This window comes from Chanos chanos, chromosome 8 (assembly GCF_902362185.1).
Source record: "Chanos chanos chromosome 8, fChaCha1.1, whole genome shotgun sequence".
Classification (NCBI taxonomy): Eukaryota; Metazoa; Chordata; class Actinopteri; order Gonorynchiformes; family Chanidae; genus Chanos; species Chanos chanos.
The window spans coordinates 25,844,927-25,971,884 of NC_044502.1; the positions used below are offsets into that span (position 1 = coordinate 25,844,927).

At 42.4% G+C, this 126,958-nt stretch overlaps 6 protein-coding genes across 6 annotated transcripts; 5 read left to right on the forward strand and 1 right to left on the reverse strand.

The window, feature by feature from the left end:
- Nucleotides 1-1,280: 1,280 nt before the first annotated feature.
- Nucleotides 1,281-15,761, forward strand: nyap1 (neuronal tyrosine phosphorylated phosphoinositide-3-kinase adaptor 1). Its single transcript, XM_030783326.1, has 6 exons — nt 1,281-1,363; nt 6,451-6,857; nt 7,090-8,799; nt 9,063-9,293; nt 9,414-9,520; nt 15,381-15,761. The coding sequence occupies exons 1-6, from the start codon at nt 1,296-1,298 to the stop codon at nt 15,759-15,761; spliced, it is 2,904 nt and encodes a 967-aa protein (XP_030639186.1). The 5' UTR covers nt 1,281-1,295.
- Nucleotides 15,762-21,249: 5,488 nt separating this feature from the next.
- On the forward strand, nt 21,250-34,457 carry atp1b2b (ATPase Na+/K+ transporting subunit beta 2b). The gene is made up of 8 exons (XM_030781950.1): nt 21,250-21,340; nt 26,880-27,008; nt 27,317-27,421; nt 27,695-27,900; nt 31,412-31,471; nt 32,386-32,412; nt 33,250-33,345; nt 33,692-34,457. Exons 1-8 carry the CDS (start codon nt 21,250-21,252, stop codon nt 33,857-33,859), a joined length of 882 nt encoding a protein of 293 aa, XP_030637810.1. The 3' UTR covers nt 33,860-34,457.
- Nucleotides 34,458-42,112: 7,655 nt separating this feature from the next.
- Nucleotides 42,113-45,435, reverse strand: gltpd2b (glycolipid transfer protein domain containing 2b). The gene is made up of 4 exons (XM_030781356.1): nt 45,047-45,435; nt 44,257-44,318; nt 43,952-44,139; nt 42,113-43,725 (listed from the first exon to the last, which is right to left on the reverse strand). The coding sequence occupies exons 1-4, from the start codon at nt 45,171-45,173 to the stop codon at nt 43,110-43,112; spliced, it is 993 nt and encodes a 330-aa protein (XP_030637216.1). The 5' UTR covers nt 45,174-45,435; the 3' UTR covers nt 42,113-43,109.
- Nucleotides 45,436-48,308: 2,873 nt separating this feature from the next.
- Nucleotides 48,309-55,495, forward strand: chrne (cholinergic receptor, nicotinic, epsilon). The gene is made up of 12 exons (XM_030782275.1): nt 48,309-48,372; nt 48,885-49,018; nt 50,809-50,853; nt 51,490-51,599; nt 52,192-52,347; nt 52,608-52,711; nt 52,976-53,176; nt 53,371-53,485; nt 53,633-53,747; nt 54,170-54,374; nt 54,845-54,978; nt 55,328-55,495. The coding sequence occupies exons 1-12, from the start codon at nt 48,309-48,311 to the stop codon at nt 55,493-55,495; spliced, it is 1,551 nt and encodes a 516-aa protein (XP_030638135.1).
- Nucleotides 55,496-66,227: 10,732 nt separating this feature from the next.
- pld2 (phospholipase D2) lies at nt 66,228-83,114 on the forward strand. Its single transcript, XM_030783014.1, has 23 exons — nt 66,228-66,330; nt 66,750-66,877; nt 67,171-67,313; nt 67,866-67,959; nt 68,226-68,291; nt 68,449-68,507; nt 68,756-69,001; nt 69,110-69,253; nt 69,642-69,725; nt 71,913-71,991; nt 73,054-73,164; nt 75,319-75,510; nt 75,959-76,115; nt 76,349-76,467; nt 76,846-76,959; nt 77,287-77,391; nt 78,224-78,312; nt 78,530-78,643; nt 79,411-79,460; nt 79,703-79,837; nt 80,296-80,449; nt 82,189-82,306; nt 82,719-83,114. Exons 1-23 carry the CDS (start codon nt 66,228-66,230, stop codon nt 82,941-82,943), a joined length of 2,829 nt encoding a protein of 942 aa, XP_030638874.1. The 3' UTR covers nt 82,944-83,114.
- A 3,029-nt stretch (nt 83,115-86,143) lies between these two features.
- On the forward strand, nt 86,144-120,468 carry mink1 (misshapen-like kinase 1). The gene is made up of 31 exons (XM_030783308.1): nt 86,144-86,252; nt 95,404-95,469; nt 97,821-98,003; nt 98,351-98,461; nt 98,573-98,663; nt 99,461-99,591; nt 99,821-99,875; nt 101,624-101,702; nt 102,424-102,599; nt 102,747-102,816; nt 103,450-103,660; nt 105,871-105,978; nt 109,334-109,516; nt 109,927-110,097; nt 110,873-111,139; nt 111,391-111,470; nt 111,855-111,958; nt 113,086-113,180; nt 113,469-113,492; nt 115,541-115,689; nt 115,877-115,994; nt 116,090-116,206; nt 116,336-116,447; nt 116,646-116,801; nt 116,988-117,131; nt 117,834-117,968; nt 118,301-118,401; nt 118,605-118,754; nt 118,999-119,158; nt 119,730-119,869; nt 120,257-120,468. The coding sequence occupies exons 1-31, from the start codon at nt 86,196-86,198 to the stop codon at nt 120,338-120,340; spliced, it is 3,828 nt and encodes a 1,275-aa protein (XP_030639168.1). The 5' UTR covers nt 86,144-86,195; the 3' UTR covers nt 120,341-120,468.
- Nucleotides 120,469-126,958: the final 6,490 nt, after the last annotated feature.

Below are 126,958 nucleotides of genomic sequence, written 5' to 3' on the forward strand. Positions count from 1 at the left end.
CGCTCTCAAAAACTCTGAGTGGCTGTGGAATATCTGCCCCACAACAAGCTCCAGCTCCTGCTGAGGAGTCCGTTCAGAACGCCTGCATTGCCCCGCATGTGACTCAGTGCATCAGAGCTTTAGGGGCCTGTGTGCATCGACAGGCACTGTGAGGACAGCCTCGCAGGGCCTCAGGCCACAGCTTCTCATGCTTACTCAGATATTAACTCAGAGAGAGAGAGAGAACATGCTCGTTTTTCTCTGCTGAGGGGTAAGGGAACCCTGACATGAAGTGCGGCCTGGATGTACGGACACTTGTGTTGGGATTCATTTGTCTGCTTCTGCCTCGTATTGGAGAGCAGTGTCAGTGCCGAGGAGACTTGATTTGTTCGTCTTGTGTGTTTTTACTTTGCATGTGTGTGCCTCATTCATTTTTTTTCTTTTGGCCTCTCTTTGCTTTGTTGTTCTAACTGAAGGCACATTAACAGTGTATTAACAGGGATTTGAAGCCAAAACCCCCGTGTCACACACACTTGGCCCTCAGAGTGAAACATATGAGAGATTTGCAGAGTTTTGGTCACTTTGCTGGTTTTTGAATTAGCAGTTGACATAGAACCAGTAATGACATCAGAATATCTTGACCTACAGTGATACCCAAAAAAAGCATAGCTGATGTCACTAACCAAAGAAACATACAGTCTACAGTAACAACAGCCAAATGACAGCTTTGCAAAGCTGGACTAAACTCTATCACTTTCATTTCTCGAGTGGGTTTTTTTGTGATTCACACATCTCTTTTCTCTTCTTTCTCTCTATCCTTGGAGATACACAGAGAAAGACTGGAGGGATACATTGGTCTGATAATCTTCATTATATGCGTTTTGGTCATTTTGTTGCATTTAAACTGTTTCAGTCAGGTGTTATGTAAAGGGAACAGTGTGTTCAGTACAATCAAGGTCTCTCAAGAAAAACCTCAAGTGCTTTGTCCTGAAAATGAAACACTATTATATTCATAATGGCCGTTGCAAAAGAACAGGACACAGAGTCAGATGTCTCTCCCTCTCTTTAAAACCGGGAGAGAATGGTTTCCTAAACCTCAGGTTCTAAGAATTCCCTTCTTTTTCACACACAGGTGATTTGGACGGTGCTGAACGGTGAAACCCCTCCCCTCGTGCTTCTCATTGGTCTTCTATACCATGAGCTCTGGCTCCGCCCAGGATGTGGCGGTGGAGCATTTCTTGCGTGACATAGAGAGGCGTGGTCAGCGGCTGCACTGCGCTGTGATTGGCTGTGAGGAGGAGCATCCCAGGGGTGACATGAACCTGCTGTATCGCAAGAGCCGAATGGACTGGAGACATGGAGACCAGGAGGGCAGTAAAAAGAGGTGAAGCAGAAAGAAAGAAAAAAGAAAGAAAGAAAAAAAATAAAGAATTGTATTACTGTTATCAATAGTAGTGGTAAGAATGGTAATATGCTGTAGTTTAGGTGTTGCTGTATTGTAGTTGAGGGGTTGTATTGTAGCTGAGGTGTTGTATTGTAGTTGAGGTGGTGTTGAGTTGTTGTTGAGGTGTTGCTGTATTATAGTTTAGGTGTTGTTGTATTGTAGCTGAGGTGTTGTTGTAGGATTAGGATAGTTGATGAGACTCATTACATGAGAAGATATTTGCGTTTTTTATTTTCCATTGTACTCTCTGCCACGAAAGCTATTTGAATTGGAGAGACCAAGAGAGAAGGGAGAGACAGAGAGCGAGACATACAGAGAGAGACACAGACAGAGAGAGAGAAAGAGAAAGTTGTAGGGTTGACAGAAGGAGGGAACAATGGGAGAGTAAAAAAGAAGGAAGGGGAAGTAGCAGGAATAAGAAGAGATGGAGGGAGGGAGAGAAAAGAGGATAATGAGTTGGGTTTTTAAGCCAAGGAGAGTGGAGGTGGAGATTAATGAAGGCTTTGCTTTTTCAAGAGGTACTGAGAGAGAGGTTCTGAGAGAGAGGTTCTGAGAGAGAGGTACTGAGAGAGAGGTACTGAGAGGTTCTGAGAGAGAGGTACTGAGGGAGAGGTACTGAGAGAGAGGTTCTGAGAGAGAGGTTCTGAGAGATACTGAGAGAGAGGTACTGAGAGAGAGGTACTGAGAGAGAGGTACTGAAAGAGAGGTTCTGAGAGAGAGGTTCTGAGAGAGAGGTACTGAGAGAGAGGTACTGAAAGAGAGGTTCTGAGAGAGAGGTTCTGAGAGAGAGGTACTGAGAGAGAGGTACTGAAAGAGAGGTTCTGAGAGAGAGGTTCTGAGAGAGAGGTACTGAGAGAGAGGTACTGAGAGAGAAGTACTGAGAGAGAGGTTCTGAGAGAGAGGTTCTGAGAGAGAGGTACTGAGAGAGAGGTACTGAAAGAGAGGTTCTGAGAGAGAGGTACTGAAAGAGAGGTTCTGAGAGAGAGGTTCTGAGAGAGAGGTTCTGAGAGAGAGGTACTGAGAGAGAGGTACTGAGAGAGAGGTTCTGAGAGAGAGGTACTGAGAGGTACTGAGAGAGTTTCTGAGAGAGAGGTACTGAGAGAGAGGAGGAAGTGGAGATATGACAGGGGAAGCAGGAAATGAGATGATGTGACCAAGTTCACCCGAGTCATAATTCTAAACCCCAAAAAATGACATCTTCCATATTTTATATGCAACCTACAAATCTTAGCCCCCACACATCTGAGAGAGAGAGAGAGAGAGAGAGAGAGAGAAAGAGGGAGAGAGAGAGGGGGAGGGAGAGAGAGAGAGAGAAGGAAAGAGGGAGGGAGAGAGAGATTAAATCAGCGAAACAAATAGAGAGAGAAAAGATCTGTGACCTGTAGTACTGAGAAAGTGTGGCGCTCTGGTGTTTCTGTAGAACAACACACCACACACACACATGCACATACAAACACACACGCGTACACACACACACACACACTCATACACTGGTAATGCCATGAGACAGGAGACACTGGTGTGTGTGTGTGTGGTGTGGTGTGTTGTTCTACAGAAACACCAGAGCGCCACACTTTCTCAGTACTACAGGTCACAGATCTTTTCTCTCTCTATTTGTTTTGCTGATTTATGTGTGTATATGAGTGTGCGCGTGCATGTCCTTGTGCATGTGTTTGCATGTGCATGTGTATACAGGCTCATGTGCACTTGCGTGTGCATGTTCATGTGTGTGCGTGTGCGTGTGCATATGTGCGTGTATGTGTGTGTATGTACGTCCTCTCTCAGCGGGAATGTATCTGTCATTTGCATTCCATTTCTTTTCTCATTTAACCCTCTCTTGTCTTCCCCATTTCTGTCCATCCTTTGTTCTGCACTGTCCCCTTTGTCTTTTTATCTTTCCTCTACCGTCTTCATTGTTTCCCTTTAGCACATTTACTGCCTCCCTTTACTCCAGTTTAAACCTTTTCATTGACATATTGTGTATCTATACACATAACAGCACAAAGAGACGTCACATCGTGACCCTTACTACAGCACACTCACACGCACATGCACGCACACACATGCACGCAGATCCGACATGCACTATGGGATCACACACATGCAATAAATGAGCTCTTTGATGAGCCTTTGGCAGCACAACAATTTCTCTCTCTCTCGCTCTCTCTCTCTCTCTCTCTCTCTCTCTCTCTCTCTCACACACATACACACACACACACACACACACACATGCACACACGCATGCACAAACACACACACGTGTAAGCACACACAAACATATACAGGCGCTCACACTAAACAAACTCAGTACCCTTGGCTTGTTCTCTCTGTCTCTCTCTCTCTCTCTCACACACACACACACACACACATTTCTCCCACACAACTTCTCTAGGCAGGAAACAGTCCATTCCCTCTCTCTCTCTGCCTCCCACTCTTTCTTTCAATCCCTCCATCTTCCTCAGGCTTGCTGGTGTATTCAGAGCTCTCTCATTCATCCACTCATTCATCTCGTCATCTCTTCATCTCTTCCGCTGCTTCCAGCTGTTTTTCCATCTCACACAGTCTCCGACACACCACACTCTGTTCTGTCACTTATGAATTTAAATCACTGCAGTTTTATTGCACTAACACTGCTGGCTTTCAGTTAAAGCTCCCTCATGCAAAAACAATACAAAACATCCACAAAATATCTGTAGTTGACTGTAGTTACAGTGTCTATAATATCATATCAAAAACCATATTCCACTGTAGAGAAATATAACTTTTTTCTCATCAAAGAAGCAATTCTCTAATCAAAACAATAAATAACGGGCACACTTTTACTATATAATAATTTATAAAGAAGATAAATTTCATAGAGTGTAATCTCACGTCCCATGTTTTGATATGAATTTGTAGTAGTGACAGAAAAGGATATAAATGAAAACGCTTACACACGCCCTTCGTGTGTGTGTGTGTGTGTGTGTGTGTGTGTGTGTGTGTGTGCGCGCGAGCACGTGTGTATTCTGATAATATAAACAAATCAGAGCGTTATTTGAAAGCCTGTCTGGTCACTCATAGGGTAGACTGAGCCGTCACTCTTTTTAAAACCCACCCATTTAGTTCTTTCAGCTCCCATAGGACAGAATGGTAGGGAAGTGTGTTTAGGTTTAGATGTGGTTTTTGATCCTACAGCTGTTAGAGCTCAGCTGAGAGACTTGTTCAGCAATGTTCTATGGGGACAGACTGCTCCTGAGCCACCTTTTGCCCCCCTCACGACAGCCCAGTGTCTCTACAGAGGCTCCAGGCCAGACGCCTGTACTGTCTCCCTGCCTCCGCCCGTCGCCCTTCTCTGATGTGCCTACTCCATCTGGGCCTTGGTGCTCTGACCTTCACACAGGGCAGACAGGCAGAGTCTGGGATCTTAATGAGGGGATAAACAAAAGGAGAAGACTTCACACAAGCATGGGGTTATTGTTTTTTTTTTCACTGAAAGAAAGAGGGAGGGAAGGCAGGAGGAGATAGAGAGAGAGAGAGAGAGAGAGAGAGAGAGAGAGACGTTCATTAGAGGGATTCCATTTGCCTGTGAAAATTGCTGATGCTGTTGTCAGTAGGGTGATGAGATGAGTATCTCTTGTGAGGGGAAAATGCTTGGTGTGTATGGATGTTTTTGTCAGATGAATATGGGATGAGAACATTGGTATCTTCTGAAGACCAGTCACTGAGATCACAGTCACCGGCCAGCAGGGACTAATCCACGTCATAATTTTAATTATTCTCTAATTTATTGTTCTGGAATGCTAGCTAATTTATGTGTGTGGGAGGATCTCTGCGCGCGTGTGTGTTTATATGAGTGTTTGTGTGTGTGACTGTGTGTGTGTGCATGTGTACACATCTCTGTTTCCATGTGAGGACCACTGTATGTAATTAAAGAATCAAGATGTTACACATAAATGTTCCAGACACTGTGCATGTGTGTGTGTGTGTGTGCAACAGTAATGAAGAAGACTTCTGTACTCCCCTGACAACACACTGTAGTCTGTGGTGCCACACCTTAATGAGACAGGCAGTTTGTACGTGTGTGTGTGTGCGTGTATGTGTGTGCATGCTAATTCCTGCATGTGAGGATGTGTACCTGTGTATGTGTGTGTGTGTGAGTGTGAATATACGTTTGTTTTTGCGATATGTGTTTAGAGACAAATCAACAAACAACAAACGGCAGGCTAGTTGCCATGGAAACAGGAAACAGATGCGCTTGCAGGGGCACAAGTGCAGTAGAGTGAGAAAAATGGAGAGAATATGAAGGAGGAAAAGACAAGAAGCACAGATCTGAGTAAAGGAAGAGACACAGCCAGCATGTTTGTCTTTTATTTGTGCTAGGAGAAGGTTAGGTTTTATAAGTGTGTGTGTGTGTGTGCATGTGCGTGTGCGTGTGTGTGTGTGTGTATGTGAGAGAGAGAGAGAGAGAGAGCAGGAGAGATTTTTTAAAAATGCTGAGGAGAAAGGAGGGGTAACATGAAGAGGGCATATGAGGACAAAGACGAGGGTGGGTTTTTGTGAGAATGAAAAGAACAGAAAGAAAGAAAAGAAAGTGAGTGGTCAGTGGGGAGCGGGGGAGGTGAGGGCAGAGATGGTTGGCATGCACAGCTGCCTCCTCTCCTCTCTCATCCCTCTCTTCAACTGTGCCCACCATACACATGTGTGTGTGTGTGTGTGTGCGCACGCGTGCGTGTGCGAGTGTGTTTATACTTTTATTCAGGAAATGAACAATGGAGGGGTTTGGGGCTATGAAGAAGGAAAGAGTAAATGAACTGTGAGCTATTTAAAGATCCATATTTGAGACAAAATCCAACACAGAAGAGAGATGAAAAAAAAGATGAGTAATGCAGTCCCAGACAAATACATCAGGGAACCTGAATCTTTTTCTTTCATGAAAGAATATCTCCCTATTCATCTCTCATCTTCTCTCTGCTCCTCCTCTCTCTCTCTCCCATCTCTCTCTTTCTCTCTCTCCATCTCTCCCTACTCTCTGTCTCTCTCTCTGTCAGCTCCAGTCATAAGGACACATCCTCAGCCACGGTTGGGAAAGTTCGTGACTTGGCATCATTTCGGCGGCATTTCCGGATGGGTTTTATGACCATGCCCGTGTCGCAGGACCTCTCTCCGCACTCATGTGCTACGGCCATGGCTCCGCGTTCCCAGTCCTGCCACGCCGTGGGCACCGGGGAGGGTGGAAGTCTGGAGAACGGAGACTACCCAGACTCCGACCCCCAGAATCCTCCCCACGCTTCCAGTCGCTGCCCCCCTGCCAAACCCAAACGCCACCCCAGCACTAAGCTCAGCTCCAACGCCCAACAGGAACACCCACCCAGGAGCATCCACGCCCCCCCGGACACTCCGCCACCGCCTCCGCCAACTCAGCACCCACCCAGCAAACACGCCGAGAAGAAGAATGGTAAGGAGGCTGGAAACACTGTATATAAAATGTCCAGATATCCATTTCTCTCTATCTTATACCATTTATAATAACGATTGACTATAATGACTGTAATGATGTTACCATATGATCTATCAGCCTTTTGTCTCTCCCTTGTTTTCTCCCCTTTTTTCCTCATCCAATGCTGTATTTCTACCTTTTGTTCTTTCCTTCTCTCTCTCTCTCTCTCTCTCCCTCTGACTCTCTATAGCAATGAAAAAGTCTGATTCAGGTGATATGTCGGGGAGGAAGGTTCCTCCTCTAAAGCCCAAACGCAGTCCAAGCACGCAGCTGTCTTTTGACCCTCCCCCGCCCCGGGTCCCGCCCCCAGCCACGCCCTCACCCTTCCAGAGCTCTGAGCCTGCCCCTCAGGGGGAGGAGGGCGATGATGAGCCAGTGTACATCGAGATGGTGGGCCAGGTTTTTACTCGGGAGACGCCCAGTGCCCCCACACCCCACCCCGTCACTCCGTCAGCCACCACCCCTGACTCAGACTCTGACCAGGGTGAGGCCATTTACGAAGAGATGAAATACCCGTTACTTGAGGACCGCGACGCCCACCGACGACTGCCACTGAAACAGGACCGTCTCAAATCTGCCAAAGCCTTTCACTCCTCCTCCGTCACTTCCCCGTCTCCTTCCGCCTCCTCCCCTCTCCCACGCCCTTCCTCCTCTTCTCCGTCCTGCTCCTCCAAACCCAAAACTGCCATCTCTATCTCTCACTCCTCGCCTCTCCCCTCCTCCTCAGCCTCCTCTACCCCGATCCCTCAGCCGCTCTCCTCCAGTCCCCACCCACCTCGTGCTCCGACTCCATTCCTCCTCCCTGGAGCTAAATTGGAGTCTGAGTCCAGCAGTAAGATCCCAGCTCCCTTCCCCAATCTGCTCCAACACAAGCCCCCACTCCTGGCCTTCCCCCAGCCTGCTGCAGCCTCCAGCGGAGTGGGGGTCCAACACAAGACCTCAGCCAAACTGGGCACCATCAGCAATCAGACCTCCTCGACTTCTGCTACCAGTACCACCTCCACCACCTCCTCCTCCGCTTCCATGACTGGCTCTAAGGAGTCGTCTGCAGGTGGAGGGGGAGGCTCCCAAGAGAAGGAGAAGGAGAGAAGGGAGGGACAGCTGGGGCCAGCACCTGGATTAAGAGCCAGGAGTCACTCCACTCCTTTGCCTCCATCCTCTAAATCATCCTCCCCTTATTCGCACCATCATCATCACCACCACCCACATCACCGACCTTCACACTATCACCACTACCGCAAGCCCGAAAAAGAGGCCAACGCCAAAACCTCCACCCAAACTCAGACCCAGGGCAAAGAGGGCAAGAGCGTGAGCTTCCTGCTCAAGTCTGACAAAGCAGAGAGAGAGCGAGAGAGAGAGAGAGAAAGAGAACGAGAACGAGAGCGAGAGAGGGATGTAAGCACGCCGTCCTCCAGCCAGTCTGAAATGCCCATCTCCACCGGCACCAACACACACACTCACACACAGACCTCTCAGAGTGGCTCTAGCACCACTCCGACATCATCTTCCTCTTCCTCAACACCCACTTCCTCTTCCTCCACCTCCTTATCCCAGCGGCCACACTCTCGCCCTCACATGCATCGTTCACACACTCCTCACGGCCTCTCACTGGGCCTGCCTGCCTATAAGCCTCCTCCTGCAGACAGCCCCCTGCTCTGGACATACCCCTCCGTGGGATTTCGGAGACCCCCGGCTTACGACAGCCTGAGGGGTGGCTCCCAACTCCCCTCCTTGCACCCGGAACCCGGCGTTAAAAACTCAACTGTCGCCCAAGCTCTTCAGAGTAAGGGTGGATTTGTACCATGGGACAGCAGCAGTGGGCTGGGCCTCGCAGACGAAGCTCCCTATTGGCCGATGCACAGGAAGCTGTCATTTAGTCACAGCGGGCGGGACACTGAGAGTGAGTAATGGATAGCTGTCAACTTCTTTACTGTTTAGATTTGGTGGCAATTGCCATGCCAGTGAGACATGTTTAAATGAACTAGATTAAACTGAATTGACTTTTTGTGAAACTCACAGAAATTTGAGAGTAGTGAGCAATGTATTCATTAAAAAAAAGTGTTCATAAAGTTTTACATTTACATCTGTCCAACTGTTTTTTATCATCTTACAACTACTGTTTCACTCTCTCTCCCTCTCTCTCTCTCTCTCTCTCTCTCCCAGAGGAGGATGGGCGTGTGTGGAATGGCAGCACTGATACACTCTTAAAGAAAGAGAAGGATGAGGTTGGCACAGGGCTGCGTGGTGGGCACTCAGGCATCCCCGTGCGTCCAGGGGGCAGACTGGGGCACAGTGAGAGCCTGGCTGGGGCAGACGGCCCGCCGGGGTTCAGAGTGTTCCCCCGAGGGGCGCTACCGTTACCCTGCCAAACTTTCCCTGCCTGTCGCAATGGAGGTAAAGTGACACACACAGCCTATTCACAGTGACACACTGTCTTATTTAAGAGTCATATACTGTGACAATGACACAGGACTTTACATAAGTGTGTGTGTGTGTGTGTGTGTGTGTTTACAGAGTTGGGTCGACTGGGCAGGTCTTCATCCACCTCTGGGGTGCGACAGGCAGGTGGAGGAGAGGTGGCGAGACAGAGCAGCCTGCCTGTCCGAGAGGCCCTGAGTCAGGTGCACTAGCTCTATCTGCTGACACTACCTCCATCTCCTCACACGAACACCATCTCCTCACACGAACACCATCTCCTGACACTACCTCCATCTCCTGACACTACCTCCATCTCCTCACACGAACACCATCTCCTGACACTACCTCCATCTCCTCACACGAACACCATCTCCTGACACTACCTCCATCTCCTCACACGAACACCATCTCCTGACACTACCTCCATCTCCTCACACGAACACCATCTCCTGACACTACCTCCATCTCCTCACGCGAACACCATCTCCTCACACGAACACTATCTTCTGACACTACCTCCATCTCCTCATACTAACACCATCTCCTGACACTACCTCCATCTCCTCATACTAACACCATCTCCTGACACTACCTCCATCTCCTCATACTAACACCATCTCCTGAGACGAACACCATCTCCTTATACTAATACCATCTCCTGAGACGAACACCATCTCCTTATACTAATACCATCTCCTGACACCACTGCTGCCTTTCACCAGTATATACATACCACTAACCCTGACTGTTACTGTCTCAATACACTGCACTTCAGCCACACACACACAAACACACACACAACATTATCTCCATCTTGCCCCAAACACAGTGTCATTTAGTTACACATGCATAAATCATAACTACTGTTATTATAACTGGGTCAGTGAGGGGGTGGGGGGTGGTGGGGGGTTCATGTCCACACAGTCGTCTGTATGTGATTGTCACTGTGTGAGTACAGAGACAGTGTGTCAGGTGAACACACACATTTCCACAGCCTTATTGGGGCTGTAACACACAAAAGCAGCACTTTGGGACGGTAAATATCTACTATTATTCAATGATCCTGTGTTCAGACTGCCCGTATGAATTGTACTATTCCCCCTTACTTCCCATTACTGCTGTAAGCATAATTACTGATATTATCTGTATTATCTGCTCTGTGACTCCGCCTTGACTGAGCTCTGGATGATTATAATTATTTTGACCAGTCTGGTACAGGCTTACCCCCCTGCCTCATACACACCTCTCTCTGATACACTCACACACACACACACAACCACCTGTGTGGATGACACATCCTGTCTGTCACCAAGTGACACTAGCTGTGTGTTATGCATCACATAGATATAAGTGTGATGTATCATATAGAGGTGAGTGTGATGTATCATACAGAGGTGAGTGTGACGTATCATATAGAGGTGAGTGTGACATATCATATAGAGGTGAGTGTGATGTATCATATAGAGGTGAGTGTGATGTATCATATAGAGGTGAGTGTGATGTATCATATAGAGGTCAGTCTGATGTATCATATAGATATGTGTGATGTATCATATAGAGGTGAGTGTGATGTATCATATAGAGGTGTGTGTGACGTATCATATAGAGGTGAGTGTGATGTATCATATAGAGGTGAGTGTGATGTATCATATAGAGGTCAGTGTGATGTATCATATAGAGGTGTGTGTGACGTATCATATAGAGGTGAGTGTGATGTATCATATAGAGGTCAGTCTGATGTATCTTATAGAGGTCAGTGTGATGTATCATATAGAGGTGTGTGTGACGTATCATATAGAGGTGAGTGTGATGTATCATATAGAGGTGAGTGTGATGTATCATATAGAGGTGAGTGTGATGTATCATATAGATATGTGTGATGTATCATATAGAGGTGAGTGTGATGTATCATATAGAGGTCAGTCTGACGTATCATATAGATACGTGTGATGTATCAGATAGAGGAGAGTGTGATGTATCATATAGAGGTCAGTCTGACGTATCATATAGATATGTGTGATGTATCAGATAGAGGTGAGTGTGATGTATCATATAGAGGTGAGTGTGACGTATCATATAGAGGTGAGTGTGATGTATCATATAGATATGTGTGATGTATCATATAGAGGTGAGTGTGATGTATCATATAGAGGTGTGTGTGACGTATTATATAGAGGTGAGTGTGATGTATCATATAGAGGTGTGTGTCACGTATCATATAGAGGTCAGTGTGATGTATCATATAGAGATGAGTGTGATGTATCATGTAGAGGTCAGTCTGACTTATCATATAGATATGTGTGATGTATCATATAGAGGTGAGTGTGATGTATCATATAGAGGTCAGTCTGACGTATCATATAGATATGTGTGATGTATCATATAGAGGTGAGTGTGATGTATCATACAGAGGTCAGTCTGACGTATCATATAGAGGTGAGTGTGACGTATCATATAGAGGTCAGTCTGACGTATCATATAGATATGTGTGATGTATCATATAGAGGTGAGTCTGACGTATCATATAGAGGTGAGTGTGATGTATCATATAGAGGTCAGTCTGATGTATCATATAGATATGTGTGATGTATCATATAGAGGTGAGTGTGATGTATCATATAGAGGTGAGTGTGACGTATCATATAGAGGTGAGTGTGACGTATCATATAGATATGTGTGATGTATCATATAGAGGTGAGTGTGATGTATCATATAGAGGTGTGTGTGACGTATCATATAGAGGTGAGTGTGATGTATCATATAGATATGTGTGATGTATCATATAGAGGTGAGTGTGATGTATCATATAGAGGTGTGTGTCACGTATCATATAGAGGTCAGTGTGATGTATCATATAGAGATGAGTGTGATGTATCATGTAGAGGTCAGTCTGACTTATCATATAGATATGTGTGATGTATCATATAGAGGTGAGTGTGATGTATCATATAGAGGTCAGTCTGACGTATCATATAGATATGTGTGATGTATCATATAGAGGTGAGTGTGATGTATCATATAGAGGTCAGTCTGACGTATCATATAGAGGTGAGTGTGACGTATCATATAGAGGTCAGTCTGACGTATCATATAGATATGTGTGATGTATCATATAGAGGTGAGTGTGATGTATCATATAGAGGTCAGTCTGACGTATCATATAGAGGTGAGTGTGACGTATCATATAGAGGTCAGTCTGACGTATCATATAGATATGTGTGATGTATCATATAGAGGTGAGTCTGACGTATCATATAGAGGTGAGTGTGATGTATCATATAGAGGTCAGTCTGATGTATCATATAGATATGTGTGATGTATCATATAGAGGTGAGTGTGATGTATCATATAGAGGTGAGTGTGATGTATCATATAGAGGTGAGTGTGACGTATCATATAGATATGTGTGATGTATCATATAGAGGTGAGTGTGATGTATCATATAGAGGTGTGTGTGACGTATCATATAGAGGTGAGTGTGATGTATCATATAGAGGTCAGTCTGACTTATCATATAGATATGTGTGATGTATCATATAGAGGTGAGTGTGATGTATCATATAGAGGTGAGTGTGACGTATCATATAGAGGTCAGTCTGACGTATCATATAGATACGTGTGATGTATCAGATAGAGGTGAGTGTGATGTATCATATAGAGGTGAGTGTGATGTATCATATAGATATGTGTGATGTATCATATAGAGGTGAGTGTGATGTATCATATAGAGGTCAGTCTGACGTATCATATAGATATGTGTGATGTATCATATAGAGGTGAGTGTGATGTATCATATAGAGGTCAGTCTGACGTATCATATAGAGGTGAGTGTGACGTATCATATAGAGGTCAGTCTGACGTATCATATAGATATGTGTGATGTATCATATAGAGGTGAGTCTGACGTATCATATAGAGGTGAGTGTGATGTATCATATAGAGGTCAGTCTGATGTATCATATAGAGGTCAGTGTGATGTATCATATAGAGGTGTGTGTGACGTATCATATAGAGGTGAGTGTGATGTATCATATAGAGGTGAGTGTGATGTATCATATAGAGGTCAGTCTGATGTATCATATAGATATGTGTGATGTATCATATAGAGGTGAGTGTGATGTATCATATAGAGGTCAGTCTGACGTATCATATAGATACGTGTGATGTATCAGATAGAGGAGAGTGTGATGTATCATATAGAGGTCAGTCTGACGTATCATATAGATATGTGTGATGTATCAGATAGAGGTGAGTGTGATGTATCATATAGAGGTGAGTGTGACGTATCATATAGAGGTCAGTCTGACGTATCATATAGATACGTGTGATGTATCAGATAGAGGTGAGTGTGATGTATCATATAGAGGTGAGTGTGATGTATCATATAGATATGTGTGATGTATCATATAGAGGTGAGTGTGATGTATCATATAGAGGTCAGTCTGACGTATCATATAGATATGTGTGATGTATCATATAGAGGTGAGTGTGATGTATCATATAGAGGTCAGTCTGACGTATCATATAGAGGTGAGTGTGACGTATCATATAGAGGTCAGTCTGACGTATCATATAGATATGTGTGATGTATCATATAGAGGTGAGTCTGACGTATCATATAGAGGTGAGTGTGATGTATCATATAGAGGTCAGTCTGACGTATCATATAGAGGTGAGTGTTACATATCGTATAGAGGTATGTGTGATGTATCATATAGAGGTGTGTGTGACACATTGTATAGAGGCGTGTGTGATGTGTCGTACTGAGGTGTGTTTGTTATGCATTGTTTGGAGGTGTTTGTGTGTGAAATCATCATCCTCGTGTAACATAGAGCTGGGTGATTGACACAGCGACAAAGATAACAGAAATGAAAGTGCTGTGCGTGAGTAGAGAGAGATAACCTAACTTCCTGCTGAGTCTTTGAAGTGCTAGGGCTTTGTCTTAGAGTGGGTGTGTTCTGGAGGTCACTGAGTTCTCTGAGAGAGACAGCACAGAACAGAGCAGCAGCAAACAGCTTGGCAGATGTTGGCTACTGCGCAGTGAACTTGATTTGAATGTTTGTTCAGTTTATGTACACAGAGTCAGACAAAGCAGCCTATGATCCTATGAAATGAATGTGTTGTTTTTTGATTGGTCCGTTTTTATTTGTGTTTGCATTGCTGTGCGCACACAGGAATCTTTTATCGGATCTCTCAGATCTGCTGGCTGTGTTAAGAGATGTTGTTTTTTTCCTGGTATATGCTGTATTTTACGGCAGTAGTGGATTTGGATGTGTTGGGATTATTATCTATGTATCTGATGTATTTAACAGTTGGCTTTATAACGGTGGGAAGAGGCAGAGGAGACAATGGAGAGTCTGGAGTCTCTGAGGGGCAGAAAACGCTGCGTTCTGCTCTGTTCTCAGCACGACCACGTCTCTTGGCAAAGCCTCAGATCCTGACACAGGCAGAGTGTGTGAGCGTGTGTGTGTGTGCGTGCGTGCGTGCACGCGGCGGAGACAGTCTGGGTATGCCCGTTTGACCTTCCCTTACACAGCAGGAGAAAGTGGATTGTAGGGGGGGAGTAGTGTGTCTGTGGGTGTGGAGGTGCTGTAGTGTTGCCATCTGGTGGCCAAGCTTGGAATAGCACACAACCTCCTTGCCTCTGTCCCAGTATTCACACAAAATGAAACTGCTGCATCCCTGAAACTGACTCTAAGTCAGTCCCTTTAACTAGACAGGGATAGATTTGGGTTTCACACTGGTGTTTCTCATGTCTCATGGTCTCATGTGTTTTATTTTTTCATCTGTTCATCCATCCATAACATCCAAACCTTATTTGTTTCCGCCCTCCTTACCCCTTCTCCTTCTCCTTCTTCTTCTCCTTCTTCTCCTTCTTCTTCTTCTTCTTCTTCTTCTTCTTCTTCTTCTTCTTACCCTCCTCATTCTGGATTTTAACATCTTCATGCTCTCCCTTTCTTGCTTTGTTTAACTCTCTCCTCTCTTTTATTCTTTGGCCAGTTCTGTTTTAACTGTCTGTCACTTATTCTCTCTCTCTCTCTCTCTCTCTCTCTCTCTCTGCAGTTCCACGCCCACTCTCAGGCACAGACTCCCTGTAGTCCGTCTCTCTCCCGCCAGCAGCAGCAGCAGCAGCTACAGCAGCAGCTACAACAGCACCACCTGCACCTGCAGTTCCAGCACCTGGCACAGCTGGCGCAGGGACAGTCACCCATCACAGCGGGAACCTCCTCCACCACCTCCGCCACCCACACGCAACGCGACGGGAAGCTGCTGGAAGTCATAGAGAGGAAACGCTGTCTGTGTAAGGAGATCAAGGCCCATCGGAGACCAGACAAAAGTCTGTGCAAGCAGGACAGCATGCCCATTTTACCCAGCTGGAGACGAACACCAGAACCACGCAAAACCGGGACCCCACAGACTGTGGTCTGGGACACTGCCATCTGACAAAGAGAGAGGCGCACACACACACTCACAGAGACGCACAGAAAGCGAGAGAGAAATGAGGGTAAATGACCTTGTTGAAAAGAGATAAGTAGATTTAGTGCTCTTTAAAGATGATAGATGAGATGATAGAGGGGAAGAGTAAAAGAGTGAGAGAAAAAAGAGGAAAAAAGTTTGTAACATGACTGAGGAGCTGAGGTCATGTTGTAAATGCTAGAGTTCACTGAGAATACACTCACATACACACACATGCACACACACACATGCACATACGCACACACAATGAAGAGACAAACTGTACTACTGCATTACCACCTTGGATAAGGACAGAATGAGGCAGAGGGGTAGAGATGAGTTTACAACATGACAGAAACGCACTGAACCTTTTGTAAACTTCCCAAGGAGATCTATTCTCTACACATGCTGTCATGTGGAGACACTAAGCAGAGGAAAAGAGAAATGACTCTTTTTTTCTGCAGTAACTAGAGGAGAATGGAAAAAAAACTGAGGGGTTAAAGAAACCCCAGATGAAAAAAAAAAAACAGAGGATAGCAATTTTACTCATCTTTGAGACCTGTTTGACTTGGGGTGGTGTGTTTTTAGCCATCAGTCTGCTAAACTACTGTATGTATACAGACACTCCACAAACATATTACACTGAGACTTGACTCTTTTCTATTTCTTTTCTTTCTTTTTTTTTTTTTATTTATGTCTCCTCATGTCTCAGTGAACTCTGTTTGTGTGGTTAAGGGCTCAACACCATTCCATGGGCTCTTACTCAGAAACCAGAAATACGTGCATTTGTGAGTGTGTGTGTGTGTGAGTGAGTGAGTGTGTGTGTGTATGTCTGCTGGCACACACATGCTAATCAGAGGTTTCATCAGACAGATCCCTGTTTGACAAGCACACGTGTAATACAAGACACACACACATGCACGCGCGCACACAACACACATAAACAAACACAAACACACACACTGTAAAAATGAAGAGTAAAAACACAGAGGTTTGTAGGGTACCTTTGGAGTTTGTTAATAAATATTTGATGGGTTTTCTGCTGTTTTGTTTCCTATGGCCTGTGTGTGGGCTTGTTTGGCTCGGCGGTTTAGCCACGAAAGGATGCACTGCCTGGCAGAGCTGTGTATCCAACAAAGACTCAATGGACTTCTGTAGCAATATGCTCCTGTCAATGCACGAGTCCACTCTCTCAGCGAGGGTTAGACTCAAACACATCGATGACAACAACAACCAATAATATCCCTAACAGAGCCCTCATCGCCCTCATCGCCCTCATCTCTCATCAAACCCGATGAAATTAACAACACCGCTTGTCCAGTCAGAGGGCTTGCCCCAACGTGAAGGGGGCACTGCACTAATACACACCACACAGCCAGATCACACTGTAACCTGCTGGTTTGGTTGGACCTATATGCTTCGACGGCGTCGTGCCATGATTTTCGAATCTCTGTGCATTTTCCTGCTACACCGTCACACATCCTCAGCAGCAGAGAGACATGGTGTTGATCCAGCAGAGGTTGGTCTCTTAGAAACGCTTAAGGGTGAGACGGTTGCCGCGTGCACGCGCACTCTCTTTTCCACATGTCATCACACTCACAGACAGGGAAGGGAGATTATAACATTCTGCATTATGTTTTCAAAAATTTTTTAAAAATTCACTGCATATTATCAAGGCTGAGGTACTGACCCTCCCTGGGATTGCGACACTGCTACTGTTTACCAGGCAGCGAAACACCTCAAATGAATGCTGGAACAATCCATTCAAATAAATAATAATAAAAAAAAACAAATAATAACACAACATGCTCTTAAGATGTAAGAAAAACATACACACGCACACACACACATTGACAAGTGTCAATATAAAAACCTGTAAAAATGTACAACTGTATGGATTATGTAGCAATTATTTCCACTTTCATACTTGTAATCAATAAATATTCTGTAGCATATAATGTATAAAGATACAAGGTGTTGATTTGTTTTATAAAGAAATTTAGTAGTCCTATCTGTGGCAACAAGTCTACACTGTACCCAACGGCCTGACCAATGCTCAGCCCGTCCTCCCAACGAAACGACACACATACACACACAGTGTAGACTGGCCTCCTGCTAAATTAACGCACATCTCCCTTTAAGACGTCCCACTCTCCTCACATTGTATGTCCTCTTCTTTCTTTTTTTCTTTTTGGTTAGCATATCTCTCTATTTATGTGCTGGTCAGCTAATGACCAGAATTTGATCACAATTTGGATTATATTTTGGAATCACATTTTGCTGCTATGTTGAGGTACTACGGTTTTTATCTGTGGGTTTACACTTCTGCACCGACATCCACACTTATCCTCATTCTTCCTGTGGATGTTTTTCTGTTGGACTCTTCACTCCCAAGGCCTGATGGGATGGAGTTGTACTAAGTCTGGACAAAGTGGATCCTTCTGTACTTGTAATATGACACTTGAATGTTATTCAGTTGTTATTGTGGTTGTTATTATTATTGTTATCTTTTTTATTTTTTATTATTATTATATTATCATTTTGATGTTTTTCTTTTCTTCTTCTTTTTTTATTTCACAGAATAGTTAGCACCAAAATGTATAGTTCCTCCCTGTTGTCATTACTGAAAAGATTACGGTGGTGTTGTTGCCTTGAGGTTGTCATGACACTGGGGTATCATAGCAACTCTGCAAAAACCACTCGACGGCCCTCAGCGGCTATCTGAACATAGTCTCTGTTTAACAGGAAGTGGGACCTCATGGTAGAGGAGGAGGAGAAAGAGGGAGGGCAGGTGCAATGCATGTTGGGATTGCAGTCATCAAATGTTGAGAGAGGTTTTGAACAGATGTCCTTAACCTTGATAGGTTGTGCCCACTTTGTACTTCAGATATTCTAAATAATTATCTAGCTATGATTTATTACAATGAAGGGTTAACTTAAGTATTATTGAGAAAATAGTTTACAGAAGCTGTCGGCTTTGCGTGTCTACTTAAACAGTGGCCATATTATCAGTGCCATAATGTATTGATATGGTAAGATACGGTGTACCTTGGAAATCACTGTAGTGCTATATTTGCATTGATATCGTCATGGAATAAATTTTATAAGATGAACTGGACTTCTTGTGTTCTTGCTCTCAAGTATGTGTTCAACCACAGAAACACCTGTGTGTCACCAGAAAAGAATCATGGAGTGTGTGACTCATAAGTATGTCCTTTTCACTGTTAGGTCATAAACCAGCTCAGATACATTCTACAGACAACAGTGGAAAGGCTCTGACTGAGGAGGAGAATCCGTAATTCAGTGTTTCTGCATCCAGTGTTCAGGGGATTCTGTTCCCTTTATTTCAGAATCAGCCCAAGACACACCAGACTGCAATGATCAGCTAAATGTCAGTTGTGTATATTAGCACCACTTAATAGTGTCTTTAAGACTGGGTTGCTGTGTGGGTAGGTGCAACATTAGGAAATATTAACTCTGATCTTTCTTTAATATTTACAGCATCGGCTGTGTTAATCTGTAGCCCTTCTATTATTGGAAATCAAAATTTCTAATCAAATCAGAGATTCAGGAAATCATCAAAGCTGATCTCAGACCAACAGTTTTAGTTTTGGAATGTTCTCTGCCATTCTGCTGTGGGCCAGAAGAGGGAGCTGTTCAAATACTTCTGTGTTGTCTGCTGCACATACAAAACACACACACTAACATGTGTTTGCACCCTACTGTGTGGTAGGGACTACAGAACTATACATCACTCTCATTAGACACACACAGGACAACTCGACTGCTACTCAGCAACCAAATTCTTGCATCTCTGCTTCAGACTCAAGTCAAAATTTTACTCCCATTACAGTACAGTTCTGGCTCAGTCGGCTGCTCTGCACCACTCTGCTGCCACTCCACATCCTGGCATTCTCACGCTGGGTACCTTGTGTTCAGAATGTATTCCCCTGAGCTGCTATTTTAGATTTCTGCATGACCCCTTTAGAGCCTGGTGCTGCAGCTGCACGCCCCTGCAACTGAACTTTACAGCCTTTCTGTAAGGTTTCAAACCACTCTATGACTACTGTAGACCATTCCACCTTTACCTCTCCAGCTTCATCCCCTCCACTTTCAATCCTCCAGGTTAACCTTCCCACCTTCACCTCTATAGCTTTACTCCTTTAAATTTACCTCTATAACTTTACCGCTCTGCCTGCACACCTCCCCCATAACCACTCCACCTTTATCACTCCACCTTTGTCACTCCACCTTTATCACTCTATCTCCCCCCTTCACATTCACCTGCCAACCTATACCTCTCCTCTTTTACCCTAGTCTAACCTGATGATCTATCATTCTACTCTGATATAGTAACAGAGTTGATAAGAACTCAGCTGGTTCCCATCAATATCATTATTTGTGGATTTTGAGAAATTCACCCGTGAAGTTATGTTTCATTTCACTGAGGGAGAACTGTTCTTCCTCGGTGAAATGAAAGTAACATTTTTTTTTAATCTTGTAGTATTCTGTGTCCTCTCACAATATGTCTGATAACTGACTTCAAATGAGGTCTGTCAATGTCTGACATTTGGTTAAACGCAAACAAAACATAAACGAAGTACTGTTTCATTTTTTATACTTATATAGTACAGAGTTTACTCTGCAATCAGTCTCACTCTAGATGTCTTTACTCTAGACAGAAGCAGTTCTGCTGACATCAGTTGTCAGGGTCAACTAAGAGGGAGTGTTTCGTGACTTCGCATGACAGGGGTTTACACTTCAGGCCGATTGGGGGAGGGGGTTTTACCTTACGAGCGGACACAAGAGATATTCTACTTACGCATCTACCCTGACTGGATGCAAAGCATGTCGATCACAGTAGCAGAGAGGCAGCGTTACATACGGAAAGGTGGGGTCAGACTGCCGCATGGCGATATTATTGGTCAAGAGGAAAAGCGGCTTGTCGTTGGGGGGGGGCTCTAGTTTTTGCTGGGAGGAGGGGGTGATAGGAGTTGAACGAGAGAGAGAGAGAGAGAGAGAGAGAGAGAGAAAGTGTAAGCAAGCCAGGTCGCGTTTTACTGCAGTATCTGCACATTTCTGCATCGGTCATCTAAACTCTGCGGAATGCGGACTAGATCAGAGGGAGGGCGCAAAGCTGAGCTTGACTGAGAAAACGCTCCTGTTCAGTGACTGCGCTTTGGGATGAGATAGCACGGGGCAGGCCTCTGAGATATATTACCTCATTCAGTCCCTTTTCATTTCTGAGAGTCAGCCTTCGCTACTGCGTATTCGCCTGTCATTTCGCCCGAGGACTCAATTTAGCCGCTGCATTCGGTTTTCAATGCACTTCTAAAGAGAAACTTTGAGCAAGATTTTCCCCGTCAATTCTTTCGCATTTAAATAATTTATTCCACTTATTTACTCTCAAAGAGAGTGTTAGCCCTCAGGCCTTGACTCTGTGAGTGCATATTCCTCGCGTCAAAGATTCAGAAAAATGGCAAAAGATGACAAGAAGAATGAATGGAAGGAGTTCGTGTGGAACCCGAGGACGCGCGAGTTTATGGGCAGGACAGCCAGCAGCTGGGGTAAGACCGTCCGTCTATCCGTTATTCTGTCCGCTTTTTTTTTCTCTAACAAAGCAACAATTGAATGTCCCCAGAACTCTTTTTCAGCCCCTCCCTGTCCCATCCGCAAAATAAGAATCTGTTCAATTAGCACAAATGCCTATTTGTCCTCAAAAGAAAAAGCAATTTACAGGGATATTAAAGCATTTTTACTCATTTCACGGTATTTTTAAATGTCCATTTCATATAACAGAACGAGTTTTATAAGCTATGCAACATCACCTTACATGTTGCAGCATTGCGCATAGAGATTATGTTTTTCATAATGGAGATAGTTCCTATCGTTTACCATACAGGCCTCTGAGGTAAGATCACTTAGCGCAGAATTAGACTGCAGATCTCTCCAGAGAAGTACCGGCAGATCGTCAGTTGTACCAGCCAATGAAATCTATTGTACCACCACGCGATAGAAACTGCACTGCTGTAGTTTAGAATGCAGAGAGAATGCGGCACGTGGACGCGAACGCCGACAGATCTGCAGTTATATTGAATTAATGTTTGAGACCGAGTCGGCTCAGTTTTTCCACTACACAAATTATTTAAAGAAAAAAAGGAAATGGACCACATCTATGTGGCCAAACTGTGAACAGTTTACTTGTTTGCTGCGTGCAACCTGTGCAACTAACCAAAATAGCGACGTGCAGATGGAGTGCGGGGGGATTTTTGAAGTACACTATAAATTATTCAGCTCTGCGTGTTTTTCAATGACATTGAGGCGTTTTAATCTGGACAAAGCCGTGGACCGTGTTCTATTTGTGTCTGCTTTACTCCTGTGTGTGTGTGTGTGTGTGTTTGTGTGCGCGCGTGTCTTAGTGTGCGATGTAATCCTAATCTACGGTCAGAGGCTGCCCGGTCCAGTGGGTTGTTACTCGAAGACGTCAAACCAAACTCTACAGGATTAATGTCGGAAGCACCTTTTGATCGTTCCTACCTTTTCCCACTTCAGGCAGCCCTCTGTTTGCCACTCTCTGTCTCAATTGTCCCCAAAGTTTCCTCACATTTTTAGAAAGATCTTCGACATACTAAAATAGCAATAGTGTTTCCTTACTCTCCTATTGCCACAATACTGGAGCTCTTACAATACTCTTAACTGCAAAAAAACTACTGGGATACGGATCCTATGCATCATAATTATATTGCTAAATTATGCTAGCGATTCAAAAGGCTTTTAAAGGCATTTTAAGACATTCACAGATGGAATGGACTGTGGGAGATGAAAGTGGAGTAGATGAGAGATGATTGATTCTAATGCTTCCTGTGTGGGATCAGGGGAGCGATCTTGCTGTCAGAGGGGTACTGTAAGGACTGGCTGAGCGGCTAAGCCTAGCTCTCTAAGACTCCTTAATTAGTCTATTTCTATCAGCGCCTCCAAACCCAGAGTATATTTGGTCTCTTTAAAAAAGTACATCCTCATTACCCAAGCTTAATTGTGATCTTGGACTCCTCACTCAGCAGTCTCAGTCTTGGCCCCGGGACAAATGGGTCCCTGCAGAACGGGATTCAGGACCTTTGAAAAGGGCCAGAGAAACATGATACGGGACCACACAGAGTCAGGCCAGAAGTAACCTCACTCTCCAAACACAAGGCGGTTACACTGGTTAATATGAAAACTACATTACCCAGAGGCAACTGCTGCATTGACACTACAAAAGCACTAATTCAATCATTAAATATATACTATCAGATTTGCCATCCCTGGATGCCTGTTTATATCTGAAGTGCACGAACACTACGTATGACTTTATTGGCATTTAATTGTATTTAAGCATATCGAAAAAAGAAAGAAAGAAAATGAATATGAACTGAAGTCTAAAAAATTCATAAGTTGAAGTCTAAAAAATTATTCCTTTGTTGTTAACAGTTCCTGGAGCACTCAAAGCCGTGTTTGATATGGTGGTAATGTGACAGTTATGAATGATGAATGTTAAAGTAGAGAACTTGTTGGAGAGGAGCAGAGTGAGATGTAAGAGAGAGACCATCATTGGCCTCATCAGTCAAAGCACAGGATGGCCCTCTTTAACACAGAACATGCATGTTTCGGCAAGGAGCTTTGTTCTCTTTTTCATCTGTTCCTTTTAAAAGAGAGATGAAAGGAAAGCAAACCTTCATCTGGAGAGAGTGGTCAGAGAAAGAACAGAGGGAGAGAGCTCTGTTGATTAGACCCATTATTCTGGCTGGATTTGACACATGCAATTTGTCCCACACAAGAGTACATACGGGAGAGAGAAAAAGAAAGAGAGAGAGAGAGAGAGGTAACACTTTAAAATTGATGCACACAACTATACTCTTTTTTTTTTCCCTCTCTCTCTCTCTCTCTCTCTCTCTCTCTCTCTCTCTCACTCTCTTATGCACACACACACACACACACACACACACACTCTTTCCTACGGGAACTTTCTCTGTTACTCTCACTCAGTGAGTGTGTAACCATAGCCTGTGGAGAGGGAGAGGCCTCCTGTGGTCACTGTATTATTGATCAACATGTGGCCATCCCTGAGGACTCACACACACACACACACCTCGCTCTCTTCCTCTTCACACACACACACACACACACACACACACACACAGCCATGACACACTCTTGTGTTATTAAGGCATGGGTGAAAAGTTGTATTTGAGTATGACTATAACACACAAACAGCCAGAGTGGAAATATATAGCAAATATAACAGCTGCTAAAGTTGTGATAGTGCATTGTGCATGTGAAGACTCTTTCCAAAAGAGAAAAGAGATATATTTGCAGGGTTTTTTTTACTTACTTTGTTTCTCATTTAATGAAAATTACTGCAAACAAACACATAGATAGACAGATAGATAGATAGATAGATAGATAGATAGATAGATAGATAGATAGATAGATAGATAGATAGATAGATAGATAGAGTAACAGGTGTGAAATAAACAGTCCCAGAACAACTTTCATCATTACATTTAAGATTATCCTAGTTCTGTTTTGTCCTGTTAGTGCCCTGCGTTGCAGTGACATTCTGACAGATGCTGTAACAGGAGTGACATTCTGACAGATGCTGTAACAGGAGTGACATTCTGCTAAATTCTGTAACAGGAGTGACATTCTGCTAAATGCTGGAACAGGAGTGACATTCTGCTAAATGCTGGAACAGGAGTGACATTCTGCTAAATGCTGGAACAGGAGTGACATTCTGCTAGATGCTGTAACAGGAGTTACATTCTGACAGATGCTGTAACAGGACAGGAAGGAACAGGGCTGGGTCCACTGAATGGTGATAAAGAGGCTAGTCGAAGAAATTGGTTTCACCCTCCCACTGACAGGTTTCCAATTTAAATAAAAAAAATTCCAAACTGAAGATTTCTCTGGTGTAAACTCTTATACACCTGGTACTCAGTCTTTTTCAACTACTCAATTTTACAGAATTTTTTTAGCAGAGAAATTCTGGCACAGAGGAAGAAGAGTTGTGGTTCTAAAATATCTCTTCTCCTTCTGAAGCACCAGTAGGATTTTTGGATTGGTTTAGTGTGTCTCATTTTTGACTGTATGATAAAAAAAATCGGATTTATTAAAATCCATTATTATCAACCACAAACAGCAGCGCTTCTGAATTTTATTTTTTTTTTTTTCGGTTTGCATCTAAATTTTCATCTAAATCCTTTTATGTTCTATTGAAAGCTTGAAAGCTAGAAAATATCTTCAAGACTAGTTTAAGAAATTCTGTCATGATGCACATTTTTCAACCAGTGAGAGCAGAGTTTGAGTCTTCTGGTCTATGGCAGTGATGTCCTCTGTGGTCATATTGTATGCTTATGTCTTTGACGTGACTTGATGTCTTGTTGGTGGTTTTCTTGTTAACTGTTCACCTATTCTTTCGCCAATCTAGAACATCCATTAACTGCTGATCTTCTGAGGTGTATGAGGCTTACCCAGGCTCTGAGTGATGAGTCAGCAGTGAAATGAACCATGGGAATCAGGCCACACCATGTGTTTATTCACAGTAGAGACGATGTGTCTTTGCTCAGAGAGACGGGTTATTCCCTCACTGATGCCCGCACACTAATGGGGGCCCAACTATCAGTAAATACTCGCTTACGTTGTGATCTGTGGTATGATATCTGGTAAGGAACTCATTAAAATACAATGAGATAATATAATAAATTATGAATTAGGTGTAATTAAATTCTCCAGTTCAGATCCTCAGTAAAGCCTGTCTATATAATGTCATTCACAGTGATAATCTAAATATGACAATCCACTAAGCTTATTACTCATATGCTCATTACACAGCACAGAGGATTCAGCAATCCCATACTCACAATGCAGAGTGTGTGTGCATGTGACAGTGTGTGTGTGTGTGTATTCATGTGCGTGCGTGGGTGTGTGTGTGGGTGTGTGTGAGTGTGTGTGTATTCATGTACGCGTGTGTGTGTGTGTGTGTGTGTGTATGTGTGTGTGCTTGCATGTGTGTGTGTGTGAGAGAGAGAGCGAGGCTGGGGGTTGCACTGGGAGGTAGTGGGGTGGATTCTGTATCTCTAGTTAAGAAGATTATTGCCTTTACGTGTCTTTTAGTTAATTGCACACAGAAAGACCGAGGGTGAGGGAAACAGAGAGAGAGAGAGAGAGAGAGAGAGACATAGAGAGAGGGAGACAAATAGAGAGAGAAAGAGAGAGAGAGCAAAAGAGAGACAGAAAGAGAGAGAGACAGAGAAACAGAGAGAGAGACAGAGAGAGAGACAGGGCCAAAACTGTATCAAACTTAGACCTTAGACCCTAACTCTGCAAAATGGTTCATATCTGTACAGTTAAAATACTTTAGACATACAGAGCAGAAGAAACCACACCCCTTTAGCAGTGAGTCACTAATAATTAGTAGAACAAAAAAGGAAGAGCTACGAAACCTGACCGAAAACTGAAAACTGAAAAAAATTTTATTATTTTCTCTCAGTTACTGGTAAGCTCCCTCATAACAACCAATGATTTTTGAAAAGTAATCAATTTATAATAATGATTTTTATCATAATGTGTTTTCATAGTCAGATTTGGGACTTAAGCATGTGTTTTATGACTGTCAAATTCCCTTGTTCAGTGAGGTTTTCTTAACCAAAGTTTCACAGAATATGAACCTAAAGAAAAACCTCTCATTTCTGACAAACTCTTTCTTTCGAATTAAATCACTGACTGTGACAGCAGATTAGTTGAGCAAATTTAAGGGCACCCGAATTCCACTCTCCCTCTTTCCCCCCTTAAAATATGTGTTCAATCTGAATTTCTGTGATATGAAAAAGTTATTTGTGTGAGCTCTACCCAGATGTAAACTCTAAAGTCTCTACTCTGCTGTTTTTGTGTGATTTTGTGATGACACATAAGGTCACTGTGGTAAAAAGTGGTAAAAAATATGACACAGTGATATTACCTGTGGGGCTTTGGATCTGGTGTGCTGACGTGTGTGTGTGTGTGTGTGTGTGTGTGCGTGCCTGTGTGTGTGTGTGTGTGTGTGTGTGTGCGCGCGTGTTTTTGTTTATGTAGGACTGATCTTGCTCTTTTACCTGGCGTTCTACACCTTCCTGGCTGGGCTGTTCAGTCTCACCATGTATGTCATGCTCCAGACCCTAAACGAACACCGCCCAACATGGCAGGATAGACTGTCCACACCAGGTACAACACACACACGCACACACACATCCACACACACATCCGTACATACAAATACACACACACACACATACATGCACACATACACCGACACATGCTACACACACACACACACACATGCGCACAGGCACACAGGCACACAGACACCCACAAACACATACCTCATGCAAACATCTACATTTTGCCTCATACGGCAGTATGTTGACCTGGGCTCGTGTTCATATTCATGCTGTCTTAACCCCTTCTCATATCTGTGTGTGTGTGTGTGTGTGTGTGTGTGTGTGTGTGTGTGTGTCTGTGTGTGTGTGTAGGGATGATGATCAGGCCTCAGGGAGAGGCTTTGGAAATTGCCTACACCAAAGAGGACACAGAGAGCTGGGACATGCACGTCCAGGCCCTGAACCGCTTCCTGTCCTGTAAGCATACACTGCTATGTGTGTGTGTGTATGTGTGTGTGTGTATGTGTGTGTGTGTGTGTGTGTGTGTGTGGTGAGACTGTGGGAGAAGGGAAGATGGAGAGAAGGTTTTGGAGAGTGAAATAAGTCAGTGATAGGGCAGTGACCATGGAGAAGTCTTAGAGGACAGCTGTAACAATGCTTTATGTCTTTGAAATCAATAGAGTGGATTCGTAGTTTTCATTTCTGATTAAGTCTTTTTTTTTAAAAAAAAATCTCTTTCTCTTCCTACAGCCTACAATGATTCCGAGCAGATGAAGAAGAACGTTAACTGTACTCCTGACCAGTACTTCACCCAGGAGGATGGAGACAGTGTGTGGAATAACCCCAAACGCTCCTGTCAGTTTCTACGCTCCACACTGGACCAGTGCTCCGGGCTTGAGGACCGTTACTATGGTTACGACCAGGGAATGCCTTGCGTTATTATCAAATTCAATCGGGTAAGAGAGACAGGAGAGAGAGAGAGAGAGGGGGGATGTAATTGTCTCAGATACATTTGACTTTGATGTATAAGATTGATCCTTACTGACTGATTTTAATTAGCTTGTCAAGACAAACCAATTTTATAACGAAGTGGTTGAAAATCTACGTAGACACAGACATATATGTGTTGACAGCACTCTGATGGCTGTTGGGATGATCGTATGTAAATATCCTGTGAAGTGACAGAAGGACAAATGGCAATGTATGTGAGTGGCAGAGCAGTGAACCTGCTCGGTCTTTTTCGCTCCCGAGTCCAGTCTACTTGAATTATCCCGGGGGGTTTCAGGTCACAGTTCTCAGTTAGGATGGAGGCATGGTACACTGTAAAAAAATAACCTTAGAAAAACGGAAATTGTCCGGCAGCTGAGGTGCCGGTAAAATACTGCAAAATAACAGAAATTAAGCAACTCATAAAAATACAGCAATTTTCCATAATTAAAATATGGTTTGTCGCATTAATTTTACATGAAATTGCGCAAATTCTGTGTCTTTTAATGTTTAAATAAAGATATTTCCTCCTTTAAAAACAATTTAGCGAGCAATTTAGCACTGCAGTTCTATAGACATGTAGTGCGTGGTTGGGAGCAGGTGGTGCTCTTTTCGCTCGCCTGCTCTCTCAGGCCTGGACAACCATCCGCACTGGTGTCCTTCCAGAGCGAGTCCCAGCTATCTGAGACCAACCAAAGACTGTCACGGCATGGTATCGTTGCATTTAGGTGATATTCTGACTTAGAGGCATTCAGTCATTATCGCACAGATGGTAGCTTCGCACCATTGGCTTGTCGACCAAGCACTGCACCAAATGCAAAGTAATGACAACCGTAGTGATCGTCCTCTGTGCACAATTGTTTAAAAACTCGGTCTCACTTTACAATTAGACTACCCTTATGAAGGGTTTATGAATGGTTTATAATTAGTTTATTAATTAGGTTTTGAATACTTTATAAATCATTAATAAGCCATTAGAACGCATTAGATAAAAAGGACAACAGTGACCTGTTGCTTGCCAAATAGTAAGCCCACGTTATCTGTACTGTTAAGCCTCCGATCTCATTGGTTAATTAGCTTACTTTATCTTCTCTATCAGCCAGCATTTATACCTGTCAGCTTCATCAGATATTTGTTAATAAGTTACTAGCATTTAACCACCGTCGGCATATTTTACTAGTAAAAAAGATTCATTTGGCATATCAAAGTATGGCATATCAAATGACCAGATTCATACACTGAGGCTTTTGCGGTATTGTTTACCATGACATTTTCAGCATGCTCTCAGCAGCTGTCCTCATTATTATCACAATATGACATATGCTAACAGGTTGTTGTGCACACTAGATATTAAAGTGGTATAATGTGATGCATGTTGGAGGCCTGGGCTGAGCTTCCCACCAATGGACTGTTGTTTAGCCCAAGTTTGTTATTATTCGGTTTATGTTTCCCAGTCTGTCTAGTAGAAGTGTATGTGTATTGTTCATCATGTAGTCTTTGTGTTGTGTTGTTCATTCTTGTGATAGTTTAATTTTATCTGTGTACCGTAAATGTAATTATCTGCGTCAGTGATGTACTTCCCTCCTACCATCCCAGCAAATTAAACTCAGCAACTTATTAGTAAATGGTGATGTGTTTCACACTTTACAATAAGGCTCTCTTTCAATAGTCTTAATGTTTCCAACTCATGAGTAAATGGTCCTAAAAATTAAATGACAGGAAACATCAAGATGGATGGTGGGAGAATCAATTCAGTGAACAACAGATACCAAGGGTGGTTTAGGCAGGCCACAGATATCTGAAAGTGGGACCAAGAATGGGTGAGCATCTGGAATGCTGTCCTAAAGAAGATACCAACCGACATCAAGCATCACAGTATACCACTTTAATATCCAGTGTGCATAACAGCCTGATTGCATATGTCATATCAACACCTCTTACAATAATGAGGAAGACGGCAGGTAGCATGCTGAAAATGTCAAGGTAAACAATATTGCTAAGACCTTAGTATGGTAGTAGGTAATTACTTGGTAATTTCATGTGTTAATATGGCCAAATTAACCTTTCTAATGAGAAAGGACACTGCCACCCAACCATAATTCTATTGGTGGTTAAATGGTAGTAGCATGTTAATATCTGATGAATCTGACAGTTTAACATGCTGACTGATAAAGGGACAAGATAAAGTAAGCTAAGCAACTAGCAAGATCTGAGAAAACTGAATATATAAATAAAAAGTGCTGCAGTAACTTGATCTTGCCAAATAGTGAGCCTGCATTGATGTATGACAAATGTGTTATAACTTGTTTATAATTGGCGAATAATGATTTATAATCTATGTTTACAGCCTAATTATAAACCATGTATAAATCCTTTATAAGCGCAGTCTTATTGTAAAGTGGGACCAAAAGCTCTTTTCAATTGCTGTAGAAATTTCACTAGGTCGCATGTAAGTGGAGGCGCCCCATAATGCACTGCTGTGCTGATGTCAGCTGCAAACACAGGAGGAAAAACAGAACTTTTTTTAAGTTATAGTGATTTAATAATCTGGTGTTTACTTAATCCAAAAGTTATTAGGAATTTAATCAAAAGTTTTTAGTTTACATAATTCAAAATTGGATAACATTATAACAACTCAAAGTTTTTAAGTTTTCAGTAGGAGTTATAAGGACATTTTAAGTTTACACAACTTAATAAAATTAAGTTATTTGAGCGCTCAGGTTTACAGTGTACCACGACTAGTTCTCCTCAGTCCTGTCTGAAAGGACTGAATTTCACAGTCCTGTGAAATTGTATTTTAACAATATTTTGATGCACATTTTCCCTTAAAAATATGGATATGTTATGTTAATTCACAGTTACAAAATTATCATGTTATTTTACATTAGATACGCAAGTTCACAGTCTATTTATGTAATTTTATTGACATTTCCATGTATTTCTGAAATACAGAAAAAATCTGTAAAATAAAAAGGAGAAAGCTGTTATATTACAGATTTTGTTTTACAGTGTACTAATACTCCGGTGCTGTGTTTGAATGCACTTCTGATTCATCGCTCTAGACAAGAGTGTCTGATAAATGGATGAAGTTCTAATTGCGGTAAAGAAAGGGCAGGAAGACAACACCACAGGAGAAGAAAAAAAGCCTCACTCATTTATCGTCTGCTGTATTATTCAGAGGTGTCAGTTTTGTTTTCTAAAGACACTGACCTTGACCCTACATTCTCCTCCTTTACTCTCTCTCTCTTTCTCTCTCTCTCTCTACCTCTCTCTCTCTCTCCCTCTCTCTACCTCTCTCTACCCCTCTCTCTCTCTCCCTCTCTCTCTCTCTCTCTCTCTCTCTCTCTCTCCCTCTCTCTCTCCCTCTCTCTCTCTCTCTCTCTCTCTCTCCCCCTCTCTCTCTCTCTCTCTCTCTCTCTCTCCCTCTCTCACCCTTTCTCTCTCTGTCTTCATTCCCTCCCTTGCTTTTTCTGTTTGTAGGTAGTCGGTATGTATCCAAGCAAGGATAGTCAGGCACCATTTGTCACATGTTCAGGAAAGGTAAGACCTCCTCTCGCCCTCCACCTGTCTCCTTCTTTCATTCCCCCTCTACCTCCTCTCTTTCCACTCCCTGTCTCTTTCTCTGTCTCTCTGTCTTTCTCTCTCTCCCTCTCCCTCTCTCTGTTCTTAGTCTGTCTCTCTGATATGTATCCATTACAGATATACGTTACAACTCGTGTTCGTCTGGCCAGTCTGACTGAATTAGCTGATACTCATCACTTACATTAAAGCCTTGTTCAAATGTTTGCATTCAACCCTTTTTGTTCATTAAAAAAGTTCAACTTTTTCACTTAAAAAGATTGTGCATGACATTATGCAGTATATTTCTGTTTAATGTTTAGAAATTAATGTTAAATAATTATACAACAAACCTGATTTTTCGATGTCTAATCAGTTTGGTAGAGGGAGGATTATGAGTGTAAAACATAATTATTCCTGGACTAACAGGCCCAGTTTGTTATGTCTTGCACAACACTTAATGAAGACTCAATGCTGTAATTGAAAACCAGGAGGTGACAGACAGCATGATGAAACTCTGAGCATCGTTACGTATTGCAGAAGAGAATGGGGAATTAAATTTTTAATGCAGTGAGGTGGCAGCTCTCATTAAAAAGGGGCGTGTTTTTCTCCGTCAGACAGGCAGCGCACTGTTAAAAAGTGACATTTTACCTAAGTCTGACTGATGGGTCACGGCTTGATTTTTCCACTGCTTTTCAAAGACACATTTTGCATTAGTGGGTCACCGTCCTTTTTCTTTTTTTCCTACTTTATCTTCACACCCTGATTCCTCTGTTCATTATCTTTCACTCCATTCTCTCCATTGTTCCACTACTCCTGGTATAGTTCCACTCCTTTTTATTTTGTGTTCATTCATTCATTCTCTCTCTCTCGTCATTCTCTCCGTTCACTCTCAGAGGTACAGAGTTGGCAAGGATGAATGGGTAAGAGAGTGAGTAGTTATAGTCATATTTAATGTATTTTTATGTAGTACATTTTAACGTAGTAAACTAGCACATAGATAGAGTGAACAGTGGAATAAGAAATAATTTAGAGAGATCATCCAAAAAAGGAAGAAACAACAGAAAAAACAGCAGTTCACCAGTGAACTGTACCATTTATTACCTGGTCTTTCACACATGTACGCCTGATAAATTTCCCAGTAGGATTAAATCTGCACCACCCACAGTTGTTACTTGGAAAAACAGAACGCGGCTGTGAGATATTCCAAGATCTTAGAGCCACATGATGGAGCTAATTGATTTAGTGTGTTTGGAGTCCAAATCCAAAATGTTTTTATAGTAAGTCATTTTTAACAGGATGGTGGAAGCCTCTTAATGCCCTGTGATGTTCAGGTCCTCTCAGATCTGAGATGACTGTGAGATGACTGTGAGATCTGTGATATGACTGTAAGGTCTGTGAGGTCTGTGAGATGACTGTGAGGTCTGTCAGATGACTGTGAGGTCTGTGAGGTCTGTGAGATGACTGTGAGGTCTGTTAGACGACTGTGAGGCCTGTGAGATGACTGTGAGGCCTGTGAGATGACTGTGAGGTCTGTGAGATGACTGTGAGGTCTGTGAGATGACTGTGAGGTCTATGAGGTCTGTGAGATGACTGTGAGGTCTGTTAGACGACTGTGAGGCCTGTGAGATGACTGTGAGGTCTGTGAGATGACTGTGGGGTCTGTGAGATGACTGTGAGGTATGTGAAATCTGTGAGGTCTGTGAAATAACTGAATTAAGCCCCTGTCTCATTAACTCTTTGTGTTCTGATGGTTTTAGGCAGATGACAGTGAGAAGATGGGTCAGCTCATGTACTTCCCTCCTGACGGCAGCTTTAACCTCATGTATTACCCTTACTATGGAAAGAAAGCCCAGGTACATTCTCTAAAGAACCTGCCTCACTGGAGGTCCAGTCTGTGGACAAAATATTGATCTTAAAGCTGAAATGAAATGCCTGAAATGATCTCTTTCAATTTCTCAAATCAACACACTCTAAACAGAATGAAAGAGATATGGTCATGACAGCATTTTATCTTTAAAGTAGCACTTATTGAGCACTTAAATGCAAAGCACAAAAAATGCTAAATCTGTCGTGCACTTCTTGTGTTTTTGTGTTAACATCAGCACACATATGACTTCCAGTTAGACAAAATAACCCAGGCATAGTCAAAGGTGATTACAGTTTATGGAACAAAAAAAAAACTGTTCCTCTTTGTCGCAGGTCAACTACTCTCAGCCTCTGGTGGCCATTAAATTCCTCAACATCACCCGCAACACAGAGGTGAATGTGGAGTGTAAGATCACAGCTAACAACATTCCTGAGGGCAGCGAGAGGGACAAGTTCGCTGGCAGAGTCTCCTTCAAACTACGCATCAACTCCAAAAACTAGACAGGGGTTTACAGTCCTTTACATGCTCTTCCCTTACCTCTCTCTTTTCCTCTAGCACCCACAGAGGCACACAGCAGAGCTGCCCCAGCACACTCTACCCCACCACATGTTTTTCTACACTATAAATACATCATAACGCGTTACAAACACGTTTACAGCTCCCTTTCAGCTCTGCTGCTGAGTGTGTGTGTGTGTGTGTCTGTGTGTATACGATGGGACATTTCCTATTTTCTGTAAGATTGAATTGAAGTCTGTTAAACAGCATGACTATATCAACCAATGTGAGACTGATACCGGTGCAAAACACAAACCGGTATAAGACACAATCCAGTATAAAACACAAAGCAGTATAACACACCAGTTGTAACAGGTGAAAGGATTTAGCTTTGACTGCACCATCAGCTACCTTCTGAACCTTCCATTAACTATGTGTGTGATGAAAAGTCACTCTTAGACAGTACAGACAATACAGTGAAAATGCGTCACGTGTACATTGCACCCTAACGTCTTCTCCTCTAATCATATTGCACTGATGATACCCAGCCAACGCGTAGTGTCTCCGCGGCGGGGGGGGGTGCATGCGTATGCTTCATCTTCTGTGTGTGTGTGTGTGTGTGTGTGTGTGTGTGTGTGTGCCAGTGCAGTGGGAGGGGAGATACACTCCCCCTGTGCCACATGTGTAAGCTACTAAACAACTGTTGAAAATGAACTTAGTTTATACTGCTCAACTGCTAAGGTTACCCGCACTGCATCTTAAAGAGCATCAGTTACAACTCCCTTTACTAAACACCACCACCACACACACACACACGCACTCTCACATTCAAACACATGTACACACGTTCACTCATACAGACTCACACACACACATCAACGCATTAGAAACCATGACTAAGAACCAGTTTTCACTCCATTTAATATTTATGTTTGGTTTGCAGTTCATACATTCTTTTTGTTCTTTCACTGACGCTCTGTCTGATATCCCTCATTCCTTTATTAATATTCCTACTTACAATGTCAGTCACCTGTCACTCAAAGTATCAAAGCCTCACCTCTCATTTCTCCTGAGATGTGTGCATGTAACTTTTGTTCATATGTATAAATAGCTATATTCTTTTTCTTTTCTTTTCTTTTCAAGTATTGTGGCATCTCTTCTATGCGTATGTGAACATGCATATGTGAGATAGATGCTGTTGTTTATTTTGTATTGTTTTGCACTGGATTTGTGTTGTGAGGGATGATGTAGGTTATTATGAGGGCCTGTGGCAGGCCGATGAAGGAGAGGATAGAGAAATGTATGTGTTTGTTATTGTTTTCTGTTTGTTCTATGTACTATGTTTCTGTGCAGTTTGCTATCACTGGTCTTAGTGACAGTTTGAGTGTAGGAATAGAAACTTCTAGAGTCAGAAGCTGGTTTGTCACTTTAACAGCCGACTCATATCACACCCTGCATTAAATCAATAAAAACAAAGAAAGATTAACATCATATTTTCCTTTCTTTTTCCCCCTCCTTGTTAGAGCCTCAAAAGCCCCATAACTGTCATAAACCTTAAAAAAAGTTGCTCTGCCCTCCTTAAAACTAGCACTCTTATAATTGGCTAATGTCCTCAAAAACAATAATCGTCTAAACCCACCACTAATCCTAATCAGAAAATCTCAAACCCTCATCAATTTTAATGTGCTTGTCATTATTCAGAAATCTTCAGGGCTGTTTGATGATGGAAGGACTTTTTCATCAGGCCACTGAATTTGCATGCTAGGAAAGAGAATGAGTGGCAAGGAAAAGACCGTCTGAGAGACTTGTCTTTAATACTTTTGTCTCTATGAAAACCTATTGATGACCCTGTCGTATGTGATGCTGAGGCCAAAGGAGTGACCTGATTTTGCATCACTGTTTTTCAAAGAGGGAGGTCATCTGCTCCTTCACACACGCGCGATTCAACACATACTGAGGACCTGTTCCACTAAACCAGTGGTAACTGTTCCATTGACCAGTCAGTACTCTGAAAAAAAATACAGAAAAAAAACCAGAGAAGATGGTTAGAAAGTTGGCTATATATTTTTCTCCTCCCCCTTTGAAATATGGCTTGTTTGGGGTGAATCCAGGGTTAGTCGTACTGTCTTTTGAGAAATGTAATGTTTACCATGATGTTTTGATTGAGATACGGAATGTGTGCACAGTACAGAGAAGAAATACTTTCCTCTTTCGTGGCGTCTTTCTTTCCTGACAGAAGGAGACAATAGAACAGCCAGTATGTCCACTTCCTTTTCAACCCACTAATACTTTAATCTCATTGGATAATCTGGAATAGATCCTTTCTGTTTGCCCTCCTCTATCGTACCCCCCCCCACACACACACACACACACACACACACAGACCCAACCCACATCAGCTCTTTCATTACCACTTTTTTTCTTTTTGGATTTTCTTTCCCTTCCGCTATCTCATAAATATCTTTTTTTTTTAGCAGTTTCCTTTTCTCAAGTCCAATAAACAGTCACAGAAAGAAAACCAAGTGAAAGAGGCTCTTTCAAACATATATCCTGTGTACCTGTGTACTGTATGTAACCACACATTGTCATCTGTATAGTAGAAGTGAAGAGCTAGGTGGTAGTTACACAGCCTGGGGTCTATATGCATGTAATGTGACCCTGTGCTTCTTTTTCATTTAACCAAAGTCTTTGCATGCTGAAAATTTAATTAGGCCTTCACTCACAGGCCCTGCAGGAACAGAGAGAGCTAAGCTTTAGTGAGGTCAGACTAGCTCTGTCCAGCACAATAAAATATTCAACAGATAGATATCCTGATATCACTGCAGTTGTTTGTGTCTGTGGCTTTCAATCTGTCAAAACCCAACAACAAAAAAACAAAACGCTCCAAAGACACAAACCTTCAGGTGTTTGCTTCATGGTATCAGTTAAAGAGTGAGTGGAATTATGGGAAGGATAAGTTAATAACCAGTCAGTTAAGTCTGAGAGCTACTGATGGTACTCACAGTCCAAACAGTGCGCTCAGCTCTGGGAATGGAGCAGACAGACGAGTCATGACAGCCCTGAACGACTCTGTCACAAACACACATATCGGATGCCTGTCCTAATACGACACAGAAGCAAGACTTTCAATAGATTGTTTATTGGGACGTCAGTGTGTGGGTGAGCAATCTCGCCTCTCTGTCATTAAAATCATAGATTTAACAGAATATGTGTGTACTCCATGCATTCCTATCAGCTTCATATGACTACAGACTTGTGCGTTTGAAACGCAGTTTTCAGCGGTCGCTATTTGCATGTGCCCTGGTGTCTCTGGGTACAGTTTATTTTCAGAGTAATGTTAAATGAAGGAGACAGCTTGGAGAGATATTTATATATATATATTTGTGTAGTGAGACTGCTTGCCCACTGAGATAAAGACTGGTTTTGCCTCTGTTGTTTTCATTGTTTGTTACATGAGTTTCTTTAAAGAAAAGAATAGAAGGTTGTATGCTGATTTTTGCATTTTTGTTGTGAGGAGAGTGATGTGTAAGATAAAGAGGAAAAAGAAGTGTGTAGTTGTGTTGGAGTGCACAAAGACAGAGAATTCCCTTTTGTATTTTTGTTATAAAAACAGTGATGTATAAGATGAAGAAGAGGAAGAAATGTGTAGATGCTTTTGTATTTTTATTGTAAAGAGAGTAACATATAAGATGAAGAAGAAAAAGAAGTGTGTAGTTGTTTTGGAGTGCACAAAGACAGAGAATTCCTTGTAAACATACACGTCTCTTAAAACAGTAATACCAAGGACTATGTGAATGCTCGAAGTTTACAATCTTTTAATGGTGCAAATTTTCAGTTTCTTTTTTCATGGATTCTTTAAGTTACACTTTTAAAAGTAATTTTAGATATTTCAGGAGCTCTTCAATGAAGCAAACTACTTTACTTTTCTTAATTGTGATTGAGATGAATAACAGAATCGTAATGGAGTTCAATGCTTTATGGAGTGTGATGAAGTTTAAACACACACAAAGCTAAGCCATTGATCAGTCATCTGACTGTTTACTAAGCGTGTCGTCTAACACAGCAGTTTGTTTTTAACAGACCAATGGTCATGGCCAGGTGCCACACATGATCACCCCGAGAAACAAAACTTCACTCTGATTGGTTCCTGAGCCTGTCACTCATTCAAATGCCCAAAGAAACTGGAAAATGAGTGTAATAAACCTTCTGAGTGTTGGATTTCATAAGCAGAGTGATTTTGTGATAGTGATTTTAACACGTCTGGAAAAATATTGAACTGTGTTAAGCAACTGGTAACTGTTGCTACTCCCAAGCTACACTGACACACACAGACGTAGCCAGTAGGCAATTTGTTATTTTTTAACAAGGGGGATGGCCCAATGGTCACTGACACTACCCCATAGGACACTATTCTTAAGGTCATTGTGCTGACAAGGGGGGGTGGCATTCCCCCCTCATCACCTTACAAATTGCCTACTGCGCGTACCCAGACACACACACATACACACACACATGCGCGTGTGCGTACACACACACACACACACACACACACACACACACACACACACACAGTGCAATATCTATTTATTCAACGCAAATTAATCAAACATTGGGAGTCCTCCAGAGTTCATCCCTCATCATATCACAACCCAGTGGACTGGCATGGTTTATTCTGTTGTTTGGTTATACTCATTTCTTTGCTTATTGTCATGTATGAAAGTAAACAATAAACAAATAAAACTTATAACTGAAGCTCTACATCACACAAATTCTGTGTTGCATTCCTGAAACATTGTAATATGCTTGTGTATTACTTGGACAAGAAAGAAAGAAAGAAAGAAAGAAAGAAAGAAAGAGACTATTTTTTTTCATAACCTCTGTAACTGGAGAAAATATCAAAAATACCATAAACCAAAATGACTGTCTGATTCAGAGTTAACGTGTCATATCAGAGACTCTAGGGTCTAAATCATACGTTACATCATCAGGTTATAGCAAGGACTGGCCTAAATACACACTCACTGAGAACAGCAGTCACTGTGTGTGTGTGTGTGTGTGTGTGTGTGTGTGTGTAATCTCATTCTCTTTAATCCCTCCATTCTTCTCTTTTCACCTTCACCTCTATATGTCTCTTTCTAGCGTTCTGCCAGTTACAAGCACATTAAACCCACGTCTACAGACCAAACCCTGCTGCCTTCTGTCAGTAAGGGAGTTATTCAACAACAACAGAGACAAACATGTTGAAAGCACTGTCATTTTGCCATTTACAGTACACAATGATGCACTATTTGACAGAATGGACCCTGAATAGGCTGCTGATGGATTTGAATGAAGAGGTCTGTTGTGTGTTGAACACTTTTTTATGACATTACACATTGTGACCAGAGTGTGCTGAATTTGTTTGCTTGTCCTAATCGAATTCATTTGGCAGCTCTGTGAGATTAATCCACTGGTTAATTCAGTATGCTTTTCTCCTCTCTGTAGGCTTTTGCCTCTCTAACCTTCTCACAATCCCTTACTGTCTCTCTCCTCTAGTCCCCCTCTAGCCTTTCTTTCTCAGAATGAGAGAGAGAGAGAGGGAGAGAGAGAGAAAGAGAGAGAGAGGGAGAGATTATGCAGTATTAAGGGTATTTGTGTGTTTAAAATAGTCATGTCAAGTGCAGATAGTAAGTGATACATATGCACGAGCTAGCGACACACACATTCACACACACAGTCACACTTTCTCTGTCTGACACACACACACGCACACACAAGCACACATGCATTCATTCATTCATTAACCCACTAGGAAATTCCTAATTCAGATACATTTTTGTATCGCTCTATCTGTGTTGTGTTGCGTAAACTGACACCTGCAGTTTCCTCGGTTGGTTTTTTAAATAGAACGATGCGTTTTTAACATGTTCAAGAGATAGAAAAGGAAAAAAAATAGAAAAGATTGACTTACTCTTATATTTCGAGAAGTGTAGCTACATCAAGTAAGTTTTTAATACTTTTACTTATTTTTCCTTTTTATATATTAGCACGTAGTTCAATATAACCATAATATAACGACATTTCTTGCATTAAATAAACAAATGGCAGTTGAAGTCCGTGGGGATTACAGCTCAACAGAAAGACATTTTAGAATTCTGATTAAGACGATGTGGTGAGTTATTCGCGGAACAGTTGCAAGCGTATGACGTATGTTTTATTATGTCACAGACGACAATTTAAATCACCTTTGTCTGGGTTCATCCGGTGCGCGATCCTCCACAATTTTCATTAGAGTACTCTGCCCTCTGGTGGAGAAAAATTGGTACTTCAGTCTAAACGTTCGTCTTCATTTTGCCTTACTGCCTAAGCGCGAAATTCTTGAGTTCATTTGAACTTTTTTTTATTTAACCACAACGATAAAAAATGATAGAAGTTATTATAAAAATTTCCTCCTATTGGTGAGAGAGAACCGATCAGAGATAGTTCTCTTAATGTTCTCAGTTTGCCCAGAGTACTCATGTCTGGGCAAATCAACATTGTCCTAACCCGTGAACAGTGTAACGAGCTGCAAAGTAACGTGTTACTGTAATTATAATACTTTCCTCCATAACGAAGTAAAATAAAGCATTACAGTTCAAATTTCAGTAATCACATTACAGTTACTGGATTATTAAAATGTCCTTTCCTGCGTTAACGCCTTTTAACGTAACGTAATTACGTCTTTTCAAAAGAATGTTTTTCGTGCTGAATATTTAAATTTAACTTATAAAACGCATAGTTCCGGTCCTATGTGCCAATTGGTCAATACAGTGTTCCAGCGATGTTAAAATACATGATCATAGAGGCGACACACACCTGTTCACTTTAACTATTTGTCTATAATACGACTACCCACTATCACTAAGAATAGATTGGGTCCTTGACCGTTAAATGGGGCACGACCGACGACTGGTTAGTTAGCTTGCTAGCAAGGTGTATTACATTTGTGAAAACCCGAATATACAGCGTAGCCAACCAGGACAATAATATGGAGAGCTTTAATGTTACTTTTAATCACAAAATAGCCTACAGATAACGCAGCTGTCGGCTGATGGTGCTACCAAAACGTATAGCTACCTCAGGAACTACCAGTTAATCATTGACGCTAAATGACAACATCCCAATTAATGTAGCTAGCTAAATTATACAAAGTTAGTTACCGTTAGATGACTAAGCTCATGTGCTTCTATTTTTTGTCACTAGTCAAAAAAAAAAATGTGAAGCCAAAAATGAGGCCGCGCTTTACAGTTACTTTAGAACAGCTAAGAGTGTTCTTAGGCACAATGCAAAGTGCATGCTTGCATGTCTAAGCCAGTGCTGCGGTTGCTGTAAACAAAGATCGACTTGAGTCACAGATGTTTCTAGATCAGAAAGGAAATTTCAAACATGGCAGAAGAGACAGCTTCAATAAGTGTAGATACTCTCATAATTTTCAGCTTACTGCACGAAAAGACGATAATATTATTGTGAAATGTAAGCTATGCCCAGGTCAGAAACATCTTTCTACTTAGAGAGTAACTCAAAAGTAGAGTAGTGTAGCCTAATTACTTTTCAAAAGAAGTAACAAGTAAAGTACTCTCATTACAATTTAAAGTAGCAATTGGTAACATATAAGTTAATAACTAATTACTTTTCTGAGTAACTACCTGAACACTGCCCACTAACATATGATAAGATTCAGTGTCCCTTAAAGGGCGTTTCCAGCCCCGACTAACATCTGATGACCTGGAACCAGAACTGTCGGAGTGTTATATTACCCATTTCAACGCAGCATTACAGTGACAGATTCAATTTTGACATCTTATTTACTCTTTCAGACATATTAAAACCTGCCAAGTAAAGGATTTGCCTAATACAAAGGGATATATACACATATCAAATTTCCAGAGAGGAAAATAATTTTGTTTTGTGATATACATTGTTGTTGGAAATGAATGAACCTTCCTCCATAAAATCCTACATAAAGGATATTATGCAAACAAACAAACAACAGGCAGGTGGAAAGACAGACAGACAAATCTTGTTCCGTTGCCACGTTGGCTGTGATTGTGTCTGTCTGTGCCTGTGTTGTCATAATGAATGTGTTTTTAGCTTTTGTGAACTTGTAGTTAGGCTGTGTTCTAGAATCTATTATGACCATAACCACACACTAACTAAAGATCAATATCTGCCTAACCTTTGGTCAACCAATATAATCCCTATGTCTTGAATATGACAAACAAATTGTGAAACCCAGGAGATTTCAGATGAACCATAAACAGGCTCAACACAGAGAGCCTTCCAGTAAACTTGTTCTTTATTGTCTAGTTTTATGAATTTATTTTCACATAAGACTTATGTCTTTTCATAAGTTACAGTAGCATGTTAGAGAATGGCTTGACATCACAAAATCCATGTTTGTGCTAATCCAGACACCCTGGTCTGATTTGTAATTGTAATGTTTGTTTCACTGCACTGACATCACACTGCTTAAGCACTACTCAGTTAAACAGACTACCCACACTGCACTGAGACACAAGCATATGGTCAAATTGTCCTGGCCAGTACCTTTTTACACCTCTGCCATTTGCTTTGCTAAACACATGAGTAACACAAGAGAGAGAGTGAGAGAGTCCACTTAGAGTCTGTGCACAACAGTGATTGTGATTAAGTAAGTCTGAGAGGGTCTCAACCAACTCAGCCAGAATATCTCACTGATCCCAGAACAGTGATAAGAGTATAACACACACATAAACAGCAGTTCTAGGGACTGAGGAAGAGGCACTGTGGGGAAGGTGTAGCTGTGGATATAAAGATTTGCTACCCGTGGCCCCAGGTCAGTGGTCCAGGGTTTTTTTTTGTTTGTTTGTTTTTTTAATCAGTGATTATTTGACAGTGGGTACGTAGAGTACTCAAAACCCAAATGGAAAAAAACCCCTGAAGAGTAGCAAAGCATCAGAGAGCCAACATGTAGGCTGCTCTTCGTTAAAGCTGAGTTTTTCTCCAGGTTTGAAACTGAATGAAGAAGTCAACAGCACTCTCGCTCACAACTGGTGTTTGGTCTCACTCATTTCACAAAGCTGTTCAAATAATCAAGTCATTCCATAAAGTTCTCTGTATTAACACTGACAAGAAATCAGCCCTCTTCAACACACAATGTGTCTTTTTCACCTCTCTCCAGCCTATCTCCTTCCTCCCATCACTTCTTTTTCGTCCTCTTTTCTCCTCCTGCTCCTGCAGTTTCTCTGGGTTGTCATGCTAGGGTAGGTCTAGCATGCCATGTTCTTCTAGAGCGTTCTGTGTTCTTTGGTAGACCTCACTGATAGCTCGGACCACCCTTTGTAGGACCATCGCAGCCTCGTCCTGATGTTGCACACACACCAGTCGGTAAAAAAACCCTCGCTCGGGCATGGCGAGGAATGCCAGTTCAGCCGCACGGCGGACCCACCAGGTGTGGTATGGTGCCAGTGTGTGCTGGTAGGCCTCCCTGCAGAGCTCTGAGGGGCTGCGTAAGCGACTCTGTCCCACTGGGCTTTCGCTCAGTTTCTGCAAGAAAAGCTGCAGCCAGAGGAGGGCCCGGTGCAGTCTCAGGAGGGTCCGACAACCAGAGTCCGTCTGACGCTCAAAATTAACCACGCCCCGACTCAGCTCTGCACCAATCATAGAGCGCACTGAGAAATAAGCCCCGTCCTGCTCCTCTTCAGAGTCATGGGTGTCGGATGCTCCTATGATGGCCATGAGAGTGCCGTAGTCTCTCTCTCTGTACGCTCTCTCTCTTCTCTTTTCCTCCTGTGTCAAGTCGCGGATGATGGAGGTCTTCACTTCAATCTCCTGGGAGATTAAACCAACCATTGGACCCAAAGCCTCCATGAACCTTTACAAAGGAGAAAAGAAGAGAAGAAATGAAAAGAAAAGGAAAGAAAAGAAACGGAAAGAAAGCAGAACAGAACAGAAAAGAATGGAACAGAAAAACAAAATGCACAAAGAGGAAAATGACGAGAAGATGGATGAGTTAATGAAAATGCTTGGACAAGACTGCTTGTGATGCTTGATTTGTGTGATCTTGAGGTGTGTGTCAATGTGTTCTCTCTGTACTATACTTGATGAGTTCGTCCCAGCTGGACAGGTAGGGCTGTAAGAGGATGTCATCGGTGGAGATGGGGGCAGCCTGCAGGTGGGCCAAGAGCACTGACACCTGAAACCTCTGGCCAGGGCACTCCCTCAAGGCAACCGCTACCTGCTCCTCAGAGCCATTACCACTGGACACAAGGCTAGACACATAGACCGGCTGGAAAAGACAGAGACAGAGATAGAGTGAAATGGCATTGTGTAAAAATTGTTATTGGTATTTTATCCACTCTTTTAATTTGGAATGATGAATGTATAATGTTATATTTTGTCTCACTTGGTCTTTCTGAAGAATATATCCCTTCAGACAGTATTCCCAATGGCGGCCCAAACTGCCCTCTACAGAGAAAGAGAACATTTCAGTATTTCAGCACTGTACACAGACACACACGCACACACATGCGCACACTCACACACAGGGGTGGAAAAAGTCCAAGTAGAAGTACTGTTACTAAAAAATGTACTCTAAGTAGAGTTAAAGTATCCCTGCTGAAAAATACTTAAGTAAGAGTAAAATACTTACCCATTTACAATTTACCAAAACAGTTGTCAGTTTAACTCAGTACTTGTACTTTTTCCACCCCTGCACACACACTACAGTAAATTAACATTTCATTCAACACAAACACTGGAGCTCCTGGCTCGTGATCTGTGATCTGGTCACTGACATTATGGTCAGATACTAAAGACAAACTAACACACACACACGCGTGCGTACACACAATGACATTCTGGTCAGATGCTAAATACAAACTAACACGCAAACATACACACACACGCACACACACACTGACATTATTGTCATATACTAAAGACAAACTAACTGACACACACACACACACACACACATAGAGGGGCGGGGGGCAACACACACATACAGTTTTCTTATTTTTCTACACTTAGCACAATGAATTACCCGCAGTATAAAAAGTACATCTGATAGCCTTAACTTGGGAAACGCTGAAACACATTGAGTCTTCCCAAATGCACTCACATGCTGTCCCAGCGTTGCACTAATGTTTCATAGGCATTGTGGGAAGGTTATGGTTAATCTCAGAGTTACTTACGGAGCCACATGGATCCCAGGAGGAGCAGCACAAACAGAATAGCCAAAAGAGCCCGACCCTTTACACTCATGCCGCTCAGGAATCTGACTCTCTCCTCTCCTTTTTTTCTCTCTTTTCCTCTTTTCATTTCTCCACACTCCCTTCCTCTCTCTCCCTGTCTCCCATAGTCTTTTTCCTCTCTAGTCCATTTGAACTACTGAGATCTGCCTGCATGGGCACTTTCTTTCATTGTTAGGTTGTTTTGTCTTTTCCTTCTTTTCTTCGCCCTGTTGTTTTCTCTCTCTCTGTCTCTCTTTCTCTTTTTCGCTGTTGATCCGCTGTTTCCCCAGGTATATCCTTATTGCTCAATATGAGAGTCCATAGATTAGGTATGTCCAACCAATCACTAGCACAGAAGACATGCACTCAATGCCCTGTATTAACCCCATTAACACACACATACTCTCTCTCACCCACACATATACACACACATATGCACACATCCACACATGGATACACACATACTCACACACACACACACACACACACACACAGTGTGATCAAGTCTCAGAGGATTCGTTCAAAGGCAGAGTAAGTTCTGATACACAAAGTATTTTCATCATAAAATTAAATGATTATTTTTCTCCCAGAAATAATCATTTGACACAGAGATTTGTCACAGGAACACAAATCATGACAATTATACTCAGACAGTAGCACAAGTTAACTGTCATGTAAATCACAAAGCTGATCTCAGATGTGAATGTATCCTGGTCGTGCGCCACTGGAGTGAACGTTTGGCTCTGCTGTCTCACCCTCCCCCCACCACACTGTCTTTTTCAGACAGTGAGTTTCAGCATTTGTCCTGTTTATCTCACATTTACGGTAGTCACTCAGTAACCCTGCCAAGGGCATTGCTAAACACACACACACACACACACACACACACATATAACTACAGACACAAGCACAAGCACACACACACACAGACACATGTACAACCACAGACACACACACACACACACACACACATAAGTTTCTCCAATTTTCTGTCTGTCGCACACTCTTTTCTTGCTCTCCTTCAAGGATGTGTGGTTAACTCCCACTGCTAATAAATGACACGTTTATGTTAAGATAAGTTTATCTTCTAACAGAGATGTGATAGCAAAAATATGCACATTGCCCTCCCTCCCCTCAGAATGGCCCCCCTCCCCCTTCAACAGGATCATGTATTTGCAAAAATCTGTCTCAAACAATAATAAAATCATAGAGCTTTCCTCAGTTAATCACAACACTAATAAAGCATATGTTCATTCACCCACAGTAGTGTAATAAAAATTGAGGTAAGGTACTGTATACTGTGTATACAATACTGGACTAATTGACTCAACACTGATGAATCACACACAAAGGTCACACTGCACTCTGATCTGAACACTGAAACAGTTAGTGTGTGTGTGTGTGTGTGTGAGAGAGAGAGAGAGAGAGAGATGAAGAAGTCATGTTCTTGTCCATGAAGTATAAAGTACAGGAGGGTATTTGTGGTGTGTGTACATGTGTTCACATGTTGGTCAGCAAAAAATCTGAGTATTTGCAGCTTGAAGCGGGTTGCATGTTTCCCACAGAAATACACAGACGAGAGCGGTACTACTGACTCCCACTCAGAGTTCGTGCCCTCCTGCAGAAATAAAGGCAGTCAGACTGTGTTGGGAAGGAGGGCTTTGTAAAATGATATGGAGATTATAAGAATGACTTGAAGGGCACAGTGCTTCGTATGAGATAGAGGGTAATCATATTTATCAGAATTCTTAACATACTGTTACACTTTTTTTCTTTTTCTTTTCCTTTTGGCGTAGTTTGATACCAGTATCTGGAACTGGAATACCGGAATTCTACCAGTTAAAAACAACAACAAATGCAGGTCGCGGTTCATGAGCGTCTTCAGTGGGCAAGTGATATTTTCTCGGACGTAGAGTTTCCGGTTACTCCAAACAGGACACGAGCTCATTTCGATACGTATTAATAGCACATCAAGGGGGGTTGGAATTCGTGTACACGAGTAAGCTCAGATCATTTACTGTGGGCTTATGATCTGGGAACCGTGTCTGGGGAGAGAGGAGAATTGTCAACGTCTCATTGTGGTTTGCTATTCTATATTTGATGTTCTGGGGAATGTAGGCTCGTCCAGGTTCTTCAGCTGGAGAATTATGAACACTTTTAATAATTTGTTTTTCAGTCCATCAGGAAAATTTGTTAGGTAATTGCCTCTGTTTGGAAAAGCGCAACTTACACCTTTCTGTTTCTGTTATTTTCTCCTTCACTCTTGTCAACGGTCTGTGAACAATGCTCCTTCCCAAGGCGCTGGACAAAAGAAAGAAAAAAATGTCCGAGTATATCGCTCACGTGCCATTGATGTAACTGGTGGGTCGTCCGATCAGGGTATACTGCATTATTGGAAATGCTGTGTGCCGTTTTTCTACTTGTTAATGTTTGGGAGAGCTATTATGACAGTGATTTACAGAGCAGAGAAAATAGTCGAACAAGCACGCGTAATAACTCGTGCCAACGCGTCTCACACCGAAATCTTGACAAAGCCATTTACTCCCCTTCTCCTCCAACACTGACCCAATTCGAGACACCCTAGGTGAGATCGAAGGCAGAGCGCATTGTCAGGCAGACAGAACACAGTCTATTTATACCGTAGGACAGGGGGCAATTCGGCAACCCTCTAACTGGGCCCCTCATACACCTGTTCACCTTACTCAACAGCAACGCATGCCAACAAACAATACACTAAGAGTAATGTCACCAGAAATAATTGGTGTAATTTTAACGACATATTGTGTTAAACGCAAGACCTATGTTTCCACTGCGTTATTTTTTCATGTCAGTGTGGTATCCCACAACTAAGGAATGATTTTGCTGTCCTCAACAGCATCACGGCTCTGTCAGCATAATTTTTTGGTGCTACTTATAGTCTGAAATATAGTTCATACTTCATTTAGAAATATTGATATCCAGATCTGTGCGTAGTCATGAGCATATGTGTCATAATGATGCTGATGATTATTAAGTACGACCCTAGTGTTACTTTAAATCCGAGTTTAGCGCTGCCGGACAGTCGTGTAATCCGAGCCTGGGACAACGACAGCTGGGGGACCGAAGCGAGGGAGAGCGGGGAAGGGGTGCGTAGCGCCTCGGAAATAACTTCTCCCTCTCTCTTTTCTTCAAACTCTTCTTCAGACGGGTTAGAGACGGTGCGACCAGAGCACCAGCCGCGACCATGGCTGCCCGGTCCATTTGGATGTTTGTGGTTGCTGCGTACCTTGTGACTTTAGCTTTGCAGGGTAACCGTGTTGCGCATGGGTTGCTTGTTTTTGATGTTAGGCTGGTTTTAGACGTTTGATTCATTTGTTCTATGAATATCTACCTCTGCTTTTTTGTTCTTTTTCATTTTTATAATCCATTCTCTGCAAAGTTTGTTTGTGGAGTTAACATATAGAATAGATGGAGTTGATACGTTGTGTAGCCTTGATCCAGGTTTAGTAGATCAGTGCTGGAATATTCTGATCGGATCTGGCATACAAACTTTGAGTAGGAACTTTAGGATGGAGGTTCCATTTGTTGTCCTACTGATGATGGCACTGGAGAGTATCATATTTATACATGCTGTTTAACTGGTTGTTTTAAAATGGTTTGGTTTGTAAAGCTGCATCTTAAATTGTTTCCTCTTTATAATTCCAGTAAGGATCTTGATTTTTGGACAGTAGAACATTGGCTGTGTGTTCAGATCAGGAGGGAGATTTAAAGTTCATTTTTCTACTTTTGAATCCTGTCTTTGCAACCTGTCTTTCTGCAGTACATGGGAATGAAGAATCAAAGCTGATTGCAGATCAGTTTCGAAGTTACAATAAGAATATCCGACCAGTGAAGAGCCCTGAGGACAAGGTCCAGGTGATGATCAAACTCACCCTCACCAACCTCATCTCGCTGGTAAGATTCAAGAGAGCATCGTTTTCAGAGCCCCAACATTATACTGCATCAAACTTCACTGCTTTAATCAACCTCACTGCTTTATTAACCTCACTGTATCAAATCTCACTGCTTTACTAACCTCACTGCATCAAACCTCACTGCTTTATTAATCTCACTGCATTACTAACCGCAATGCATTACTAAGCTCACTGCTTTACTAAGCTCACTGCTTTACTAACCTCGCCGCTTTACTAACCTCGCCACACTTTACTAACCTCACTGCATTACTAACCTCACTGCATTACTTACCTTACTGCTTTACTAACCTCACTGCATTACTAACCTCACTGCATTACTTACCTTACTGCTTTACTAACCTCACTGGATTACTAACCTCGCTGCATTACCAACCTTGCTGCATTACTAACCTCACTGCATTACTAACCCTTCTACTATGCTAACCTCACTGCATCAGTAACTTCAGTTCATCACTGTCCTCCCTGTATTACTAACCTTACTACCATGCCAACCTCACTGCATCATTAACCTTACCTCCATGCTAATTTCATTGCTTTACTTACCTCACTGCTTCACTAATCTCACAGCATCTCTATCCTCACTGCATTACTAATCTCACTGCATTAATAACCCTACTTCTTTACTAATCTTACTGCTTTATTACCCTTACTGCACTACTAACTCCACTGCATTACTAACCTCACTGCTTTACTAACTTCATTGCATCAAACCTCACTGCTTTACTGACCTCACTGAATTACCAGCCTCGCTGCATTACTAACCTCACTGCATTAATAACCCTACTTCTTTACTAATCTTACTGCTTTATTACCCTTACTGCACTACTAACTCCACTGCATTACTAACCTCACTGCTTTACTAACTTCATTGCATCAAACCTCACTGCTTTACTGACCTCACTGAATTACCAGCCTCGCTGCATTACTAACCTCACTGCATTAATAACCCTACTTCTTTACTAATCTTACTGCTTTATTACCCTTACTGCACTACTAACCCCACTGCATTACTAACCTCACTGCTTTACTAACTTCATTGCATCAAACCTCACCGCTTTACTGACCTCACTGAATTACCAGCCTCGCTGCATTACTAACCTCACTGCTTTACTAACCTCACCACTTTACTAACCTCACTGCATTTCTGTCCTTACTACCATGCTAACATCTGTACATTACCAACCTTACTGCTTTACTAACCTCACTGTATGGCTTACTTACTGATTTACTATGATTTACTAACTTCACTGTATTACTAATTTTACTGCATTACCAGCCTTACTGCTTTATGAACCACATTTCATCAGCAACCTCACTGCTTCACTAACCTCACTGCCATTGCTAAACTCTGCATTATTAGACTTACTGCACTACTTTCCTAACTGCATCACAAACCTCACTGCATTTCCGTTCTCATTGCGTTACCAACCTCACTCCATTACTAAACTCACTGCATTACTTGCGTCGCTGTATCAAAAACTCACTGTACTACTTACCTCATTGCATCACAAACCTCACTGCATTTCTGCTCTCATTGCGTTATCAACCTCACTCCATTACTAAACTCACTGCATCACTAACGTCACTGTATCACAAACCTCATTGGATTACTAAACTCACTGCATCATGAGAGAGTTAACACATATCACATATCTCTCTAAAGTGGAAGGATATTTGTGCCACTGTGAGCTGCTGAGCATATTACTATAAAACATAAACTTGTTTTATATGTCTAAATGAGAGATCCTTTTCCTTATGATCATTTTACAGAATGAAAAAGAAGAAACTCTGACCACGAACGTTTGGATTGAGATAGTGAGTCAGCATAAGTCTACTCTACTTTCACTTTAACTGTTTTAGTGTTCTACAGAACACTTTTAAAAGCAGTTTAAATTTCTCTCTTAGCCAAGTAACACTCCTCATCCAACAACTCCTCATTATGCCTGTATACATTTGAAACAGTAGCTTTTGTCATATGGTAGGCTGAAACATGTTGGTCTCAGTGTCTTAATAACAGTTTTTACTGTCAAACATTGTAAGTTTTTTCCTTGTCCTTCAAGACTTTTTAGAAATTTACTAAAATGCAAAACTTTGAATGTTTGACAGAAAACTATTGTTTTGGGCCTAAGAAAACTGAGCCCAAGTACTGTTGATCTGTGGGACTGGTTTGATTAAAAGCATGGCATTAAAAACATTTTTTATTGGTCTTTCTTCCCATATGTTTTTCATTTTCCTTTCTTCTTTTTTCCTGATATCTCTCTTCTCCTTTCATCTCTCTGTTCTTTCTGCTATTACCCCTCTCTCCTCTTATTTTCTTTTTTTCTTTTGATATAATTCCTTTTAGTCTCAGCTCCTTCTCTGTTTTCTTCTCTATCTGCCCTTTCTCTTCTAGTTTCTTGATTTTGTGTATCTTCTGTGCTCCTTTTTTTTCCCGTTCTCCTTGGTCTTCAGCAATGGAACGATTACCGTCTGGCCTGGGACCCTGAGGATTATGACGGCGTCCAGGTGGTTCGCGTGCCTTATAACATGGTTTGGATTCCAGACATTGTGCTGGAGAACAAGTGAGACTCTGTCCTCTTTCACTCTTATCTTTTCACCCCTGCACCGTTCACTTCCCTCCTTTTCTGATTTAAGATTTGGTGCAAGTTACTTGTGAAGGGATTCCTGTCTGTTCTGCATGGGTGAGACATTAGGTGAGCATGGCTCACGGTTAAGCAGCCGTAACCGGGCTAGTTAATGGATAGATAAGTGCTGCGGGGTTGGTGAGACAAAAGCGTGAAATTGAGCCTGGTGAAATGATTCTGACATGGTACGGTTTTCTGTTTATCAAGAAAAACAGAGGAAAACAGAAGAAAACAAAAGCTGCCAGCGCAGCTACAACTGCTTGAACTAATAATAATAAAGCAAAGAGAATTTCTGAATAGAGAAACTGTGTGGCAGGAGCAGAGCTCTCAGATTAGAGATGGAAAAAAGTGCCATAAAAATGAGGCAGTTGTAGCTGTAATGACAGAGGGTCAGAATCAGGCTAGTGTAGTTATTACACCTATAGAGTCTGTTTTTCTTAGGGTGACTGTTGTTTAAAACAGAGGTTTCAAATCTCTTTGCTGAATGTTTGACTCGCTGTCATTCTCTCTTCCTCTATGTAATGTGTAGCATCGACGGGAAATTTGATGTGGCGTATTACGCCAATATTCTCATTTATTCGGATGGTTCCATGTACTGGCTTCCTCCTGCCATTTACCGCAGTACCTGCACCATTGAGATCTCCTACTTCCCATTCGACTGGCAAAACTGTACCCTCATCTTCAGGTGAGGAGACAGGGAGCAGGAGAACAGAGAGCATTTTACAACCGACATCGGTAAACTGATAAAGTCAGTGAGTTCAGCTATATATTTTATGAAAAGATTATGTGTAATATTTATTGCAAACACATGATTTCATTAGGTGTGCTTTTTTTAATCGCTTATTTATGTACTTGCTCGTGAATATATGTATTTGTGGATGTATGTGTGTGTGTGTGTGTGTGTGTGTGTGCGTGCGTGCGTGTGTGTGTTTGTGTATACCACAGGTCTCAGACATACAGTGCTAATGAAGTTGATCTTATCTTGGCTGTGGATGATGAGACAAAGAAACCAATTGAGTGGATAGACATCGACCCTGAGGCCTTCACTGGTAACACACACACACACACACACATACGTATACACACACATGCACTAACTTTATGATCAGATACTGAAAACAAACTAACTCATACACACACACATACACATACAAACACTTTGCTCATGCCAATCATCGACTCTGTCTTAGTCAAGCATTCCTTTCTGTCTGGCCAGTGACCTTTACCCTCTCTTTAGACTGGACGATAAGATAGGATCTGTGGTTTGCCTGCTGTGGCTTTGTCCGTGCTGACAAAACTGTGTGTTTCCACAGAGAATGGTGAATGGGCTATCAAACACAGACCAGCACGGAAAGTGACAAACCCACGCTACTCTCCTGATGATCTGGAGTATCAGGAGGTCTATTTCAACTTAATCATCCAGAGAAAACCCCTCTTCTACATCATCAATATCATTCTGCCCTGCTCCCTCATCTCCTCACTGGTCGTACTGGCCTACTTTCTGCCTGCTCAGGGTCAGAGTCTGTGTGTGTATGAGACTACAGCCAGTGAAAGAGATGGAGAAAATAAAATGAATATTTAATCCGAATTTAATAGAATTCAAGTTTCTTCATGTGCACATAGTTACTGAATATGGACGCAAGACAGCTTACAAATTCTCTTTCTTTCTCTCTCTCTCTCTCTCTCCCTCTCTCTCTCTCTCTTGTAGCTGGAGGGCAGAAGTTGACAGTGTCCATTTCCGTCCTTCTGGCTCAGACTGTATTCCTCTTCCTGATTGCTCAGAAGATTCCAGAAACATCTCTTTCTGTCCCTCTCATTGGCAAGTGAGTGCATATGTTTTCTCTGTGTGTGTATGTGTGTGTGTGCGTGGGGGGGGGGGGGCACTCCATTCTTCTCTGTAAATTTCCCTCCTCTCTTTGCTCCACAATGTTTTTTTTATCTCTCTTTTCCTCTTTTCTTCTCTGTATCAGGTACCTGATCTTTGTCATGTCAGTGACCACGCTCATCGTCACCAACTGCATCATTGTCCTCAATTACTCTCTCCGAAGCCCCAGCACACACACCATGTCACGCTCTATTAAACATGTATGTATGCATGTGTGCATGTGCTTGTGTTTGTATGCCTCTTATTATGGATTATCTTAATGACTGAATTTGAGATTTAGGAAATCCATGAGAACAGTCCCTAGCTGATACTAATTTATTAAGGGAACTTTTCATTTCTTTCTCCCTAGTCCCCTGTGCTTTCTTTTTGTGTGGATTGGATGAAGGTCCTTTTGGGATGAAGACGCTGTTTTTTCATTGCATTCATTATAATATTTATTGTTGAGTTGGAGCACAGTAATAACATTTGTAATTATTCAGTTTTCATACTGATTGTGGTGCAGAGTGCTTCTCTCTCATTACTGCAGGTGTGTTTTAAATAGTCAGCTCAGCATTGTCTTCCTCATAACCCTAACCCTCTTTCCCCTCCTCTAACTTCCCTTCTCTCCTACTCTATCCATCAGGTTTTTCTAGAAGCCATCCCTCGTTTCCTGGGCATGGCCCCGCTGGTGGATGAGGGGAACGAGGGAGAGATGGATGGAGTGAGAGGGCGGCGACGTAGCTCCTTTGGGTTAATGCAGCGGGCGGAGGAGTACGTCCTAAAACAGCCACGCAGTGAGATGCTGTTTGACAAGCAAAAGGAGCGCCACGGTCTCACTCACTCCTTGTGTAAGACAAGCAGACAGGACTATGCCCCACCCTCATTCACACTCTTCCCTCATTTCGTCCTTCCACAAGTCAGCAACTGTACTTTGCTCCAACAGCAAAAAGGCTGAGCAAGCAAATTAATTTTATCTAATAGGTGTTATCAATCAAACTGTTTAGTGCCAAAGGTCAAACTGCTCCTTGTAATTACATAACATTACTGACTACTTAAAATGAGGAGATGTGTAAATTGTTGTAGGCTATTTAATTACTTCATATTACATTTTGTACCTTTAACTTTATCTCATGTTTTATTTATTTATTTATTACTAATTATTTCCAGCCATTACCCATTTAATGTAATGCCACCATTATTATACAATAGCAGACATTTAATGACTTCGAAGCAATTAGAAAAGCATATTACTTAAAACGCATGACATGTTAAAATGTTTCTAAGAGTTATCTGTGCATTTGTCTCTTTCGCCCTCTAGTGGATGAAATTGACGTGAGCAGCACTGCCACCCTGTACAAGAGTCTGGCCCAGGCAGCTCCAGAGATTAAGCAATGTGTGGATGCCTGTAACTTCATTGCCGAGAGTACAAGGCAACAAAATGACATTGGATCTGTAAGCTTTACTTGTGTGTGTGTGTGTCTGTGTGTGTTTGTTTATGATATCCAAGATTTCAAATTCTTTTCTTTTCTTATCTTTGCTGCACCAATCTTACATTCCATCTCATGGTAACATTTGCACACACACACACACACATACACACAACTTTCACTCTCTCTCTTTTTTGTCTGCTTATTTCCTCTTTTTCTCTTTTCCCTTTTAATGTAATATGCATGGTATACTTGTTTTTTTGCTTTTCCTGAAAGAGTTTTTTTTCTGTTTTGTTACAAAAATGACTGTTACGCAGTAAAAGCATTGTTAAATCTCTCTCTCTCTCTCTCTCTCTGTCTTTTTGTCTATCCAGGAGGTGGAGAGTTGGGTGTTGATTGGGAAGATGATAGACAAAGTGTGTTTCTGGGTGGCCATTTTGCTCTTCTCTATAGGGACAGTGGCTATTTTCCTCATGGGGCATTTTAACAAGGTGCCAGAGTATCCTTTCCCTGGGGAGTACAAACGCTACAGCCCTGAGTAAAACTCAGCTCTCCTCAGGGTCCAGACCAGAGCAAGACACGTGTCCACATGGATCTAATCAACAGATTCTAAAAGAGCCACACCCATAATCCCCCTTCATCAGTTCATACAAACTCACACTGCTAGTATTGTCTGCCCACCGTCCAAAGCCTGCCAATACCTGTCATTGTGCGTGTGTTGTGCATTTCAGTTTCTCCACCAGTAGAGATCAGAGAGAGGAGTCAGATGGTAGGGTGTGTCTGATTCTTGATTCTCTGTGATTATCTGTGTCCTTGTGACCAGTGGTTAAGAGCACACACAGGACTGAGGGGAATTTCTGCCTGAGTCACTTCCTGCCTCCCAACTCCCAAGAGAGGAGAGAGCCTATTAGAGGTGGATTATGGGTAATGTAGTGAATCATCTCATTAAATGAGCTACAGTATAAATCTCTTCTTGCATCTCTTACTTACTCTCATCCTTATTTATGTTGTGTCTTTGTAGAATCTTCTCTTGACCATGTAGAAGCATTGTAACTGTTGTGATGTATCACTTTTTATTCTGATAGTATTTCTTACATTGTTTTGGTTGCTTATGATCAACTATATCAGTGTGTATCACTTCTATTAACTTTAGTCTTGTATTGGTCAATTCTGAGTTTTACAGGCATTTTGCCACAGTTTGGAATATATATACACACATATATACATACATACATACATACATATATATAATGTGTGTGTTTGTGTGTGTGTGTGTGTGTATGTATATACACACACACACACACACACACACACACACACACACACACACACACACATATATATATATATATATATATATATATATATATATATACGTGTATATATATATATACGTGTGTGTGTGTGTGTGTATATATATATATACACACGTACATACACACAAACACACACATTATATATATGTATGTATGTATCAACATTTAACAAAAAGTAGTTAATAAAAAGTAGTTAATAATTTAACAAAAAGCAAGTCTGGAGCCATTTAGCTCACCATAGTATGTAACTATATAGAGTTAGCCAGCACCTTAACCACAGTGTGTAGATTTAAGGCTGTGAACAGACATTGAAAAATAGTCTTACGCAAAAATTGCCTGACACCATACAGTCCAACCATCCAAAATGCAGATTTCTGGTAGCTGACAAAATAAAGGAAATGTCAACATAATATGTCTTAACAGGGCTTTCTGTCAGCACCAACCTCTGGAACAATCTCAGTATGCATTGTACAGATCTGGCTACAACACCACTGTTCAGAGTCCATTGTTTGGTGTTTTGCTGATGGTGGTTTAAGACACTGTCACTAACACAGTCCCACAGTCTCCTGTTAATGTGCTAAATTGGGCTCGGATCTGGTGACTGAGATGGCCATCGAATGGTCTATATCATTTCCATGCTCATCCAAAGCACTGAGTTACATCTCGTGCGGTGTGGTTGGTGGTTTTCTCATCTCCTCAGTACAGAATTGCTTTGCTGCAGGAAGGAGGGAATGACTCAGAGTGGCTTTGTTTCCTTAAGTGTGTTCCACACTGACTCCCTTCTGCTAGTTCAGATCAGGGTGAAAGATGACTCATCTAACCAGGTGACGCCACCCCCCCCCATGCACAGGAAGTCCATTTGAATGTTCCTTCTACTGCTTCATTTGAAAATGTGTATTTTTAGGTGCAAATGGCCAGTTTATGCCTTTGGGGCATTTTGATGGACTGTTCTTGATAAAACTGACCGCTCATACCCTAGACTGACATTTCCAGTCAGTTGAGTCAGAGTTGCTGGTCTGTTTTGCCATGCATCTTTAACCAACGCATAAACATTGCAGTCAGGAAGCACATGACCTCAGTTGACCCAGACTTTCAATATCTCTCTGTAAGATCTCCATGCCAGCAGTACCTTAGCCACTCTTCCTCATGAAATGTCAGCATGTTCAACAGTCATCACCACTGAAACTGCAACCAAACGTGCCCCATCTGTCACTCATGGTTCAAAGTCACTGACATGTGTTTCTTGACTGGGCCTGTCCACTGTTTTTATGTATGACCCTAAGTGTCACTGGATGTTGATTGCCTCATTAACACAAGATTAACTCATATTGCAGTGTACTTTACATCTGTCATTTACTCAAGTGTTTCCTTCATTTTGGCAGTTACCTGTGCTTATGGCCCCACTTCTGCTAGAAATGCAAAATGGTGACTCTACAGTGAAACCAGTTTCAGTCAAATCAGATTGACTTTTAATTTTTCTCATTCAGATAAGCATTACCTGAGGACAGGTTGTAAAAACATATGCAAACGGTGATTCATCTCCCAGACCTTTGAGGTTTAACTGTGATGCACAGAGAAATTATGTTTGTTTTATTGTGTTTTTTGTTTATGCGATGACAATTTTAAAAATAAAATTACAAAAAGAAAAAAAAAAGACTTTTGTCTTTTTAGAAGATTTTTGTATGCAAAAAAGCTTATCCGTGATTTTGAGTTTAACCTAGATCTTGCTTGTGCAGGTCTTCATCGCACACTGTGACTTTGATATGTTGTCCTCTTACGAGAGGACAGGCCAAATGAAAATAAAATAAGCACATTATAAATAATTGTCCTATGCTAAGTTTAAACCTGAATTTTTTTATCACTGTTCATATCTCTCTTACTTAATGACGGCAAATGCATTTATCGCTCAGTCGCCCGAATACTGCCAATGGTCTCCTCCGTTTCTAACAAAACAATTAGCCATGGCTATTCTCATAATCACAATACTGTTTGCAAATTGTCAAATGATGTCTAATCATCAATGGGTTTTAGCGGTTGGCTTAGCTGATAGAGAACTATTCTGAGGCTGGAGGTAACATGTTTATTAAAGCCTTGAAATAGTATTTAAAAAGACGGATAATTGCAAAGCTGCAACATTTAGACCAGCTCCGCTAAATCCAGCGGGTCTTTTAATGTGTAGAAGACTTTCTTTCCAGTCAGTAAATTTTTTAAGAACAAAATTTCTTAAGTACAATCTTCTGCGCTACGCTGAGTCCATACAATTAGCGAGGTAGCCTACTACGTATCGCGGACGAAGGTAAAATGCTAAGAAAAGAATCCTTCTGGAAAATAGTATCTCTTCACAACATGGAAACGATATTCAGTTGGGATTTTAAAACCAGACACAGATTCACAGGCGGTGTCATAACCATTACATTTAATAAGCTAAATAAGTTTTGGGACCTGCATTATACATTATTCAATCTCAAGCGGTATGGCCGACCATGTTAAATGCCTAAAACAATCAGACGTTATTGAAGATGTTTTAAGGTCGGCTGTACAAAAGTAGAGTAACGTCAATTGGAAGACCTGGGGCCGGTTGCATAAACTTTTAATAAGCCATTAATTTAAGACCGTGAATAAACTAAAGACGTCTAAATTGCATAAAACAAATGTCTTTGTTAAGACAGAGTAATTCTCATTGCATTGCTGGAAAACTAAGACACTGATCGAGTTTGAACAAATTGGCCGACAGTGGGCGCTCGGCACAGTTTGCTTTGGCAGAAAATATCTGTATTTTAATGAACAAAGTCAGCGATTACAATGCAAATAATAATAATAATAATAATAATAATAATAATGATAACCACAAGCTGTGGAGCACAATAACTAAAAAAGGTAACAGTTTTAATCCGTCGGTGGCCCAAACCGTTTAAGACATAGCATACAGACACGACTTAAAAACATATGGTACAAGAGGCAAAGAAGAAGATATATAAGCGTAAAAATCCAGCCACAAGAGGAAGTCCAAGTGTATAACTGAAGACGGCAACAGAATTGTTTATTGAAACATACGGTGATGAATCTCCAGTGTTGTCGGAAATCCCGAGAGAGCGGAATCACCTACAGGCCGTTGCCCCCTGGCAACGGTAAATACAATAGCCGTTTCTCAATACAAACTACGCCAAGTACGTACTCCCGTTCTCGGGAGTTCGGACTCGCAAGGTCAACTTGGGAGTCTGAACTCCCGATGACGCGTGAGGATGCAGTACGCTCAAACTGCATTTGAAACAGCAGCGTTTTCTTGCTTGCTAGAGGCTCTGGAGATAGCCAGCTCGGTCTGCTAGTAGTCACATCTCTGGACATTTAGGACTTGCAAGGAGGCGCTACCAACCCATTTTCAAATTCTGAGATATGAATTTCTCACCTGAAAAATCTTAAAAACTACATTTGGTGACAGAACAATAGTCATAATACGAAACTTACAGTTATGCGGTAGCTCGCCTGTCGCCATTGCCATTATTTTAGTGAAATTTGGGGGAAGTGCATTCTGGGAAACTTGACTCCCCAAGTCCAGAGCCGGCTCTGCCCAAGTCCACACAAGTCACCTCCTGATGCAGCCTTGATAAAACCCACGAATCGAGAACACATCCGGGTATTTGATCTGTTCTCGTGAAAGCAGAGCGTCTTTAAAGACCAATCAGTTGCAGATATTCTGCCGTTTGTTTTTGCGACAGAGATAATAATTACGAATATATGGCGCATGATTTTGTTGCAGCGTAACATCCAAATAGTGTCCGAAATGTATCAAAGGCAGTCAACCGTTATCCCCTAGTGAGTGTTCCATGTAGCAAACACATAGAGTGAGTGAACAAGTGAGCATTTCGAACACGGGGAGTACCTCGGCCGTGACTGATGACGTTTCACATGTCCACGAGAACGCAAGTAGTCAAGAACACATATTGAGAAATGGCTAATGCCTCAGACGGTAAAAGTTAGCCTGGGGGTAGGGAGTCTTACTTTTTGGTCATAATTTAGACCGGTCTAAGTTTTTATGCAACTGACTGAAAAAGCTAAGACCAGTCTTAAAGGAAAATTTTAGACGACTAACTTCTAAGACTAGATTGTTACATTGCTAAGCATGGCTCTCACGGTCTACTTGATGGGATGGAAGTAATATTGTCCTTTTCTTGTGTGACTAAAAACAAACAGAATGTAACTGAGAGAGAAAATAAGGACCCACAAGACTAAGACTGCACTATTGACCTTGTGATGCATTCAAAAATGAAAGATTACAATGTTAAACATTGAGCACAGTTTTGTATGTGTAGCAGCAGTAGGCTTTAACCAAAAATGATTCCTGATTCCTCACACATTTACGCCTTGAAGGACGGCCTAAAAATTGCCTTTTTTATGCTACCCATGTAAAAGGCAGCTCCCCCATCCGGACCCAAGCTTTAGGCAGTATAGGAGAAAGGGCAAAGGTCAGGTCAGAGATAAAACAGGCAACTTCTACTGGGCTGGAGACCTGGTCTGTTTTATGAAACCTGGCCTCTGATTGGCTGGTGATGAGAAAAGATGACATTGGCCCTTTTTAAATTCCTATATGTTCATTCCTGTGGTGCATTCATCTCCAAACAGATCATCCTCAACAAACTTTCCTGCCTGTCAGTGGTGTGTGTATCACTGCCCTGAGGTGACATACAGACTGTTTACCACTCTAAACACACTTCCTTTATCGCTCTTGCTTTTCAACTGTATTAACATAAGTATGGAAATATAGTGATGTTCTACATAATCCATGTTATTCACACAACATCTAAACCTGTACAACTAATCTTTAAAGAGAGATTGTTTGGCACTGTCTTAAATCTGGCACAGTTTTTATTTTTCCACTACTTTGGGAATGCCTCAAGAAAAGCCAGATGTAATACAAACAGCAGTTTGGAGAACACAGAGTCCAGAGTTGAGTCAAAGTGTAGGACCACAGATGTGTTAACATATGGAAAATGGATGCCTCTGAATGTTCCTTTGAGGGCATAGTTTAGTACATGGTGTTCCCCTCTCTCTGTCTCTTTCTGAACGGACAGCCCAAATCCCCAAGCATTTCCTGCTGCCAAAAACAAAAAAACAGAGGCAGCACACCCCCACACCCGCACTTTTCTTATCCAAGAGAAGACTTTGTACTACCCTTAACAACAAAAAACAGCAATGACAGAATCAAACAACCAAATGTGCAGGTAAATTTATAAATTGGATTAGTTTCCCAAAGCTACTGTATCAAAGGTGTGAATGTGAATGAGTATTTGGTGTATACACTACTATCATGAAAACCTCTTAGATCATTCTCCCAACTGACATAATAACAGAAAAGGTCTGAGCCATCTATAATACCGTGTCCCGCACTTGTAGTTCACTAGCCTCCAGACTTAGTCTGAGGACTGGTTGGAGGAGGTTGTAAGTGTCGTTGTCCGTAGGCTAATAGTGACAGGCATTGTTTAAATGACTGGCTTAGGGGGATATAGGGAATGACACACAACATCTCTCACTGTAGCCACCGTTGCTAGGCGGACTGCAGCACGAGTGACGAAAATCGTCAGGTTTTGGCGTGATTCACAAGCAATATGAAGTAAACACAGCTGTAGGCGTTGTCCACCCGAATCTTGACAGCCTGAAAATGATGTGTCAAAATGGTAAATTCTTTGGGTGGTAAATTCCCTGTTCACCTCAGAATTGTTTCCGAAAACAGGGATTGCGAATGAGGGATAGCAGAGGGGACTGAACTGTCGGAAAACTTTTCGGATATTTACGGTAAGCAAACCTCCTTGGTTCTTGCGTTGAACATTACAGTCACAGCGGTCTCCCCCTTAGGTATGGGTGGCTGTTAGCGACTAATCCTAAAGTTTGTTGGAAGTGTACATGTAAAATTGCTTTGGATTAAACTGATTGACGACTGTCGTCCGGGTATCACATTTTTTTTTCGTCCAGGTAAGTATGTATCCCAAGTTCTACAACAATACACCCAAACGCATCGCTGAACATTGAGATTACTATTTCGCTAAGCGTCTAAGTAGTTATACATTCTCTTTCTTCGTGTCTGTAAGCCACTTAGATCTGTTTTAGCAGGCCCTGTTGATGCAAAAGGCATTCTTTCTCTGGTGAATACCGTGGAGTTAAGTAGGGAGGTGTTGCTGGCTACCCATGGTTGACTGTCTGGAGTAAGGAGCTGAGTGTATGAGAGGAATGTTTATTAGTCTGGCAGCGTTCAAGTCTCTTTGATAGAAGTTTGATCAGCCGTCCTGTTTACTAAAATAAAATGCAGAAGATATTTTTTCGGAATGTTTTGCCGTTGCGGTAAACGGACTCGGTGAAGTGTGGTGGCACTCTGACAGTTTTGGGCTTAGTTTGAGTTGTAGCATCGGAAATCACGGTTTAAACTTAATCGCCAAGATCTAGCGAACTTGTCGGAGCCTGTACTACTGCCGCCTGGTACTCCATACACATAGATAACTGTTCAGTAATATCAAACTTCATATCCTATGTCTGTGCTGATGAAGGCACTGAAGGCTGTCAGCCTTCAATGGATCAAACCCGTTGAACACCACTCTGAGTCACTTAAAGTAAAGTGATCAGTTGTCCAGTAATTGGTAAATAGCCTGCTGAATATCAACATGTGCCTCTGTCTAATTGATAGAAGATGGACCAACCAATAAGAAAGACAAATGATCAATGGAAATTCCACTTTAACGAAAAAAGGAAGGAATTTGCATTCATTTTCATTGAATAGATAAACGCTTCCACGGTGTCTCTGAATCGGATCCATACTAAGCGCAGATGTAACGGTGATGCAGTCAGAATTTACTGAATATGTTTACCCTCCATCTGATAAAGTTCTTCAAAGAGACACAAATATACGATGCATTTCTCAAATCTAGAATTATCAGAGATGCATTCTGGGAAGAGTGGGCAGCTGTTTACACTCCTCCTCTGCTGTTCCTGCCCTACCCCTCTCCTCTTTTTCTCCTCCTCTCTCTCTCTCTCTCTCTCTCTCTCTTTCACCTCTGTTGGCACTCCTTTTTTCCCCCTCGGTTACAGGATAGTGTTTCACCTGGATCCTGGTTGCCTTGGTAACAGAACGCACAGAGCTAGCTGCCTACGCACATGCTTTCCCATTGCAAACGCCCTTTTGTTGTTACTACAGTTGTGCGTTTGTGCATGGCTTTGTTCTCAAACTTCTACTTTTATGTTACGCTTGATTTAACCACTGAACTAGTGGACAAAACCCTGTGATTTAGTTAGTGCTATAAAGTTGGCTTGAAAAAGTCTTGATTTTCATCATCATCATCATCATCATCATCATCGGCGTATTGTCACATGTGCTCCTACAGTATTCTAGCTGGCATACGTGCCACACAGGGCTCGAGGGCATCCTGCAGTTGGTTGACATTACTTTTACTAATCAGTAGTTGAAACTTTTTTGGTGTGGTGGATGATTTTATGAGGAGGAAGTCCCAAAGAATGTTGAAAAATTCAGATTTCATCAACATTCTGACACTCACACCTGATGATGTCACAATGCCTCCTACTACTCAGTGTAACTGCTGTACTACACTGACAACCAGCCACACTGTTTCACGCTTCAAGTTTCACGGTTCATGTTTCAAGTTTATTTAGAGCCCAATATCACTGTTTAAAGTCTCAAAGGGCTTTACATACTCACAACAAATAAAACAGTACGGCACACCTTGACTTAATCCTCATAGTGGCCAAGAAAAAAACTCCCCAAAAACTGTTTACTGGCTCTGTTGATTCACTTTAATTGTGCACATCTCTCTTTGTTTCCACCACATTGAGATATTATGCATCTGATGGACCACCTCTGCTCACAAATAAAGCTGTGATTGCAGTTAGTCATATATCTCCCATAATTACATAGGCACCTTCTGGTGTAAGGTTTGGGTGTAGTGCGGTGCTGTCCTGATGAGTTTGTTACCTGCAAGGTACTGGAATCACAATTTTATAAACACACAGTGCACTTTTGCATTTAAACGCAGCCATTTTTCATCCTTTTTAAATTGTACTTTTTTTTCATGGTGGGCGGGGCTGGGCATTTGCATTGTTTATGAACCAGATAAAACCAGGGGGGTGTTCCAGAAAGCGGGTTTAGTGAAAACTCTGAGTTAGTTAACTCAGAGTAAGTAGTAAACCTCCTAATAGAACAGCTTTATGGCTTCATTCTCCTAGCAAAACAAAACCATAGGGCTCTTCTGTTAGGAGGTTTACTACTTGCTCTGAGTTAACTGACTCAGAACTTTCACTAAACCCACTTTCTGGAACACCCCCCAGATGGTCAAAATTGTAATGTTTACAGACCTGTAAATATATATTTTTATGATTGTTTATTGAAGACAGCCAGAGTCCTTATCTTGGCGATTCTGTTCTCTCAGAAGCATGGTGCATGTTGGCCTCTGGGTTTGTCTTGTGGGCATTAAATGACCTGGTTTCACTGGGGAAGTTTTCAGGACGGGTTACAGCATCTCACACATTATGGTGTCCTCAGCAGTGGAGACTAGATACACACCTACGAACACACACCTTCTCCACAAACAATTTTTTTTTTATCAAATGTTTGGAATTTAGGTTTTTTAGACTGGATTGAACGGGTTGAATGGTCTCGAATTATAGTGTCACTCATGTGTTCTCAACAATGGGGACCAGTCTCACACACGCACCTCAAACACATACAAACGCGTTTTTAACATACGTTAGGAACTGACCCTTCTGGGTGGACGCAGACAAGAATAAATGAAGAAAATGAAACAGTCAGACACTGTTTGAGAGGAAGGTTTCGTGCTGCGTTTAAAAGGGCCAGTGACATCAGAGATGGGAACTGTGAAAGCGGCCGTCTTTGCGATAAGACACACGACAGAATTAAATCAATAGATCCAAAGGAACAACTCGTTGTCTTTCCAATGATTTGTGTGAGTATATATAAAAGAGGCGATGCAGAACTCAACATTCTGAATTTACCTGTGAACCTCCCATTGTGTGTTAATCTGCGTGTGACTGATAAACCCGGAATCATCCGTAACTCTGAGTCTCTGATGTTTAAGAGAAGCTGATAACCACTTCTTGATTCTGAGCTGCCCTTTGCGTAACTTAAAACGGAGAGAGGGGAGTTGCAAACAGCGCGCCTGATTCAGGGAGAAACCAGGGGCTTTTTAAGGGTTATTCTCTTACTCTGGTAAATTAACGGCCAGAGAATCAGTGCAGTATCCACCCAAAAGCAATCAGCTCAAAGGTTGTTCTTTCTCCAGAGTGAAATATGATGGGTTTACTTCTGTTTTTTTACTTACTCTATCTCCAGCTAAACATTACGATTTAAGATTATGGTGCATCAGATCTGCATAGTTGTTAGTGTGGTAGTATAGCTGTTTCATTGATAACTGTTCAGGGTATTATTAAATGTTTTTAATAATGTCTCATCCTACACACTGGTCCATAGCTTCTTCTCTTGCACCTTTTTCATTGGCTTACTCTTTGACCTCCTTCGGCTATTTTCGCACTCCTCGTATCTGGTCAGTCGCTGTATTTAGCCGCGGTATTTATACTAAAGCCAGGTCCTAAATAGATAGATGCAATGATCATATTTTCCTTCTCTTGCAAATGGCTTTGGATTAAAGAGTCTACTAAATGAATAAATGTAAATGTATTCACGTAGCCTGCTCTGGTTAGGAGTGTTATGTGGTGACTGAATCACAAAGTCACGTTCCTTATCTGTTGTGTTGTTACTTCCTTTCTCTTTCAACTCATCTTCAGGACAATATGAAAGAGGCACTGTGTGTGAAATCTTGTCATTTTGTTTGAAATCTTGTCATCTCCTAATAGTGTGTGTGTATGCGTGCATGTGCGCGTGCGCGTGTGCGTGCTTGCATGTTTGTGTGTGTGTGTGTGTGTGTGTGTGTGTGTATCAGACACAATGACGAGCCTGGAAGAGGAGGATTCTGGTAGGAAATGGCTGCAGTCTCATGATCATCTGTGTGGTCTGTCTAAGGAGCAGCTCACGATTCTCAGAAACAGTGGTGAGACTATTCTCTCTCTGTCTGTCTCTCTCTCTGTCTCTCTCTCTCTGTCTCTCTCTCTCTCTCTCACCTCACACACACACACACACATACACATACACATTTGCTACAAACATATCGATCTATGAGCTTTCTCCTAGAGCCACACACAAACACACACACATCACATAAACACCTATAACACACACACACACACTTGATTTCTTAAATATATTTTTTCTGACTTACACACCTATAGCTACATACGCATAAACACACACTCACCGGCCAGTGCATTGCAAGGAGAGAAATCTTGTTTGCACACAAACATGATCACACATACCAGTAATAAATGTCATACTTTACATTAATGCTTTTAAAAAGTCAACCGTCAGATGTATAATTGCATATTTGTGTGTGTGTGTGTGTGTGTGTTTCAGAGGAGAGACCTCTGATGGTGGTCCATCATTTGACAGCCCTGAAGGAACATGACATCTCTCCTTTCCTCCCCAACACATCCATCAGCTGCAGGGTGGAGAGCACAGAGAGACACACCACACGCTCCAAGGTCTGTGTGTGTGTGTGTGTGTGTGTGTGTGTGTGTGTGTGTGCGCATAGGCTCAAGAGAGAGTGAGTGTGTGTGTTTATCAGTAAACAGTGTGTGTTGAGAGTGTTTGTGTGTACGTTTTTTGGGTTGATTCCAGTCACAGCTGCACTTATTTACTCTACTGAGTTTTAGTTTGAAAGTGGGTTTTTTTTTTTGTTAAGTGTGTGTGTGTGTCATTCAGGTGTGACAGGTCTCTCTGTACACAGTGAACATTTGAAAAGTGATGTGTGTGTGTATGTGTATGTTGCATACAGGTGCGTGTGGTCACTCTATACACGGTGAAGTTGACACATGGCCCGTTCTCATGGACTGTGAAGAGAAAATATAAACGCTTTCAGGAGCTGCACCGAGACCTCTACAAATACAAAATGATGCTACAGTTTTTGCCTCTGGGAAGGTAAGAACACACATACTCATGCGTGCACACACACACACACACAATCTGTTCTGTGGCAGCTCACATTTGTGTTGTGCATGCAAACTAGGTTCAGACTAAACAATTATTTGTTTATGGGGAAGAGAGAGCTTGAGAGTTTAACCTGATTTCACTGACCCCTGACTTTTCTCCATGATGATGTGGTGTCTTTTGTGATCTGCTGACGATAGGAGAAAGTTTTCCCAGGTTTCTATGTGGTTGATAAAGTCTGTTCCAGTTCTTGTAAAATTGTTCCCTCTCTCCCATCTCTTTCTGTCTCTCTCTGGTTCACAGTTTTTAAATCATGCTTGCCAAAGAATTAAGAAGAACTGAGTAACACACACACAACTGAGCAGTGCTGCCTAAAGTAATCCTAAGGCTAAAGAAAGAAGAGTGGTAAAAGTGAGAGAGAGGTGTTTTTGAGTTTGGACAGGAACACAGCAGATTTTCCATTCCCTTGGTCAGCCTGCACAGGTCAGAGGTCACAGTAACAGTGGCTTGTTTTCTGAAGGGAGTTTTCTCTCTTTTGTGAAGGTTTGCCATTCAGAGGCAGCAGCTAGAGAATATGACTGAAGAAATGCCAACTTTACATGGCACAGAGCGAATGAGGAGGACCTCCAGTAAACCGGTACCGCACACATGCATATTCATACATATACATACACACACACACACACACACACATACAGTCATACACACACACACATATGCATACAGTCATACACACACACACACACACACACGCACATACATACAGTCATACACACACACACACACATACATACAGTCATACACACACACACACACACACACACACACACACACACACACACGCAGAGTGATTAAATTACAGGATGTTTGTCATGTGTGTGTGTATATGTTTCTGTGCTTTAGAAATATCTGGAAGAGTATCTGAGCAGTTTGCTGGACAATTCCTTCTGTAAGACTTACCACGGCATGGTAAGAACAACCTTTTCTTTTCTTTTATTTGCCTTTTATGTATCTCTCAGATTACCACATACACATTTACATCATAACAAACTACAAACACACACACACACACACACACACACACACACATATAAGTTTGAATTTGGGTCTCCTGTCCTGGTTTTAGCTGGAGTTCCTGGCAGTCAGTCCTCTCTCTTTCATCAGAGACCTGGGTCCCAAAGGCCTGTAAGTACACCACTCTTGTGTGTGTGTGTGTGTGTGTGTGTGTGAAACGGAGAAAGTCCAGGTGTATTTGTAAATGGAACCAGTACCACTTAAGAATGTCATTGCTGTTCTGAGTCTCTATTTAGTCAAGCCTTGAATCATGAATTCTTTTGCATATGTTTGTGTGTGAAATAGCCTCAGTCATGATGTATAGTTTTTTTTCTTGTCTGTGTTTTTTTTTTTTGTCTCGGTTCTCATGGTTACCACAGTGAGGGCTTCATTCTGAAGCGGTCAGGAGGTCACCGTATCCAGGGGCTGAACTGTATTGGTCATCACCAGGTGTGTTTCCGCTGGTCACGGCGTTGGCTAGTGGTGAAGGACTCCTTCCTCCTGTACCTGAGTCATGACCGCAGTCTCATCTCCTTCGTCCTGCTCTTCGACCCCGAGCTGACCGTACAGGTTGGGCGGTGCTACACAGACACCAAACACGGCGTCTGCATCGAGAACTTCAGCAGGTAGTACTGGGACGTCAAAAACAGCATTTCTCTCAGGCCCTGCCCTGTACCGCTTTTATATACAGGCATATAACCTGCAGCGTGTGTGTGTGTGTGTTCATTTTACAGGAAATTGATCATTAAGTGTAACAGTTACAGACAGGCTCAGTGGTGGAGCCATGAAATCCAGAGACTCTCTGAACCGTGTGACTTCCTCCAGAGTCACCGCTTTGAGAGCTTCGCCCCGGCACGCCCCAACACACTCACCAAATGGTACGTGTGTGTTTGTGTGTTTTATGGCCACATGGTTAATTTGTCCTAACATGGAATAAGTGTGCTTACGTCAGCTGTGTCACTTATATGAACAATGAAAGAGTGATTGGTTGATTGATTAATTGATTGATTGATTCATTGACAGGTATATGAACAGGAGATGCTAGATTGGTTGATGGATAGAGTGTATGAATGGGAGTGGCTAGATGACTGGTTGATTGAGCTATTGATTGGTTTGACTGTTTGGATGGATAGATTGATTGATTTGAATGATTGCTTGATTGGTTTACAGGTAGGTGAGTGGTAGTGGCTAGGTGGTATTTGATTGATTGATTGATTGATTGATTGATTGATTGATTGATTGATTGATTGATTGATTGACTGACAGGTATGTGAATGGGAAAGGCTTCATGTCAGATCTGGCTGATGCTCTGGAGCAGGCAAAGGAGGAGATCTTTATCACAGACTGGTGGTGAGTGAGATTACCTTTCCACTTACTGTAGTCTATACAAACACAGCGTGGCCCGCAGTGCCTCACACTGAAACTCTGTGTTCAGATTATGACTGGTCTGTACACACACACAGACTTCAGCATGTCATGTTTGTCCTGACATACAGTGCATCATTCATGTTTCAGACACTGTCCAGATTGTATTAGATGCCGGAGTTTCTAAGGTGAAAACAGTGTGTTAAATCTAATGGTTTCATCTATGCTGTGTTGTAGTGACGTGTGGGTCAGGGTTTTTCAATACCTGTACCCACCAAACCCGTTATGAGAGCTAATCCACACCGCCCAACCGCAAAAAATATGCGTTAATCAACCGCCCGAACCCGACCCGACCCGACCCGACCCGACCTGGCCCGACCCAACCCGCAAACCGCCAACTTTAGCCTGTATAGCGATGGCATCCATATCATAGAGTCAGAGATAATGTTTTCTTATTTAGCACACATTTCAGAAAGGACAGACACTCATGTAAACAAGGTTTTACACAAGCCACCGTAGGCTACAGCAAAGTGAGCAGTGTTGCATTATTTTGTTTTTGTGTTGGGGTTAGGGTTAGGGTTACACACACACACACACACACACATACACACACACACACACACACTAACGATGCATCCTTCACATCTTAAGGGTGAACTTTAACAAAATAGTAGCCTACATGTGTAGGTCTATACTGCCTTTTTAGCCTAGTGTTTGGCTGCACTGTGTCGATAAAGAATGGAGTCCACAGCTCTAGGATTTAACCTATTTTGACGCACCGTGACATGAATGCCGATCCAGGTTTGATGTACCTGTCTTATGGCCATCATATTTGTACAGTGTGACACAACTCAAGCAAATAACGGTGTCTGTAATGGTATCATCGGACAGTACAACCTGCCCGAATCTCCCCCATACCTTACTTTTTTGGCTCACTTTGAATGCAACCTTAGCATCGCCCAATTTGAACTTTTCTCTGATTAAGTCAGCCATATCGTCAGTGGTAGCCTCTTCTTTCTAACCCGAAAAAAGGAGTTTTTGGTGGTGTATATCTAACAAAAGCTATGGATACCACTTAGAAAAAACCTAAGCCTATTATCAGCATTCTAAAACACATGCATTGACCATAACCACAATCACAAATTGATGATAAAGCTGCTGATAAGCTGTTAGGCCAGGCTGTAATTATAAATTGTGGCCTGGCCTAATGCATTACAAATCAATGTCTTGGTTCAGAGAGATGTGTGATAGATGTAAGTTATGTTATAGTTCGGTAATGCAGATTATTGACAGCCAGGCCATAAGAGGACCTGCACCCTTCATTGTGTGTGCGTGTGTTTGAGAGAGAGAGAGGGGGTTACAGAGAGAGCGGAAGAGAAGGCAGAAAGCGGACTAGTAATCACAGCCTAGCCTATTGCATGCAATTCAGAGAGCCTATGATGCAAAGCCTATTGCACAGAATGTTTCTGTAAGTCATTGATAACTTAGTCAGAACACTGCTTTGTCACTCTTTGACCCAACCTACCCAAACCCATGATATTTTCTAGTAAGCTTACCCAAACCTGCCTGACCCGCAGGTCAATGGGTTAGATAACAGCTTCTGTGGTTAAAACCAGTATGTTAAATCTGATGGTTTTATCAATGCTGTGTTAGATAAGAGAGTTTCTGTGGTTAAACCCGGCCTGTTAAATCTGATGATTTGATCTATACTGTGTTAGATAAGAGTGTTTGTGTGGTTGAACCCGGCCTGTTAAATCTGATGGTTTGATCTATGCTGTGTTAGATAAGAGAGTTTGTGTGGTTGAACCCGACCTGTTAAATCTGATGGTTTTGTCTATGCTGTGTTAGATAAGAGAGTTTGTGTGGTTGAACCCGACCTGTTAAATCTGATGGTTTTGTCTATGCTGTGTTAGATAAGAGAGTTTGTGTGGTTGAACCCGGCCTGTTAAATCTGATGATTTGATCTATGCTGTGTTAGATAAGAGAGTTTGTGTGGTTGAACCCGGCCTGTTAAATCTGATGATTTGATCTATACTGTGTTAGATAAGAGTGTTTGTGTGGTTGAACCCGGCCTGTTAAATCTGATGGTTTTGTCTATACTGTGTTAGATAAGAGAGTTTGTGTGGTTGAACCCGGTCTGTTAAATCTGATGGTTTTGTCCCTCCGTGTTAGGCTCAGTCCTGAAGTCTTCCTCAAACGCCCTGCCACCACCAACTACTGGCGTCTGGATGAGATCCTAAGACGCAAAGCAGTAAGGACATTGTCGTCTTTCTCTCTCATTCCTTCTGCCAGCTTCAGTAATGCTTTTGCGCTCTCTCTCCATGTTATCATTTTTCTCAGTCGCTGCTTCACAGTCCAGGAAAGCTCCTCTGAGAAGGTGTGTTCTGCTGTAGCCAGTCTCACAGCACTGAATAAAGATTCAACATCCTGTTTAGTGACTTTGGGATGAAACTCATGCATAGCTTAGACTCATTCTCTCAGAGGGCTGGAGGACTAATGTTTCACCACAGGACTGCACTGGGACATGGCTCTAATGCATGTTTATGTTTTAGAACTGAAATGTGAAACCTGATGTCTGTGCTGTGACACAGCACCTCATGGTCGCTCTTCAGGTTAGAGCGAGAAGATATCCAATCTGAGAACAAGTAGCAGATAATGTTCTGTGACCAAATCTGTAAATAGAAAATAAGTACAGAGCGAGGAGGTTGTGTCCTCTGGTGTGACACAAAATGGTTCAAGGCTGGTCACTCCTCTTGGCTACAATTATTCACTGATTTGCCTGTAGTGCTTTACCCCCCTTGGGCTGTTTACCATACTGTGAATGTAATCTGGCATAAGGTAATTAATGTGTGATGTCAAAGTTGCATTAAATGTTTGCATAAACTTGTAGAAGTAATGTAATGGAACACTTTGATGTTTAGTAATGATTTTATTTATGAAACATCACAAGGAGAAAAATAGCGCTAGTCACAAAGTGCACCACAAGTGTATCTCTTGTAGAGCGACAGTCTTGCCTCCTTCCATGATTTAGGGGAATTGTACAGAATTGCAAGGTCCAGTGGTTTGAGCCCTGTTCATTTTTAGATGTTTCAGATGCACACAGTTTGGTGTAGTTATATGGAATTAAGACACGCCCACATGACACACCCTGGCCAATCAGAGTCATGGGTGGGATCATTATATTAAGAAAAGGCAGATGCTGTTTTTGCATGTAAACCAGTTGAAGGTCTCTAATCGCATTCTTTCCTACTCTGTGCCTCTCCCCCATTTTCTCTTCCTTTCCTCTGTTTCCTGACTGCCCCCACACCCTCAGGAGCAGGGTGTGATGGTGTGTGTATTGCTGTATAAAGAGGTGGAGTTGGCCTTGGGCATCAACAGTGGCTATAGCAAGAGAACTCTGATGGACCTCCACCCAAACATTAAGGTTTGTACCACACCACAATGTCTTTATATCTAATCCCCAAACCAGAATGTCTTTATATCTAAACCCCAAACCAGAATGTCTTTATATCTACACCCCAAACCAGTGTCTTTATATCTAATCCCCAAACCAGAATGTCTTTATATCTAAACCCTAAACCAGAATGTATTTATATCTACACCCCAAACCAGTGTCTTTATATCTAATCCCCAAACCAGAATGTCTTTTTATCTAAACCCTAAACCAGAATGTCTTTATATCTAATCCCCAAACCAGAATGTCTTTATATCTACACCCCAAGCCAGAATGTCTTTATATCTAAACCCCAAACCAGAATGTCTTTATATCTAAACCTCAAGCCAGAATGTCTTTATATCTAAACCCCAAACCAGAATGTCTTTATATCTACACCCCAAACCAGTGTCTTTATATCTAATCCCCAAACCAGAATGTCTTTATATCTAAACCCTAAACCAGAATGTATTTATATCTACACCCCAAACCAGTGTCTTTATATCTAAACCCTAAACCAGAATGTATTTATATCTACACCCCAAACCAGAATGTCTTTTTATCTAAACCCCAAACCAGAATGTCTTTTTATCTAAGCCCTAAACCAGAATGTCTTTATATCTATGCCCCAAACCAGAATGTCTTTTTATCTAAACCATAATCCAGAATGTCTTTATATCTAAACCCCAAACCAGTGTCTTTATATCTTAACCCCAAACCAGAATGTCTTTATATCTAAACCATAAACCAGAATGTCTTTATATCTTAACCCCAAACCAGAATGTCTTTATATCTAAACCATAAACCAGAATGTCTTTATATGTTACTGCTTCTGCTGGACTGACACCTGTCGTTCTCAGCCTTCCATTCACTCCGTGTGTCTTGACTCAGGAGAAAAGTCTTCTTCTTTTGGTTTTTGCTTCTCGTTGTTTTCTTTCCTTTTTTTTGTTAGAGGGTGTTTGATGTTAAAATAAACTTGCGCTTATTGGAGCGAGGGACCTTGTGAATTTGAATATTCTTTTCCATGCACATCCTGTTTTCACGGCATGAACTGACAGTGATCACAGTTTTTCCTGGATCAGTGTAGGACTCAGACAGCTGCTGAAATATGCAGTTCCTAGAACCACTTTATGTATGCTGTTTTTTGGCTTCTCTCCCTCTCTTTCCCCCTGTCTGTCTTTGTATCTCTCTTTGCTCTATGCTCTGTAAATAATGATTATCCTAAAATATGTAGTTCCCAGAAACAGTTTTTGGATGGTGTTTTTCATTTTCTCTCTCTCTCCCTGTCTTTGTGTCTGTCTGTCCATCTTTCTGTCTCTCTGTTCGTCTTTCTGTCTCTCTGTCTGTCTCTCTGTTCGTCTGTCTGTTATTTGTCCGTCTGTCTGTCTCTCTGCTCTATGTTCTGTAAACCATCATGATGCTGATATCCACCGTCCTCAGAAGCAGTTTTTATATGGTAGTATTATTTCTGTAATTTCTTAATTATGCCACATTGGTCTGTCCTGGATGACAACAATGCACCAACAAAGGTCTCTCTCTGCTAAAGCCCCCCCCTTACCTCTCTCTCTCTCTTTTGCATTCTTGGGCTGTCTCCCACTGTGCTGTGGTGTAGACATGTCGTACTCTGGCAGCTTGTGAAACAGAACTAGGGTCAGTTACCACTGATTGACAGAACCAGCGTTAGTCACCACTGATTGACAGAACCAGCGTTAGTCACCACTGATTGACAGAACCAGGGTCAGTCAGCACTGATGGACAGAGCCAGGGTTGATTAGAACTGATGTACATATCTAGGGTCAGTCACCACTGATGTACCTCCAGCAGAAATCATACAAATCCTGACAATTACAAACTGACTGTGTTCAAACCAGTACATTTCATCTGAACTTCACACCACACCCTGTGACACTGTCTTTCTGTTAATGTGGTAACATGTAATGCCCTAGACTCAAAACACACGAAATTACATGTTTGTGTGTGTGTATGTGTGTGTAGGTGCGTGTATGTGTGTGTGCGTATGCGCGTGTGTGTGCGTGTGCATGCACATGCGTGTGTGTTTATGTATGGTTGTGGGTGTGTTTCTAATTTGACATGTGGAGTGAGGTTGGTTACAGACTCAATTTGACTGGCGGCTCTGTTGCCTAGGTGATGCGTCATCCCGATCATGTGGCATCTGTGGTATTCCTTTGGGCCCACCACGAGAAAATGGTGGCCATCGACCAATCAGTTGCTTTTGTGGGCGGGATTGACCTTGCCTTTGGGAGGTGGGATGATGACCGCTATAGACTGACTGATCTGGACGCCCCAGAAACAGCCAATCACAACCGAGAAGTGGAGGTGAGGAAGTTACCAATGCTTTTGTGTCTGGAGATAAAATATCAGTTTGATTTTGTGGTGGTAAATGATGATTCTTTTTGGAGAAATTCCTCTGTTTTGATTTAGTACATCCTGAAGATTTGTTTACTGATATCTTTGTGTCTTTACTTAAAGGGTTCCAGGAAGCACCAAAGTATCATAATGATATGTAAACACATTATAACACATAGATATCATGGTGGCAAAACCAGTATGTAAAAAAAAATTATGAAACTTGACACAGAAAGGTGAAAACTGAGGTTCTTTTTGCTGCATTTTACACTAAGTAGCTTTTATTGTTGTGCTTGTTTCATGTAGCAGAGATAGAGAGAGAACACATTCTATTTCTGTGAGAGACCTGGGCTCCTGTGTCACTTTACTTTATCTTTTTCTCCATGTCTTTTTCTGTCAGACGGGTGTTGGGAGTCAGGAGGTGGACAGTGCAAAGGCTCAGTTACTGGAGGCCAGTGTAAGCCCAGTGGAGGCACAGACAGTCAATTTGACCGGGAACACTCGTCTGTGGCTGGGGAAAGACTACAGCAACTTCATTAAGAAAGACTGGACACAGCTCGAACTCCCCTTTGAGGGTGTGTGTAAAATTAAAAAAAAAAACGCTTATTCAGACTTTCTCTCTCTCTCTCTCTCTCTCACACACACACACACACACACACACACACACACACACAGAGAAACAAACACACTCTCACATACTTACACAAACACAAACACACACGTATACATGCACACACACATAAAAACGCAATACACACACACACATGCGTCCTTGGTCCAGTGAGTGAAGTGTGTCTCTATCTTGTAGACAACATTGACCGAACTAAAGTGCCTCGAATCCCCTGGCGTGATCTTGCCTCTGTGCATCATGGAAAGGCAGCACGGGATGTGGCGCGTCACTTTATCCAGCGCTGGAACTTCACAAAGGTCAGAGGTTAAATGTCTAAACTGAATTACACAAAGGTCAGGGTTAACCGTCTAAATTGCCTCACAGAGAACATGTGAAAATTCATTTCAAAAGTGACTTGTCAAACTTCTGCACAGAAGCAAACATAAGGAACAGTGTACTGGAGATGACATTGTGTGGTTATGACATCTGATTAGTTAATGACTGTGGGAAATTCATGACATCCATAGATTTCAATCTCGTAAAGGGAAGTGGAGCAAGTTCTTGTTTTATTTTTTATGTGTGATTGATCTTTCCTCCTACAGTAGCTCCGCCCACTCAGACAGTCGTGTCCATCCACTGTACTGCACTGTGCTGTTGTAAGAATTTGTGGAATTTGTTCTGTTTTTACTTTATAGATCTTTAAAAACAAGTATAAGGACAATTTCTACCCGTACCTCCTGCCCAAATCTCACAGCACAGCCATCACACTACCATTCACTGTACCTGGAGCCGCTAAAGCCTCAGTACAGGTACATATGTATGTGTGTGTGTGTCTCTCTCTCTTTCTCTCTCTTTCTCTCTCACACACACACACATAAACATACACACATTCTCTATTATTTGTATATGTCTTGCTTACACACTTTACACACACATTATCTCTTACTTACACACACACACACACACACACACACACTGAACACAGTCTGAAAAGCTTGGCTCTAATTACATCCACACAATAATGAGTCTTTTTCCATTCTATATCTGTGCCTCTTTTGTGTTTTGCTTTCTTTATCTGCCCCCCCCCCCCCCCCGCCTTGTCCTCTTTCTTTTTTCTCATTCTTTTTCTCCACTAGGTTCTCCGTTCTGTGGATCGCTGGTCAGCTGGAACATGTGAGCACTCCATTCTCAAGGCCTACATAGACACCATTGAGAACAGTGAACATTACATTTATATAGAGGTATTTCTCTCTCTCTCCCTCTCTCTCTCTCCCCCTCTCTCCCTTGTCCCTGCGTACAGACAGAAAAATAACTCTTTGTTGTCCACAGCTGGCTTTACTGCATACATTACGGGCGTTAGAATATTAAAAACTGTAGTGTAGCATCTTGTTTTGATCATTCACTTGTCTTTTCAGTTCTACTGTTCCAACCCCTCTGTTGTTTGTTAGTGCTGCACTCTTTCCTCCTTCGGGTCGCAGTGGGGCATGAGGGACAAGGCCTCCACATTGTCATGTGTGCAGTGTGCAGAGGTTCGGCATTCCTCTGACTGGTCATGTGACTGCATTCAGGCATGTCACACAGTGATCTGCCATCTCCTGCCCCATGGTCCCAGTGCTAGTCACTTATCCTCTCACTGACAGAGAAATCGGTTCTTGTTGTTTGTCCACAGAGGCAAGTTGTCTAGCCGATGGAAACTGTTAGTTTTGTCAAAGATGTTGTGATGGTGCATGATGAATGTGAAAACACACATTTGACAAAGGTAGATACAGACAGACAGATATATATATATATATATATATATATATATATACAGATAGATAGACAGATAGATAGACAGACAGACAGACAGACAGACAGAGACAGATAGATAAAAAGCGCACTGGAAGACCCTCAGTATATACAGCAGTGAAAAACAGTAAAGATAAGAGAGTAAACACAGCAGTGAAAATAGGTAGAGAAAAGACAGTAAACACAGCAGTAAAATATTTGGCTGTGTAAACAGTGCCTCTTCTGAGGTCAGACCACATCATGTGACTAAAGATCTCTAATCTGAGCTGTATTCTCCATCCATAGAATCAGTTCTTTATCAGCTGTGCAGACGGGAAGACTGTCCACAATGACATTGGTGACGCCATCGTCAAGAGGATCCTGAGAGCTCACAGGTATGTGTATGTGTGTGTGTGTGTTTATCACTTATTGAATATCACTTGGATGTGTGTCTCTTTCTCCCTCTCTCTTTCTTTCTTTTTCTATCTCGTGTGTTGATGTTTTGTCCTTTTTGTGTTTTGTATTTTCTGTGTTTGTGTCTGTGTAGTTGGAGATCTGTTTGGTTCTGTTTTTGATAAAGACACTGATGTGTCTTTCTGTCTGATGGTGTAGAGAGCAGAAGAAGTACAGGGTGTTTGTGGTCATTCCACTCCTGCCTGGGTTTGAGGGAGATCTCACTGAGGGAGGAGGCATAGCCATACAGACGATATTGCATTTTACCTACAGGTACACACACACACACACTCACTCACTCACTGATGAACATACATACTCACACTCACACACACATACATACATATGTACTGTCATATGGAGATACGGGAGCAGATGAAAAAGACTGATTTATTTGGCTCCTCAGGTCTCTTTTCATCTACCATAGACCAATGGCAGTGCAGCACTGTGTAATATTCACAAATAAAAAATGAAAAACCTATATATTATTACACAGGATTAGTACCATTATATTATTACACATGATTATAGCATTGCCTGTTTGAAAATAATGAATAACTTGGAAAAATAATGCATCCCCAAAACATTAACTCATTATTGGTGGCGTGTAACTACAACATTGGCCAAGTTATTACAATATTGGGAAATTATTACATTGTTGGGTTCTGCAAAAATAAGGTTAACCCAATAATGTAATAACCTCCTGTTAATGTAATAATTTATTACATTATTGGTACATAGATTATTACGTTATTAGTTAAGACATTTTGTTACATTATTGGGACGTTATTACATTATCAGTAAATTATTACATTATTGGGTTATACACACATGCACCCACATGAAAAGCTCCAGTTTTCTTAGCCCCTGATCTTTTCAATAGCTAGAAACACCCCTGCACACACACACACACACACACACACACACACATACACACAGAGACACACACACATGGACAGACACACACACAGACAAACAAACTCAGACATGCACACACAGATACACACTCACAGACTGTGTTGTATTTTTTTTTTCTTCAGGACAATGTGTCGTGGGGAGTTTTCCATCCTTGAAAGGCTAAAAGAAGAAAGTAAGATTTAGCTCATCGATATGTCCTAAACTCCTACCTTAATCTGGCTTTAATGCATTCAGGCATTTTTCTCTGTACTCTTTTCTCTTCCCTTATTCTTCCCTTTTCCCTGCCAGTCTGCTTCTGCATGACTATATTCTCCTAATACATTCATCACTTATTCATTAACCATCAAAGTCAGCCGGCCAGTCATTGTGGTTTTGAGGATGGTTGTCGTGACGACTGTCTCCTCCCCCTCCCAGTGCAGGAGCAGTGGATGGAGTACATCTCTCTGTGTGGCGTCCGCACACACGCCCAGCTCTCTGATTCACTGGTCACTGAACTCATCTACGTCCACAGCAAAGCTCTGATTGCTGATGACCGACGCTACATCATCGGTGAGTTGTCTGATTGGTCCTGAGAGACAGCGGTTAGCCATCTGACTGGTCCTTAGACTCAGCACTGATGTATAGGTTAGGTTGACAGTCTGGCGGTATCTGATGTGAATGATTACAGTAAAGTTTTGCGAGTCTTGGTGTGAGCACTCATATCAGAGGCTGTAGTTGGCTGTGTTTGGAAGTCCTGTCTCAGGAGCTGAATGGTTTATGCGTGTTTGTCATAAGTCTTCATGTTTCAGAGAGGCTTGGTGGTGTGTGTCTCTATAGTACCATCTGCTGGTTAATAACGGAGTTGCGGTGCACTGGTATCATAAAGCCTTTTTTTTTTTTATACTGAGTTTTGATCTGCATTATTGAGTTATTGCCTGGGTCTCATAAGGAATTGATGGCTTTCCCCTACATAAATGAAACCCTAAATGTCCCTCCTCTCTCTCCATACTCTGGCCCTGTGCCCTTAGGTTCGGCCAACATTAATGACCGGAGCATGCTGGGCAGTCGGGACAGTGAGCTGGCTGTACTGGTGGAGGATGAGGAGAGAGTTCCATCACGCATGAATGGGGAGGATTACCAGGCAGGGCCTCTTGCTCTAGCTTTACGGAAGGAGTGCTTCAGGTTGGTGTGTGTGCTACGTTGTGTGTGTGTGTGTGTGTGCACGCATGCGTATGTGGAGGTGTGTGTGTGGGTGCATGTGTTTTTGCATCTAGGTGGCTGTGCGCGTGCGTGCATGTGTGGGTGATTGTATGTTTGTGTGTTTGTGTTTATGCACGTGCGTGCGTGCGTGTCTGGGTGATTGCATGGGTGTGTGAGTGTGTGTGTGTGTGTGGGAGACAGTGTGTGTGCGCGGGGGATTGTGTGTGTGTGTGGTTCAGAGGAATGCAGAACTGGTGCTGTTTTGGAATGATAATTCATTTAAGGGATGAACGTAACAGACGGATGAAATGAACATTAGATGAATGAACAGGGAGCAGATCCTGGTGCTGAGTGTATAAATAATGATTTCTGTATCCACATTTTAGTCCACATTTTACACAAGGAATTATCATGCTGTCAACTCCAGTCAGGTAATTCATATACCAGGCAGATCAGAGAGATAATGAAGGATCTGCAATACACATGCACACACACATGAACACACACAGAGAAAGAGAGAGAAATTCTGAGAAAAGAGGAAATCTTGTGGATTGGTGTTGAGAAACTCTTGGATTTTAGGGATAAGACAGAACAAGTCTACTGTGAGTTTCGGTATGTTTTGCTGTAACTGGCTTAAACACTTTTGGAAAGCTTATCTTCAGCCCAGGAGATAAACAACTCCCTCCCCATAGCGTCTGCAGCGTGTGTAGGCTGAAGACGGGGTGTAGGATTAGAAAGCTCAAAGAGAGAAACAAAAAAAAAGAATTTCAGAGTACCTGCTCCCAGCACACAGGCTGCTAATGGCATTGTTCACTTTGACTTCGACTACTCCACCAGAGTCAGCTGACACCATGCGCTTGATTTTTTGATCATATTCAGTGCTCCTCAGAGCCGTTCCTAGAGCGGGCTCTGGGTGGTATTTACTTGTTCAGTGACAAAGGAAATCAGTTGAGAAAACTATTGGCTCGTTTTCCAAATATGTGATAGCCACTGATCCTGAGGTTAGCCTGAGCGAGTGACTGTGTTAATGTGACTACTGTGTTTGTTCTCAGTGTTTTAAACTTTATTATTGTGATGACTGTGTTTGTTCTCAGTGTTTTAAACTTTATTATTGTGATGACTGTGTTTGTTCTCAGTGTTTTAAACTTTATTATTGTGATGACTGTCAGATGTAAGCTGTCAGCTGTGTTTCATCAGTCACCTTTATCCATCCTATCCCTGTTTCATCATACATATATATTTCATATATATAGATATATATATATATCTCTCAAATGTTGAAAACTCAGGGATTTTTAAGGTTTAATGATGATTTTTGTGCTGTCTGGACATCCAAACAGAAGACTCTCACTGAAGATCCAAACTCAGTCTCTCTATATTTATCACATGTGTAAGCTTATGGTAGTCATAGAGAAGATGTTTATTTTTTTAACACCTCAGCTCTTCAGGGCTCATCATTCAGCTCCTGTGTTTGAGCAGAATACTTTCTGTTTTCACACCGTGTTATATGCTGATGGCTACACAGAAAATAGACCGGTTGCTAAGGGATCCACGAAAAGAAGCGAGTGTACCATTTTCTCCACGTATAGGCAGAGCTTGTAGAGGTGAAGTCATTTGCATGACAGGTTTACTCTTATTTCTGCTCCGTTTGCCTGTGAGATTCAAGCACCTGTTGCTGTGATGTCATTGCTCTTGGAATCTCTCTCTTCTGTCTCTGTCAGAGTTCTGCTAGGGGCGGAGTCAGAACCTGCCATTGATATTGAAGATCCAATTAGCGACGCCTTCTTTAATGACGTGTGGAAGAGGATTGCACATACAAATGCCTCCATTTATGAAAAGGTGAGAATTATGTCTCTCTGACAGTTTGTGGATAAAGATGGCCTGTTTATAATTCTCTTTATGCCCATCTGTCTTTGGCTGAATTGTGTATTACTAGTGAAGACTCCACAAAAAATTCTCCCAAATGGATCAATGTATCTGTCTGCCTGTTTGTCTACCTGTTTATCTCTCTAGTCTTCCACCAACCATCTATCTATCTATCTATCTATCTATCTATCTATCTATCTATCTGTCTATCTGTCTATCTGTCTGTCTGTCTGTCTGTCTCTGTTGTTTTTTTTTTTGTCTACCTGTCTGTCCACATACCTGATGATAAACTTTCTTTATTCTTCCCTCTATCTGTCTATCACCCCTCTGATTGGCTGTGTCTGTGTCTACCTGTGTGGTCATCCCCCTCCCCTCTCTGTGGCAGGTCTTCTGCTGTATTCCCACGGACAGTGTGAGGAGTATGCGGGAGCTGCTGGAGTTGTCCAGCGTTCCTCCTCTCAGTCAGATGGAGCCCGAGACGGCCGCCGAAGAGCTGAGGGCAATCAGAGGCATTCTGGTCTATTTCCCCTTACACTTCCTGTGTGACGAGTATCTGCTTCCACCTCTCAACAGCAAAGAGAGAATGGTTCCTATGGAAGTGTGGACGTAACAGAGGCCGATGGGGGCTGGTGTAAAGTGTTCATGACACTGGGATCTGACATTTCCACACGTAACTTGACAGCACTGTTTTGTGTGGTACCAGCTCTGGTCCCCTCCTCACAGTATGTGTGTCAGACAATTGTACTTTACATTACAAAGTGGCATTTCCTGTCATTTTCTAGAGAAATAAGTGAGATAGTGGTACATTGGTTGTATTTTATTGCAATATAGATGTTATGAGACTAGCTACTACTGAAATGTTAGGTGTTCTCATCTCTCTGGGGTACTTGGACAACCAGATAGTGTTCGTCATTGAACTCACACAGGGTGGGCTTCAGGTCTCAGTGTGTAAGATGGCGGTGGCTAAACTGTGCTGTTTATCTGTGGTGATAGCTGAAGCAGCTAGATAAGGGGAGAAAAAAACAGAGGAATGAGGAGAGGAGAGGAGAGGAGTGAGGTAGCAGAAGTGCAGTGTCTTGGATGATTGAGGAACGGAACGTACGTTTATTGTTGCAAGGGTGTGGGTGGATAACATCTTTTTCTCTCTGTCTCTCTCTCTCTCCCCCTCTCCCTCTCCCTCTCTGTCCCTCTCTCTCTCTCTAGCACTACACCTCTCATTGCAGTGCCAGCAAATCTGTCAGAACATTTGTGGTTGTTATGGTGACGGGTATAAAGAGCTGACTGGGTTGCTGCAGTTTAGAGAGAGAGAGAGAGAGAATGGAGGAGAGAAGCACAGATAAATAATAAGTTTTGAAAAGTGGAGAGATGGTATGGGGGGGGGGGGGTTGGTAAATGGGAAAAATGGGCGGAGACAGGAAAGGGCGAGGAGGGACTGGGGTGGAGGGCAAGGACAGTCTGTAATGGTGTTTTTGGAAAGATAGGAGAGAGAGTAAATATTTTTTGGAGGCTTGTAAAGGGCATAAAGACAGAAAAGAGTGGCTATAGAGAACACACAGTGATAGTCAAAGGGGTGGTGTGGCTTTGCATTAATCATTTTGTCTATTTTTTTGGGTCCCCATCACTATAGCAACCAAGTGAATTATTGTTATGTAATGGTGTTGTCAGTGGTCCAGAAGATTCCACTTTTAGTGTTGTGAGAGGGGGAATCACAGTGAAAGAGAGGGAGAGGAGGGAAGGACTACAGCAACACATTATTAACTATGCCTCTGCCTCGTTTAGTCACCACTACTCTACAGAACAACCTGTGAGCTGAGCACAAGATGAAAAGGCTTATATAACGCAAAGCAGTCGTTACAGAGGGTTAGGGGGTTACCTCCACTGCACAATAATACTCAACCACGCATGTCTGCACTCACCTGTGTGTGCCTGCACCGAGTGTTTCACGGCTAAGATCTTATCAAGTCCAACAGCATTCCAGCCACATTAATGAATCTAAATGCTATCGACTAAGTTAATTTTACCTTCAACTCGCTGTTTTTACAGTGCCAAGAGATAATCAGTGCACAGTTTTAGTTTCTTTTAGAATTTTAAAGAAGTCTAATTCAGATGCTGTAAGAGTCAGGAACAAAAAGTCTTAAAAGTGCGTCACGTTAGCGCTACCTTTTGGAATTCTAGCCAGTTGTTTTATACAGTGGTTTACTTCATGTTAAAGATGAATTCCTGTCTCGATGGCGTTGGTAAACGTAAGCTACATGATTACAACTTGCGTAGTTACGACACAATACGCATAGTTTATAATGACATTACATAGACAACATAAATGTTTTGTCTTTTCTCTTTTCTTTCCTTTCCTTTCCTTTCCTTTTCTTTCTTTTTTTTTTTACATTTATGTAATAACTGTCAATTTGTTCGTGTACTTATCTTTCAAATAAAACTGTGATTCTGCATTAGTTGTATGATTTGTTTGACGAAAGAAAAGTTGACGTGTGAAAGTGATCATCGTGCTCGTCACAGTCAAGGCGTGTACAGAGTCAAAACAGTAGCCTACTGTATTCGGACCGAGGGAGATACGATTACAGTGGCACCACCTGTCTCGATTAGCAGCTAGTCAGGTAGTTTGTCCCTGTTGTAGTACCGTAGCACTTTTACAGTCCAGGAAGACAGGAACAAGAAGTAAGGGGGGAGGAAAAGAAAAAAAGGAAAGATCTGGGAAGAGTGTTGTGTGTACTTGCTGAGCAGAAACGTCATAACGCGACCTCAGAGACAAGAAGGAGCATACCAAAACTAAGCGAGAAACAAGTTTGCTAGGAGCCGCGTCGTAACAAGTTATTTTTTGAGGTTGCATTAAAGCTGCATAGCATTCAAGCTGAAATTGGATTTTTGAATGAATTTATCGACACAGAAAGTATGGCATTATCACACCTTCCAACGCAAATTCAGTAACACGCCTTAAAACTGAAGACTCAAGTCCATAGGTATTTGTTATTTAGGATTTTCCCCCTCCTCGCCAGGGGAATCGGCAGGAGCTCTGCGCACAGCGAGCAACGCAGGTCGCTAAACGGAATGAAAGTTTGAGCTGGGCAAAATATTCGACGTAAACATTATTGTCCAAGCGTGGTGCATTACTGACATTGTTGAGATTTTTTAAAAGACTTCCAACAGCTGTTTCCGACTGCTGACCCGAGTAATGCTTGTGAAATGTAATCAAAAATCTTATTTTAAACGTTGTGCGTGGGTAGCTTGGTAACAACACTGTTATGGCAGCTCGGCGGGGCTGATGCGGATACCCACCGCGGGCGCTGTGGTTTATTAGCCTGGCTTTACAGCTAAACGGCTGCTTATCTTAACTTTGGGAGCGATTTAGGGAATAGGCGATACCTTGCCATTGTGCTCGGAGATCACCTTGTTTTCTAAGGTGGGGTTGGCTCACATTCGAGAAGTGCGGATACGCAGTGCTGCCAAAATGAACGCAGTAAAGAAGTGCAGTACAGCAGACAATATCGGTTTTGAGCGTGATTGGAGTGCCACTTTAAATTAATGTAACGTTACGATGCAATCTGGACGATTATACCAAAACAGCTAACGTTAGCTATTTACTAATAAGCGCACTCTATTCAAGATCGCTCAGCCATCACGTCAAAACAAGGAGGACTACTTCGCTTGGAAGAAACTCCACAATCTGGAAGGATTTTTTCAACAAACTGCTTTTCTCGTCCTTCGTGTTTAAATGTCCTCACAGGAGCAACAACACAATTAACTGAACTGCCTCTTATTTTTTGTAAACGACTATTGAAATCACTGTAGAGAAACATTTCTCTTCAGAACAGATTTTAGACGTTAGCTGTCCGTGTTTTTAATCACAATGTCAGAAAACGCACCTACACGGAGCTTGGATGACATCGATCTAGCAGCCCTTCGGGTAAGTATACTTTCATCGCAGTCTCCTTTATACTTATACATATATGGATTAAAGTTCAGACTGTCCTACACAATGTAAATAGCAGGATAGCGCTTAAAGGTCTGCATTTCGTGTCTGCCTGCAGTTAATATGTAGCCTGTATGTCGGAACGTTAACGTGTTTTTTAGAATTATGTAGTTTTTGTTTTCCTCCCGTGGGTCTGTTGACAGCTCTTGTGAGGAGAAAATGAAAGCTGCGTTAGGCTGCGCCTTGATCCATCTCACTGTTTAGATACTGCTTATTTTTGTTGAGATGTTGGGCCTGCTCACCTGTCAAATGAGCCGAGGACGTCAATAAAGGCCTTCGGTTAATTTGTGATCTTGTACTCAGACTTCATCTGCTAAAATCTTATATCTGTCTGTCTGTCTGTATATCAGCTAGATCTGTTTATCTATTTGTATCGCCTGTTCGTTACAGGAAATAAGGTGAGGGAAAAAATGCTCTCTTTCTCTAAGGCTGTCTTTCACATAGAACCTATGTAATGCTTGCTCAATACAACCTTTACTCGTTAAGTTATATTTAAGATGTACATACGTTATTAGAAGTCTAAAAGCGCTCACGCAACGTGAAATGAAGTGAAAATCGATACTTTCCGCATACAAAAATGGTGCATAATAATTATGGCCCATACATGTATGTCTCTAATCCAAACTTTTTCCTCCAGCATAAATCATGAACGTTGTGTTTCAGTCACCCAGTATCTCTAGGCGAGTCACTGAAATCCACCACTGACAGCTAAGCTAATTATCACCCCATCAGTACTCATTAGGCCTGCTTAGAATCAGTCCAGATTTCCTTTTCCCATTCAGGCCCATTGTAACGGGCCTTGGCGTGTGGGATAACCTGTTGGATTTGGTGAGATCCAGTTTAAGGGCCTCAGCCTTTGTCCTTAGAAGAATCTGGCTTCTTTTTTCCTTATTGTAATAAAGGTGAGCAAGGGAGTCATTGTTTTTTTCTCTCTCTGGGAATATGTAGTGGCTGTGCTCATCTATTTTTTCTCTCTTCCTTCTACTCTTTCTGTCCTTTCTGGTGAGTTGGTACAGTTAGTTACAGGCCACAGTTCTCCAGGCACTGCTGTTTAATTCTCTTCTCAGAGAGAGTGAGAGAGCAAGAGAGCGAGCTGTGAGAGGGATGATTCACTTCAGCTCATTGTTTGATAGCTGTCCTATATAACACCCACTCTCTGCTACACACAAACACACACACGTACACACGCACATAAACACCAGGTAATAATGTACAAACACAGGCTATATAACCTAGTGTTTGTAACCAAGTAGTCTGTAAGTATGGCACTGAGTCAAATAAACCTGCAAATGTCACAGATATCTCTCTGTTTATCTCAGATGTGAGCAAAACGGGAAATACAGCTATTAGTTTCTCACTTGCTCCTTTACAGGGTAATTGAGGGAACTGGATATTTTTCAAGAAGTAGCCTATTTTTTTTTTTTTCATATTTCTCACTGCAGATAAAAATCCAATATTTTGTTGTTGTGCCATCAGTAATGTATTAATGTGATGTGTAATAAGATATTTTGAGTAAATGTAGGAATCAGTGATGATTGAAGTGATTGGTTTGTGGTTTGGTTACCTTTGTATTGGGGACATCCTGTTGGTGTGGAACAGTGGAGTGCCAGGAGAGTGAGGTCATTCAGCAGAGTGGGGCTCTGTTTTCGCTCATCTCTTCTCACCAGCACACACTGTCCCCATCACAAACTGGGCATTATTTACAGGAATGTTTCTGGGGTCTCGGAAACTTTATGCTCATGTCAGTTTTTTATTGTTTTATTTATTTACTTTTCATGTTGCTTTTCTCCACGTACTTGGCCCTTCTGCATTTTGGTATTTGTGAGTGAGCTTTTTGTTTGAAAAGCCAGGTTGGGTTCCTTTAAAGATTAGGTTCCCAGTGTCTATGACTGGATCTCTCTTCTCTTCTCAGTGCTGGTGTGTGTATTTGTTTGTTTGTTTGTTTTCTTTTCTTTGGGTCGAGGTCACTAGTCTATAGACTATGTTTGCCTCTTTTATCCATGCTTCTCTTCATTTCTCCTTACCTCACTCTCACTGCTCTCCTCCCACTCACTGAGTAGGACGTGGGCTTCACCTCTCTCACCTGCTGCGTATTCTCTCGCTCTCTCTCTCTCTCTCTCTCTCACTCATGCACACACACACACACACATACACATACACACACTATAACGTCTGTATCCAGGGTCAGACACTGGTTTCCTATGCGTATAGACATGGGTGTTATAACTTTCAGGATCTTCCATTTGATGACTAATCAAGCTTCCATCTCTTGTTTTTCAAATCCTTTTTTATATAACTCTCTCTCCCTCTCTCTCTCTCTCTCTCTCTCTCTCTTTCTCAGCATTCACCTCATTTAACTGAGACACATCATAACTGTGCCATGTTCTGGCTGTCACTCAGGGCTTGCCTTAACACCAGCCTGTGTGTTGGCGAGACCAGCCAACGCTACATGAATACATCACCAGCGCTGTGTGTGTTTTTTGATGGGATTCTGTTTGTTTGTGTGATTGGTTAGGTGGTTGTTGGTGGTTCTTGCTGTTTGAGCATAGTTTAAGAAGGATGAGTCATTTATAAAAGAAGGACAGGTCTCTGTATGTTAGGGGAGTGCTGTGTTTGCTTTGATGTCTTCCTGTTTCTGCAGCCTCTCTGAGAGCAGCTGTAGTTTGCATCAGGCTCTCATTTCCATATGTGTCTTACCCGACCAGTCTCTCTCCCAGACTGGGTTTACTGTGTCTTACCCGACCAGTCTCTCTCTCTGACTGGGTTTACTGTAAGCACTAAGTTCCTGAGATCCCTCTGAGAGAGAGAGAGAGAGAGAGAGAGAGGGATGATTGGGGTAGATGAGAGAGAGAGAGAGAGAGAGAGAGGGATGAGTGGGGGTAGATGAGAGCGAGAGAGAGAGAGAGAGAGAGAGAGAGGGATGAGTGGGGGTAGATGAGAGAGAGGGATGAGTGGGGGTAGATGAGAGAGAGAGAGAGGGATTAGTGGGGGTAGATGAGAGAGAGAGAGAGGGATGATTGGGAGTAGATGAGAGAGAGAGAGCGAGAGAGAGAGGGATGAGTGGGGGTAGATGAGAGAGAGAGAGGGATGAGTGGGGGTAGATGAGAGAGAGAGGGATGATTGGGGGTAGATGAGAGAGAGAGAGAGAGAGAGGGATGAGTGGGGGTAGATGAGAGAAAGAGAGAGAGGGATGATTGGGGGTAGATGAGAGAGAGAGGGATGAGTGGGGGTAGATGAGAGAGAGAGAGAGGGATGATTGGGGTAGATGAGAGAGAGAGGGATGATTGGGGGTAGATGAGAGAGAGAGAGAGAGAGAGAGAGGGATGATTGGGGTAGATGAGAGAGAGAGAGAGAGAGAGAGAGAGAGAAGGATGAGTGGGGGTAGATGAGAGAGAGAGAGAGAGAGAGAGAGGGATGAGTGGGGGTAGATGAGAGAGAGAGAGAGAGGGATGAGTGGGGGTAGATGAGAGAGAGAGAGAGAGAGGGATGATTGGGGGTAGATGAGAGAGAGAGAGGGATGATTGGGGGTAGATGAGAGAGAGAGGGATGAGTGGGGGTAGATGAGAGAGAGAGAGAGGGATGAGTGGGGGTAGATGAGAGAGAGAGAGAGGGATGAGTGGGGGTAGATGAGAGGGAGAGAGAGAGAGGGATGAGTGGGGGTAGATGAGAGAGGGATGAGTGGGGGTAGATGAGAGAGAGAGAGAGAGGGATTAGTGGGGGTAGATGAGAGAGAGAGAGAGAGGGATGATTGGGAGTAGATGAGAGAGAGAGAAAGAGAGAGGGGTGAGTGGGGGTAGATGAGAGAGAGAGAGAGGGATGAGTGGGGGTAGATGAGAGAGAGAGAGAGAGAGGGATGAGTGGGGGTAGATGAGAGAGAGAGAGAGAGAGGGATGAGTGGGGGTAGATGAGAGAGAGAGAAAGAGAGAGGGATGAGTGGGGGTAGATGAGAGAGGGATGAGTGGGGGTAGATGAGAGAGAGAGAAAGAGAGAGGGATGAGTGGGGGTAGATGAGAGAGAAAGAGAGAGGGATGAGTGGGGGTAGATGAGAGAGAGAGAGAGAGAGAGAGAGAGGGATGAGTGGGGGTAGATGAGAGAGAGAGAGGGATGAGTGGGGGTAGATGAGAGAGAGAGAGAGGGATGAGTGGGGGTAGATGAGAGAGGGATGAGTGGGGGTAGATGAGAGAGAGAGAGAGAGGGATTAGTGGGGGTAGATGAGAGAGAGAGAGAGAGGGATGATTGGGAGTAGATGAGAGAGAGAGAAAGAGAGAGGGGTGAGTGGGGGTAGATGAGAGAGAGAGAGAGGGATGAGTGGGGGTAGATGAGAGAGAGAGGGATGATTGGGGGTAGATGAGAGAGAGAGAGAGAGAGAGGGATGAGTGGGGGTAGATGTGAGAGAGAGAAAGAGAGAGGGATGTGTGGGGGTAGATGAGAGAGGGATGAGTGGGGGTAGATGAGAGAGAGAGAGAGAGGGATGAGTGGAGGTAGATGAGAGAGAGAGAAAGAGAGAGGGATGAGTGGGGGTAGATGAGAGAGGGATGAGTGGGGGTAGATGAGAGAGAGAGAGAGAGGGATGAGTGGGGGTAGATGAGAGAGAGAGAGAGAGGGATGAGTGGGGGTAGATGAGAGAGAGAGAGAGAGAGGGATGAGTGGGGGTAGATGAGAGAGAGAGAGGGATGAGTGGGGGTAGATGAGAGAGAGAGAGAGGGATGAGTGGGGGTAGATGAGAGAGAGGCAGTCATTGTAAGGTTGTGAGCAGTAGTCCCACTACGCCCACTATGCTTTGCTGAGACCATATTGAATATTGAATCACTGTGTGTGTGTGTGTGTGTGTGTGTGTGTGTGTGTGTGTGTGCGTGCGCACCTCTGTGTTGCTAATAGGAGCACCCCTTAGCCCTTACGCTTCTGTTGGTAGAGATGTTATATATCAGTAATCTTATGTATGAATAATCCTATAGATAAATAATCTTATAGATGTTATATCTTAATTTCAATGGTACAGGGCATTAAGGGAGGCTAAGCTAATGTGATTTATTCAGTTGAATCTGATCAAATTTATGGTGCTGGTGCTGTGATTTTTCTGTCCAATCCTTATAGTGACATTATACTAGTGTGTGTTCAATCTTTGATGATCTTAAAACATTACCGATTGGCCAAAAGTGAATGAAGGGTTGCTGTAGGACCTTTGGCATTTTTTTTAGCCACTTTTGACTTAAAAACGGTCCCACAGAGCTTTGACATAGACACACTGGCCATTTTCTAATTCTGACTTTTCACTGCAGCTGAACCTGCCTGGTTCATGCCGGATGTTTAGAGCTGAGCCTGTGGTTCCTGCTGGATGTTTAGAGCTTTCACAGATTCTAGCACAGAAACAGACACTGCCGAGGCAACGTCTCTTAATATTTAAGTCTTGTCCTGGATCACTGTATCGTATGTCCATGTTCCTGAACTAGATATTGGAAATTTCTCCTTGTTATGGTCCCTAGTTATTTCTCCATGGGATAGAATGCATGGAATAGAATCTAACCCGCTGTACAACAATATGTAGACAATTTTTTCATATAATTCAAAACTATTCTAACAGATATGGGTTCTGAGGTGGAATCCACTTACTCAGCTCATTCCAAAAGCAGTGGGCTACTGTACTTGGTATGTCGTTCTGGTACTTATGATACAAGTGATTGTAGTCCACGACAATCTCAGCGTATTTTTTTATGCGCATCACAGGAGGGGAGTCTTTAGGCCACGGCTCAAACTACGGCTGCGTGAGAGAACAGATGGCATGCTCGCAGACAGTACAGTACGTGTGGTTCACGTGCAAAAGACACTTCCACACAACCGAAAGCTAATTTTGTCATTTATTACTTTTGTGTCGCATAGTCTACAGATAGAGCATTCTGATTTTGGCCCTAAAGTAGAAATCACCAGACAATTTTGCTATTTAACCAAGCACCATGTTTTGCGGTTCCTTTGCTAGTTGGCTACTGTTAGTTTGTCTTACGATAGAATTCACAAACATCAAGGCATTGAAAGATCCTTGAAGCAGTTAGTAGCATGACATTTATTATAGATAGCTAAAGTAACTGGCTAACATTATGATTCTTTCCAATATTATCCCAGCTTAACTGTGATTGTAGAGCACTGTAGTTCTACGAAGCAAGCTAGAAAACCTATCCAGACTGTTGTGTTCACAGACAAGTAGCACCAGTCAGTCAGTACTCAGGCGGAGAGGGGTTTTCAGTTTGTCAGTACTTCAATGGTAACAGACTTCGCATCATTTTGTCAATGTATCTTACTCTTAATTTCTGAGAAGAGAATACCCTTTGTTCCCAAAACATGCGCGTTAAATGACTGCTAAAAGACTGATTACTTTATTTATTTGTTTACTGTGTCCTAGATCCTTTCAAGTATTAAATGAAAATTATGTATGTGTATCAACGAAGCTGTCAAACCACAAACTGGCGTCATTTTTTTTAATATAAACACGACAGGCTCGCACGTACTCTCTAGAGAGTCTAAAGGAATGTAAAAAAAAAAAAAAACAGGCCTGAATTCAACTTGGGTGCAGATTTGGAAGAGGCAGAATGTTGCAATCAAAAGATTATGTGGGCAGAAAAAAACTCTTATGTATGTAGTGCTTTTCACAACAAAATTCTTACAAAGTGCCTCACAGAAGGAAGTAAATAAATTAAAACAAGCAAATAAATACACATGCATACATGCAATATATACACACATAAATATATACATACACACATACATAAATACATACATACGTACACACAGTGTTGAGACAGACATATATACATATATACTTACATACAGAAATGGAAAATAAAACAGACACGAAGATGGCTTTTACTGTAAATCCAGAAAAATGAGTGATAGTAGGATAAATAAAAAAAGGTCAAAAACATAAAAAACAAGGTGTTATTAATGCAAATATTATGTGTGTGTATTTGAGTGTGTGAGAGAGAGTTAGAGAGTCTTTCTCTGTGTGTGTGTGGGTGTGTGTGTGTGTGTGTTTGTCTGTCTATGCCTGTGTGTGTGCCAGATTTAAGATTTGTGTGTTGATGACCTGTGCCTGCATGTTACGTCTAATTAACACAACACTCTCAGAGGAAAAATCTTATATAAGATTTTCACAAAATAAAAATCTCTTAAAGTGACAGTTCATCTGAAAACCACAAGTAGACAGATGCTTTCATACTGTGAAAACAGTAAGAGGAAGCCACCGTCTATGAGATCATTTAGTGAAAACCCATACTTTCCTTAGCACTAAATGAATGGTAAAAACAGGACCTGGCTTTCAGGCCTACATAAGTAGAACCAGATCTTTTCCAGTCATTGTGATATTGAGATCAGTTTTAATATGGATTTTCAGGATAAGTACAGCAAATTGGGTGGAACGGGGACACTCGCTGGAATGTGTTGGGGTGAACTGTCAGTTTAACAGAGATTGAAATAATCTCACTTTGAGAACCAATTGAATTCATTATAAGAACAGTTGGAATTCCAGATTTTGCATCAGGATGTGGTTCCATACATGCTCGAGGAGATGGATGAAAACACACTCTTAGTAAATGAGATTTAAGTTGATGGGAAGCGGCCAGCAAATGGTCTGGGACCAAAGCTTGTCAATGTGTCAAAGTTCTGTGGATCAGTAAAGCTGCTTGTGATTGGATAATGATTGTGAAGTTTCTTTTGCAGACCGAACACACGCATTTGTGTTATCAAATTAAAGCTCTCATTTTTCAGGGCCAGTAACCCTGACATTAGCTTCACTAGAGTTAAAATTCACTTGAATGGAGTTTCTCAGTTCAGAGGTCATTCTCGTTCAGCGCTAAATGGGTGGTTTGCCTTGTGTCTTCGTGGTGGAGTTTTTTTTTTCTTGGTTAGTGTTTTACTTTCTGGGCCGGGAGGTCAAAGGTTTCAAGCCTGGTTACACGTCTTTGTGATGGCTGCTTTTTTGCGAAGTCCTACGCAAACACACGTGAATTGAATTGATAAGACTAATGATGACTTTGCATCTTGAAAAGAATCCAGAGCCCTGTTTTTGTCCTCTCAACTTTAACGTAACACACAGATTCTTGTTTTTTTTTCCCCCAATCGACGGCCATTCCACTGCTTAACCTGCGTCCAGTCCCACAAGTAGCCTGATCCTCAGGTTCACGGGTCGTGTGAAACGATCACGGACGAGAAATAGCCACCGCGGGCTAGCATTTCTGCAGTACTGGTGTTACGTTACAGGTTTCTATAAAGTCGTGTAATTCCATATACAGCGTGTCGTTTCCTTTGGCTCTACTTGTTTTAGCAACACACTCCTTCCCTGTTTACCTAATGGGAGCAGTGATTGGACTGAGATCTGTATCTGCGTGATCAACCCAGTTCAATTTTTAAGACCTGACTCTAGATCATCGCTATAGAGTTGTATATGATGCATCTCCATACTACTGGTCTAGAATCAGTTCTTAAAAACAGTTTAAACAGATTTAAACTGTGAAAGCAAAAGGAAGTAGTATGTCTTGGTATTTCAGAGCAACTTTCAGATAATCATGCCAGCTTTCACAGGGAATTCAGTATGCGACAGGTGTGACTAGAGAAATCCCATAACCAAGTTATCTAACTAGCCTACAGAAGGCAGTTATGGGCCAAAATATAAGACACCTGATTGGTGTGTTCCTGTCCTCCTCATTGTGATAAGGTTTTTTCACTGCTGTAGTTTAGTCTTGCATTCAATTACATGTATACCTTATTCTTTTTCATGTGTGTGCATGGCGGTATTTTTGGTCAAATCCGTGTCGGGTTACATTGGTTCTCTTTTACTGCTCCAGGTCTTTGCCCCTTTCTTTGTTTTTCTGTCGAGCTGTTTCTCTGCTGGTCTTATAATACAAGAGATGTATTGGTTCTTAGCTCAACAGTCTGGTTAACACAATAATGCACATGAATTATCATGATAAGAATATACCTATTTGTTTTACTCTTGTTCATTTTAATGTCACTGTTCCTCTGTTTGCCTCTCTTTGTCTCTCTCTCTCTCTCTCTCTCTCTCTTTCTCTGTGGCTAATCCTCTCTGTCTTTTGGCCAGGACCCTGCTGGTATCTTTGAACTGGTGGAGATCGTGGGCAATGGGACCTATGGACAGGTGTACAAGGTGAGAGAACGAGGGAGGGAGAGAAAATGAAAATGAATGTTTGTGAGTGTATGAGCTGTGGTGAGAGCCATTTGCATGTCTCGGTGACATGTCCTGCCATCGTGTGTTTTCCTGGATAAGGGATTAACCCTGTTTACTGCAGTTACAGTGAGAAAATCTGTTGGTAGACTCATCCACAGCCGAAATGACAGGGTGCTAGAAACTTCTCTTTTCTGTCAGATGAATATTCTCCCCCCAAAACCCCAAAATACTTCATATACTTTAGATAAAACTCAGGTGACAGTGGCCCAAATATAGTTCCAGTTGCTAGGAATGACTAATATTGAGTATACGATTAACTATACATGACAGAGGTGATTGTGGATTTGCCATGAATGAACTGCAAGAGACAGCAAAAAGGCTTTTCAGTGCTATTAGAAATACAGTTCATTCTGAAATAGCGGTTGATATCTGTGTCAAAATGTACCACTCAGTAATGGAACCTACTGTGTTATGTGGGATCAAAATGAGGTCTTAGAACAAAAACTCATTTAAACCTGATTATTAAGCTCTGACAAAAAGTACTGTCAAGCTATGGAGGAAAACAGCTAAAGGAGCATGCAAGGCAAGATTAGGCTCAGAGCCTTGGTTCGTTTTGAAGAAGAAGCCATAAGATTTTGGTAACACCTAAATGTGGGTGAAAAAAACTCTACTCGTTTTCAAAGACTGAAAAAAGAGGGGAACTGTGAGAGTGTCAGCTCAGGTGACAGTGTCCAGAGGCATCGCTGATCGGCATAGTCTGATACGCCTAATGATCAGCTGATCGGCATAGTCTGATCCGCCTAATGATCAGCTGATCGGCATAGTCTGATACGCCTAATGATCAGCTGATTGGCATAGTCTGATACGCCCAATGATCAGCTGATCAGCATCAGCACAGTCTGATACGCCCAATGATCAGCTGATCAGCATCAGCACAGTCTGATACGCCCAATGATCAGCTGATCAGCATCAGCACAGTCTGATACGCCCAATGATCAGCTGATCAGCATCAGCACAGTCTGATACGACCAATGAGAATCAGCCCGAAGACAGGGACACCCGAGGACAGCAATGCCCGAAGACAGGAACGCCGTGCTCACAGAATTCACACCATCTATCAGTCAGCATAGAGAAAAACAACTCAAGCTTTAGATCTGAAACACACTTAAATGCGTATGACAGGACATGTGCATACAGTATGTACTATCAGAGAAGCATGCCTGGTGAACGGAGGAGGAATTAGTGAGACGTGTAGACTGATGGATGGTGAAAAGAACAAGGGAGAGTGGGGAGTTAATAATGATAACATGGACATAGCAGAAATAGTGAAAACTGAATATGATTAGTTAGTGATAATATTTTAATGAGGATACATAAATTGCCAGTACGGATTGTACTGTAATTTAGCGCGCAAGGACATAGTCAGTAACTGAACAGAGGGTCACGCATATAATTAGCTACAGGGCAAACCTGCGCTTCACATGTTTAATGAGCATCTGCATGACTGCTGGTGTTAGCATAGCACATTTACCATAATTATACCAGCACACCCGCACTGCCACAGATCATCAAACATTACCTCAGTCCAAACACTTGAGTTTAACACGCTGCAGAAGCTGAGGAGTTCTCCGTTTTGTATTTTTAGACAGCTGTGCACTCTGAACACTCGCTTTTAAGGTGTTTAAAAAGAAACAAGAGAGAAAGAACATGTGACTAGTATCAAACAGATGGTTGTTCCTGCGTTTGTTCTCCATTACTGCTATTCGCTGGACTCAGATTAGAGATAAGATTTTGTAACAAATGTTTGTTTTTGAGATGCAGTCAGAATTCTCTCACACCCTGGGAGAAAAAAACAAAACAAAAGAGCGTAGGTGTGAAAGAGTGCAGGTTATGCATGTAGCAACACAGACAGTAGTCTTAACTGACAGCATTATCACACAGCTTATAAGACGTCGTTGACACAGGACGTCGCCGAAGGCTTGGCAGATGAGTTTGGAAAACAGAGACCTCACGCAGTTTCACAGTGGACTAAACCATCCAGTCTGACGACAGTGTGATTGCCACATGCCACTTTAAAACAACACACTAATAAAGCACAGAGTGTCAGTGCCGTATGCAGAGTGTGTGTCGATGCTCTGTGCCAGCTATCACAGACAGGGGAGGGACAAGTCTATTCCATCTGTATGTTACAGTCATTTCAGCTATTCCACTTATTCAGGACTGGTTTTTTTTATAGATACCACAGGAGTTGGCTACTAGTCACAGACTTTCATTTCTTGGCATTTCTCTCTCTCTCTCTCTCTCTCTCTCTCTCTCTCTCTGTTGATCAGGGCCGTCATGTGAAGACAGGCCAGCTGGCTGCTATAAAAGTGATGGATGTGACGGAGGAAGAGGAGGAGGAGATAAAGGCGGAGATCAACATGCTGAAGAAGTACAGCCATCATCGTAACATTGCCACCTATTATGGAGCCTTCGTTAAGAAAAGTCCTCCAGGACATGATGACCAGCTCTGGGTGTGTGTCCCCTCTCTGTGCCCCCCCCCCCCCCACAACTGCCACCATGCCCCAACCACCACCACCACCATCAACACCACACACACACACACACACACACACACACACAAGACTCTGTACTCTTTACAGAGTCTTTAAAAAATCATCTCAGTATTGGACTGTATGTGTATTTTATAATAATAATAGGCCTTAAAGTAAAGATCACAAACGTATTTACAGCTCCGCTTTGAGTTTTTGTTTGTGGAGAAATGTTTGTTTGAATTGAGATATGTAGGATCTGATCTCCTCTGTGGATGTGTGTGTCTGTGTGTGTGTGTGTGTGTGTGTGTGTGTGTGTGCGTGTGTAGCTGGTGATGGAGTTCTGTGGTGCGGGGTCTGTGACAGATCTGGTGAAAAACACAAAGGGTAATTCGCTGAAGGAGGACTGGATCGCTTACATCTGCCGAGAGATTCTGAGGGTGAGTCAGATGCACGAAGGCACACACACGAGCAAACCAGAGCAAACACAGAGTAACAGCTTCTCTCTCTCTCTCTCTATCTCTCTCTCTCTCTCTCTCTCTCTCATGCAGGGTCTGTCTCACCTCCACACGCATAAAGTCATTCACAGAGACATCAAGGGCCAGAATGTGCTCCTGACAGAGAATGCAGAGGTCAAACTTGGTAAGCTGTGTGTGTGTGTGTGTGTGTGTGTGTGTGTGTGTGTGTGTGTGTGTGCATGTTCGTGTGGATATTCCTGTCACTTTTTAATGTGGTTGTGGCCTGTTGGGGGAGAAAAAATCAGTTTGTCCTCATATGACTTTTTATTTTTGACCAAAACTTAAACTGATATTGTCATTTGATGATGTGGATTTAGGCCAAGATGTTTTAATGCTGTAGTGCCCTAAATTCTGTTTGTCATATTAAGACACATCTACTCACAGCTCTGCCACAGTCATGTCTCCTCTCCTCTCCTCTCCTCTCCTCTCCTCTCCTCTCCTCTCCTCTCCTCTCCTCTCCTCTCCTCTCCTTTCTTTTCCTCTCTTCTCTTCTCTTCTCTTCTCTTCTCTTCTCTTCTCTTCTCTTCTCTTCTCTTCTCTTCTCCTCTCCTCTCCTCTCCTTTCTTTTCCTCTCCTCTCTTGTTCTCTCCTCTCTTCTTCTCTCCTCTCTTCTCCTCTCCTCTCTTACCCTCTCCTCTCTTATCTTCTCTTCTCCTCTCCCCTCCTCTGCTCTCCCCTCCTCTCCTCCCCTCTCACATCCTATGTCTTAATCAGGGCATTTTCACTCTCAGAGTTTTACTGCTATGGTTTAACCTTCTTAAATTTTTTTAAAGTGAATATGTTGTTTTGTAAACGCTCAAGGCAATGCAGGTAATCTAAGTTTATTTGGAACATATTGTCATGGTACAGCTTCCTTTATCTGTGTTTTTGTTCAGTCTGGCTGTTCTCTCTCTCTCTCTCTCTCTCTCTCTCCCTTGGCAGTGGACTTTGGGGTGAGTGCACAGCTGGACCGGACTGTGGGCAGGAGGAACACGTTCATTGGTACTCCATACTGGATGGCCCCTGAGGTCATTGCCTGTGACGAAAACCCAGACTCCACCTACGACTATAGGGTGAGTGTGAACCACATCAGGGGTGTGTGTGTGTGTGTGTGTGTTTGTGTGTGCGTGCGCGCGTGTGGGTGGGTGTTAGGGTGTTTGTGAGAGAGAGAGAGAGAGAGAGAGAGAGAGAGAGATGTACTTTAAAAACCTCTGTGTATGTGTGTCCGTGTGTGTGTGTGTGTGTGTGTTTGATATCCTTATGATCCCAGTCCTTTTCATCCTCATTTCTCTTTTTTCATAGAGTGATATCTGGTCTCTTGGAATCACAGCCATAGAGATGGCAGAAGGAGCTCCTCGTAAGTGTACACACACACACACACACACACACACGCATGTACACATATGGACCCTGTGTATGCTCACTGTAAAAGCGAGTATGACTAGTAAAAGAGCAAGTCATTAATTAAAAAAAAACCCAACTTGAGTCTTACAGTCTTACAGCAGCAGACTTTTATTAAAGTTGAGTTTTCCTAAGCATGAGATAAAAAAAAACATACTGCAGTTAATAATACACAGCCAGAACACGGCCTTAGCGAGATTTGATTACAACCATCATTGAAGGCACTCGTTTCCCTGTGCTGTGGTAAATGAAACAGGCTCTTGGTCCTGTGTGAAGCGTATCGTGCACCAGTAAAGGTAAATATGTCTTTTAAATGAGGCCGTGGCTGCTTGTCTATTCTGGTTCTGTTGGTGACCGACTCGCTTTCTGCTGTCGTCTCCTGTGCCATTTCCAAGTCCCTGGCGTTCATTTGCCATTCATTCTCCAGTCAATGCTCTGGCATGCAGAAGTATTCAGGGCAGATACTATAGCAAGGCCTATGAGCGTACTGTAGTTAGGTCCTGTCACTGAGCTGGGCACGTGAGTACACACGATCTTGCGCCTGTTTATGTACATCCGCATCAGTACAGTCCTGTCACAGCGATCCTTAATATAGCCCGTGGTATTGGTCCTCCTGTTCAATCAGCTACCACAAAATAAAAATAAACAAAACAGTGGCTTATGGCTGACTGTGCAGAATGAATGAATAATGACTGATGTCAACAGAAATGTACTGAGGTAAAAAGTATGTCATTTGTTTATAGATGTAGTCAGGTAGAAAATGAAAATGACTTAGGTGGAAGAGAAAGTGAAATATTGTTTATACTCAGAGTACAAATCCAGTTATACGCAGCTTAAGTACGATAAAGAACTATCTTTCCCTCATTAACTACCTTCCCTGACCGACAGGTCTGAAGAGTCTAAAGGTCAAAAATGTCTTAAAGTCACAATGTCTAAAGAGACAGTGTAAAGCTTCAGGAGTAGATGTTGTCGTTGCCCGTGTCATAACTTATGCAACTCCACACTTAGTCACTCCCTGTCTCACAGAGTCACTCTCTCACACGGACAGTGTGTAACAGCAGGTCACAACACGACTTGGCAAGCAATGTCTATGTAACATACACACTAACACACATGCACACACTCTCTGTCTCTGTCTCTCTCTCTATCTCTCTGTCTCTGCATACCCCCCCCCCCCCCTTATGCATCTGTAACAGCTGTGGCCAGTCACTCAATGTGTTACTACACAACTTCTCCACGAGAAGGGTGGGGTCGGATGTGGGGTGTATGTTTCAGCTCGCTGTCCCAAACAGGAAAAGGTGCCTGGCTGTGTAAACAGCACACAGAATGTTCCATGGTTCTGAGAAAGACAGTGTGGCACTATGACTTCTCCCTTTAGACGTGTTTTAAACTTAAGTGTCTGGTCCCTCTGCCTGTGGGTTAGTCATGAAGATAGGAATGTATTTTTTAAGTCTCAATGTTGAATCCACTTATAGAAGTTTGGCATTAGGCAACAATGACGTAAGCCATAGAATGTTTGTGTGGGGAAAACACTCCAGACTAAAGTGTGTTTCGTTTGTGTGTGTATGTGAATGTGTGTGTGGTGTGTACATGTGTTTGTGTATGTGTATGTGTATGTGCATGTGCATGTGTAGGTGTATGGGAGGATAAGAGAGTTGAGGATATATGAAAGAGGGGAAATCTGTCTCTTCTCTCTCTCTTCAGCTCTGTGTGACATGCATCCGATGCGGGCGCTCTTCCTCATTCCCAGGAATCCCCCTCCCAAACTCAAGTCCAAAAAATGGTGAGAATTTTCTATTCCAGTCTTTCACTTTTATTTTAAGCCCATAGTCTTTTCTCTCTCTGTATTCCACTCCTCCCCTCCCCTCTCTTCTCTTCTCTTCTCTTCTCTTCTCTTCTCTTTGTCCTCTATTTAGTGCGCAGTTCTATTATATGTGTGTGTGTGTGTGAGGGAGTGAATGGTTGTGTATATGGTGTATTTATAGGCTAATTACATGCCTCCGTTTAGTGAAGCGGTAACGGTGATAGAGGAAGGCTTTCCCACAATTCCCTGCTTCTGTGTCCACAGCACAGACTCAGTGGAGTCTGTTGGTGGAGACTAGCTGAGAGTGGCTGTGCTATTTAGGTTTGAGATTCCATAAGAAAACCTCTCTTATGTGGTATTTCTCACTGTATTTTTACCTTCGTTTTACTCAGTCTTATGTCTCATTTTGGTTTGTATTACGTATCAGTCGCCTTGTTCCCAGAATGAGAGACACTGTATCTGAGCTTAGCCTAATCAAAGGGCGGCACCTCTGTCCAGTCACACCCCAGCCCGTCACTGGCTGCTCTGCTGAAATAGCAGCCAGATGAGGAGTGTTGTCCCACACTGGATTAGTGTACTTTCTATTAGCAGTGCCTCAAGTTCACGCAGTGTAGTGTAGAATTCTTATACTGTGTGAATTTGATATTTGCCACCTCATGACTTTTGTTTCTGATTCTGTCTCTTCCACCTCATCTCTCAGGTCTAAAAAGTTTATCGAGTTTATAGAGGGTTGTCTGGTTAAGACGTACCCCAATCGACCGTCTACAGAACAACTGCTTAAGCACTCTTTCATTAGAGACCAGCCCACAGAGAGACAGGTCCGTATCCAGCTCAAAGACCACATTGACCGCACACGCAAGAAGAGAGGAGAGAAAGGTGGGCAGTACCGGCCGCTTGGGACAGATTCAGTCTGTTGGGTTGTATGTCATATTGTAATGATCTCATAACATAACATCTTCTCCCTCCCTCCCTTCCTCTCTCCCTCCCTCCCTCCATCTCTCTCTCTCTCTCTCTCTCTCTCAGAGGAGACTGAATATGAATACAGTGGTAGTGATGAGGAAGATGAGAACAGAGGAGATGAAAGGGAGTCCAGGTAACAGAGAAGAGACCACAACAGAACCATAAATATATAACTCAGTTCAGCTACACAACTCAGCACCACCCTAATCCTGCTTTACACCACCCAATGCCACGCTACACAACACAACCTGATTCAGCAGTATCTTAGAGAATTCAGCCCAGCTCACACCACTTAACCCAACTAAACACAACCTCACACCACTCCAACCAACTCACACCACTTAACCCAACTCTACAGCACTCAGCCCAGCCCTGTACTGCCCTATACCACTCAACACAACCTCACACCACTCACCCCAACTCAACACAACCTCACACCACTCAACCCAACTCAGCAAAACCTTAAACCACTCACCCCAACTCTACCGACTTCACACCACTCCAACCAACTCAACACCACTCAACCCAACTCTGCACCACTCACCCCAACTCTGCACCACTCAACCCAACTCTGCACCACTCACCCCAACTCTGCACCACTCACCCCAACTCTACACAACCTCACACCACTCAACCCAACAAAACTCAGCTCTACACCACTCAACCCAATCTTACACTAGCTAACATCATTGAAATTCATATGTTAGCTCTGCTGAACAAATCTATTATTATCTCAGCCCTCATGTCTTTGTCTTTGTCTGTGTAGCTCTATCCTGAACGTGCCTGGTGAGTCGACACTGCGGCGTGATTTCCTGCGCCTGCAGCAGGAGAATAAGGAGCGATCGGAGGCCCTGAAAAGACAGCAGGCTCAGCTGGCAGCACAGCGCCGTGACCCTGAGGAACACAAACGCCAGCTGCTTCACGACCGACAGAAACGCATCGAAGAGCAGAAGGAACAGCGCCGCCGTCTGGAGGAGGTACTACTGCCCACCATACAGTATATGTATACACAAACACATACACACACCCACACACAGTACAGTCCCTTAAGCACACAGCACGTAAGTGGTACACAACTCACAGTCACACACATACACATACACATATACACATACACACATGCACATACACATACACACACACACACAGACACACACCGTGCTGTGGGACAATGACATACACTCTCATACTGTTTACACATGTACCCAAACAGCTTATCACTCATCCGCAACACACACACACATACACCCACACACACACACACACACACACATACACATATACACATACACATACACATTAATACACACACATACACACACACCGTGCTGTGGGACAATGACATACACTCTCGCACTGTTTACACATGTACCCCAACAACTTATCACTCATTAGCTTTGTTTATGAACAGTTTAGCATTGCCTAGAACATCAAAACAATGCAGCTGTCTAACACACACACACACAAACACCTTTTCCATAGAGCAAATTAATATCCCAGCTCTAGACAATCAGCGTTGCAAAAAACTTTGAAGAAAATCAGAAAATAACAATAAAATAAATAAAAAATAACAATAAAATAAATTGACATTTTGCCTTTCTGATGTTTTGTTTTTGATTTTTACCATCTCCAATCCTGGGGGCCCACTGTCCTGCACGTCTTTGTTTTAACTCTTCATTATCACAGTTAACTGAGCTAATCAAGGGCTTGATGTTTAATTGACCAGTGGAATCAGGTGTGTTTGTCCAGAGTTAAAACAAGACGTGCAGTACAGTGGGCCCCCAGGACTGGAGTTGAGAATCACTGGACAGGTCCTTGATAGTACCATGACCTACACGGCAAGACCTACATGAATACTAGTTTGTCTGTTTATGCTGGTACTAACTTTAGCATAGTAAAACTTGCACGGTACTTACAACATAATAATATACCCTTGTACTCATAGCATTGTCCAAAATCATATGGTACTATTGTACCTTAATGACACAATGATTATAATTAGTATGGATCTATAGAAGGAAGACTGAGAACAGCTTATGCCTTGAGTTGTGGTTTTGAGAAAGAGGATGTTTTTGTCCTGATTTCCCTGTTCTGTTCAGCGGCTGATATCTACAAAATCGAGAGTTGGTTATTTGTGCAGTGGAGGAAGAGATTAAAGAGGGGGGGGGGGGGGTACAGAGAGAGAGAGAGAAGGAGAGAGAAGATGGAAAAAACCCCAAAACAATAGCAGCACGATTGCTTGTAGAAGACTGCAGGGCATTAATTGGCCCTAACAAAAGGAAGAGACAAGCGTCTGTAATGTAATGAGTGTCATTAGCTAGTTTTATTTATCATGTCTTTGTAGAACAGAGAGTCCATGTCTGAGGAGCAGAGCTTTAATGGAGAGGCAAAAAGCTCTCCTCAGCACATTTACTTCTGATAGAAAGCACCGGACTACACTCTGACATGGTTAAATCAACCGCTGTGTGTCGTCATCACAGACCGCCACCAACGTCCATCAGTTTGGACCTTTGGTTAAGACAGTCACTTACATGATTTTTACCCTCTGCTTTTTTTTTGGGGGGGGGGGGGGGGGGGCTGGAACTTTTGTGGAGGTTATGGTTTTGTGCGGGAGTTTTTTGTGAAACCCACGTTTGGCGTGTGTTATCGTGTCCTGCTGATTGGACAGATAAGAGGTTCTCGAGCTCTCGACAGGAGTGATTTTGATTTCTTACGCTGATACGAATGATTTGATTTTGACTGTGTAATAAAGGCAGTGTGTGTGATCCGGTTAGGAGTAAGTCAGTGACTTGCTGGTGTGTTAGAGTTTGAACCCAAGAGAAACACGGTCAGTGGAACCAGTCAGAGTACAGAGAGTGAGTCTGCCAGTGCTGCAATACTGACTCACCACTGCCAGCACCTGCCCCCCCACCTCTCTCTCTCTCTCTCTCTCTCTCTGTCTCTCTCTCTCTCTCTTTCATTGACTCTGTCTGCACACCTCCTCTGCTGTGTTCCTTATTCTCTAATCACTAATCTCGCTTTTCAGAATCACTATAAGACTTGAGCACAGCATTCATTATTTCAGCCAGATGTATTAAAATGACTCATTCTCTTTTTTCTTTTGCCTCTCTCCCTCTCCTGCTCTCTCTCTCTCCTGCTCTCTCTCTCTCTCTCTTGCTCTCCTTCTCTCTCTATCTCTATCTCTCAGCAACAGAGAAAAGAGCGTGAGATGGTGAGGCAGCAGGAGAAAGGTCCTCACCGCCGACTTGACGACATGAGGAGAGAGGAGGACAGGAGAATGGCTGAGAGGGAACAGGTAACCAATCAGAACACCGACAACACTACAGCTAACCAATAAGGGCCAAGCGTGGGCCTGCCATGCAGCCACTCTGGCCCTGGAATGTCTGTGAAAGTGGTTGCCATGGCAGCGGATTTCTCAACGCAGTTCTGAATGTGTGTGTGTGTGTGTGTGTAGCTGGATTTTTCTGTGGGTTGAGTGTTTTGCCTCTGGTGCTTCACATTCAGTGGAATTCAGATTGTCAGAAACATAACCACCCCCCAAAAAACAGTACTGCATCGGCTTCAGCAAACTGACCAAAGCCACACCTAACCACAGAACACAACCCCACCGCACACAAACTGACTAAAGCCACACCCAACCACAGAACACAACACCACCCCACGCAAACTGACCAAAGCCACACCTAACCACAGAACACAACACCACCGCACACAAACTAACCAAAGCCACACCCAACCACAGAACACAACACTACCGCACACAAACTGACCAAAGCCACACCCAACCACAGAACACAACACCACCCCACACAAAGTGACCAAAGCCACACCTAACCACAGAACACAACACTACCGCACACAAACTGACCAAAGCCACACCTAACCACAGAACACAACACTACCGCACACAAACTGACCAAAGCCACACCCAACCACAGAACACAACACCACCCCACACAAACTGACCAAAGCCACACCTAACCACAGAACATAACACCACCCCATGCAAAGTGACCAAAGCCACACCTAACCACAGAACACAACACTACCGCACACAAACTGACCAAAGCCACACCCAACCACAGAACACAACACCACCGCACACAAACTGACCAAAGCCACACCCAACCACAGAACACAAAACCTCCCTTTAATCATGTGTCCATGGTCATTGTGTTGCGTTCTTATCAGATCGTACCACTTTTACCAGAACCCTCCACAGCGTTGTGTTCCCTGAGACATCCCCACGCAAATACGGGGCTCTGAAAAGGTGTTTACTCTGCACTATGCTGCGCCGACAAGGAACTGCCAAAGTAAAGGAAACACAAAGATTTTAGCAAAGATTTTAGCCTCCACCGGCAACCAGAACAGCCTCAGCACACCGTGTTCCTGATTCTACATGTGTCTGTACCTCCCTTAGAGTGGTGTTAACTCCATTCTTCTCTGAGAAATTTATATGCAGTGGTTTGTTGATGGCGGTAGAAAACGGCATCTTGGGTGCGGACCCAGACTCTCCCAGCAGTGTGGGTTTGAGATCTGGTGACTGGTGTGGTTTACGTCCTTTTTATGCTCATCAGAACCATTCAGCGACCACCACTGATGTTCTGGGCATGGTCTATCACTGATGCTCTCTACCTCTGTGTGTATGTGTGTGTGTGTGTACATATATATATATATATATATTTATCAACCCTGGCTGGGTTGCCTGGGCGAGGGTGTCTGATGTGGGGAAACCAGAAACACCCGAGGACCCCAAGTCATATCACTGATGATATGTCCCAGCGCATCCAGAAGATGTGTCTTGCACACATATTGGAATTTTTTAACAGGGAAATAAAACCTAGTCAAAATGATATTACTGATGCTTTTCAGTTTATATGTTTATTAATCCACAGTTAAGCTTATAAAGATCATCTCTGGGGGAAATCTTAGAAATCCTGGAAAGTGGGAACGATCCGTATTCTGGAAACTTTCTATCCCTAGCAGAGACAGTGTCATCCTTGTGGAGGAAAACAGCATGTCACTACAGAATAAAGGAGAAGACTTGCATAGGCTCTGTTTTCTGGCATTTACCCTGTTCTCCACTGAAGGGCAGAGTGGAACAAAACCTGTCCAAGGTGCCCCACACACCACAGCAGAACTGTCTGAGCCCTTCACTGTGGGAAACAAGTACTCCAACCCACAGGTGTCTTTTGGTGTAACCCACATATACCCTTGACTGATCGTCCAGACCAGGGTGAGGGATGACTCATCTGACCATATGACATTTTTCCACTGCTCTTTTTTCTGCGTTTTTGGATGGAATATGGGATTTGTGCACTGCCGCATGACCATAACACTGGTCTTCAGGAAGTTCCTGATGGTCCATCCTTGATGAAAAATAGATTGAGATTTATTATATTTTCCATCAAATGGTTCAGAGTTACTCGACTTTTTGGTGTCAAATCTTAAAACCAGCGCATTGACATCATGGTCAGAGGGTATGGGCTTTCTCTCACAGATGAATATGCTTTGTGTTTATTTTAGACAGTTACCTGTATCTCCTTTCACTCCTGCCTCTTAGCCAACACTTATCTAGTCTTTCTTTTCCTGTGTTTTCTCTCCTTTCGTCTCCATTTCTCTCTTTTTTTCTCTCTCTCTCAGGAGTTCATAAGACATAAGCTAGAGGAGGAACAGAGACAGTTAGAGATTCTTCAGCAGCAACTGCTACAGGAACAGGCATTGCTCATGGTAACAGTGTCCTTCTCCTGCACCCCCTCGCTCACTCTTTCCTTTCCTTCCCTTTTTCTCTCTCCTTTCCTCCCCTCTCTTCAGGCTGTGGCAGAACTTTGAGTCTGTTGCTATTTTGATGAATTTCATAACATCTTGATTATTGAGAGGAGAATGTTCTAGACTATTCGGAACCCTAGAACATATGAACAGAATGTTCTGTTTTTCGAAAACATTCTTGAGTGCCTAAAATAGTTGTGTGAGTTCAGAAATGTTCCACTGAGGCCATGTAATTTGTTGAATTGCAGTAAGATGCCTGTTCAACTTATAAGAAACAATGGAATATTTGGAGCTAAAGTAATAAACTCAACTGAACCATGGTTTCCCAGGGCAAAAAAGGAGACTTTTCCTTTAGTTCTCATTCTCTGGTGTTAAAATGAGCCTCATTGAATTTGGCACTGCTGGTCTGTGCATGAGGGTGTTTGTTTGTTTTCAGGTGTGTTCTTGTGCGCGTGTGTGTATGGCTCATGTAATGTGTGTCCAGTAGACGCCATAGAAACATATTATGCTCTGTATTGGGTCTTTGTGTATACTATGGAAATGCATGTGTTTGTGTGCAGGCTGGGTCTGAACAAATGCATGATGTATACATTAAATGTATAGAAATACTGCAATGTTTATGTGTGTTGTGTTGTGTTGTTTTGTGTGATTGTGTTGGGGAGTACAAGTTTATTACAAATGTTTATGTGTTTTGTGTTGTTTTGTGTGTTTGTGTTGAGGAATATAAGTGTGTTATACATTTTGATTGGGTTTTGTTGTGTTTTGTGTGTTTGTGTTGGGGGGTATAAGTGTTTTACAGGTGTTTATGCGTGTTGTGTTGTTTCGTGTGTTTGTGTGATGGAGTATATCACAGATGTTAATGTTTGTTGTTTTGGGTGTAGGAGTACAAGCGGAAGCAGTTGGAGGAGCAGCGGCAGTCGGAGCGTTTGCAGAGACAGCTCCAACAGGAGCATGCCTACCTGGTCTCCCTCCAACAGCAGCAGCAGCAACAGGACAAGAAACCCCAACTTTACCACTACAGCAAGAACCTGGAGGCTAACAACAAGCCTGCCTGGGCCAGAGAGGTACAGTACTGAGTCAGCTTCAAAACCCAGACACGCAAAGAGCCCAGAAACCAGAGAACTCTGGCTCTCTCACTCTCCCCCTCTCTTTTTCTCTCTTCCTCTTTCTCTCTTTCTCTCACTCTCTCTCCCTCTCTCTCTCCCCCTCTCCCTCTCTCTCTCTCTCACAGACACACACACACATGCACATTGTGACACAAGGAGTCTTTTTTTTGCGTATGACTGTAAAAGATTTTTAGCTGCTGATAGTCTGAGACAGCTTTGCTGCAGTTTTTCAGTGCTTTATCTAACATGTCTCTCTCTCTCTCATTCACTCTCTCTCTCTCTCTCATTCTATTTCATTCTTTATTGTTTCCCTCCATATTTCTCACTGCCTCACCATCCCTCTCTCTCTGCCTCTCCCTCTTTCTCAGGTGGAGGAGCGCAGTAAACTTAACAGACAAGGTTCCCCCAAAATTTGTACCACAGTGTCTGACACTAACATCCAATCACGCTCTGACTCTATCAACCAATCGGGAGTAGCCTTGGCTGCACAGACTCCACCCATGCAGCGCCCTGTAGAACCACAGGGCGGACAGGGCAAGGTATGTGTATGTGTGTGTGTGTGTGTGTGTCTGTGTGTTTGTGAGAGGAAGAAAGAGTGTATGTGTATGTGTAGCATGCGTATGTGCCTTTATTTGCCTGTTTATGAGTATATAGAACATGTAAAACACAAAGAAAGACAATATAGTTTAGAATATGAAGAAAACGTAATTGAAGGAACAATAAAACTGAAAATCTGTGAATGTAATTCTCAGCCTGCCTGCCAGCCTTTCTTGCTACACTTTCACTTCCTCTCTGATATACTGCAGCTCTTACTGACTCTCTCCTCCTTCTTTTCTCTCTCTCCTTTTTCCTCCCGCTCCTGGGTTTGGATGCTCACGGCTTTCCACTTCCATCTCTGTGGGGGAAAATCTCCTGAACCCTAAAATGTGGACCTACCTCTGCCCTAAATCTACCCCCTCTTATTTTCCCATCTCAATCATAACACACTGTTTTATGATCCATAAACTCTTCACCTTGTACATAAACTACCCCTTCACCCTCTTCCCTGACCTCCTCTCCACATACACACACACACACATATACATTCTCTCTGACTCACCACTTTCACTTGCATTCTTCTCATTCATACTCTACTTATTCTCTTCCTCACTACTCTCTTCTCTTCTCTTCTCCTCTCCTGTCTTCTCTTCTCTTCTCTTCTCTTCTCTTCTCTTCTCTTCTCTCCTCTTCTTTTCACTTCTCTTCTCTCCTGTTTTAATATTTCCACTTCCTGTGGACTCCGTGGCTGCTACTCCCCCCCTTTGCCCCCACCAGTTCCAGATGGCTCACCTGGTTCCTCTAAAGCCTTACGCTGCCCCAGTGCCTCGCTCCCAGTCTCTCTGTGACCAGCCCACTAAGACCATGTCTGCCTTCCCCACTCAGGACCCCTCCCCTACCCCCACGCCCCGCCCACTCCACCCCCGAGAGCTCGTCCGTCAAAACTCAGACCCCACCTCCGAAATCCCTGCCCCACAACAACGGCCAATGAGAGATGACCGTGGGCCCTGGATCCGCCCACCGGAGTTTGAGCAGCCGCCCAAAGTGAGATATTTACATGCTTACTTAGCTCAAAATATGGACTTGATGAATGAGCTTTCTTTTGCCATGAATCGGCTTATATAGAGATGATCCAATTATAAAATGAATGAAACATTTCTCTGTCACGTCTGTACACTGAGATATGTATTTTATTATGCACATTGTGCATAATTTTCAACATCTCTGTCTCTCTTTCTCCGTTTCTGTCTCTCTCTCTGTTTCTCTCTCTCTCTCACTGACTCTGTCTCACTCAGATTCCTCAGAGAACAGCCTCCATTGCTACAGCCTTGAACACAAACCTGTCATCAGGTGTGCGACACCCTGTCAGGGCCAGGTAAGGAGTTGTCCTCTGTCTGCCACACACATCAGCTTAGCCACCAAACCCAGTCCAAACTCAGCAACCACAATTCACAAGAGCATTCCATTTCTAATACAGATCTAGTCAGAAATACAGTTTCAGATAGAAATAGGAGATTTAATATTAGATTTGTTTGTTGAGCTTGAATCCTGTGTATTAGTACTGGATTAGGACAGGTGTAATTAAATGGATTTAGAGTTAGCTCATTTTGGTCAGTGTTTGCGATTGGTTAGTTTTTAAACAGAATCACACTGATTGGTCAGAGAATTCTTGCTTCTTGCCTGTTATTGCTCAGTGTGATCTAGGTTCCAATGCATAATTGGTCAGTATATAAACCTAACAGTGCTTCCTGTGTGTCAGTAATCCTGACCTGAGCCGCAATGACCGCTGGGAAAGAGGAGACAGCATGAGCATCATGTCCAATCTGCCTCAGACAGGATCCCTGGAACGACACCGCATCCTCAGTAAGTGTGTGTGTGTGTGTGTGTGTGTGTGCGTGCACACACAGGTGCCAGCAGTTGAACGGCTGCACGCACAGTGCGTACCATGAGATTCCTGATTTGTGAGCAGGGAATGACAGGGTGACCATCTCTGAGTGTTTACCGATATTCACAGATCACGGGCAAGTCCACTTCATGTTTCTCCTCCGGCTAAACACTTCAGTTAGGCTATGTGATCAATGTCTGGTCTGTTGTCAGTGCTACCATAGGAACAATCATAAAGGAGGTTGGTTTCATTAAACCTTTGCGTCTTGTTGTGCAAACACGCATATAAGGGAAATCTGATAGGTTAGCTGATGCCCAGAGTCTTTAATTGTATCTTTTCAAATGTGCCACTTTCCCCCCAAATGATCACCAATTACTCTCCCATTGTAGCTAGTTCACGTTAGAGCGTGGCAGATTTCTACCGACATTCACTGTGTGCTGAAAGTCCTGCTAACTATGCCAGTGTCCATGGCCTCTGCCAAACACTCATTTAGCACTCTGAGGTGTCTAAAGACTTATTTAGGCAACACGATGACTGACTCACCGGACTTGCCCTTATGAACATTCATCCTTAAATGAAAATAGACAGTGAGAAAGTGCTCAAACAATTCAATGCGGCAAAGGAGAGTACGCTTCAAATAGATAGGAAAGATTTAATTATTCATTAATCAGTCAGTGGCATTTCTCTCTCTCAGCTCACTCTCTCGATGGGTGTGTGTGTGTGCATGCATGCACGTGCCTGCGTGTGGTCAGGTTTCTGTGCGTACCCTAAGATGAAATCCTGCAGGGGCCATGTGTGCCCGCCCTCATGTGTCCTTGTTTGTGTGTGTTTTTAGATGCAAAAATTCTCTTTCTAATTATCTAATTAAACTCTCTGTTATATTGTATGATATCAGTTATTCTGTTATTTTTCATAACTTCTTTCAGTTATATACTGATTTATGAACATGGGTTTGTAGTGTATGTTTCAAAGTGTGTTTGTATGGTCAAGGAAAGATAACTGTGAAACACAGCTTTGAGGTGTTTATGCCTGTAAGTGTTTTTACAGTGTTTGTAAGTGTTTGGCGACAGTGAAACACAACTTTAATCTACCATCTTGGTTTCAGGCACATCCAAGATGGACTCCTCTCCTGTTCTCTCCCATGATGGACGACACAAACCTGGAGAGTCACGTACATCATCTAGGCCTAGCCGACCTGCAGTGAGTTTCAAAACACACACACATACACACATGCACAAACAAACAAACAAACACACACATTAAGGAACAGGGTCTCTGGAGACATGTAAAAACACTGCTGTGTATCTAACAATGAACGGCTTATTTTCAAACAAAACACAGACTAACATTTTCTTCCCCTTCTCTTCCTCTACATTTTCACACCCCTTTGTTACTTACTGGTGATATTTTGGTGCACAAACTTTCTTTTACCATCTCTTTCTCTCTCTCTCTCTCTCTCTTTCCCTCTGTCCTTCCTGCCTGATACAGAGTTATAAGAGGGCTATAGGAGAGGTCAGTACCTGCGTGTGTGTGTTTGTGTCTGAATGATATATTATGCTGTTGGTGGTGGTGATAGTGATAATGATGATGATCTATGTGTAGCATGCTGAGTTTTGTTTTTAATCCTAATGCATCGAAAAATGATGACTGTATGATCAACATCTGCTTGGTATCTGAATAACATTAAACAGATTAGAGAATATTTTATTGAGCCCCAAATCAAGATAAATTCTATTTAATCTGTGCAGCACATTTTTATCACAGACAACATCACAAAGCAGTTTTACAGGATACTGGACCTGAGACCTGTACTAAGCAAGCCCAGTGTGACAGTGGGAAGAAAAAAGTTCCCCTTGGTTGAGATAGGAGGAAATGGGGGAGCCCATCCTCTTCTGACTTGCTCTCAGTTAAAGTATAAAGTTATAGCAGTCTGCAAATTTTTGGGTATAAGGACACAAGACAGGTGAAATGAGGGACCGAACGAATTTTGGGTGAGAACAGATGTGTTCAGACATAAGGAAAGACTTAAAAGTAGCCCAGATCCAGCTCTGTTCTCTTGGCCAACAGGGTTATCTGGGCTAAGCTTTAGCATATTTACCTCTTAACAGAACAAGTTTTTAGTATAGGCTTAAGAATGTCTATCTGAATCCTAAACATATGATGGAAGCTTCCTGGCTATTCAAAGTCTAGGGGACTGCCATATCATTTTGCTAAAAAAGCAGAGGTGATGAAGGTCAGGAAGAACCAAGAGATCACTCTAATATACAAACTTAAAACCATTCAGTATTGTAAGTGAGCAGTCATAATTTATAAACAACGTGGTACCTGGTAATGACAGTTTTAGCTGTTGCATTAGCTGAAGCCTATTTACGCACATGGGACAAATAGAGAACAGAATACTGCAGTGTTTCCGTCTCAAACTGAAGACTAGCTTTTCTGTGCTTTAAAGGGAGACTAGCTTAGCAATGGTTGCTTCAAACCAAGGTCAAAGTCAATAGTTAACACTTGGATCTTTCATTAGGCTACTATGCAAACTACAAAAGAGAAAGCATCAAAGCTTGATTTCACTCAGTTTCCTTCAAGGACCCTTATTAACCAAGTCTTAAGAATTCTGCTTGGCAAGAAGTTTCAAGTCATATAGGTTCTTGTGTCCTTCGTCTTAACATTTTGTGAACTAAAAATTGCTGACACTTTCAGAACGCATTTTCCAGCTCAGTCCTGTTTTATTAAAGGGAGTTCAGCAGCGGTTTAGTGTCAACAGAAGTGATGAAACTACGACCATTTTGTTATTTTCAGTGAGACGTTAAACTTCTTGTGAAGTACAACCAACTAGTTTTAACGACTAACTGTCATTTGGAGAGTCGCACATGACACTTCCCACCATTTCTGGAATACGCGAATACGTTTAACAGTCGTGTAGACGCGTTTATTGCTATCTTTAGATAACACACTGGAAAGTCATTTCAGACTAGTGTAGCCAGTGTTGTAATCTTGCACATTAATAATGACAATAACATAAACAGACAGTCCTAAATGATAACTTTAACCGTGCATCATTAGCTCAATGAGTATGAGTCGCCAGTAATGTTTAGATGAGTATATAGGTCGTAGTATCGCCACAGCTGGTCGTACAGTATATATAGGCCTATATGAACATGTACAGTAAGAATAAGAACCGTGTATTGCAACATAACATGCTTTGCAAAGTAACATTGCAGTCGAATAGGCGTTCTAAGTTAACATCGACCGTTTTTGCTGGTAAAGATATTTTATAGTAGATCGGAGCTAAACGAAGTACGGCCGGCAGGTGATTCAAATTTCACACTCGTCAGAAAATTACTAAACGCATAAGTTAATCAATTAGTGGATGAATCGTTCTAATGACTCAAATAACACGAGTCACTGAGAAAACCCACCAGTGACAACCAATTTGAAATTTGTATTAGAGCTTGAAACCATTATTACTGTGCAGTACCCGGCTGGCGAGTGTCACAGGTCCAAGTCATAACGCTCTCTCAAACCATTTCTGTGATTTTCCCCCCTCTGTGCGTGCGTCTCAGGACCATGGGTTGTACTCCAAAGAGCGTGTGGAGGAGCAGCCACGGCCTCCTGCAAAGGCGAACGACTACTCGTCTTCCTCAGACAGCAGTGAAAGTAGCGAGGAGAGTGAGAGTGGAGAGGGAGCAGAGGAAGAGAGCCCCACAGACCGGTAAGAGGGGAGAGAAAGAAAGAATGAATAAAATAGGATTGAAACAGTGATGGAAAGGAACAGAGCTCACTAAAGAAATTGAAATTAAAACAGAGGGAATGAAAAAGAGAATTAAGTGGTGTAGGAGGGTATACTGTGTAACCTCTCCTCCTGTGTGTGTGTGTGTGTGTGTGTGTGTGTGTATTAGTCCTCGGGATGCTGATTCTGACTCAGTCAACACTATGGTGGTTCATGAGGAAGAGGAGGGAGAAGGGGGAGATGAAGAGCGAGCTGGTTATGTGGACCAGACAATGCTGGTACAGAGGGTAAGCTACTCTCCATGTGTGGCGATTAGATTTTAAAGTGGTTACAACAATGTATGTGATTACATCAACCTGCGCATGTGTGTGTGTGTGTGTAGACACCAGAAAAGCGTAATCATAATGGATACACCAACCTGCCTGATGTGGTTCAGCCCTCCCACTCCCCCACTGACTCCGCATCCCACTCCTCCCCTGGGAAAGACTCCACCTATGATGTGAGTTTGATTAGTCTTTTTTTTTTATTATTATTATTTTATTATTATTATTTAGAATCTCATTTATTTCTTATTCATTTTGTGTTTATTGATTTAGGTCATTTATGTTTTGGGTTTATTTTATTGTAGTATCAGTCCAGGGGATTGGTCAAAGCTTCGGGAAAGTCCTCCTTCACTACTTTTGTGGACCTTGGAATGTACCAACCGCAGGGAGGAACAGGAGAAAACATGTCTGTGGGAGGTGAGTTATCTTTTATATGACTGATCCACTGTAGGTCTGGACTGATTCAGGGACAGTGAAAGAGAACAGGAGAGAAATATGAAAGGAGAGCGCTAAACCTCAGAGTACTATGTGAGTATTATTCACAATTGCTTCACAATGAAGAATTGACATTCTCTCTCTCTCTCTCTCTCTCTCTCTCTCTCTCTCTCATGGTAGGTGTGGGTTCTCGTTTTGACCAGTTGAAGTTGGAGGTGAGGAAGGGATCCATGGTAAATGTGAATCCAGCCAACACTCGGCCACACAGCGACACACCTGAGATCCGCAAGTACAAGAAGCGTTTCAACTCCGAGATCCTGTGTGCAGCACTCTGGGGTGAGACGTGTACCCTGCCTTACAGTGGATGAGTGTGTGCTGTGTGTACACTGTGCGTGTGAGTTTTGCTCTCTAACTCCATGCTGTATGTTTGTGCGCTCGCGCGCGCGCGCGCACGTGTGTGTGTGTGTGTGTGTGTGTGCATGTATGTATGTGTGTGTGTGTGTGTGTGTGTGTGTTTGTCAGGTGTGAACCTGTTGGTTGGCACAGAGAACGGGCTGAAGCTGCTAGATCGGAGTGGCCAGGGCAAAGTTTATCCCCTCATCAATTCACGCCGCTTTCAACAGATGGATGTCCTGGAGGGCCTCAACCTGCTCATCACCATATCAGGTTAGACTAAACAAAACTCGACACACCCAGCCTTCTTATCACTATATCGGGTTACACTCAACACAATATAGCTCAACTCTACACAGTTAACACGCTCAGCCTTTTTACCACCTTATCAGGTTACACTCAACACAACTCAACACACCTGATCTTTTCATTACTTTATCAGGTTACACTTAACACAATTCAACACACCCAGCTTTTTCATCACAATATCAGGTTACACTCAACACAACTTAGCACAACTCAACACAGTTAACACACCAGCATGCTTATCACTATATCAGGATAAACTCAACACAGCTTAGCACATTTAAAACGCACTTAACACACACAGCCTTCCTGATCAATGTCTGAGGACACACTCAACATAGTGAAGAGTGCACACTAGATACAAAATTTTATCACCTAAAACACACAAGACACTACCTAAGACACTACCTATCCATAACAGGCTGTGCTCAGAACACAAGTGAACACATTTACTACACACCTCACACTCACACTACACACTGACAGACTCATCCAATTAATCATCAGAGTAGGATACCTATAGACTCAACCCACAAACACACAACTTTGAACACAGCGTGCTTAACAGAACATAACACACCAAAATATAGCTATACACCAATAATATGAAATATACCAGTAATTTACCAGCATGTTGGACCTGTAAAACACTCTGTGTACCTGTGTCAGGTAAGAAGAATAAAGTGCGTGTGTATTACCTGGCCTGGTTGAGGAATAAAATCCTCCATAACGACCCTGAGGTGGAGAAGAAGCAGGGCTGGACCACGGTGGGGGAGATGGAGGGCTGCGTCCATTATAAAGTGGGTAAGTGCACACTCACAAGGCCCGACACAGGAGAGAGCAGTACAGACAGACTATACGGTGTTGTTTAAAAGCAATCCATTCCCACAAAGCAGGGTTCTCAACTAAACCTGCCAGCCTCAAGAAACAGTAGCCACACATGACCAAATCCAGCACCCAGGCAATTATCAGCCAGCTTGTACCTTGGTGTAACTTGGCAAATGTAAAATATTTAAACTTTAGGGATATTCGAATGTTACCAAGTTCAAAATTGGAAACTGGGTTATTAGAACTGAAAAACTGGGTTATTAGAACATGTGTATATCAGGATTAATTTGTATTGTCTCTCTTCATAGTGAAATATGAGAGAATCAAGTTCCTGGTGATTGCCCTAAAGAATGCAGTGGAGGTGTATGCCTGGGCTCCAAAGCCTTATCACAAGTTCATGGCTTTCAAGGTAGGGGCAAAGTTGACCGAAACTCATTTTTAGTGGAAGACTGGCTGACTGACTGTCTGACTGACTGGCTGACTGACTGGCTGACTGACTGTCTGTAACTTTGTTTTTAAGCTGACGTGGAGACACTGGTAATATTGGCAGTATTATAATATGCACACAAACAATCTTTCTCTCGTTTTTCTCTCTCTTTGTATTTCTCTCAGTCATTTGGTGACCTGCCGCACAAGCCCTTGCTGGTTGACCTGACTGTGGAGGAAGGTCAGAGGTTGAAGGTTATTTATGGGTCGAGTGCTGGTTTTCATGCCATTGATGTTGACTCTGGGAACAACTATGACATCTACATCCCTGTGCATGTGAGTCCAGTTCTGACAGATGTTTACAGGCCTATACAGAGCACAGCACATCTACAGCAGGCTTGAAATCAAGAGGTTTCCAGAATTGGATTTAGAGAAACTGGATCTAGATCATCAGCAGAGCACTGATAGTCTCTCTTTCTCTTTCTGCTTCTTTCTCTCTCTCTCTCTCTCTCTGTCTCTCTGTCTCTCTGTCTCTCTCTCTCTCTCTCTCTCTCTCTCTCTGTCTTTCTGTGTACTACAGATCCAGAGTCAGGTGACCCCTCATGCCATCGTCTTCCTGCCCAGTTCTGATGGGATGGAGATGTTGCTGTGTTATGAAGATGAAGGCGTGTATGTCAACACCTACGGCCGAATCATCAAAGACGTTGTCCTACAGTGGGGAGAGATGCCCACCTCTGTCGGTATGTCTCACATCCACTCACTGGTGAACAAACACACGCACACACACACCCCACGCCCACACACACTGAGTCACTGATGAACGAACACACACACATACATACACACATAGACACACTCACACACACACACACACACATTGATGAAGGGACACACAAACACACACATACACACACTTTGGATTACTGAATTTAGCCCAGTTGGCCACATGGTGACAGTGTGGTGAAAATGAAGCACATTTTGCAGCACAACTCATGAGCCCTGTGTCAGAGAGACAGTTCTTTCCTTGGAGTCTTTGACTTGAGACGAGTCTGCAGGGGGCCTGAAGATTGCAAATATCTGTACTGTTCATGCTAAAAAGTGAAGCTAGAGTGGAAAAACCCACGAGTGTCAGGTTCCGCTTGGAACAACATTTTTTTCTTGCAATACTCATTATTTTCATGAATTTATACACTTCCATATAAAATTCTCATATTGTCAACAAATATCAGTTGTAATTTTCACAGGCTTTTCTTCCTTGTGTCCCCTCCCTTCCTTCCTCCTCTCTCTCTTTCTCTCTGTGTCTGTGAGTAGCTCATATCTGCTCTAATCAGATTATGGGCTGGGGTGAGAAGGCCATAGAGATCCGCTCTGTGGAGACTGGTCATCTGGATGGAGTCTTCATGCACAAGAGAGCTCAGAGACTCAAGTTCCTGTGTGAGAGGAATGACAAGGTTAGTCTCTCTCTCTCTCCCTCTCGCTCTCTGTCTTTCTGCCCCTCTCTCCCTCTCTTTCTCTCAGTCTCTCTCTCGTTCTTTCTCTCTCTCTCTCTCTCTCTCTCTCTCTCTCTCTCACACACACACACACACACACACACACACACACAAAGCTAGATTCTCTGTAGTTTACGTTGCTAGGAATGTTGTTTCAGCTGAAACTGTGGGATGTTTGTCTGAAATAATGTATGTCTCTCTCTCTCTCTCTCTCTCTCTCTCTTTCCCTCCCTCCCTCCCTCCCTCCCTCCCTCCCTCTCTCTCTCTCTCTCTCTCTCTCTGTCTCTCTCCCTCCATCTCTCTCTCTCTCTCTCTCTGTGTGTGTCTGTCTCTGTCTCTCTCTCTAAGGTGTTCTTTGCGTCAGTGCGCTCTGGAGGCAGCAGTCAAGTCTACTTCATGACCCTTAACAGGAACTACATAATGAACTGGTGAAAGGGAGCATACAGAAACACTGCTCTCTTACGGATGTAAACATACAGATATACACACTTACTCCACACTAGATATGTACTGTATTATGTATCGCACACTCAGTGTATCTTAACACACACACACAGATATGAATATACATACATGCAGGCACACACGCACCCACAAACACACACATACATATCTCACACTCACTCACACACACACGCACAGATGGGAGTTTCTTTATGGTGAACTGTTCATCATGAATGTGCTCTTCTCTCAGATTTCTGAGCCCCTGCACAATGCTTGTGTGTGTGTGTGTGTGTGTGTGTGTGTGTGTGTGTGTGTGTGTGTGCACGTGTGCGTTCGTGTGTGTGTGTGTGTGTGCATGTGCGTGTGTGTGTGCTCTCACTCTCTCACACTTTTATCCACGCTCTGCTAGCCTGGCTATTCAGGATGTGTGTATTAATTCACCTCTGCCACGTAATTGCTTCTATCAGTCAGTTTCCTGCCTGCCAGGTTCTGTGAGAACATTCCTGTTTGCCCATTTCCACAGAAAATGGGTGAAAATCCAGAATTCAAACTGTACATACATAGCACATCTCACAAAAAGTCTTAGAGTGTGTGTGAGACAACTAAATGCCTGGCTACTGTATTTTCTCATTGTGGTGAGCAGAGCTCATGATGCAGTAGCACCCCCCAGTGGTTCAGAGTGTTACTGCGCCACCTGTAATTTTCCATTTTCCACTGTATAGTAAGTAGCATAGTAGGTATTGCATCATCTGTTCCTTTTGAAGGATCCAAAATCCAAGTCATTTTTACAGCTTTCATTTCAGAAAGAAAAAAATGTATTAGAGTATGGTTTACCAATATCTGATGTTTATCATTTTAGTGTATTTTTGAGATGGCTTGCCTCCTGTAGGGAGATGCATTTTTCCAATGCTACAAAGACAACTTTACCATCAGCCAAAAGCTCTAATTCAGTTAGGCCTTTAACAACTGAACTGTATGTTTGGCATCTCTGTCTTAAAGAACTCGTTAATGGACGAGGTCAAAGTAACCGACATCAAGAGGCATTTGCTCTCTCCGCTTCTCAGCGCGACTTTTTTTTTTTCTTTTTGTGTGTTGTAAGTTCTAATATATCTAAAGCATTTTGATATTCTCTGTATGTATATGTGTTTGATATTACTCCAACTTTGATTCTCTGCTGTTCTATTGCATTATGTGCTGTACTTGTGCAGTTCTCCTTTGAAGTTTTTCAAGGAGCTCTTTTTCTCTCTTTCTCTTCTCTTCTCTTCTCTTCCTCTCTCTCTCTCTCTCTCTCTCTTTAGTTAGGTGATTTGAGTGAGGGATCAGTGTAAGGAAGGTTTTGCTTGTTTGAACAGTCATAGGTCTCATATTTGACAGCATTAATGTGTTACAGTGTACACTAACTGTGCTCCAGAATCCACAGATAACAGCCCACGCTCCAGCGTAAGGCACAGCTCTGTCTGGAGCTCACTAATCATTAGCCAATGAACCAATGGCAATAGAAGACAATCTACACATGAAGTGTTCATAGCACAGGATGTTAGGAAGTACAATAGTCCAATAAAGACGAAGACAGACATTTCTGCTGTCAAACATGTCTCCCATGTTTAGTAATATGGGGCATGATGGGAAATGCAGTTTTTAGATTAAGATTTGAGGCACCCGAGAAATATTTGTCATCAGATCAGATGGAATTTGTGAAAATATCTCGACCCCTCTCTCTCTCTATTTGATAAATCTTTGTTGAGAACTCAAGTATCATGTTTTAAATGATTAGTGCATTGGTTTGAGCGTTTCCAGTTGTGATTTTAATGAACTGAGGACATGGATATGGACTTTGGTGTGAGTGTGTTTGCAAGTAAGCTTGGTTTCAGTGTGTGTGTGAGTGTGAGCTTGTGTGTGTGTGACTGAGTGAATGTATGTGGTTTGTCAGGGTTATGGTAGTAATAGAGTAGGTTTATTGTGTGTGTGTGTGTTTAAAGCAATAGTGTAGTGCTCTGGGAGCCTACGTGGAGTGTAACCTGAGCTGCCATGGTTCTGCCTGTATGACATCATGACCTTGCAATACTGCAGGGCAAAACTTTATCCTGCTCCACTCCACTCTACCATCCCATCTCAACTACAGCCTGCATCACCTCCCAAAACACACTTTGTGTGTGTGTATGTGTGTGTGTGTGTGTGTGTGTGTGTGATCTCACTACAGTGTTCATCCCCCTCTGTCCGAAAGAAGGATCTGAATATCTGAATGACTCTAGATGTCTGCACTGCCCCTGAGGGAAGACTGACATGGGGCACATGTGTTTTCTTTGGTCTCGTGCCTAAAGGACAGACTGGTGTAGGTCCAGAGGGCAGTCTTTAGAGGAGGCCTTGGTAAGCTGTAGTATTGGCTAAAAGCAAGGCTGAGCGCACTGGGTTTCAGTATGTCTGTGCTAATGTGTTTTTCTAATGCACTGTGTGCCATTTCAGGCCGACTGTAACAACGGCCACTTGGCTCTTTGACCCAGTGGAAATGACTGACAAAATAAAAAGCGATATAGAGATTAGAGAGCTAAGAGGAATGTACTCACACAGTGAAACGTTTTTGTTTAACTGTAAGTGAAGGACAGATTTCATTTCATATATGTAGTTCTGAGAACACACTCCCAAAATCTCTTCATCTCAAATATGTTAACACTCGTACAGTCTGTTATTGATCTTAATGGTTCTTTTGGTGTCTACATAACTCATCAAGTAATGTCTATTTTGATGATAACTGATTCACAAGTGCATTGACATGGCAATAGTCCACTAAACCATCTCAACAAACACTTCATACCCACACACACATACAGTCATATCTACAGAAATACAATCACTCCCTCACTTAACACAGCTAAACTGCCATGGTTTCCATGAATTCAGTGCCTTGGACAGGGTTAAAAAGTGTACTTGTGTGTGTGTGTATGTGTGTGTTTGTGTTTGTGTGTATGAGTGTGTGTGTGTCTGGGAGTAAGCGTATGGAAAGGTTCTTAAATACAGTTCTCCAGTAACCCCCCCCCCACTTCCCTGCCAGATAAAAAGTCTAGGGAAAAAAGGTGTGATTTTGAGCAGGTAAAGACAGTTAAAGTGAAGTTCCTCCCTTTTGAGTGAGTTATCTGTGCCAAAAAGTGCGCTTAACCCTGATGAAAGCCTACACTGCTGGGGCTCTGATTGGCTCAGCAGGTTTAGGCGGAAAGCCATGAATTTCTAATACCTTCTTTTTTTTTTCTTGGACAAGGGCATGGCTTTGTTCCATAATCAAATAATCTTCAACTTCACTGTAACACATCTTTTCTCTTTTAACTCCATTTTATGGCCTTTTGACTATGAAAGAGGTCAAGAGTGGTAAGATTTGATCCTCAGTTGTCTGTGTTAACTGATAGTCTGAAGCAATCTAAAGCTGTGTGTGTGTGTGTGTGTGTGTTGACAGTGTTGTGCCTGTGTAAGGAAGCCTCAAACAGTGAGGCTAGTATCACACTGATGGTTTCGGTTGCCATAGTGAGGGACTGGCTCCAGGCCACTGTGATGCAACATTTCCCTCCCCTTCTAATGTTCCACACCGGAGTTCCAAAGGAGCTCTCGAATTTTGGAGATATTGAATCAAATTAAGCCATTCTATTTTCCTTATATCTGAAAGACAGGACTTTTTGTTGATGAAACAGAGTGTGGCAATAATGACAATATTAATACAAATCCTAAAATGAGAGAAGAGGTATTTTAGTAGAGGTGAGCAAATGGAGCAGTGATCTAGTAGACTATAATCTAAAGACTTGTGGCCTATTTGAAATGGACAGGGAGAGTATAGTAATATATACCAATATGCTTATTTTATTACCTAGATGTATGTGCATTTATATGGAGAGAATTTAATGAATGTAACTTTAATGGAACAGATTTATAAATGTAACATATTTTTACCAGTCTATGAATAATTGAAGCACAATGTATTTGCCCTTACAGAGACGATGGCTGCAAACACAGCTGTATCCAGTAGAATTTAGCATGTTAGACTGTGCCCCCTCTCCTCCCCCCTCTCTGTGCTTCTTTCTCTTTTTCTTTTCCCTTTTCCCTTTTTCTGTGCGCGTTATAAAAGAGAGCGTGGGTGTGTTGGTACGTATGTGCGAATGAAAGAGCTATTTTTGATCCCAGTGTGCGCAGGTCTTGATTCCCTTTGCGTGTGTGTGTGTGTGTCAGGAGAGAAAGGGACAAATGTAAGCACAAGGGGGTGGGATTTAGAGAGTGGTGGAAAGGAGGGCACTATCTGTCTGCAGAGAAGTGGTCCAGTTCTAACCTACAGGACCACTGGACTTCTGTTTAATCAGAGAAGTGGTCCAGTTCTCACCTACAGGACCACTGGAATTCGGTTTAATCAGAGAAGTGGTCCAGTTCTCACCTACAGGACCACTGGAATTCGGTTTAATCAGAGAAGTGGTCCAGTTCTCACCTACAGGACCACTGGACTTCTGTTTAATCAGAGAAGTGGTCCAGTTCTCACCTACAGGACCACTGGAATTTGGTTTAATCAGTTGCTTAAAAGTCCAACAGCACTAGTACAAGTTCCCATATAAATACAGCATCAAAGCCAATGACTGTGTCATGAAGACTGACAAACATGCAGGACGTAATGTATAAGCAGTGCTTTGCTTGTGTTTTCTCCGGCACTGGGCTTAGCTAGACTGGGAGCACTGGGACAGTATAGCCTTGACAGGAATGGTGAATACACATCACTCTGTGTATTAGCAGTCCTATCCTCACACTCCACTGGGAGATTCCTCTCACAGAATCAGACAAACAAATATCTAATGAATATCTAAGCGTATCAGCTGAAAATTCAGCTTCCGCCTTAACCGTGATCTGGTGTGTTCATTTTCACCCCTTCTTCCGTTTATTCAGTAGTTCCCGTCAAAAGAAACAGGATGACCGGTGACAGAGAAGAGTTACTGTATCCAGGTGGTGATGGTGTGTGCATCTAAGGTGATCGTAGTGGAATAATAATAATAAAAAAAACTTTATCTGCCGTGTTTGTTTTTTTCAGGCATTTACCTACTCATCTTGCTATTATCTGACTCTTAACTCTGGTTTGCTGGTAATACCATCCTAACGCTAGCTGGTTTTGTATAATATTTACTACAGTGAGTATGAGCGAGTTTAGAATTGTTTTTTCTCTTCAGTAGATTTTGATTGAAGTAAGGATAGCTCAGAGGTTGTTTGGAAGGAAGCCTGAAAAAAAGTTGATATCCTCTGTGATGGGTTGATTATCTTTTGTTTGTTATGTTTTCCTTTTTATCTTTTTATCTTTAATAAAGCTGTTTTGTTTTAGATACAAAAGTAGATGTTTTGAAAAAAAAAGTATTTTTAGTGTTTATGTTTGAGGGGAGACACTGAAGGTTTATTCACGAGTTAATCATTTGAAGTCTTAAAGATTGTGTTGAATGAACTCCTGAGTCTGTACTGTCGTAATACGGCATTGTTTAAAAATTAAAAATAACTTGATCTTGATCCAAACTGTCTGGATGTTTTTCTTGTCAAGAAAATTCTTTATAGTCCCTGTATATAATGAGAGAAACTTTTTTTTTGCTTCCTTTGAGAAACTGTTTACACAGATCTGCATGACACATCACAAGCATAATGTTTCACACATGCATGTGCTTAGCGTGTAGTTTATCAGTATAATATAAATGAGGAGGTTATTTGACTTTTCCAAACATTACCTGGTCATATTTAGAACTGTTCTGATGCATTGTGTATCCTTGGCATTGTAACAGGCCACTGACTTTGTAACAGGCCACTGACTTTGTAACAGGCCACTGACTTTGTAACAGGCTACTGACTTTGTATCACATCACAGATTTTGCATCAGGCCTTTGACTTTTAAGGTGTAGAATGCAAATATGTGTTTTACTAATTTACTGTACACAATAGAATTCAAATGAGTAAAAATAGCAGAAATGAGAGAAATACACAGCATGGTCAAGTCTATTTGGTCTTTCTTCTTCATGCAGGTCATGTCAATCACCAACATGTCAGATCACCTTCTTCTCAACAGTTTTATTTGTTATTCGTACAGTGTATCAGAGGCACACAAGGAAAATATGAATAAAATAAGTATTTCAAAATGAAAATATAAACAAAAACAAAACATTGAACCAGAATTCATCATATATTTACTGAGAGGTTGGTGAACACAGCTATAAAAACATGAACTACAGAAAGAGGGATTTTTCACTCAGTACAGGCAGTTGGTGTAGTCATGTACATAGAGACATGGTCTTGTCTTACCCTGCCGTGGAATTCTGTCCATCATCTTAATCTTGTCCTTTTCTTTATTAGCATAATTCTCCTCATGAACAGAGGACGCAAGACTCAAACTGCTCCTCACATTTGAAAATTCTCAAACTCACAAACTTACCCAAAACACAGTAATACAGAAGATTAGATTCAGGGAAGAGTGGATTACATAAAAAAAGGAAACGAAAAAAAAAATCAAATAAATAAAAAGAATTGTCCTGTACGATGCTCTCCATCTCTTTCAGTACAAGAAAAAAATATTGACGGTAAGTGTATGTCCATTGGAACATGGGAAAGAAAGCG

Bases quoted from the DNA above. Each gene is read 5' to 3' on its own strand.
- nyap1 (XM_030783326.1), top strand. From the start codon at position 1,296: ATGAACCTGCTGTATCGCAAGAGCCGAATGGACTGGAGACATGGAGAC. The intron at 6,858-7,089 runs GTAAGGAGGCTG...GACTCTCTATAG, and splicing joins ACACGCCGAGAAGAAGAATG to CAATGAAAAAGTCTGATTCA. The intron at 9,521-15,380 runs GTGCACTAGCTC...CTCTCTCTGCAG, and splicing joins TCCGAGAGGCCCTGAGTCAG to TTCCACGCCCACTCTCAGGC.
- atp1b2b (XM_030781950.1), top strand. From the start codon at position 21,250: ATGGCAAAAGATGACAAGAAGAATGAATGGAAGGAGTTCGTGTGGAAC. The intron at 27,009-27,316 runs GTACAACACACA...GTGTGTGTGTAG, and splicing joins GGATAGACTGTCCACACCAG to GGATGATGATCAGGCCTCAG. The intron at 31,472-32,385 runs GTAAGACCTCCT...GTTCACTCTCAG, and splicing joins TTGTCACATGTTCAGGAAAG to AGGTACAGAGTTGGCAAGGA.
- gltpd2b (XM_030781356.1), bottom strand. From the start codon at position 45,173: ATGAAAAGAGGAAAAGAGAGAAAAAAAGGAGAGGAGAGAGTCAGATTC. The intron at 44,319-45,046 runs GTAAGTAACTCT...CTTTCTCTGTAG, and splicing joins CCTGGGATCCATGTGGCTCC to AGGGCAGTTTGGGCCGCCAT. The intron at 43,726-43,951 runs GTATAGTACAGA...TCCTTTGTAAAG, and splicing joins AGCTGGGACGAACTCATCAA to GTTCATGGAGGCTTTGGGTC.
- chrne (XM_030782275.1), top strand. From the start codon at position 48,309: ATGGCTGCCCGGTCCATTTGGATGTTTGTGGTTGCTGCGTACCTTGTG. The intron at 49,019-50,808 runs GTAAGATTCAAG...ATCATTTTACAG, and splicing joins TCACCAACCTCATCTCGCTG to AATGAAAAAGAAGAAACTCT. The intron at 53,748-54,169 runs GTATGTATGCAT...TCTATCCATCAG, and splicing joins TGTCACGCTCTATTAAACAT to GTTTTTCTAGAAGCCATCCC.
- pld2 (XM_030783014.1), top strand. From the start codon at position 66,228: ATGACGAGCCTGGAAGAGGAGGATTCTGGTAGGAAATGGCTGCAGTCT. The intron at 66,331-66,749 runs GTGAGACTATTC...TGTGTGTTTCAG, and splicing joins CACGATTCTCAGAAACAGTG to AGGAGAGACCTCTGATGGTG. The intron at 76,116-76,348 runs GTGTGTGTAAAA...TCTATCTTGTAG, and splicing joins GCTCGAACTCCCCTTTGAGG to ACAACATTGACCGAACTAAA.
- mink1 (XM_030783308.1), top strand. From the start codon at position 86,196: ATGTCAGAAAACGCACCTACACGGAGCTTGGATGACATCGATCTAGCA. The intron at 102,600-102,746 runs GTGGGCAGTACC...TCTCTCTCTCAG, and splicing joins CAAGAAGAGAGGAGAGAAAG to AGGAGACTGAATATGAATAC. The intron at 111,140-111,390 runs GTGAGATATTTA...TGTCTCACTCAG, and splicing joins AGTTTGAGCAGCCGCCCAAA to ATTCCTCAGAGAACAGCCTC.